The 144,179-nt window shown below is 50.6% G+C and overlaps 1 protein-coding gene across 1 annotated transcript; it reads right to left on the reverse strand.

Annotated features, from left to right (window-relative positions):
• Window positions 1–621: 621 nt before the first annotated feature.
• On the reverse strand, window positions 622–70,445 carry CRACR2A (calcium release activated channel regulator 2A; the record flags this gene model as incomplete). Its single annotated transcript, XM_082666307.1, has 17 exons — window positions 622–706; window positions 2,223–2,299; window positions 4,546–4,647; window positions 13,002–13,116; window positions 13,223–13,304; window positions 18,414–18,546; window positions 21,954–22,272; window positions 25,158–25,264; window positions 27,479–27,524; window positions 30,319–30,390; window positions 35,912–36,099; window positions 37,452–37,547; window positions 41,095–41,185; window positions 55,598–55,744; window positions 59,438–59,621; window positions 60,714–60,825; window positions 70,230–70,445. 17 exons carry the CDS (start codon window positions 70,443–70,445, stop codon window positions 622–624), a joined length of 2,172 nt encoding a protein of 723 aa, XP_082522433.1.
• Window positions 70,446–144,179: the final 73,734 nt, after the last annotated feature.

A 144,179-nucleotide genomic window follows, 5' to 3' on the forward strand; every position in this document is an offset into this window, starting at 1 on the left:
ACCCAGGGGACAAACACTGGAGGCATGGTGGCTGCTGAGAGAGGAGGGGCCCGGGAGCTTGGGAAGGAGCAGGATCAGCGCGGGGAGAGGCTGGGACAGGATGCAGGTGCCCCAGTGCGCTCTTCTCAACACCCGTGGGCATCTCAACGTCCACGAAGCACCTGCCAAGGGTATCCCACTGCCATCCAGAGAACAGGCTCCGAGGCCAGACCAGCTGCCCCAGTGCTGTGGCTTTGGCCTACAGGAAGCAGCAAGTCTGCCTTGCTTAGTTGCCATGGCAACCTCAGTGCCGAGGCTCCTAAGGGCAGGGGGCGAGAAGGGAGGTGGGAAAGGCACGTGGTGGCTTCTCTGGAAAAGCCCATCTGTTGTCTCCCCAGGAAACCAAGCTGGGGGGAGAAACAAGAAAGGAATAGGCAACTGGGTCTAGACAGAGAAGGGGGAGAAAGACCCCAAGAGGCTCCAAGAGCAGCTTTCCTGACGGGATGTGTTTTCCTTCCTTTGGGGTGGGGGACATCGCTGACAAGGATAAAGGTCTGGGTGGGCCCTGGTGAGGGCATCTGTGCAGGAGGCAGGGTAGGCCCTGTGGCCTCAGGCCTGGGTGGGAGTTCTAGGGGACCTGTATCAGCCGCAGCAGGCTTTCTTCTTGGCGGGGCGGTCAATCTGAATGGTGTCCTCCCTCACTGTGTCTTCTTGTTCCTTGAGGATCCTGGGAGAGGGGAAGGTAGAGTGTCAGCAGCAGAGAAGCTGCTAGGCACCTCAGGTTACAGGCCATCTGCGTCATGAGGAGGGACCCACCCTCCCCAGAGCATCAGAGAGTCCTCCAAGTCTCCCCCGGCGAGCACAGGTGCACGACTATAATTTGTAAAGCCAGAGTGTAGTCAATATGCGTCCTTCATAACACCTCCTCCAGGAAGTCTCCCCTGATGCTCTGATAGCATGTGGATCCTTTCTCCATTATAGCCCCATCACTGGGTGTAATGCCCTGCTTCTGTGCTGGCTCCCTCAGCAGAGGGTGAGGCTGATGGCAGAGACTGTATCTTTTGTCTCTGCAGCCTATCACAGTACCCAGCACACAGCAGAGGCTCAGAAATTATATTTATTGGTTATTAACTTTATGGTGGGGCTTCCCGCATGAGCACAGCTACAGATTAACTATAAGAGGTGAAGGATTAAAAATAGCATTAAGTATCTTATCCCTGCTTCATACCTTCCAAGAGCTTTCACCTGAAGCATGTCTTCTGATTTTCACAATCCTTGAGTGGGCAGGGAAAATACGATGGATGTTCCTATGCTGGGGGCAAAGCTCAGAAAGGCAGGGTGACTTGCCCCGGGAATCAGTGGCAGAGAAAACCCTAGAATTTTCCCCATAGCTCCCTACGTCTTCCATAACCCCAGCGCCTCTCCAGTGCATTGAAGAAGTTGTCCTGAGCTCTTAGTTACTCAAATAAAAATATTTTTTAGATGCCCCAAGGTGAAGGCTGAGCGCAAAATGAGCGCTAGTCAGTATTTGCCGGCTGGATGGATGGACAGATGGATGGAGGGAGGGATGGATAGATGGATGGAGGGGTGGATGGAGGGAGGGGTGGACAGATGGATGGGGGGAGGGATGGACAGATGGATGGAGGGGTGGATGGATAGATGGATGGATGGAGGGAGGGGTGGAGGGACAGATGGATGGAGGGGTGGATGGAGGGAGGGATGGATAGATGGAGGGAGGGGTGGATGGATGCCTAGATGGATGAACGAGTGAATTGCCCAAGGATTGAGATGGGGCTTGTGTGGTTCTGTTTCTTTACCCTCAGTGTAGGCAGAGTGGGGCCGATCTTTTGAGTGCTGTCCTCTCGGGTGCCTCTGTGTCCCCCACCGCAGCCCCTCTCCTTGGGTTCCCCTCCCCCTCCCCCAGGAGCCCACGGTATAACCCAGCTGGCTGCCAACTAATCCCTGCTAAAATAGTAGCCAGCATTGAGGGGCCTCTGATCTGACCCTTCCCAGGAGGATTTGCATTTCAATAGAGGATCGCTGGGAAGAAGGCAGGCTTTACGGCTCAGAAGACTGCAGTTGGGGGGCGGGCGGGGTGACAGGCAATGAGGCTTTCTCTTTGTCACTGTGTTTCGGGGGGATGTCCCTCACCCCTGGGGTCCCACACAAAGGCCTAGGCCTCCAGACGCTCTACCCAGATGGCTCAGATGGACAGAGGGACCGGCTGAGTGGTGTCCCTTTACCTGGCCAGATGGAGCACGGACTCTTGGGTGTTGTGACCGGAATAGGCACTGCATTCGTAGAAGATCAGGTTGTGCTCCTGGAATCAGAGAACAGAGGGCATGAAGGAGAATATGGGGGGGGGCTGGAGAGAGCCATGGGGGGCATGGGAGAATGCCCCTCTGCACTTACCACACCCTCACTTCCTTGTGTCGTCCCCTCCCCACTCTGTACCAGGTTGATTTCTGTCCCTCCTGCTCCCTGACTGATGCAGGCTCTGGAACTATCTCTCAGGGGAGCCGTAACAACTATAAAACAATAGGACCTACACTGCTGCCTTCGTGTTTTACACTTTCTGGAATTGCTGTCCGGGATGTACGGGCTCCTTTCTTTTCACACCAGCCTGTGATGCAGGCCGAGACACAGAGGCCAGGGTGGGCAACATCCGTCCCACTTTACAGGCAGGGAAACTGAGGCTCAGGAGGGTACGAATGGCGGGTGGGCCTGTTTGGGTCACAGCGGGGCTCCCAGCAGCCTGCTTTCCCCAGGACACGGGCACAGTTAATTCATACACCAGTTAATTAATACGTCGCTGCCCGCGCCATCCGCACTGGCTCCACAGGACAATTGTCCATCACTTTGCTAGGCAGAAGCTGGACTGTGAGAGTGGAGGTAGGGGTGTCGTGGCCAAGGCCCATCTTATTCCACTTGTCACTCCCATTAATAGGTTTCCTGCTTCCTTAATGACAATGCTAATGGCATCTGGCATGAGCCCTGGAGGCTGACGCCCTGGGGGGACGGGTAGCTGAGTGCAGACACTTCTGTGGTTGCAGATCAGGAGGCCCCGCGAACGCTGGCCCAGCTCCATCCTCTGCCTTCACCTGGTCTGGTCCCTGCACGCCTCGGTTGGGCCCTGACTCCCCTTCCATCTGTGGAAGGTTTAAGGCTCTGTGTGGGTGCGGGCAGCATGCAGGACCTAGAACTGGGAGATGTGATTTGCCTTCCAGCTTCGAGTCCTGGCCCCACCCCTGGGGCCGGGTGAGAATTTGAATAAATCACTTAACTTCTCGGAGCCACAGGGTTTTTTTCCACTAGAAAGGAAGAGAGAAAGACAGAAAGACAGAAAGACAGAAAGACAGAAAAAGAAAGAAAGAAAGAAAAGAAAAGAAAATGGGATGACAAACTAAAAACACAGGTCTGCACTTCCTTAATCAAAAACCTTGGATCCAGATGCATTTTGGAATCCAGAATTTTTGAGTTTTAGAAAGTGAATACTTGTCTATAATACATATTATATAATAGCCTCTGTGGATCTGGGATAGCAGGCTATAATCAAATATATTAATAATTCTTCAGTGAAATATTTGAATATTTATTCAAAGTGAGGTAAACAAAACCCATAAATAGCCTCACATCGGTTCCGGTCAGGATTTTTCTGCCAAACGCAATGCAAAAACCTCTGTGCTCAGAGCTCCTTGGACTGGGAATTGTGGATGCAGCCCATGGACATGCAGCTGTGGGACTCTCTTCTTCCTTTTTCCCTTGAGTTTCACCACCTGTGCCTGCTTTCCTAGCCTCTGAGGTCCTGAGTCCCTGTCTGGAGCAAAGCACACGGAGAATTATGGAATCCTGGGGCTGGGAAGCCCTGTCTCCCCAGACACACAGTTCCCCAAAAACCACTCTGAAGCAGTAGAGGAAGCAAGGAGCGAGCATGGCTTTTGTTGCTGCCTGATTGCCATCACGCCGCGACAGTTCCCTGCTTGGGCAAGAGGGTCGATGCTCATTTTAATGGCTGGCTTTGCAGTGCCCGCCCTGAATTTATCTGGAGTTTGCAGCTTGGACGCTCAGGTTCGGTAGGAAGGATGGATGCTCTAACAGAGCTGCCCAAGGAAGAGCACGCTGCCCGACAGGCAGTGAGTGTTTCATCCCTGAAGGCAACCAAGTAGGGAAACACAGATGATGGGATTCAAGGATCAGCTGGGGGACTGAAATAAGTAACCTCCTACTATCTGAGGATTCATAGTTCTGAGTTCCAAGGAAGAGAATCTGGGAAATTCCCCACACCTGAGTCAAGTTCTCTGCGGAAACTTCCACGTGCGGCAGCTGGACCAGCCCCACGATGCCAGGACACCACCCAGCCCGCCTGCTGACTTCACAGGGGGCTCCCAGAGAAGGTTCTCACTCCGGCTCTGGGGTGCATGCCCGACTCCCCTTGGGGTCCCTCCCTGTCCAGAGAGACGGGGATGCTCGCCCCTCACCTGGGCCAGCTGCTCTCCTCTGGGGTACATGCCCGACTCCCCTCGGGGTCCCTCCCTGTCCAGAGAGACGGGGATGCGCGCCCCTCACCTGGGCCAGCTGCTCTCCCAGGCCCCGCGGCACTTCCCGCTCCTTCTCCTTGTCAACTTTGTTGCCCAGCAGAAGAACGGGAATGCAGTCTCCCACAGCTTCCTGCGGAACAGATAATCCCCCAACTGAGAGAAGCATCCTTAAGGAGAACCGGGAAGGGCAGGTGGAAACACTGGCTGCAAAGACACAAACTAGCTTGCGAACCCACTGCTGCCACGAAGGCTGGTGGTAGCAGAGTCACCCCAAAGCACAGAGGGGACCACCATCTCCCAGAGCCCCAGTTTGCCGGGCTTCTGCAGGTGCTCAAGGCTGCCTCTGGGTGCCTCCCAGCCCTCTCAGTGCAGGGACCCCCCTTTACCCCGCTCCCCGTCACCTGGCACTGGGAGCAGGCTAGGGCACAGCTGGCGCTGGTACAATAGGTGTCCGTACGGAGCCCCCGAGGGCGTCCCCAGGTGATCAGACTTGATCGATGTGACCAGAGTGAACAAGAAGTTGCTCAAGGGGCTTTTGAGGAGGCCCAGGGGCTGCACGGTCAGCAGTGTACCTCTGGCGGCCTTGAACTGGGCACGTAGCTCCCTGAGGGCTGGGTCCACATCCGAGTCACGGTCTTGGGTCCACAGCACGTGATCCGTGACTGTCATGTGCCTCCCTGGAGGTCACCCCATGGGGACCCCTGTCCTGGGTGCCCTGGCTCTGAAGGAGCCCTGATCTGCAAGAACGGGAGCCACAGCAGTCGCACTTCATGGGCCAGAAGGACAGGTTTATTCCAGGGCTCAACCCTACTTACTCCTCCAGGGGCTGTCCTGTGTCATTATCAGCCAGGGGCCTGCACCCCAGGGTGTCTGCACCCAGGGCCCCTGAACCCTAGGGTCTTTGCACTCCAAGGTCCCTGCACCCCAGGGTCCCTGCATCCCAGGGTCCCTACACCCCAGAGTCCCTATATCCCAGGGTCCCTACACACCAGGGTCCCTACATCCCAGGGTCCCTACACACCAGGGTCCCTGCACCCCAGGGTCTCTGCACCCCAAGGGCCCAGGACGCATAGCTACTGAGTCAATATGGTAATGTTCACATTTACGCAGGTTATTTTTGCTTTGTGAGATATTTAATTAGGGGCTTTTAATCGTAATTCGGTAATAAACAGTTATTCACTGCAGCCCTGTTTCACTAAGTAGAGAGGGCCGTGGGACGCCAGAAGCCCGCCGGTGGCTACTTTCGCCAACAGTTCGTCTGCTTTACCCTAGACCCCATCAAATAAATGTCCATGGTCCATCTGACAGGTCACCTGTTTTGGGTTTAAATAGCATCACATTCGAAATGAAGCGTCCGTGGTTCCTCAATCTACACATTCATTTTATTTTATTTTATTTCTTTGCGGTACGCGGGCCTCTCACTGCCGTGGCCTCTCCCGTTGCGGAGCACAGGCTCCGGACACGCAGGCTCAGCGGCCATGGCTCACGGGCCCAGCCGCTCCGCGGCATGTGGGATCCTCCCGGACCGGGGCACGAACCCACGTCCCCTGCATCGGCAGGCGGACTCTCAACCACTGCGCCACCAGGGAAGCCCTACACATTCATTTTTATTGTAGTTCAGTAGTGAAAAGCCTCTCACGTATTAAATGAGAACGTTAAAGCTCAGAGAATCCAGGAGCACCCAGCGAAGTCAGCGCTCTGAGCACCCACCCTTTAGTGCACGGGGCCACCTTTCTCTAATCCTTCGCTCTGAACTACTATTTCCAATGACCTCTCTGCTATTTAGTGTCTCATTAACCAGAACTCTCTAAAGGCAGTGTTTCCACATATTCGTGTTGAGATGGAAATGAACATTCGTGACGATGACTCAGAGGCCCAAGATCTTACAGTGCCCTCAGCAGTAGATTGACTTAGGCACATGGTGGTGGATGTGTTGGGTAGACTTGGCCACATTCCAGGTATCTGCAAGTAAGAAACCCACTGATGGCTACGTGCGTGGACCATAAGGCTCCCTCTTAACCGGACTGCGGGTACTGGGAATACCCTGCTCCCCACCTGTGCTGTGCCGCAGAAACTTGTGTGAAGAGTTTTTCACAGAAAAGGAAGAAAAGGGGAAGAATCAGGAATGTGGGCCAGAAGACTTGCTATTTGCAGCACACGCGCGCGCGAGATATTTGTAGATTGATGTGTGAGGAATGACTAAGGCTGGTGGGATTTCTTGACATGGAAATGCTCTGAAAATAAGAGCATCAGACTTGAAATCCCAGGGTGGGATTCTAGCCTGGAACCTGGTATTACTTGTTACGGGCGATGGCTTGTTCCTCCCTTGTAAAGGGGATGCCAGGTCCTGAACGACCAAATAGGATGAGGTAGGAACAGTCAGCCCAGCATCTGGGCCCCACACCATGAGCAGCCGGGCTGCCTCTTGGAAAAGGAGAGGCAGTCTTCCTTCCTAAAGTGCTTCCTGGCTAAGAAAATAAAAATAAAAGAGCTTAGAAGGAGCAGGAAAAAAAAGCCCTGGCCCCAGCTGGAGCGGTGGTTTTCTGCCCTTTGCAGTGTTCCCCTCTTATACAGACTCTCTGGACCCCTCGTTTCCCCTCCCAGGGCCCTGGTCTGTGCTGATGTAGGAGAATCAGGCCTATCTCCAAAGACGTGGCAAAAATAAGTGAGAACACACATAAGGCCAGGGCGTGTGCTACCCGTTGCAGGCAGCCAGGCACCCTCACCCCGGCCCCAGGTCGCCCTTCGACACAGGAGGCACTGGGGCAGGGCTGGGGGCTTCATGGTCCTCTCTGACTTGAACCTCGAGACGTGAGCTTTTTGCCTACACTTTACATCATTCACCTACTTAACGAGGGTGTTGGCCTGTCCGCTGCTTGGACAAAGGGGCTCATAATTATCCACCAGATGAAGCCACACTTACTTTTAAAAGTCCAAAGGGCACCTCCTTTGGTGACTAAGTCTAAGGCCACCCAATGTCTGTAGACATTTTTTTTTTTGCGGTATGCGGGCCTCTCACTGTTGTGGCCTCTCCCGTTGTGGAGCACAGGCTCCGGACGCGCAGGCTCAGCGGCCATGGCTCACGGGCGCAGCCGCTCCGCGGCATGTGGGATCTTCCCGGACCGGGGCACGAACCCGCGTCCCCTGCATCGGCAGGTGGACTCTCAACCACTGCGCCACCAGGGAAGCCCTGTAGACATTTTTATAGAAGTTGCTGAAGTCCCATGGGCACACCAGGTCAGAGGGACAGGTCTGAGGGCAGCTTCCGGGCTGGGCACAGGCTCTGTGCAGGAGGCCCAGGCTCTGTCTGGCTCTGCCACGTCTCTCCGTGGGACCCACCCGGATCCCTCCTCTCTTCCCTCCCTCTTCCCTGAGCTGTGAGGTGGGCTCCAGAGCTGGTCTGACACACAAGCAAGTCTCTCCACCTTCCACCGCTTCAGTTACCTTTCTCTGAACTTGAACTTCGTGGAAGACAGACTTGCTGAAATGCAAAAGATTCCCCGTCTCTGACTTTCGCTTACAGAAGCTGTCAACTCAGAGCAAGGGCTGGCTTTCAGCTCAGGACGTGCAGCTGTTGCATTTGGTTGGTTGCTGTGTGTGCGTGTGCGCGTGTGCGCGTGTGTGCGTGTGTGCGCGTGTGCCTGTGCACGTGTGCGCGTGCGTGCGTGTGCGTGTGTGTTAATATCTACTTGCTAGGAGGCAAGAAAAAGCACTTAGTGCTGCTATTTCTCCAGAGGCAGAACAAAAAAATTTCTCAGCACATTAAAGCATGCATTTATGCTCAGAAGAAAATGACTGCAAAATTATATATTGGGGGTTTCCATATTTATCCGCCCCCCCGGACGATGAGTCAAAACAAGGTTTATTTGCGTAGTTCGTTCTCAACCGCCAGCACTTTGAGCTCAGCTCGGAACGTGGGGAAAAGGAAAATCCAACCGCTGTTTTTTGCCGTGTGCTGTACGCTGTCACCGGTGGCAAAGATCACAGAGTGAGAGCCAGTCAGCCGTCCAGGAAGGGAGAGGAAAGCTGCAGAGCTATAAAACAAGAGGCTGCGTGAGATCCATCTCCATGGTTTTTTCTGGCTCAGAGGCACTGGTCCTGCTGGTTGATGACTTGGGTCAGATGCCACTTCCTTGATGTACAGGCCTAACAGGACAGTGCTCCTGGGGACGACAGAAAGATCCAGACGAGAAGCCAGGACTGCAGACAGTGCGGACCAAACATCTGGATTCGGGAGGAATACCAGCCCATCGGGCTTGTACCATATCCTATCTTCTCTACCTGACACAGGCCCCAAAGTCTTCAGATGTCCAGGGTGCCTCACGGTCTAAACATGGGGCCCTTAGTTTCTCCTCTAGATTGGACTGGTTAAACCAGCACCACGCAGCCGAGATGTGGTGGTCAGGAGAGTGGGGGATGCTGAGTCGGTAGGAAGGTCTAACTGCTTCGATTCCCTGGACGTGCACAGGAAAGCTAAATGGCGGGAGAATCAGCACAGAGCGTGTGTGGGCCCCGCTTGGGTCTTTCCTGCAGGAGACCTGCGGGCCAGGTAAAGGTGCTGAGGTGGGAGAGGAGGGGCTGTGGGGCAGGACACCTCATAAGGCAGAGCAGTCGCCCCTTCTCTTGTGCCCAAGGCATTCGGTTCCCTCTGGGCTGGCAGGGTTCTCCCATCCACACACACACCTGCTCCATCCCGGCGCCCCAGAGAGTCAGGTGCCAGACCCTATAGAGCGTGGGGGCCAGGAGAAACCTTCCAGACCCTCTGGTCCACCCCTTCGTGGAGTGACTGGCCCACGTTTCACGGCCAGGTGGTGGCTGGGCTGGGACGATGAGAATATCCTTTGCAGGGAACTCCACGCCTCCCCAGCCGCTGTTCCTGCCCGTCGCAATCTGGGAGTCAGTCTTTGCCGTGTATAATCCGTGGCAATGTCAGCCCTTTCCTTGGGTACGGCTTTTCAGGTTGATGGGGGAAGGGGCGCTGGGAACAGCTGGCCACCATTCACTTAATAATAAGGCTTCTGAACCCAAAGCCTGTCATTAAAGCTCCCCCTCCACCCTCCCTTCTCCTGGCAAGGGGCTGGCGAAGCGCTGGGGGTGCTACGGAAATTCAAGGTGCGCCACAAACATCAAGGGCCGATTATTTTCAGTTCCCCTCCGATCCAATTAGGTGTGAAGTTTTAATCTATCACCTGACGTCTCTGATGGCTGGTTGCCAAGGCGGAACGACTCAGCTTTTCAAGAATCTTGAGAACAACTGCATTTATGACGCCACGGGTCCATATCCTCAACACACAACCCCACCTGACACAGCCTCCAGCACCTGCTCGCAGAACCCTGGGGCCGCTGCACCGGTGCATCACACTGAGTCCTCCAGAGCGCGTGGCGCGGGCTGGGCACGTGGGTCGTGCCCCGCAAATTCTTGCTGAAGGAACACAAACATCTTTGAAAAGGATTTAGAATCTTGCTTCTCAAAGTGTGGTCCCTGGACCAGCAGCGCTGGCTTGTTGGAACTTGTTAGAAATGCAGTATCTTGTTAGAAATGCAGCATCTTGTTAGAAATGCAGCATCTCAGGCCCCAGCCCGGGTCTCCAGGAGAGGCTTCATGCATATTAGAGTTTGAGAAGCACTTGTTTAGGCTGGAATCCGTGGTGGCTGAGAAACAAAACCACCTGGGGGACTTTTGCTGTTTTGGGGTTTTTTGTGTTTTGCATTTCCGGGACCTGAATCGTTCTCTTTGGGCCCTGGTGTCTGTTTTGTTCGAAAGCTTCACAAGTGATCCTGATGTCCATCTAAGCTTGGAATCATCATTTAAAATTTACCGCTACCTTCTGCTAAAATTTTAAAGCAGGAAAACGCAAACTACAAAGTGTACAGAGGAGCCCCATCCACATGGGGATGATTCTGAGTTAGCCACAGGTGGATCTGCCATCTCAGCTCAGCTTCCACTGGGGAGTGGCTCTGGCGGGGTGCGTGCCGGAGACGCTTCCCAGCCCTACCCTGGGCAGGAACAGGCCAGCCACGCAGTGCTCGACCCAGCGTTCTGCAGAATGGCCGAGCTCATGCTTCAAGCTGCAACGATGGCCCTCTGACATTTCTTCACCTCCACCACCACCTTCCAATTCAACCAGACGCTCCACTTCCTGGCTAGATCCCGGGCTCTCTGCAAAACAGGGGCCTTAGAAACTACAGCCCCCTACTAATGGCAGAAAGTGTAGTTCTGTAAGTTTCTCTCCATCCATCCCTACTAATCCCAGACTATCTGCATTGCCTCTTCCCAGCTCTAGTATACGGTTGTCCCTCCCTATCTGCAAGGGATTGGTTCCAGGACCCCCGCGGGTAGCAAAATCCACGGACGCTCAAGCCCCTTATGTAAAATGGCGTGGCACCGTCAGCCCCAGCCCGGAACCTGCAGGTCCTGCGTCCTCGGGCTCAGTGCACGTGCATTTACCAAAATTTAGATACGGGGAACGATTAGATGTCTGTGGCTGGGAAAAGAACAGGAGACCTTGACCAGGTCAGGGCCTAAATTTCTTCATCTGGAATGAGATGGCTGTATTATGTCAGTGATTTTCAGAAGGAAACCCTCTTGTCTAACAAAATTGTGGCTGAACTTCCAATAAGCAAAACTGAAAGTCATAGAGGGGTTCTGAGGTGGGGGGAGAAGGCCCAGACCTGTGACCACCACCCTTCCCTGCCTGTCTCTGGCTGTGGGAAAGGTCAGCCTGGTTCCAGGGCTCCAAGGAGGAAAGTTTCAAAACCGCCGGGTTAGGTCATCCCTGAAGTCTCTCCTGGTGCTCAACTTCCGCGAGGAAGAGAAATCTGCTGGTGCTATCAAAACTCATGTCATAGGGCTTCCCTAGTGGCGCAGTGGTTGAGAGTCCGCCTGCCGATGCAGGGGACATGGGTTCGTGCCCCGGTCCGCGGTCCGGGAGGATCCCACATGCCGCGGAACGGCTGGGCCCGTGAGCCATGGCCGCTGAGCCTGCGCGTCCGGAGCCTGTGCTCCGCAACGGGAGAGGCCACAACAGTGAGAGGCCCGCGTACCGCAAAAAAAACAAAAAAATCATGTCATAAATTACAAAGTTTAAAGAGGGTTCACTTCCAGATCACCCCACCATCTGTCTCCACTCTTAGCTCGGTATAGAGCCATTCACTACATTTCAAAACGTCCATTTTCTCTATTGTGTTTTAGACGCAATAATTTTGAAAAATAATTTGTATCGAGCACATTTCTGAGAAACTCCTGCATCTGGCTTCCATTCCTGCTCCTCATTTTTCTTGGTAACGACAAGGATGTAGATTAATAGGAGAGAAAGGAGCGGCCCATCCAATCCAAACTTCAAGAGAAACAGATTTTGGTGCGAGGAAGCATAAATCTTAGGGTTGAAACAAGTGAAATGAACAGCCCCCGTATCCCGCCTGCACGGTGACACGGCATCCACGCACGTGTCCAACACTTGCCCAGCACTGGGGGACCCAAATACCGGTCACGATGACAAAGATGTGCAGCGGGCAGCAGGGGCCTGGGCTGGCAGCTGCGTCCTGGATAGCAGTGTGGCAGCCTGACTGATGAGTAGGTAAGGGGCTGGCCAAGGCCTACGGGCTTGAGCAGAGGGTTGAACATAAGCTCCATGGGGAGAGGAACACTGTCTCTTTTATCTGGTGCTGGAATGCCCAGACCCCAGAACAATGCCTGGCAGTGTTTAGAACAAATAAACGAACAAAGCATGGGTCCTGCTGATGGAAGGAGCTGGGACCATTTGACTGTCTGTGAAAGAATCGGGTGGGAGGGGGCCTGTAAAAATAATAAGTGGCTTGGCACACTGCCCTTGGCCTTGAGACATCTGCATTCAGTGGCAGAGGAGGACGTGCAGGTGGTCGGGAAGTAGAAAGCGCTTACAAAGCAGCATATTGCAGGGATAACAGCGAGAGAGCGGAGTCTTACAGAGAATCCAGAATTCAAGGAAGAGCCCCATGTCTCCAGGGCCCGGCCTGAGGTGACTCTGGGGTGAGCCTGGGTCCCACACATTACAGATCAGCCTCCCCTCCTGCGAAGGGCTGTGACCCAGGCCCCCAAACCGTGAGCACAACCGTCCTGGGCTGGTCACGGCGGGACCCCCTGAAGCTAGAAAAATGCAGGAGAGGCGGTGGTGACTCAGTTTAAATGCCTTGGGAACCCACCCATCCTTGACACTCCGTCCCCTGATCCTACCCCACTTTTCACAACCTTAATGACACCATTATTGGTTTAATTGGTGTTTGTCCTGTGTCCTTCCCCCAGCCCCCTCCCCCCTTGAGGGCAGGGACTGCACCTCTCGTGTTCACCTTTGGGTCCCCAGTAACCAGCCTGGTGCCGGGCACTTGGGTGGACTGACGCATGGACGCCTGAACCGGTTTTTTCCCGGAGAAGGTGGGGTGTGAGTCAGGTGTCCAGAGAGGGCAGCAGGCCCAGGAAGAGGGGCCGCCCGTAGGCCCCCAGCTCACCTCCACACTGCTCAGCCACGGCCGCACGGCCAGGAAGGACTGCCTGGCTGTGAGATCGTACATGACCACGACGCCGTCGGCCTTGCGGAAGAACTGCTGGGTGATGCAGCGATACCTGCGCAAAGGGCCGGGTCAGGTGTGCGACCTCCTCTGCCGCCACAGCCCGCCCCCGCGGGGAGAGGAGAGGTGGGGTTTCCCGGGGTGGGGGTGGGGATCCTCACCTCTCCTGCCCCGCCGTGTCCCACAGCTGCAGGGCCACCCGCGAGTCGTCCACACGCACGGTCTTCATGCGGTAATCGATGCCTGTGGGGCGAGCCCAGCATCACGTACAAGTCCGGAACCCACGCCCCAGCCTGGAATCCCATCAGCCCGAGGGCGCGGCCCTCGCCCTGCAGCTCCTGACAGGTGGTGTGCGCGGGACAGAGCATTGGACCAGGAGGCCTGGGACCTGGCTTCTGGTCCTGTCTCTGCCACTGACCGGCTGTGGGACCTTGACCCAGTCACGGAACCTCTCTGAACCGCAGGCTGCTCCCTGCAGTGTAATCCAGACCCTCTTTAGGGATCGAATGAGATCACATATGGAAAAGCAATCTACCAACGCAAAGAATTATCATTTACTCCCTCCTTGGGAAGATGAAGCGACAGAAAGACTGTCCTCAGATTCATCCCTCACTCCCTCCCTTTTCTTCTTTCTCCCTAAAATGCTTTTCAAAGTTCCCATAGTACAATCCGAGTATCCCTGGGGGATGGATCGCACTTCCAGACTCCCACTGTGGTGATGCAAAGGTAGGTGGGGAACCAGGGGCGGGAGGGGAGGGCTTGGCAGGTGGAGGGAGGGACAGAAGAGAAGGAAAGCGGTGGGGGCGGGAATCAGAGGCAAAGCCCCCTTAGAGATGGAATCAGAGCTCCTAATCCCAGCCATCAAGCCACTTGCAATCCTCCCTCTGAGGCTGTGACCCTACCTGGAGTCATGGGTCCCGGAGAGAGGATGCAGGCAGGCAGGTCCCACAGCAGCCCTCAGACAGAGGACCTAAATGCAGGTGCTTTGATAACAAACATTCCTCCCTCCTACACCCTGTGAGAATGTTCACAGATGCTCAACCAGGTTTAAAACGTTTTTCCCCCTTAAGGCATCAGATCTTGGAACCAGAGGGCATCCCCTCCCAACCTCTAAAAGGCCCAGCCTCTGGGATCCTTACTCTGGAGGGCTCAGGTAGGGACAGCAATAGCAGCCTGGCCAGACAGAGACAGACAGACTGACAGACAGACAACCAAGAGGCAGTTGATGGAAAAGGGCATCCCTGCCACGGTCTCCAGGCAAAGACGAGTGTGTGAGGGGCCGGGCAGGGGAGGAGAGATGGGAGGGTCATCCGCTCCTAGAATGTTAGCAGGACTGCAGAGGCCCTGGGCTCACAGAAGAGAGTCGGAGAGAGGATGCGCGTGTCTGGGTGAGGAAAAGAGGGACGTGTCCCATTGGTAGAATGCTTGGCATCCCCGGTTTCCATGTGCCACCTCTCCCTCTTCACCGCGCTCCCCTGGGACATCCGTGTGCGGGTTGCTAACTGCACACACACGCACGCACACACATACCCATCCTCACACGTGCACACACGTGCACCCCCCTTCTCCTCCTCAACCATAGAAGGATAAAGAAGCAGGAGCCCAGCCTCGCCCAAGCGGGCCAGCAGCCTCAGTGAGCTGCAAACCCAGTTCTGAGGCTCATTCCTCTTTTCATAGCAGTACCCTGGGCACGGGGTCCCTGGCAGCTCCGTTTCACCTAGAAAGTCCAAGGCTAAATGCTCCCGTCAGAACAGATGGAAACCAAACCCAAGGGTGTTTTCTTAGCTAAAGCGGTAGGGCTTCCCCCACCTGTGCTCTGGGAGGCCGGGGGGCTGCCCACAGCCTGATAACAACCCAGGGGAAAGCCAGCCTCAGTCATCACACCTTCGGGGCCTGATCTGAAGCCCCCGAGGATGAGCCCTCTCTCTGATGGAAAGGCAGGTGGTGGAGGGACGGCTGGGTCCCTCGACCTCACTGGTAATCGCTCTGCTGGTGGACGGGGAGCTTGGCGAGTGTCCGCTGGTCCACGAGGTACCCCTCCCTGCAGCCTCAGACCTGCAGGCCAGGAAGTAGACCAACAAGCCCAAGGGATGCGTGGGGTTTGGGAGGACACGGGGAGTCAGCGTCCAGCAGGCTGCACAGAGTGACGAGGGACCAGAGGCATTTCTGAGACCCGCCCCCCCCGCACCCGTTCCAACGGTCCGGGAGCCCAGACCTCATGTTCCTGCCTCAGTCCTGCCTCTGACCAGCTGTATGACCTGGACGACGTGACTGCCCCCCATCTGGGAGGCTTCGCTTTCCCCATCTGTAAACTGAGGTGTGACGCAGGTGCTGGAGGGGAGTCGGGTGTCCATGGTTTTACGTCCAGCTGTAGCGTTTGGCAAACACGTGGAGGTGACCCCCGACTTGCAACCTCAGTGGTTCCTGAATGAGGACTGGACCTCGGGGGCCCCGTCGCCGTGGAGTGTGCTGTGTGTGGGTCAGAGCTGTGGGTGATGGACCCCAGGAAGGGTGTCCTTTCTGGACAGGACCGGTCATTCCAAGCAAGAGGGCTTGGGAGCGGGGAGTGCCAGTGAGCTGTCCCGGAGGGGAAGCTCTCGGGATTTCTCTGCGGAGTCGAGGAGAGGGATGGCAATGGACTGGTGCCCAGGAAAGGGCAGAAGAAACACCTTGGGCCATGGGCCCTGGTTTAAAGCAGGGCCATGAACCAAGGCGGGGCCTCGGGAAGAGCTCTGGACTCAGAGTCCTGGGTCCTAGAGCCTTAGCCTCTAACAGTCAGTCTTCTCATTAACAAAATGAGCTCCAATGTTCTGCAAGAACATTTGACGTCTCCAGGACACCCGCAGGGCCCACCCACCTGCTTTACAAGGGGTCCGCTGGTGCTAAGGTGGGGAAGGCAGGGGCGCCCCAAGACAGACTGCTGCATCATGGAAGCCACTTCACGCACAAGCTGGAGGTCGAGGACGGGTCACGTGCTCCTGAGGGGCCGGGCGATCGCGAAGTCCCTTCGGTGACAGAGGAGAGCGTTAAGGCACCACTGCGCCCCTGTTGGCGCTGTGCTGAGGGTCCAGGGCTGCTGTGCTCGACAGGGGTTGGCCTGCTTGAGCCCCGGGAGCCCAGGACTCGGTGGCTCATCTGTGTCTTTAAAGGGAGCATCTTCCAGGCGGCTGGTGTGACATCAGCGCCCTGACACGTGTGCCGGGGAGGCTAATTCCAGCTGCTACTCTGGCTCGTTTTGCACAGCTCGATGAAGGGCGTCCCAGATTTGGAGACTTTGATATTTTTCCCCTTCTTAAATTGTAGGTGTTTCCATAATTGGCCTCCTGGGGAGTGCGAATTAGTCTGATTTTCTCTTTTTCAGAGCTTTCCATCTCGGGGGCATCAGTTGGAGGTGTAAGCAGACCCCGATTCCCTGATTTTACCAACAGGAGAGGCACCAGGTGCACTGCCAGAGGGCCGCCCCCGGGGGTACAGCATCCCTCCCCTGCCCCCACAGCCTATGCCCGAGCTGTGACCTCAGGTTCTGGGGCCTCCCCATGGAACGCTCCAGGGAGGGCCAGTCCAGCTCTGCAGCCGCTGTTTCCTGTGTCACCACACTCGGCACACGGGGGTCACTCCTAGCCATCCCTTCCAGCCGCACGAGGCCAGGCTCTTCTGAGCCGTCTTCCCATCAGAGTCCCGATTCTTCACCGTGGGATGCACCCAGTCTCTGGGTGGAATGGGGCGCGGGGTGGGGCAGGAGGGGGCTCCGGATTTGGAAACTGCAGTTTGGAAACTTACAGCTCAGCAGTAAGAACAGGGCGCCTACAGTCGTGGGAAGAGACCCATCTGCAGGAAGAAAGTTGGAAGGAACGGCCCGTTCAGGTTATCCTGGAGCAAGAGACCAGACTCTCCCCAGGCAGGCTCTGGGGCAGGAAAGTTTGTCTCGGATTGTCTTGGAGGGCCAGCTTGTGAGACCTCCAGGGGTCAGAGGTGGTCTGGACAGAGCCCTGGGCTTGGAAGCAGTCTTGGCTGGCCCGGTTCAAATCTCTCATTTTTTTCAGGTGAGGAAAGACTGAAGCCGAAAAGGAAACACCTCCTCCCGAGGTCACACAGCTGGCCAGTGGCAGCGCTGAGATGAAGGCCCGGGACCTCCGATGCCCCATGGGACCTTAGCGGCCTCCCCTGCCTGTGCTAGCCTCTGCCCGCCTCCTGTGGCAGAAGCTGGGCTCTGAGCACGCACAGCGCAATATTGTTAGGGAGGCAGTGGGCTGGGACAGCAGAGGTGCACGTGGGGTTGCGGGGGGACCAGTATCAGCACGGCCAGCTGGTGGGAATGAGGACCCGTCTCTGGGCCTCAGCGTCTTGGTCTGTCCATTGGGCTGATAGCAGTGCTTGCCTTTCAGGGTTGTTGGGAAGACAGATGGAAATGATAAATATCAAAACCCACGATAAACATTCAGATCATATCAATGTATTTTTGTTTGGTTTTTTTTTTTTGCGGTACGCGGGCCTCTCACTGTTGTGGCCTCTCCCGTGGCGGAGCACAGGCTCCGGACGCGCAGCCTCAGCGGCCATGGCTCACGGGCCCAGCCGCTCTGCAGCATGTGGGATCTTCCCGGACCGGGGCACGAACCCGTGTCCCCTGCATCGGCAGGCGGACTCTCAGTGTATTTTTAATACAGCTGACTTAGCGTGGTTAAATGGCACATAGGAGGCACCCAAAGGATTCATTTTGTTTTGCTCGAGTGATTCACCTGGGGAGAAACTAAAAGGTCAATGTGCCCTTGCGTCTTCCCACACACTCCAATGCAAGGAGCACCTCTGGGTGAAGCGGCAAAGGCTCCTGTCTAAATACAGAATTACCGAGATAATAATGGAGGCGCATGAAGCCCTGATCAGCTATTAGTAGCTGAGCTTAATGAGCGTCTACAGTGGACTCCAGCTGTTACCCAGCAGGCCCGGGATGCAAGACGAGGAAATTTGATGGGTAAAAGAAGCCCCCAGAGCACTGTCCTCCGTCCTGCCCGTCTATACAAGTGTGCATGCACGCGCGCGCACACACACACACACACACACACACACACACACACACACACACAGAAAGTGGGGAAGGGATGATTGAAGACAGACAGGCTCAGAGAGGGGACAAAGGGCTGGAAGTCCGTCTCTGCCAACTTCAGAGCCCCTCATCTTGGGCATAGGAACCGTTCGTGGTCCCATAGCCGTGGAGCACCAGGCAGAGGGGGGCCTCGCCTACCAGCCCAGCCCTCAGCCCCTCCTACAGGGCTCCAAGTCCCTCCCTGGGCACCCTTCTCACAGCCGCCCCTTCCCAGAGGTGGGCTGGGGTCCAGCCCAGGGCCGAGAACTCACCCATGGTGGCTGCTGAACCCCGGGAGAACTTGCCGTCGCAGAACCGGCTCAGGAAGGACGTCTTCCCCACGGAGGAATTGCCCACAAACACGACCTTGAAGAGCCGGTCTGGGGTGGACACAGAGCCTTCCTCCTGTGGAAGACAGACAGCAGGGTCAAATGCTGGGACGGCCGCCGGCCACCCCTGCCCCTGACCTGTCCCTGCGGTGTCCAGGGAGGGACCCGCACCAGCACCGGGGAGGCTGCTCGGGCCTCGGAGGCAGGAAGCTCTGGGCTCAGCGCACCAAGGCTCCTTCCAGCTTCAGCAGCGGGAGGAGAGACTTTCATTCCACCACCACTGCTGCCCACGTGCTGCGCCGCAGGCCCTGCGCTGGGCCGGGCATGTGGTGCAGGGAAGGCAGCCACGTGTACACATAGTCACGGCACGATGTTCCGAGTGCCCAGAGCACGGACCAGGAATCAAGGGGCTCGGGGTGCGGGGGGGCTCTGGGCTGGGGCTTAAGGAGGAAGCAGAGATTCTCTGCAGGGGCTGGGTGGGGAGGACAAGGTGGAGTGTTTGAAGGGGAAGGGGAGATATAGAAGATACAGAAGGCTTATCTATAACTCGGGGGCAGAGGCATCCCAGGCTGGGGTCGGGCCTCTCGTTTCTGCCCCGTCACTGAAAGCCTGGACTGGATGGAGGACACGCTCGTCTCCCTGCATGCTGCCCTTCTGTCCCAGCTCACCTTCCATCTAGGGTCCCTGTCTGCCCTGGAAATAAGGCAGGACAGTCTCCACTCAGTAGCTTGGGAAATCCCAAGATGCCAGGCTACGGGAAGAACGTTCCAGAACACAGTCATGGTGGTCCTTCTCCACCCGGCAGCGGGACAGACTGGGAACTGGCCTGCCTGTTACTCTGGCGTGTACGGCCCAGCGGGAAGTGGACTTGCTCCAGGATGCTGGGTGAGTGAGAGGCAGAGTGAGGACCGGCACAGGGCCCTTCCTCCGAATGGTCATTAAGTCCAGAGAGCCGCGTGCTCCCCCAGCACTGCCAGGCCAGATGAGGAGGCTTTGTAGAATCTATTTGGAAGTGGATTTGGGGGGAATTAGCTCCTCTCACCGAGCAAATACTATAGCGGAGTAGCAGCAGATATTAGCAGTACTTGAATTTCAGAGAAAAGCCATTAACAGCCTTTTGGGGAGAAATCAATTCCATGCTGTACTTAGGAGGGAATTCAAGGTCAATTACAGAAACTTAAACCCAACTTAAAAAAAAAAAAAAAGAGAGAGAGAGAAACCCACACTCAGAAACGCTGCCCGGCCCCAGTTTCTTTATTCCTGCATGCACAAGCACCACTCTCTGCCAGGGTTGTGCTCCGTTTGTCCTTTGTTTGGGACCAAAGCTCAGTGCAGCCACTGGCCCACCCCAGGCCCGGGGACGGTGGGAGGAGATGGTCTTGGCTGCAGACGCAGTGGCGGACCTTCTCTGTGCTCCCCTCACCCTGGCCCCCGCCTGCGGCAGGACACTTATTCCGCAGACAGGATATGATCAACCCGGTGATGGTTCGGTTTGGGGAAGGACCCACCTCACAGGAGCAGCGAAGCTGTTCCAGTTCTTGCCCTTAACCTGGGGGACAATCCACCTGCCCGCGAACGACAGTGAGACAACAACATTGTGGGGAGGGGCTAGAGAAAGGCTCCCTCCACTGGCAAGTCAGGGGATCTGTTCTCATTCTCCTTCCCACCACTGTTTTTATTTTTTTAAAGCTTTAAAAAATGAAAGTAATACACACTAATTTCTAAAATTAGGAAACTTAGCAGAGAGGAAATGAATGACTATTCATAATTTACCCCCCAACCCTGAAATGGTCACTATTCCTATATGGATACATTTCTTCCAGGTTTTTTTTTATATAGATGAATCAATATATGTTTTTTTGAGAGAAATTTGAGATACTATGTATACTTTATTTATATTATTATATATAATATAAATTTATGTATAATTTTCTATTTGTTCCTATGTTACTGAATTATATATAAATATTTCTGAGTCACTGAAGTTTTCCAAAAATGTGATTTTTAATAGCATTATAACATTCTATTATATTAATATAGTCTAATTTATGTCCCTACTGTTGTTTTTTCAGTTATTTGCTCTTATGCACTTACATTCTTGGATTAAATTTTTGTCTGGTTTTGGTTATTTCCTTAGGAAAGGTTGCTAGAGGTAGGAGGGCTGGTTCAAAGGAGGCGGACTTTTAAAGTTCTTGATTCCTATTATCAAACTACTTTCCCGAAAGCTGGTACCAATCGATGGCTCAGTGGCCTTGCAAGGGGCCCTCTGTGGAGGCTGCTGTGTGACTGGCTTCCAGCAGACACACTTCCTCTCTGCTGCAGTTTCTGTCCCAGCTAAACAGCACCGCATCCCGGTGCAGCCGGTGGGGCTGCAGACCGGTGGGTGCGAAGGCTGGGCTCCCCTCACTGCGGGCTGGGTGGGCCTCCTCGCTCTGGGCTCTACTTCCCCACCCGCCTAAGGGGAGAACAGATCTCTGATGCCCGTCATCCAACAACCGCAAGGATCGGGTGCCACGGCAGACACGGACGCTCAGCCTCTTCCTTCACCCCATCTCCCGTGGCCCTCTTAACACTTCTTTCACATTTGGGGGGCTATCGTGGGGTATTTAAAGCCCCATTTGTGCCCACTGCCAGCAAGTGTAGTCTGTCCACTTTGGGGATGTAGAAGGGGGTGTAGGGGGGCTGCCCCACCCACCAAGGGCCCTTCAGAGGAGTGGTTTGTAGGCATGAATCTTAATCCAGGCCCAAGAATGATAACCGAGGCCAAGAAGTCCCCGTGCAGGGGCTGGAGACGGCTCACTGGCACGCACGCCAACGCCTCACTCGGACCGCTCAGCTCTGAAGGCCACCACAGGGTGAGGGAACTGTTCTACAGGGTCCGGCGGCGGGCAGGGGGAGGGCTGAGGGGCCAGTTCCAAGGCCTGGGTCACAAACAAGGTAAGGAGTATCACCTGTGATCCAGAGGAGGACGGTCCGCGCGGCCCCCTTCTCCCGGGGAACACAGCGGGGAGAGCTGGTGGGGGGCGCGGGGATGGAGGGTGGGAGTGCAGCGTCACACTGCCGGGAGGGCCGAGCTGATTAGGAACCGAGAGAAAAGCGATGGTGCGCAGACTTCCCCCGCAGGGACTGGCCTGCATGGGGCGGTTACAGAACGGACCGGAAGAGGTACCAGTTTTAAGGCGTGTGACAGCTGACGCTAATTGCCCAGCAGAGGCTCGGTCCGACTCTATAAATGCAGAATCTGAATCAGAAAAGAACACATAGGGGCCAACAGCAGAAGTTGTTAGGAGAGTGTCCCCAGACGCCCGAGTCTCCACCATGACACTCGGCAGAGCAGAGAAGGGCGGTACCCGAGGGACACAAACTTGCCGCGTCACCAGGCCTGCTGAGTCTGGCTTCCTGAGCGGCCTTGGGGCTCTTGGGCTCACACTCGAGGGACAAGGCACAGGGTGACCTGCAAGCCAGTGAGGGATGCACCCTTACCTCAGACGGGGTCTCTTTTCCGACGGGCTGCCCTCGGGGAGACGCAGGCATGAGTTCCAGAGGTTGGGACGGCCCGATTTGTCCCTCCGCCCCCTGGTCGGAGGCCTCCTTTTCTTCCGGGCATTGGCCCAGTGGCTGCTCAGAGCCGCCCCCCAGCAGCTGGGGCAGCGGGTCCTCTTCAATGGAGATGATTCTGCGGAGCGGCCGGGAGAGCAGACCCCCGGTCCCCGGCCCCTCTTCTGTAAGGGGGTGCCCACTCAGGCCCAGGGAGCTTCTCCTCCGCAGGATGCCAAACACATCTTCCTCCTCCTCTGACTGGCTGTTTTGGAGAAGAATGAAGAGTGGGGAGAATATTGTAAAATGTATCAGAATGGAAGCTGGGGGTCTGTGACAGAGAGCTGAGGAGCACACTTTTGGGGGCAGAGAGGAACCAAGAAAGGGAAAACCAGACCCAGCATTGTTCAGCTCATTCATTCAATGTCCTTATGATGAGGGTGAGATGAAGGCGAAGGTGATGATGAAGGTGAAGGTGATGAAGGTGATGATGAAGGTGAAGGTGATGCCGGCTCCCAGGTATTAAGCTAACGACAGTCAGCAACAGGTGCACCAGCCCCGTCCTCGTGGAGCGCTTGGCTAAGCAGGGCCAGAGCAGTCATGACACACTCACTGTGCTGTTCCAGACTGTGGGAGGCCACAAAGGAGAAGCAAAGGGTGAAGAAAGAAGCACAACAGATGTGGAAACAAAGCCTCCTGGGTTAAAGGGCGGTGGCCTCTGCCCTGGTCCCATGCCAGCCCTTACCAGCTGTGTGTCCCCAGGTAAGACACCAACTCTCCAGGCCTGTTTCCTCACTCTTCCGCCCTGCCCACCTCCCCAGTAAGCCAGTGCATAAGCCAGACCTGTTAGGGAAGCAGCCCTCGGGGATGCAGGCGAGGGGGACCACTGCTCTGGGAGGGACCCCGGCACGGCAAGCGTCCACCACCAGCTCAGGGTGGGAAGGAAGCCCCCCACCCACTTCTCCTTCCTTTCTCCTTAGGATCAGGAGTGAGTGGCCTCAGAGGCCTGCGTGCACGTTTGCTTCCAGAAACACCTGAGCAACAGAACAAGGAGAAGCAGCGGGGGGGTGTGCAGCACTCGGGCACCAGACGTGGGTCCAGGGCACGGGCTGCGTCCCCAAGGTTTGTGAGCAGAGGCCCCACGGGCCCTCCTGGTGCAGCCCCCTCTCAGGCCTTAATGAACAAGTCAAGCTGAGGACTGTTTTATGGGGAGGAACTTGAGTCCAGAATCGAAACACACACACACACACACACACACACACACACACACACACACACACTCGAGAACTAGAAAATCGAGCAGGATGCGGTGGTGAGGCGGAAGTGGGCGACGGACACAGAACATGCAGCACAGGGAAAGCCCCTTCACTTTGCCCCAACTCCCGCCCCACCCCGCTCCTAGCATTTCTGGCCCCTAAGGACCAAACACAGAAAAAAAGAGAAAAACATGTGTGTATCACTGTTCTGAACTCCGGACACTTCTAAGATAAGTTAAGGTATAGCGCTTGCTCACAGAAGTGCTGACTTAGCTCGGATCCCCTGATATAAAATAAAGGGTCTGCAGCAATTCAAGGACTCTTACACTTATGTATAACATCAGCTTTTTACGGAAACTGACTGCCATCCTTCTAACAAATTTCTTCTATATTCTGACGAGCCTACTAAGTGCCTAGCCACGTCGGCACACAATTGGTGCTCCCATCTGCTTTCACTCTGCTCACACACACGAGTGCACATGTGTGAACACGTGTTGTGAGCGCGTATGCACGTGCACAGATGCAGAGCATGGCTTCTCAAAGGCCTTGCAACTAGAAAAGACATGGACACTGAAATGACCCTAAATGAAGCGTTTCTTGGCAAAAGCTTCTTACTTGGGAAATTCTCAAGCACTATTACATTCCAGAATACCTTCAGCTTAGCATGACTAAGCTCCTTTTTGGTTTTGCCACCAAATGCTATGCACCAGCGGCAGACAGCAGTCACCTCTGACAAAGTCTGCATGGGAATTCGGGGTTTGCAATTTATCGATTACTCATCAATTATTGTCTGTGTCCTCCACTCAATTATAAGCTCCATGAAAGCAGAGACGGGGTCTATTTTGTTCACTCCGTATCCCCAGCACACGGCACTGAGTCTTGCACAGGGCAGGCACTCAGTAATGGATATTAAGGGCAGGCCTCGTGTCTAATCAATCTTTGGAGACTTCCCAGAACTCAGAGAATGTCAGTTACAGAGTAGGCAATCAGTCTCTGCTTGTTGGAAGCACATATGCCGTTCCGAGGAACCAACAGGTGAACTGTTGATGCAGGAATCTGGCTCCCATGTTGTGTCTCCTGGTTCAGCGATTTAGAAGAGGAGTTCACGATGGTCAGGTTCAAGGTCTTGAGCCGTCAGCGGATTGACATCCCCAGGGCACCTCCGCTTGGCATGTCTATTTCATGCTTGCTGTCCCCAGGGTCTCCCGGATGAGCAGCTTTACACACTTTGCCCCGGGTTTGATACGTGGGGATCTGGCAGTCTCCACCTCTCTGTGGCCACATCCATGGGAAGAAGCACGTGCCCCAGAGAAGACAGGGCAGGGGTAGGGGAGGGAGGCTGGCGTGCCTCCTTCGGGGAGCAACAGGCCACCCCTCTGGGGACTTAAATGCAATCGTGTGCTGTCCAACAACAACCAAGCATGTTATCCCTGAGTTAATTAAATATGAATTATTGAAAGGAGTCTCGTCAAGTACAGGCCCCATTCTCATCTGTAAAGGACTTCAACGATTGGAGATTCCATACTACACTCTAATTACCCTTCAGACTCACGCAGTCCTGTCCCTGGAAAACCAAGAGCATCCGTTCTGCTCAACAGACAGCAGAGCCCGCCCAGCACCCACTCCCTCCCTCTCTCTGACCCCTCTGTCCCTCCCCTGATCTGCAGCCCCTCTTCAGCGCCCCCTGGCAGGAACGGCCTGTCCTAAGTGCTTGCCCTGCACCTGGATGTCAGAACAGGAAGGCACGCGTCCTCCAAGACTCAAGGGGAGCGATAGTGGCTGACCCCAGGCTTCCCGCCAGGGCCAATCTGCACTCAGCTTGGGCTCAGAGCCTGCTCGCAACCTGGCAAGACCAAGGAACAGGTGATGAATGAGCACAGCAGGGACGCCTTACCTTCTGAGCACCCCTCCGCCATCCACGTATTTGCCGATCACAGAGCCAGATCGCTGCTTCTGGCTTGCCTTGGAAGCAGCTGTGTTTGCCTTGGCTGCCTTGTCTTTCTGTAGAAACACAAAATGCCCTCAGATCCACGCCTACTGATTTGTCCCAACGTTGGAGCAGAAAAGGGCTCAATTCCCCCACCTCATAGTACAGGCTTCAAATAAAACTCTAAAGGAAGCAAGCGATGGCCTGGGCTCCCTGCGAGCTAGCCTTCACCCACTCTTCCCTTCTGCTGTCATCTCTCACCATAATTCCTCCATCTCCCATCTAATAAGCTAATCAAAGTTCCGAGCCTGGGGTCTGCCAGGTTACCCCTCCCAGGAGTAGTGCTAATTTGCAAGAGGACAAGCTAAAGGTGGGATGCACTGGAAAAACATGTATGGGCAGAAAAAACGCTGTGCATCTTTAAATCACACACCTTCTGCAGTGGGGTTTCAATCCCTCTTTATTTCCAAACCCCCAGATAGGAGGATCAATGAACCCAGAGCCTTGTCCACAGCTACGAAGCCAAGACAGGGTACTTCAGATCTTTTGTGGAAGTAGGCTGGCTGTAGGTAAATTGCTCACGTATCTGCAATGGAGAGACTGGGTGGAGTGGGGGGCTTACACCTGCCTCGCCAGGGCTCCCCTGACAGATGTCTTCCAGATAAGGGGGGGTTAGATCACAGGAAGAATCTCTCATTAACCAGCCAGCCCCGTGGTTCCCAGGGATTCTTCCTGAAAGAAGGAGGGGCTGCAGTGCCCCAGGGCCCCCGCAGGTATGGCTGTGATCCCAGATTAATCTTTAATTGTGATTCGGCATGAACATGATTTTATCCCTCTTTCTTCCATTCCCCACAAGGGTTCTTACTCCCTTAATTCCATTCCCTTCTCAAAGCAGAATGAGTTTGGCAGGTGAAGGGAAGCCAGGTCAAGGGATTAAGGTGACATTTGTTAGGAAGTTTTAAAATAAATTTGGTGTTACTTCTTAAACAATTATAACCATTACCACCATCAAACAAACATGTGTAGGCTTAAGCCTTGCTCTGATAGTACACATAGGTGGGCGGCAGAGACATGTTGCTGACAGCCAGTGGTAGAAAAGACATTGTGATGTACAAGGTCCCTAAAGGATCTGCACTTCTAAACTAGGTTGCACCGAATCCGGGGCAAGCTAGCTGCCGTGTACTGACCACATTTAGGGCACTGAACAGCTGAGAGTCCAGCGCAAGACCTTCCTTTCCAAGAGTTTTTCACATGCACAAAAATCCCTACAGTATGGAAAAAAGGATAGAGAATCTCCTTCCTCATGTGATAATGGGGGTCATGGCCCAAGGAGGCTAACGATTTGCCCGAGGACACATGTGAAATTCACCGTGCGATAATCCTGAAAATCAGAATGTCACATCAATCCATCCTGCCCGCCTTTTTCTTCCCTTCACGGCTTCCACAGCTACGGTCTAAAGGGGAGGATGTTAGGGGAATGAGAAATCCTAGATTCTGTTTAACGCAGCCGGAAGTGAGATTCTTTAAATAAATACAGGATTTTCGTGCTATTTGGGAAAGTATGCAACTGTGGCACTCAGGGTCAGAGAAGCATCGGTCCCCACAGGGTAAAAAAATTGTACATAAAATCAACTATGTAAAAGGTGAAATATACTTTTTTTTTTTGTGGTACGCGGGCCTCTCACTGTTGTGGCCTCTCCCGTTGCGGAGCACAGGCTCCGGACGCGCAGGCTCAGCGGCCATGGCTCGTGGGCCCAGCCGCCCCGCGGCATGTGGGATCTTCCCGGACCGGGGCACGAACCCGGGTCCCCTGCATCGGCAGGTGGACTCTCAACCACTGCGCCACCAGGGAAGCCCGAAATATACATTTTTAATTCTTTCTACGACAGTGTGTAAAAATGAAAAATTTTCATCAAGCGATCAACATGTTAATGAAGAAAAAAACTGAGCATTTTGGTTTAAAAGTCATGGTGCCATTTCAACTGCACCGTCTCATGGATGGTACGATCATTTCTACATCCAAGAAATGTGGGACCCTCCCAAGTATCCTGGTCTCGTGATGCCAAGAGGAAAGTGTGTCACTTCACGGGGAATTAACACACTATGACCCTATAGGTCAACCTGAATTTTTACTATTTTCAAAAAATCTTATGCCACCGTCCTGCCCACACAAGGAGTGACCAGATTCCAAGCCTCAGGATCTTCTTGGGCCAGTCCCAGCGCAGGTCTGGCTGCCACTGGACCCCAGTCTTCGTCTTCCCCCAGGGGAGGGGGCACTGGCCAATTACCTGAAAACATATGTCCCGTTCATCCCGAAGATGCTTGTTCCTTTCCCTGTGGATGGAAAAGGGGAATCTATTCAAACATGGGGCTTGCAGTCAACAGATCCAATAGCATTGGTTTGACGGTCAGATGGGTACAGAGGAAGGCCGGGCATGGAAGGCCCGGGGAGGGCGCGGAACCGCTTTCCTTAGTGATTGTGGCTAAGGGTAATTGTGTATAAGTCAGGTCAGAGGCAAGGGGATACACAGAATGGCCTTGTGACACCCAGGGCCCTTCAGGATCCTGCATTGGTCCATCTGATCACTAAGGGAGCTTTCCACAGAGCTGACCAGGTGTTCCAGCTCCGCCTTGAACTTGCTGTGCCCCCCGCCAAACCTTTCATTCATGAGTGCATGTGTGGCTGCATGCCACACGTGTCTCCCTGAGCCCACACTGTGTGCCGGGCACTGCTCCAGCTGTCAGGGCTACACCAAGGAATGGAAGAAAAAGTTCCTGCCCCCAGGGCATTTGTATTTCATTGCTATTGAGAAAAATAAAGTGGGGGAGAAGTGGCATAAAGAGGGCCAGAGATGGAGGGTGGTCAGGGAAGGCCTCACTGAGGAGGTGGCATCTGAGCAGAGGCTTAAAGGGTGCGGAGGAGAGAGCCCAGCAGGGATGGGGGAGAGCGTCACAGGCAGAGGGAACGGCAAGGGCAGGGACTGGGGTTGGGAGACACGTGGTGTGCGTCCAGCGGAACGGAAACGAGGGAGCGGATGCTCAGAGTGAGGTCAGAGGAAAGATGGGGGAGGTGGGGACCTGCCATCCCCTGCCTGTGGGCCACTGTCAGAACTCTGAATTTATCCCAATGGGATATGAAGCCATGGAGGGGGGCGGGCTTTGGCCGAGGAGTGTCCTGACCTGACTCAAGTTTTAAAAGGAACCCTAGAAACGCTGGGCTAAGAGTGATGTGCTGGGGACAGGATGGGGCCCTGAGAACTGGCCCATATTTTAAGCAACGTGGAGGTCATTGGTTCCACGTTCGGTGGAATAGGGGGAGAAAAAGCCTGGTGGAGGGTTGAGAATGCGAGGCTGGGAAAGGGAGGCGGCCGAGTGTAAATGGAAACGACTCTTTGGGAAGTTGGGGAGCCGCGCCTTCGTCTCTTGTCTCCTGGAGCATCTCCATGCAGAGGCTCCGATAGGCAAGGGAATGTTCTGCTCTGCACATGTGTCCTCTGTCCTTCGTGGCACGGCTCTGTAGCGACGGCCGCGCACCAGTCACCCAATTCTCCCAGGAAGCCTGCGACACAGGCATGTCCAGGTTGTTGACAAACTGCTCAAGGTTGCACAGGTGCTGAGGGGCTGGGCTGAGTCTGGAACCAGATCCAGCTCCAAAGTGCACGTTCCTACCAAGCGCCCTGAAACTGCTTCCATGTGCCCCCATTTCCCTTAGGACGGCAGCCCCTCGCCGCTGGGTCACACCCCGGCCATGGTCCCGATCCCCCCCACCAACAATTCCCGCTGTCCTCCCACCCCACCTGCTCCCAGCTCTCTCTGTCTCTCCCTGATGCCCATTTCCCCCGGCTCTCTGTCTCTACCCGGAGATCTCACTGTGGAGGAAGAGTCTGCCGTGGGCTCTCCCGCCACATCCGGGCTCTCCCCGGCTGGCTCGGGGACCAGGCAACAGCACAGCAAGGTTCAGGCTGGGATTCTGCACAGACGCTGGTCTCCATGAAAAAGACCCCCAAGTGCTGGCAGAGTGCTGCCTCGTCACCCTCCCCTGTGCCTTCACACTGAATCTGCCTCTGTATTTTTTTCTAAGTACAATAGAAAAAAGGGAAAAAACCCAACCAAACTCGTTCTTGTACATCTTATTCTCTGCCTTCACTAAAGCCTTCCTGAGAATCCACACCTTCTCTCACAGGGATTAAAACTTGGCCCCTAAGAACCACTTCCATCTCCCTGGCCTTTGGAATCACATCTTGAGGGAAACAAATCTGAAATGCATTCAGTTTGAAGAACTTTTCTATTTGGTGGCATCAAAGATGCCAGATGCAGTGATCTTACCTTGCTTTCAAATTAAAAAAAAAAAACAACCTAAAAACCTTCAAAAGGTACCCAATTCAAACCCACCTGCACTTTAAAAATCAGGACCCAAATTTCATCACTATTCCCCAAGAGGCGTTTGACAGGCAGCAAGTATAGTAACTTAGAAAGCTCAGAGGCAAAACTGAACATTCCATTTTCCCCACACCCGTTTGCGTTTGGTTGTTTTGGGGGGGGGGGGATAATCCAAACCAAACCGGTGAGCTTTGAATCTACAGGTAGTGTAACAGGCTGAGGACTCTCCGAACGCCATTCTTGCTGCTCTGTTTGTGACTCACTTACTCATTCAACAAACACGAACAGAACACGGCAGAGTAAAGAGCGCCAGCCAGCTGGGGACTCAGTTCCGGCTCTGGCCGCGAGCGTCCGGGTCACTCCGGTAAATTACTCCATCGCTCTGATATCTGCTTCCTTGATGGCTAACCCCTGTATTAACAGCTGCCCTACTTCCCAGGTTTTGTTGAAGATGAAGGAGATACTACCTCTGGCATGGACTAGACGCTCCATAAATTCAGTTCTCCTCCTACCTGAGCAAGTACCGTGCCAGGTACCAAGCAAGCAGGAGGAGGCAGCGCCTGCCTGCAGAGGTACAAACTGGAGAGGGGGCTGGGCACCTGTGTAAATGGACCAAACATAATGGAGAGGTGGTGCTCAGTTGTCCAACAGTATGTTGGGGACCAGGGAAATGTGGGTGCTCCCTCAGCAGGCAGGGGAGACTCTGGGGGTGCCCCTTCCCACCCAAGGCTCTGGGATGCGGACGCACCTTAGGAAATCCAGCTGTTTCAGGAGCCCTGACTTCTCCCGCTGCAGACTCTCCGTGACGCGGTACACTTCCCTGCGGGGGATGCAAGATGGCAGTGATGAGTGACATGTGGGAGGAGGGGGTGCTACCAGGGCACGAGGCAGTGATGAAGTTGGACCCGGAAGGTGGTGCCCGGGCTGGCCTTCCTCTGGAGAGCACGGCCTCGTGCAGGCCTTATAGCCAGGTCTCACCAAGTCGTCTCAGACACCCTATTTGGAAGGTGAAATGATCCCTGTTTTTTGGTGTTTTTTTTTTGCGGTACGTGGGCCTCTCACTGTCGCGGCCTCTCCCGTTGCGGAGCACAGGCTCCGGACGCGCAGGCTCAGCGGCCATGGCTCACGGGCCCAGCCACTCCGCGGCATGTGGGATCTTCCCGGACCGGGGCACGAACCCGTGTCCCCTGCATCGGTAGGCGGACTCTCAACCACTGCGCCACCAGGGAAGCCCGATCCCTGTTTTATAGACACAGATAGTCAAGTAGGTTTGATAACTCTCCCTGGCAACCCAGGACTGAGCCAGGGTCCTAATCTAGACCCCCGACTCCCTGTCCCAAGGATACAGTTTGATGATGACTGCACTGTTTTCTCAGGCTCCCGGTGGTCCTGCCCCGCCCCCACCAGAGGTCAGGGAATCAGAATCAATACTCTTCTCCAGCCCAGCCTCGGAGGGTAAGAGCAGAGCTGGTGTTTCTCCCTTCCCCCGTCCTCCCCCCATGCTGGTTTAGTTTGTATGCAGGAGCTATTGAAGACCTATCTTTCCTTCCCCACTTTCCCCCAACAGTCTCCAATCTGTTCCCGGAGATCTGGAATTTCCACTGTTGCACATTCATTTCTTTGACTAAAATTTCTTATCTCTAGCTACAAAGCAGAGATTTAATGTATCAATCATAATCCGTCATTTACATCACAGTGTGAGCGTGTCAATCACAGGACTTTTGAGGAAGGGGAGAGAGAAGCTGAGACATACACAGGGCGGCTGGAGGGCAACGCAGGCTGCGAGGCAGGGGCTGTGTGTGCCTTGTTTACATCTGTACCCTCGACACAGTGGCTGGCTTGGAGGTGCAGTCAACAAACAGCAGTGAGAAGAGAAAAAAGAGAGAGGGTTAAAGGAGGGGCGGGGAGGGCAGATGGCAGGGATGGAGGGAGGAAGAGAGCTGGAGGGGGAGGGGGCGTTTAGGAGGAAGCACCACTCAGAGAAGAAAGGAAAAAAATAAAGCAGGGCTTCCCTGGTGGCGCAGTGGTTGAGAGTCCGCCTGCCGATGCAGGGGACACGGGTTCGTACCCCGGTCCGGGAAGATCCCACGTGCCGCGGAGCGGCTGGGCCCGTGAGCCATGGCCGCTGAGCCTGCGCGTCCGGAGCCTGTGCCCCGCAACGGGAGAGGCCACAGCGGTGAGAGGCCCGCGTACCGGAAAAAAAAAAAAAAAAAAGCAGAATGGGGTGATGTTGGAAAATAAACCTTGCTTAACTGCACAGTTCTGCTTCCATCCTTCCCTCTGTGCTCTGCACCACAGTTCAGGGATTTTAAATCTCCCCCAAACTTACTGCAAAGGGTCCCGTATTTCCAAGCCACAGCCTAGTAAATGCGTCACTGCCACGGGCCGTCAGGGCTGCCTTGACTGTGCGCAGGCTGAGCTGCGTAAGGACGGTCCCCTGGCAAAGCCCATCCGCGTCACCACGAGCTTGCTGGGGCCACAGGGCTCGCAATCGCCTTATTCCTTGAGCGGTATCTGTGGGGTTTCCCCCTTTATAGCAGAATTATAAAGTCACTTTGCGACAGTAACAGACTGTCTCAAATACCAAGTTCACCTCAGACAATGCTTATTCAGTAACAGAACTTCTCTGGCTCCTGCAGAGCTGCAAACCCCAACATTTTATTACCAATTATATTTAATGTCAACTGGAGGGAAAACAATGTCTTCCCTATTATCCAACCTGGGTCCCTAAACGCCGTCTGGGACTCTGCTCCGAAGGGCACCAGGTGAGCACAGCTGTCTGGTCGCAGCCTGGCGCCCTGGGAGCTCAGGTTACCTGCGTCGGGCTTTGGGGCTCCGCCACCCCCAACCCGGGTCCTGCTTCTTCCTGGGGCAGCCGAAAGCAGAGGGCCTTCCCCGCTGAGGACAGACACTCACACCGGAGACCTAACCTAATGGGTCCTCACAGTGTCTGACCGAGTGGCCAGCTCCTCTACAACCAAGAGGACCTCAGTCCAAGCCTCCTCTGGCCCTGCTTACGAGGCACCAGGGACCTTGGCAGCGTGCCCACACACACAACTGCACACACATACGTGGTATGCATCGGTGCAAACCTACGTCTGTTTGTCTAGTAGACACACATCTGTCTAAGCATGCACACATATGTATATTCAGATAGATTTTTTGTGTTAACAAATAGAAAAGCATTTCTGCAAAAAAAAAGACACTTGGATATTTGACTAAAATGACCTTGAAAGTCCTTCTAACCTAGATGTTCTACAAGTTTATGTCTGGCTAACAGGTGAAGCGAAAGGCACAGAACTTGCCATTTTGCGGTGGTAACTGGTGAGAGGTTTCTGGCTGCTGGAGGGAAGGGCTGTTGGCTGTGTTTTTATGAGAAAGAAAGAAATATGGAGCGTTCTCCAAAGGATCCGTCAGTGGAAAATGCAGGCAAATGTAGAACTGTGTGTGCTGTCGCTTTGTAAAGAGTGTGTGTGTGTGTGTGAGTGTGTGTCTGTGTGTGTCTCTGTGTGTCTGTGCCTGTGTGTGCATGTGTGTGTCTCTGTGTGTCTCTGTGTGTGTGCATGTGTGTCTGAGTGTGTGTTTCTGTGTGAGTGTGTCTGTGTGAGTGTGTGTGTCTGTGTGTGTGTCTCTGTGTGTGTGAGTGTGTCTGTGTGTGGGGGGGGTCTGTGTGTGCGCGCGTGTGTGTGTGTGTGCACGCGCACATGTACAGAACACTCTGGAAGGAGCCAGAACTGGTGTCCTCTGGGTGACGGGATGCTGGGAGTCAGGGGTGGGGGGCAAACCTCTTTCTGCCACATTTCGTGCCTTTTCATAAACCACCTCTCCCCCAGATACGAGTTAATAACAAAATAGAGGTGCTGCCTTCCAGCCGGCCTTCATCTTGTCATATTGTCTCCCCTGCTCGACTGCTCCTTCTTTATCTGATTTTAAAATCTAGTTCTCCTTCCTTGGGCATCTTCAGAGAACAGGAAAATTCATTTTGTCCATTCAGAACTCCAGCTGATACATGACGGGGTCTGTTGATCTAGAGGCCCACTCTCCCCCCTCCCAGCAGCATCCAGCAGCTGGACATCATGGGGGAAGCACAGGGTATCAGGAGGACGAGGCTCTGACCTTGTTTTCTGACACTAACTAGCTGGGTGGCTGCGGGTTGCTCACTACCCCTCTCTGAGCTTGTTTTCCATTTGTGAAATGAAGAGGTGGCTTCCAGCACAAAGGTCCTGTCGGCTCTGCTGGTCTGGGATCCTGCTCTATGGAGGACAAGCTAAGCCTCCCCCTGCCCTTCTCTCCGGGCCGCTCTGGACGAGACACGCTCTCCCGGGCTCCAGCAGGTTCCCCAGCTGCACAGCTGCTGCAAGCTTCTTATTGAAACAAAGTCGCGAAGGTTCTGGACTCATTTATCTCTCCCTCCTAACCCTCCTTCCCTCTTTTTCAATTCCCAGCCTCCAGAGATTGTGTGTCTGGCTTGCTTAATTAAGATAAGACTTCAGAAAGATTTTAATCCTCACGCTGTGATTCGTTGCGCCGGCTCCGGTGCTCATTTCCATTTGCGGTTCTCATGCCTGTGCCTTTCAGATGTTTGTCGCCTTCAGGACTTGATTGAATTTTAAGAGCCTGACTCCTTAATTCTGTATATAAAGTTAAGCACTGGTTGACCTGATCTCAACGGGGAGGGACCGATTTTGCTTGTTTACAATGAAATATACTGTCCTTCCGCCGGGCATCCAAGCCTTGAATGGAGGGGTTGATTTCAGTCAGCTGCTTGGGAAGACATATCTTTTGCAACTGGAGATGTCTTCCTAGGGTAAAACTCCAAATCCAAACACATCCCCTCCCTCTCACTCTAGATCATTCCCAAACAGTACAGGACATCATACGTGAGGCAGACAGCAGAACAATTTTTTTTTTTTTTTTTTTGCGGTACGCGGGCCCCTCACTGTTGTGGCCCCTCCCGTTGCGGAGCACAGGCTCCGGACGCGCAGGCTCAGCGGCCATGGCTCACGGGCCCTGCCGCTCCGCGGCACGTGGGATCTTCCCGGACCGGGGCACGAACCCGCGTCCCCTGCATCGGCAGGCGGACTCCCAACCACTGCGCCACCAGGGCAGCCCCAGCAGAACAATTTGATTTAGGTTGAGGCACCGACGATTGGCCAGCCGTCAGACAGTCAGGGCTTTTGAACAAAGAGAGTCAACACAGGTAAAACGTCAAGCATTGGTAAGACTGCCCTGTTTTTGAAATCAGACTTTATACCTTACCTCACCCAGGACCAGGCACCCAGGTTCTGCAGAATGACTACATGAGTCCTCGAACAAACGAGTGAGTGAAGGGTGGCCAGTCCTAGTCCTGGGCACAGTTTCCCGGCTGACTCATTTGTCACTGTGGGGAGTCAGCAGCGTGTGTCCAGCACTTAGCGTCTCAGGACAGGTACTTAACACCTCTGAACCTCAGTTTCCTCATGCATAAATTAGAGTTGATAACAATGGTACCTGGCACATCAGGGTGCTGAGAAGGTCAAATGAGATAATGTCAGATTTTCGACGTAAGTGAGGTACGCTGAGTGCCCAAGACAGTGTTGAAAGCACTGAGTAGCTTTCAACAAATGTTGCTGATGTGAACCCGGCAGTGAATGCACTGGTACGTGGGTGAACAGATAAGCAAGTGAGATTCCGGGGCCTCAGAGAGCCCTTGTTCTCAAAGCCTAACACTCCTGAGACCGATTCCTCACTGACTTCTCTGGGTCAGGTGCAGACCCAGCCTGGGACTGTTCCCAGGGGCACCTCCATCCAGCAAGCTGAACCCAATGGCTGGACACCTAGTTTATCAGCAAACCAGTCCCCAGAGATGTGGGGCTGCCCACACAGGGCCCACACAGAGGAAGGCTGAAAAAGGAAGGAAAAGGAGGAAGGAAAAAAATGGGCAGAGCTGGGGTGAAGCGTCCAGGGCACTGTCACACGCCCTGTCGAACTACATGCTGACCTCGGAAGTCTTCCTGGCCCACCCTGTTCTCCCAGGTCTCCGAACCATGACAGTCACTGTCTGGTCGTTCCACTCCCTCAGGATTTTCCCCCAGACTGCCCCCTATTTGTTGGCTGGATAACGTCTTTCTAATCACATAATACATTGTCTGAGAATGAGGCTGTACGTTTCTCATCAATCCTAGGGAGTGCTCGGCACAGAACTGGTCTGCTTCACAGTCTCAGAATCCTAGAAGGTTAGAAGAGGTCCCAGGGACCAAGGAGCCCCATCCCCATGTTATGAGCAAGGAGAAGGGTCTGGGGGGCGGGCTAACACGCTCACAGCGGGGGACGGATCTGGAGGGCACAAGGGTGACACTCACATCTCCTTCTCCTGGTGGAGTTTTCGGGCCTCTTGCTGGAGGCTTTCCAGCTGCTGCTGGGCATCCTGCAGCTCCCAGGATGTCCGCTCCAACTCCCCGGCCAGCTCCTGGTTGGTGAGTTTCAGCTTGGTGTTCTCAGCCTTGGTTTCGTGCTTGTCGTTGTGCAGGGCGGTGCACTGGCCTTCCAGCTGGAAAGGAACGGGGGCGTTGTGCAGAGGGGAGCGATGAGCGAGCTCCGCCCCCCCATCAGGCTGGCCTTTCCCAGCCGCGTCTTGCTTCCTCCACCTGGTGAGTGGGAACCCATGCTACTGCCCCTCACTGCCCTCAAGCCTCAGTCAGCTTTGTCCTGCCCCTTAATGCACACGCACACACTTCTGGAGGCAGGAAGGATAAGTTCAGTTTAATGAATGTGGCCAGTAAGCAAAGAAGGAAGCAACAACAAGGAATTGTGTGTGACTCTCAAGAGGCCCCTGAGTAATCAGGCAAGCATGCAGTAATTAAGTCGAGTGGCAATCATTCATTGGAGGGATAAATCTAATTGGTAAGAACTTAATGCATAATAGTGAAGAGGAAAGAGAGGAGGAGAAGCCAGGTACACTGTGCAGGGCGGGGGTGGGGGTGGGGGAGGGGGAGGCAGCTGGCAGTGAGAGCGTCTTGCTGCAGGAGAGAAACCGAAATCTACAGGTTGGGTACTCAGAGGACTGGAACCGTCTCCAGCCTTAGCATGGGGGTGTCTTCAAGTGTATTTTAATGTGCTGCTAAAAATATCCCTTTCTATTCAAATGGAACCAATGTCTCTGCGTCTGTCCAGGGCTGGATGCCTTCCAGCACCAGACAAAACAAAACAGGAGGCCAAGCGGCATCCGGGCCTCTCTCTCCTACGAGCCCCTTGCTTTGGAGACGAGGCTGCGGGCGCGAGGTTTGCCTAGGTAATCCATCTCCCTGGGGTCCTGAGCCATGCACTCCCAGCCACAGTGGGTGGACCCTGGGACACCACCCAGCCTGTCTCTGGGGACTCAGGTGCACCAGGGGCGCATCTGGTGTCTGCATCCACCCTGCGGGGTGACGGGAACTGTCCCAAAGGAGGCTGACGCACCTTGTACAGGCACACAGGAACACAGCTGGAGGCATCCCTGGCCCTCCTGGCAGGAAGACATCACAGTCTGCAGCCTCCCCCCAGATATCAGTGTCTGTGACCCCTGTACCGCAGCATCCCCCTTATCTCTCATACAGGATGCAGGAAACCAAGTAACGATTTGGCATTCTGGCGGCTCCTGGGCATAATTATACCACAACGCCTGCGGAGGGTACTTGGGAGAATTCTTGGCATTTTTTCCAAGTTAAACACCAGGCATTGGAGAGTAAAGGCTTTATCTTGGGATCACCTGTGATTTCAGATGCTCTCTTTTGTACAACTAAATGGTTCTTCTCAGATTTAAGAAAAAAAAGTCCTTAAGTGAACGGCAGGGAAAGCGGGCAAGCGCCAGAGGAGGGGATGGAGTGCAGAACAGGTGCTCTGAGGACATGGACACGAACATACCCGCTTCTGCTTCTGGATGAGCCGCTCCAGTTCCTGCTCCTTGGAGAACAGCTTCTGTTCCAGCTCCTGACTGCACGCCTGGAACCTCTCCGTGTCCTGCCAAGCCAGGAAGAAGGACACGTGAGGCCCAGATGCACCGGGAGGGAGACTTTTTTCCCCCCACCTTGAACCTGCTCAACAGCAGGGAGGGGTCCGCCCATCCTTTGGGGTCTTCCCACAACATCCCAGGGCTTTGGTCACCCGCCTGCCCTGGCGGATGGAGAGTGTGCACGACGCCAGCTCCCACCACGTATGACATGTCGGATGACCGCCTCTCACGAGAGAGGCAGCGTCGGTTAGTGGGCGGGTACCGAACGGGGAACAGAACAGGGGCTGAGCTGGAATCTCAGGCCTCAGGCTCCTGTCTGTCCACTGGAAGATGGAATGTCCTTCCGGCTGGGATATTCTGTCCATGTTGGGCGCAGTCATTCAATCCTTTAAACTGCCCTCCCTCTGAAAACACAGGGGCCCCACTTCTTCCTCCTTCAGGTGGGTCTACGCCCTCGCTGTGTCCCCGCTGGGACGGAGGGCTCCCAAGTCCCGGGGAGGGTCTCTCCCGTGAGCTCCACAGCCCCTCCCTCCTGCCCTAGAACCGGCCTTCCCCACTCAGGGATGCGGAGACCCCAGTGATGCAAGCGGGAAGGGGCCTGGTCGTGGGACAAAGAGGAAAGTGTGTAGCTGGCAGGATGCCTGACACTCACCAGAGCCTGATCTGGTGTAAGGGCCCTGAGTGGGCAGCGGGAGACTCGGGGTCCAGCCCTTGCCTTGCCCAGCCTCCCTGCTTTTTCCTTCCATGTCGCTGTTTCTTGGGAAACATGCTCTCTGCTTGTCCGAGGCATGGCCGCGGCGCAGGCCAGGTAGGAAGAGGAGAAAGCGTCACAGCCTCCATGTAACTCACCACAGGAGCCCCGCGGGCCTTCCGTGCCGCGGAACGACACCTCCCCAAGGAGGACAGTGGTGAGATGCAGCCCTGGGGGCAGCCCTGTCTGGAAGCAGGAAGGTGAGGGGACAGCAGCCCCCGTCAAAGCCCAGGGCTCTTCCTCAGCCCCTCATCTGGGGACGCCACCTCGTTCCTCAGCCTACTTTTTTTTTTTTTTTTTGCGGTACGCGGGCCTCTCACTGCTGTGGCCTCTCCCGTTGCGGAGCACAGGCTCCGGACGCGCAGGCTCAGCGGCCATGGCTCACGGGCCCAGCCGCTCCGCGGCACGTCCGGGGCACGAACCCGCGTCCCCTGCATCGGCAGGCGGACTCTCAACCACTGCGCCACCAGGGAAGCCCTCTCTGCCCATTTTGGACAGGTCAGCGGGGCTCGGGGGGAGCCCGTGACCGTCCTCGTGTCGGCCACACCTGACGGTGGAGGCAGGGTATGACCAGGCAGCCTCTGCTCCCAACGTTTGCTGCAGGGAATCTTGTCCACCCCACTGGCTGGGGGTGGGGCGAGCAGCTCCAGGACCCCCAGCTGATGCCGGCAGCCCCACAAAGACCAGACGGAGTGTCTTAGCGGCCCTGCCGGGCACAGAGTGCTGAGGGGGTCACGGCCAGTGGGATGCCGAGCGCCAAGCCCTGGCCAGAGGGTGCAGCCTCTCACGCTGTCATGAACTGCGGACCACCAGCCTCACACGGTGGCCAGGCCACGCCTGCGTGCCCCAAGGCTTCACAGCACGGCCGAACACGTGTTCACGGCTCCCACGCGTACGCAAACAGCATACATCGCAGAGCTGAGCCTAAAAGGCGTTTGGGGCTCAGAGGCCTTGAGAAGGGAGAAGCCGGGCTGGGGGGTGGGGTGCGGCAGCGGGGTCAGACCCCCCAACTGGGGCAGATTTGCCCTGGAATTTCCACCCCCGCCCCGACCTCTTTCCGTTCCAGTCCCCAGGCGTTGACCCACCTATTGCTTCTGGAAGCAGCATCTTTCCTTAGCTATGACCTTTGACTTGTAGTCATGGTGGGGGGGAGGGGGCCGAATGCCGCCCCCCCGCCAGAACTCGGCCCCTCTGTGCACAAAGCCACTGGGGTAAAGGGAGCGGGTCTACTATTGCAGGGGATGCGGGGGGGGGGGGTGTGGGCGTAAGGCTGAGGCTCCCGGAAGCCCCCCCACCCCCGTAGGGTCTGCTCGGTGAGGAGATGCGTGTTCTCTCTGCCTGTTCTGTTCGCCTTCACTAAGGCTGGAAGTCGGGGGAGGGCGGGGTCAGCCAGGATGCATTAGCGCTCTAAAAATGAAGGCGAGAGGGAGGTCTGGAAATACTGCCCAGCCTCCAGAGGGCTCTGGGTGGAGAACACAACCGGCTTTTTCTGGAAAGCATTCTGACGCCCTCTCAGCTGGAAGGGCATCTCTGATAAGAAACGGGGCCCTGGTGTGGATAATGGGCAGCATGAAGTGAAACGCTGGTTTGGACCCACCTGCCTTAAGGAGCAGGGAAGTGATGTGACAGCGGCTCCGCAAGCCGGTGATGGGGTCTCTGTTCAAAATTCATACGTTGAAACTTAACCCCAAGGAGGTGGGCTCTTTGGGAGGTGATTAGGTCACGAGGGCAGAGCCCACCAGAGTGGGATTAGTGCCCTTGTCCGATACCCCAGAGAGCCAGCTTGCCCACGTGAGGACACAGAGAAGTTGGCAGCCTGCAACCCGGGACAGGGCTGTTACCTGAACCCGACCACGCTGGCACCCTGATCTTGGACTTCCGGCCTCCAAAGCCGTGAGAGATGAATGAATGTTGCTTATAAGCCACCCAGGTTATGATATTTTTGTAATGGCCCGAACTAAGACAGGAGGCCACCTTTCAAATCCAAGACTTTTCCGCTGAGAACCCAACAAGTGGATAATCCGAAAATGGATGAGAGGGAGTTTCCTGTAGCTCCGTCTGACGAATATGTTCCCCGAAAGGATCCTGCTTAGCCTGGAACAGGAAGGGATTTCACCAGTTCTGAGCTCCCAAGACAAACGGCGGGGCTTGGTGGAAGGCTGAGTGCCTGACTGAGAGCAGGAATGTGAGTTTTACATTTTCCCCCGTGGAATTCGAGAAGAGTGGCACTTGAGTTGTCTTGGGAATTAAAATTTCTAGGCTTCCAAGGGGAAAGGATGGGAAGCATCGGCTCTAACAAGGGTCCCCTTAGGGGAGCTGCTGGGCGTGGAGTGGCACGGGCTGCCGCGTTCATGCAGGCTTGCCGTGGAGGTCTCGGGGGCAGCCAGCGTCGAGCCAGGCTTCAGGCTGCTTCAGCTGGTAAAGCCCCTGCATCCTTCTCTGCATTGATTCCTTGTTCATTCATTCACTGATTCAACAACTCCTTGTTGAACGCCTGCCTGCTGTGCTCCAAGCACGGTGGAAGTGCTGAGGGTACATTAGCACGTAAAGGTAAAGATCCCTGCTCTTTGGGGCTTACATCTTAGTAGGACGAGACAGACCACAATCAATAAAAATAACCCGGGAAATTATATGCCATATTTGAAGGTGACAACGGCCTTGAAAAAAATAAAGCAGGGAAACAGGAAATCAACAGTGCCATGGGGCACTGCAATCTGAGATCCGGGGCTGGGGAGAGGGCATGCTCAGAGCAGGTGGTATTGCAGCCCGGCCCGCAGAGCCAAGCCCCGGGAACGGACTCTTGCCTTCAGGAGAAACTGCTCTTCCTCGCTTTTGATTTGCCGTTCCATCTCCTCGTAGAGGTGCTGGATCTCTTCATCATAGGCAGCACTTTTCCTGCACAGGTGACAAAAAGAGAGCGTGATAAGATGCCTTTATCCCCCAGTGGAGCTCTGGGTGGCGTGGGCGACCATGGCGGCCGGGTCAGCCAAGGCTGCAGGGTCAGCTCCCCAGGATCAGCTGACCACTGGGGCCCAGCAGGACCCTCTCATCCTCCTGTCTCCCAGCTGTGCCTCCCAGGCATCCCCGGCTCCACCTTCCTGTCCTCTGCTTTATCTCAGCACCCATCCACGCAGCCTCTGTGACACTCACCGTCCTATTGCCCACTGACCCCTATACGCTTGTTGACAGCATAAAGGTGTGCGGTGTGGGCTTCTTTTCTGCTTGGTTTCTTGGTGTATCTGTTTCCCACTTTGGGCACTTTCTCTCTACCTGGTTCCATCAGTACCACCTGAACTGTACTCTCCTGGAAACGATGTGCTGAACTTTGCGTGACCCCCATTTCTCATAGGATCTCAAAAGGTTCCATGGTGGCGACCACCACCACCATCACGACACCCCTAAAAGGAAGGGGGCCACACCTGTCCAAGGGCTCACCCATCTCGGCACAGGGCCATGGGAAGGGTGAGGCTGGGTAAATGCTGATGGCAATAGTGACACGCTGGGTTCTCAGCGTCCCCTCCTACTCCGACGAACCCCGCAGCATAGGAAGTACGTAGCTGGCCTCTTTGCTCCTACATGGAGATGAGGACAGATGCGGCTCTGGGGACAAGGTTTGTGGGTCACCCCGGGACGGCTCCTCTTTCTCTCCCAGTGATAGATCCTCCTTCAAGTACTCCCCCAAGTTCAAACGGGAAGGACCAGGTATTAGCATTCGAACCAAGACTGGAGACGATCACATGTGACATTCCCAGGGGGTTGCACCTCTACACCTCTTCTCTGACCGGGCATGGAAGGCCCTCTCTGCCCCTCGCTCCCTGCCCTCTGTCCTGTTAAGGAAACTCTAGGCTCCAGCCAGCAGGCTTACGTCATAGCTCTCCAGGGCTGGTTTGAACCTGCAATATACACACCTACTGCCAATTCTGGCACCTGGCATTCTAAACTCAAATGCTGGCGCGCCCTTGTTCTTTATTCAACAAAGGAGGCTTTTAAAATTGAACAAACAGCCCTGGTTCTCGGTTCTGAGAGGTACCAGAGAGATTTCGGAAGAAAACATCAAGGATAGGAAAGCATTCATTCCCCTGAGCCTTCCGTCATTCAAAGTCCCACCTCCCTGTAAGCCCAAGTCCCCCGGGACTCCAGTCCAGCGCCAGGCCTCCCCCCCCCGCCCGAGGCTGCACCACAGCCCATAGGCTGCCCCTCCCTCACTCGCTACCTGTGCACCACATGCACAGGCCGCCATTTTGACTGGCATCCTTCCAGTTCCACAGAAACCACACAACTGACCCAGACGAGGGAACCGGTATGGATCTGCACGGTCAAGGTCACTCACCTGTCTGAGTGACCTTTCTTTGTTGTATCCCCAAGACCACAAACCCCACTCTGAGTGAGTATGGCACTGGCCCAGGGTGTGCTCCGCAAGAGGACACAGCTCTCCAAGACTCCTCCAAGCCAAGGCTCTGTGTTCACCACTGGGCTTCCCATCCCAGGAGTAACAAACGCCTTTCTGGTGAAGAGTGAGAACTCTCTTCTTGGTAAATGACAAATGTTTGGATTGTTACTTTGGTTCTTAGCTACCCCATGACAATTACAAGAAAACCTTGGCAGGAAATAAGGAGTCGAGGCTCCTGCTGTTGCATAGGGACACCTCAGGGACAGAAATGATACAGTGGAAAGGAAATTTCAGAAACAGAGATGGTCTTCCCCTGGTGCCTGGAGTGATCTTCCTGTGCTGGAAGAAATTCCAATGCTACGTGGTAAACGGTATCCAGGAAAACTTTAGAGACAGTGATTCCAGCTATATGAGCACCAGGGAACTAATAAAGTGATATGAGAAAAACTTAAAAATGGATTTGACGCTGCTAAAGCAATACTAGTTACAGTCAGGCACATAAGCTGTGTCCCGTTTAGGTCTAATAACCATGCAGAGCATTAATTCCACACTATCATTAAATGTGTTATATTAACTTGAAGTTTTATTGGATTAAATTAAGAAACTCTATGCTTCTCGTGCTCACATGTCAGTCTGTTAGTCGTGAAGTAATTCTGCAAATTGCTACAAACAAACAAATGGGAGGAAGAGAGATGTAGCCTCTGAATGGCATCTGCTCCCAGCCCTCAGCACGAAGGATGCGCCCACCACAGAGAAGTCCTGGGATGCAGGCGGGCATCCGCGATCCTGGGCCCACACTGGATCAGACATGGAGCTCCTTCTTTGCAGACGCTCTTGAACAAAACCGGCCAGCATCCCGGGAGGCTGCCGAGGCCTGAATGTCTTCAGAGGATGAGCCCTGACCCAGGGCCGGACACCCGAGCCCCGGCGATGAGATCATTAAGGTGTGCACACCACTCCCATCACCAAACCAGCTCAGAGGGCAGAAGACCTCCTCCGATCCCAAAGTAGCACCTGTACCCCCGGTTCCTCCCAGCATCATCTCGATGACCAAACGAGAGAGCAGGTGTGCAAGGTATTTGAACTGCAAAGTCCTAAATGGAGGTAAGGGATTATTTATTATCGTAATTATTATCATGGGCTGCGGGGGGCAAGGGCTAACACTCCCCAAGGGGAGGAGGGCCTTTGTTTCAAGAATAAAAGGGTTGCTAGGATTGGAAAGGGTCAGAAGCAATCAGCAAGATGAAGAACAGGAAGCTTAGTCAACCAAACCTCCTGTCGGAGCGAGATCCATTCAAGATGCTGGCTGTGTGTGAGCAGGAGCTGCAGAGAAATTATTTTTCTGGAGAAACAATGGCTAGAGACACTCTCAAAACACCTGGGCAGGGCTTCCCTGGTGGCGCAGTGGTTGAGAGTCCGCCTGCCGATGCAGGGGACGCGGGTTCGTGCCCCGATCCGGGAAGGTCCCACGTGCCGCGGAGCGGCTGGGCCTGTGAGCCATGGCCGCTGAGCCTGCGCGTCCGGAGCCTGTGCTCCGCAACGGGAGAGGCCATAACAGTGAGAGGCCCGCGTACCGCAAAAAAAAAAAAAAAAAAATATCTGGGCGTATGGCTTACGGTGCTCCAGCTGGGCTCACCACGTTCTGCCATCAGAGGAAAGAGGCAACGGATTATGTTTGCTTATTATACACCCCTTTGTTGCCACTATTTCTAAAACCACTCAGATTGCCTGACGCACACAAACACAGACTTTGAAGTCTTCTCCATGAGTCCGTTCCAACGCACTGACACCCTTCTCTGACCTCGGAGGACACCGTATGTCTTTATTTGAACATTTCAAAGTCCTGAACTACTCTTTCTTTTCGGTTTATGCTGTCTTCACTAGGTTACGAACACTCAGACATTGATGTCACCCACAGGGCCTGTGCTCAAAATGTTAATGCTGAAAATCTGCAAGAAATAAATTTAAGACTTTGGATACCAGACTCAGAAGTCCATGGGTGGACCACATGGCAGGAAATACCAGATTCCAGGGGAACTGAAGAATTTCGGGGTTGGAAGGCTTGTCTAATCCAACCATCTATTTTTCCAGTGTTAAAATCCTCGCCACAATATCTCCAGCAAGTATTTACCCAGCCTGGGTTAGAACACCTCCAGGGAGAGGGAATGCTGGATCTCTAAGCAGCTCTTTCATCTATGGACTATTCTGGCTCATAGACATGTGTCTTTCTATGACCTTATCCTGCCTCTGTGTAATAACCCTTCATATATTTTAAAACAGCATTAAGACGTCAAGGAGTAGCCTTGGGTTGCGGTCATGCCTCTCCACTTCCTCCAGCCATGCCTCACATGGAAGTTTTCTTTTGGAAGTCCCTTCACCATCCCCTTTACTCTTCTCTGAACGGGCTCTAACTGAGCTTTCTCAAGCCATCGAGTCGCAAGCTGAACGCCCAGTGTATGAGGGCTGGTCGGTGCAGATTAGATCTCTCTCGCTCTAGCTGCTGCCTACCTATTCATGCAGCCTAAGAGCACATTCACTTTTCTGGGCAGTCACATCACATAGCTGATGAACGCTGAACCCATTTGTCGACTAAAACCTCAAAACTTGATGGCAGAGTGATGGTTTTTGTTTTAAAGATGGTGCGACTGAGGGACTTCCCTGGTGGCACAGCGGTTAAGAATCCGCCTGCTAATGCAGAGGACGTGGGTTCAAGCCCTGGCCCCGGAAGATCCCACATGCCACGGAGCAACCAAGCCCACGAGCCACAACTACTGAGCCCGTGTGCCACAACTACTGAAGCCCATGCACCTAGAGCTTGTGCTCCACAGCAAAGACAAGCCACCACAACGAGAAGCCCACTTGTTACAACTAGAGAAAGCCCACGCACAGCAATGAAGACCCAAAGCAGCCCAAAATAAATTAATTAATTAATTTAAAAAACAAAGAAAAAGATGGTGTGACTGAATCATATCTCTCCCACCTTGTGCTTTGGCCATTGGTGTTTTGGATTTGGGCAAGATCTCAAATGTAATTCTGTTAGATTTTATGCCTGTTAGATTCAGTCCATCTTTCTCAACTGTCACTATCTTAATGGATCCCAACTGGTGGCCCAGTGTATTCAATGACCTTCCAAATTCTGTTGATACTTAAAGTTTTCAATCATAATGTAATCTAAATAACCTATAATGTTGGTTTTGATTAGTTAATTTATCTGAGATTTACTTAGAAGAGCATTTTAGGGACTACTCTGGTGGTCCAGTGGTTAAGACTCCGAGCTCCCAGTGCAGGGGGCCTGGGTTTGATCCCTTGTCAGGGAACTAGATCCCGCATGCTGCAACTAAGGAGTCCACATGCCACAACTAAAGCTCCCGTGTGCCATGACGAAGATCCTGTGAAGCCAAATAAATAAAATAAATATATTTTTAAAAAGAAAAAAAGGAAGAGCATTTTAAAAAATATATAAACTGTTGGTTTCTAGTTTTATTGTATTATAGTAAGAAACTTTATTGGTAAGGGATTACTTTTTGGAATCTATTAGCCTTTCCTTTGTATCCCCATATTGTCAATTCTTACATAAGTTCTATAACAAGAATGTGTATTCTACTGCAAGGCACACAACTCCCCATTCATCTCTTAAATCAAGCTTGCTGGTTGATGGTTTCAAACACTTTGTATATTTGATGTGCTTTTTTTCTTTGTTTGTTTGTTTGTTTTGCGGTACACAGGCCTCTCACCGCTGTGGCCTCTCCCGTTGCGGAGCACAGGCTCCGGATGCGCAGGCTCAGCGGCCATGGCTCACGGGCCCAGCCGCTCCGCGGCACGTGGGATCCTCCCGGTCTGGGGCACGGACCCGTGTCCCCTGCATCGGCAGGCGGACTCTCAACCACTGCGCCACCAGGGAAGCTCTGATGTGCTTTTTGCTTGACTGATATGTCAAATTTGAGATAAGTTTGTTGATGTCTTTTAAACTTTTAAAACACTTTTAAAGTCTTGTTTTTATCAAATTTTCTTTGTTTTTCTAAGTTTCTGCTTTTCGTGTTTTGCTATGTTGTTTGGCACATACAGGTTTATATTTGTTTTATCTTCTCTATGGATGGACCATTTTTTTTTATTACTACAAAATATTCTTCCATATCTCCCTTAATTCATGCCATTGGTAAACATGTTGAACACAAGAAGAACAGTGTGTAATAGAGCTCTCTGAGCTATCAATTAATTACATGTGAGCATAACATGTAACACCTGTCTTCTATTAACCACTCTGAAAACACTCCCTTCCCCCAGGGCAGTGTCTAATGATTTCATTCTATGATATCTATGCCTAGTTATTTTGAACAACACAGGGAGGAGGAGACAGAGAAGAGATAGATACGAGAAGGGAGGGAGAGAGATGAGAGTTCTCAGGGGGGCGGGTGACATATGTGTGAAGGAGCCAGGGAGAGTGAGTAAGAGTCACGAGCACTAATTATTTATCCTCTCCCTTCTGTCTCACTATGACAGCTGCGGAGCCTCTCTTGTGTAGTCCAGGGTCGTGTAGGTCTTAACCCCCTGCTGACACCTACAGTGGGCTCAGAGTTCATTAGGGCCAGAGTGAGAAGTTCTCGGTTCAAATCCTGCTTTTGACGTTTATAAGCTTTCTGGCCTTGGACGAGTCACATTACCTCAATGAGCAACCAGATGGTAATACCTGTATTAGAAAGAAGTCATGTGTAAAAAATGGGTACCCATGAACTTATCTACAAAACAGAAACAGAGTTACAGATGGAGACAACAAACTTATGGTTACCAGGGGCTAAGGGGGGGAGGGATAAATTGGGAGATTGGGATTGACATATACACACCACATATATAAAATAGGTGACTAATAAGGACCTACTGCATAGCACAGGGAGCTCTACTCAATACTCTGTAATGGCCTATATGGGGAAAGAATCTAAGAAAAGAGTGGATCTATGTATGTGTATAACTGATTCGCTTTGCTGTACACCTGAAACTAACACAACATTGTAAATCAACTAGACTCCAATAAAAATATTTTGAAAAGAAAGAAATCATGTGGACTTAGTAAGATCATGCATGTGGAAGTGTCTAGCAGGCCCATGACGTCACCACCAGCATTAACAAGTACTGATTGACTACTTCATAAAACAACATTCTGGGCAACATAATTTAGACTTACCGAATGGTCTCTGCCCACCAGGAATTCAGCATTTATGAACTCCAAGTCTGTGCGTAAGTGGCGTGGAGGAAAGGAACAGGCAGAAGAGGCCACACACTGCCCCACGGTGCCAACCCCACCCCATGGTGCCTTCCTGAGCTCCAGCCGACACAATTCTGTGACCACACAGCCTTGGTGAGTTAAGTGGAGGAAGCTACCTGCTCCGGCAGTGGGGCAGGTGTAGAGCTATCAGGGGAAAAGTTAAGAAAGGCTGAGTCCAGAAAAGGGAGATTTTCAACAGTGGGGGGAAGGAGAACAATTATATACTGAGGATGCTGCAAGGGTAGTGATGGATTTGAAAAGGATGGAACCTACTGGAAGCCAGGGTGAGAGGCCCAGGTCTGACCTCGAGGATGCAATGCCACCCAGGACGTCTGACTGTGGTGGATGACCCTTCTCAGAAGGATGACTGTGGGGGGGGTTGTGTAGTGTGCACGTGCATGGTATCAGGGGTACTGGAGATCTAAGGATGGGACACGTGGGAAGCAAAATGGGCTGGGAATAGTGACGCTCATGTCAGTACAAGGCTTAGGTTCAAAGAGGCCTTCAGAGAGAATTTGCAGCGAGCAAGAACTTTCCCTGCCAGCCTCCCACAGGTACTGTGGAAATTAATTAAGCTTCACAAAGTGCACTGCACACAGAGAGTCAAGGTACTAGGCTAGAACAGAGCATTAATACTCAGTTCCACCGGGGTTCCAGCTAATGGCACACAGGCCGAGCCTTTCTGCTACAGAATATTACTTGGTCAACATATTTTTTTGCTGTTCCCTCTCTCCTTTGCCTTCACTTAGGAACAAAAGGGTCTCAGAAAGTCATCTGGTCCCGCCTCTAGGCTCTAGGCAGGGTATGTTGAAATCATTCAAGGAAGAAAAGTAGCATCTCCCTTCCCTAAATGAAAGGCCAGTCTTAACCTTGAACAGAACAAATGGCATTATTCTACAGTTCAGAGAAATTTCAGAAGCTTGAACTCAAAGCAGAGCTCCAGAAATGGCCACTGGCCTTGGAGAGCAGTCGCTCCGATCTCACGTGGTTCCGTGTGGACCGACAGTGGTCTGATCCACGGGACTCTGGTTTGCAAAGCCTGGGGAAAGGCAGATGCCGAGAGAGGAAGAGTTCCCCTCCCATCACAGACAAGTGTCCTGTATCCCATGTGAAGGAAGTGAGGATCGGGGCAGTGCAAGCGGCCTGTGTGTGGTCACCTGGTTCCCTGGGCCAGAGTGGGGGAAGGATCCAGGCCTCGACTCCCACCCCATGTGCATCTACAGCACCGCACTGCCTTCCCACCATCCTCAGTTTTAAGACAAATATCATACGATATTATTTGTGGAATCTAAAAAAAAAAAAGATACAAAAGAACTTATTTACGAAACAGAAATAGAGTCACAGATGTAGAAAACATCTGGTTTCCAGGGGAGAAAGGGGTGGGGGATAAATTGGGAGATTGGGATTGACATATACCCACTACGATCTATAAAATGGATAACGAATAAGGACCTACTGGATAGCACAGGGAGCTCTACTCAGTACTGTGTAATGACCTATATGGGAAAAGGATCTAAAAAAGAGGGGATCTATGTCTATGTACAACTGATTCACTTTGCTGTACACCTGAAACTAACACAACATTGTAAATCAGCTATACTCCAATAAAAATTTTAAAAAAAGAAAAAGAAGGAAAGACGAGAAAAGAAAAAAAAAACCCTGACAACTCCAAACCTCTGCATAGGATTGTCAGCGTCTAAATTCCATCTGGGGTCTGTCAATTGTGGAGTGAGCACGCCCTGGGGTGAGGAATGGGGCCGAATGTCTGGAGGTTGCTCCCTTTGCCGGGTCCCCCGCCCCCCCGCCCCCGCCCCTCACGTTCTGATCACGGAGTGAAGACCCTGGGCCAGAAACATCTCAGCGAGTCTGCTATTTGCCGGAGAAGAAAATGGAAGCAAGTTCAGCCTCCGCCAGCTTTGCCGTGGGGATGAGAACAGTCGTGAGGGCCTCAGACTCACCACTGCCCCCTGCCGCCTTCCCCACGCAACTGCGGTCTCCGGCTGCAAAGGGAGGCTCTTACTAGAAAAACCCAGTTAGGGTTCCCTTGTTCCCCTGAAATGAGTCTCTCTCAGTGAAATCAGTCTCTCTCAGTCTCTCTAATGCCTCTCTGTCTCTGTCTCTGTCTGTCCCTCTCTGTCTCACATGCACACTGCCCCACACGATTAGGGTAGGGGTGAATGAAAGGCAAACATAAGAGTTTGTAGAAAATTCTGCAAAGGCTGTAAAATCGCCAATTGGATGTTCAAGATGGATGGTTTCTCCCTAATTAGATTCTGCTGCCTTGTATAAACCAGCTTTGCAGCTCTAGTCCATCCGATAAAGCAAACCATTTCTCATCAGTCAGGTTTACAGATCACGCCCGCGGCGCACACAGCGCACGAATCGACCTCCCCTTTCCATCCGCTCTCGGGGCCAAGTTAACAATGTGCTTCTGCCTCCGATAATAATACACCAATAAAAGGACACGTGCGTGACTAAGCTGTGGCCTTATGGCCTGGAGCCCTCCCCGAGAACGTCCCTCCACGCTGAGAACAGGAGTGGAATTATAGACTGGAAGGGCTCCTGGACGCGCCTTTTGCAGGCTGGTACCTTCTGGAGAAACAGGCCAGAGCAGCATTTCTCAGCGGGGTCTGGGGTCTGCCTGCATCAGAACCCCAGGGGAATGTGTGCTAAGATGCACATTGCTGGGTCCCCTGCCCCCAAAACACACTGATTTAGACCCCCTGGAGGAGGGACCTGGGAATTTACTCTCTAATCAAGAGTCCCTGGTCATTCTGAAACAAGCTAACATTCAAGAACCACACAGCTAAGGCTCGCAAGTGGTACATAAGGGCCACCTGCCATGTGTACGATGCTTTAATTGCTGCCCTACCTGGAAGCAAGGCCAAGGAAATGATGACCTCCCCGCCCGCACACACACACATCACAGAACACCAGTTCCCAGGCTGTGTCAGGTGCCGGGATCACGGCTGGGCTGCCTGTCAGGTTGTGAGACACATTCCCTCCTGGTCTGGACACCCTTGCAGAGCCGAGGAAAATTGGTCTAGACAGAAAGCAGCAGGATAGTGGCCGGGTGGGAGCTGCAGGCGAAGCCCTCCCAGAGCCCCACCCCCCATGCTCCCGAGAAACTGCCCGAGGTCTGAATCATTTGGACGAGGACAGACTGTGCAGAGGAGGGACTGATGCCCGTGAGGGTGTGGGGAGCTTCGCAAAACTTGTCAAGGCCAAGGGGTGTCCACCGAGGATGCAGAACAGGCTACTGAGCTGCAGAAGACTGAGAGACGGCTGCCTTTAATCTCGAAAGCACTTTTCTTCAAAGAGCTCAAAGCACTCCCCAGACACAGCCTAATCCATTCTTACCCCCATCCTCCACGTTAGATCTTGGTAAGGAACTCAACCAGGGCAACTCCTCTGGCAGATTCCAACTCGGGTCCAAAGTCAGAATCCCCCAGGATATTTTATACGCGCAGACTCGGAGCCCTCACCCCAGACCAAGGCAACGAGGCCCTCCTGGAGCAGGGCCCCAGCATCCCCTACTGGCGAAAGGTCTGAAGTTCCTGCTGCCTCCAGGCAGCATCGTTCTACTTCTGGAGAGCTCAAGGTTTTTTTTCCAGATCAACATAATTGGGCAGGGTGCTTTCAGTGGCAAAGGAATTCGTAGCTCTGACGGCCAGAAGTTCCTCCTCACGTCAAACCACGTCTCCCACGGTAAAATGTAAGGTTCGCCAAGCCTCCGCGTGGTGCACACAGAGAAAAGCGGCTCGGCTGCAATCTGACCCTCTCCTCCTCCGAGGGAAGTGGAGGGAATGCAGTCACTCTGGAGGTGCCGCAGACGAGCTGGGCACCAGCCCAGGGCCCTGCGTTCCACCTGGCCCCCACCTCACCCCGCCGGGCCGTGGCTGCTTCTCGGTGGACACGCGCCAGTGTCAAACACGGAACCCAGAGTCTAACTCAGATCTGAGGTTTTCTCAACTTCTGTCCCAAAGGCAAGAGGGTGGGAGGTTGAAGGCCCCCAGGCTTGCCTCTTTCCTCTGCTCCCGACATGCAGGGTCAGAAAATAAAATACACGGCCGGGAGGAAAGGCCGGGAGTTGCTTCTGACACTGCCCTAGAGCCTGCGCCTCTGGACATCAGCTTCAAGATGTCAAGCCCAAGCACTGCCCCCGCTGCATCCTCCCTCCTAGAGGCTGGAGGTGACCCTGGAGGATGCCGCAGGGGGGCCTTTCTCACTCACTGCAGTGAAACTGTAACCCTGAGGGACACGGCTAGGCTGGGGACCTGGGACCAGGACTCCCCCCCAGGTCGGTCGCAAGTCTCTGGGCCCCGTGAGACAGAGAAACGAGGTGTGTGGTTAGGAAAAGGGGGAGGCAGCTGAGGCCACTGCTGCCAATGGCCACGCTGTCAGGTGTTTCAACAGCACGGGGATTTCCTGGTCGGCTGTGCGGCAGCATTTTTACGGCTCTGCCTCACTGGTGTGATCGTAAACTCCTCAAAGACGGGGACTCTGTGCTCCGTTGGCTCAGCTCAGCCTGGCACAGAGTAAGTGCCCGTTACATGGCAGCTACTAGTCACACGCGACGGTAGCCCGGTGCCCAGCCCTCGGCTGTGCACAGCAGTCAAGTCTCGTCGCCCTCTCTGGGATGAGCGCTCATTTCCCAGATGGAGTGACATGTTAGCCCCTGGACTGAACAGCCGGCTTATGGCGGAGCCCGGGAGATGCGTTGACAGTCAGGGCTCCCCAGACTGCTGCCCGAGTCAAACGATGCCCCAGACCTTCCCTTCTCTCCCTTCACCAGCCAGAGTGGGCCCCTCCTGCAAACAAGCCCAAACCCCCAAACTCGCCTCCTAGATGTCCCAGAATCACTCAGCCTCGTGCTGAGCCATTTGTAAACCTCCCATCTAACTATTCTGCATCCCATTGGGGTTTCAGTTTTTTCTTTGACTTCTACACTGCAAGGACCTTCAGGGATCCCCTGGTCCAGGAGGAACCTGGAAACAAGATGTGAACAACCTTTTTCTTTCTTTAACAGAAGAGAAGAGAACACAAGAGACTCTGAGAGAAAACCTCAGAGCCCATCACATGTCACGAGGGTGAACACGTTTCATGAAACTTTTGTCTCAGTTATTCACACACACAAATGTGTGGGAGCTGCAAAGTCAAGCACGTGTCTTCTGGCCAGTCACAATCAGAAAGTTTGAACACCACCAATCCCGTTCTTGAATGTTGCCGGTAAGGAAACAGATGCACAGAGAGGTAAAGCACATTGCCTGAGGTCACACAGCTGGTCAGTGGCGGTGCCTGGGCAGGACCTCAGGTTGCTCCTGTCTCCTGTTGCAGTGCTCTGCTCGCTACAGGTCTCTGGGAAAAGGACTGCCAGAGAGCTCAGTGAGCCCCGAGCCCACACGAGTCCCCCGGTCAGAGTGGACTCCATCAGCTGACCTGGGGCAGGGGTAGCTGGCAGGCATATGAACGGAGGATGGGCACAGAAGACTGGAAATCCTGGCTGAGCTAGTTTCAACCATGCAGCTGAGAGTGACCTTGACTTTCAGCTCAAGAACTTTTTAACTATCATTGAATTGGAACCAAAACACGAATGCAGGCCACTTAGAGATGGATGTATGGCCCAAGAGGCTCTGCAGTAAGTCTCTCCCTGCGGAGGTGCAGGCCAGCAGAGGGGCCCCCTGCAGGTAAGATTCTGGGCCCCGAGCTGGGTCACTGCAGCCATTCCGGCCCTTGTCTCCTTCGGAAACAAGGGAGCCGTCCCCTCTGGGGGTGCCCCTGACTTTCACTGTGGCTCCTTGGGGTGAGCAGTGCTGGACTCAGAGAGAAGGGTGGTGAGGGGCAGAAAATAAGCCTCATTTTACACGTGAGGAAATCGAGGCTCAGAGAGGCTAAGAGACCAGAGCAAGGTCACAGAGCTAGCTGGTTGGAGAGCACACACGACTCTGACCCAGAGCTCCTGATTCCCTGGGCCTGCTTCTCACATCCACGCAAGAGGCACCTGGACATCTTGTTAAAACGCAGAGTCGGTAGGCCTGGGGCGAGGCCTGAGGCTCTGCATTCCCGAGAAGCTTCCAGGTGATTCCATAGACTAGACTTCGACAGCAAAGCTCTACACTGTGTTGTCTGGAAGGATAAAGGGATCCTTATACTTCACCTCCAGCTCTCCACTTCAGCCAGGCAAATCCTCCAAGACTCACAGACATACTTATTTAAAATAGTAATAAATGTTATTATTTTAACGTTCATCGAATACTTACTAAGTGCCCACACTGTTCTAAATACTGACATGTAATCCTCACAGGTCTATGACACGGGTATTACCGTCCCTATCTTACACATAAGGAAGCTGCAACTCAGAGAGGTTAAGTAACTTGGCCTAAGTCACACAGCTAGTAGGCAGCAGAACCAAGATTCGGACTCAGCTCTGACTCACAGCTTATTCAGCTAAAGGCTCTATAGCGTATACCCTCAACCCCTCTCTCTCCCAGCCCTGGGAGCCTCACCCCAGAATGCTCTGAACACTCCTCTAGCCCGACCGTGTTCCCTCCAGCACCACATGGCCACGATTGCTCATAATTGAGGGTCCGAAAGGTCCTCTTCCAGACCTGTGTAGAGCCAGTGGGCCTCAGCAAGTTACTTTAGAGTTGATGGGGGGAGGCATGAGATGAAAGGGAGCTCAGGGCGGTGCCCGGACAGCGGTCCGCACGCGTGGTGATCTCTCTCTAAATTAGGGGCTTGTGTGCTTTCTTGTGGTCTCTGTTGGAATCGCTGAGGATTCCTATGGAACACGAGCAAATCTCCGGGTGGGACAAGGGGCCCTGGGAGGATCTCCCCAGGGTGCTTCCCAGCTCGCCCCCCACCCAGCCCGCGTTCTGGCTGAGGCTTCAGGACGGTAAGCTGTCCTGAGTTACGCCGTGGGTCACAACATCGAGCTCCTCGCGGTAACGATCGTTGATGAGTATGGACAAGCACAGTGCCCTGCTGGCACACTCGTCCCCGCAGGCCAAGGGACACCCACCTGGCGAGCCCGCCCCTGCGGCGCCCGGGGCCTGGCCAACTCAGGCTCGGCTCCCAAGCAGCTTCTTCAGGCCCCAAGCACGTTGCCTGGGGCGGCGTCCTCCAGTACAGGAGGAGTTCTAGAAAGCACTAAATATCTGGAGAGAGCCCGGGGCCAGGAGGGCAGCAGGAGAAACTTAACACCGTGACGGGAGTGAGACGGCAGGAGGGCCGGGGGCTGGTCCAGAGATGGGGTAGGTGCCGTAGGCCAGGGCCTTACCGCCCCAAGGCAGACACAGTGGTTTCTAATGGGTCTCGGACACCAGACCATCTTGCTCTGAGTCCTGGCTCTGCCACTTCCACACTGTGTGTTCTGGGGGCGTGTTCCTTACCCTTTCAGTGCCTCGACTTCCCCATTGGTAAATTGTGGATAATGATAAATATCCCAATGGGCTGTGTAGGAATTTAGGATCGCGCCTAGCACGTGGTGAGGGCCTAATACCTGTGAGCGAGGGCTTAGAAATAGATACCCGGGGACAGCCACAGGCCCCCCCCGCTCTGGAGGGTGGTCATAAGGCGGCGTCACCGAACATAAGACAGAAGAGGTGTGTCTGGTTTGCACGCGTCTGTACAGAGGGCGGCTGAGACCGGTACCCACCTTTTCAGGGCGCACTCCAGCTCATGCTTCTCCTCGTGGGCTTCTAGGAGCTGCGAGAAGATTCTGGTCAGGAAATCCTCAAAGTTGGACAGTAAGTGAGGCTCGTCCTTCTTCAGCTGCAGCCAGAGTTGCTTGACGTCATTTTCACTGTGAGAGAAAAAGGAGCGTTAGGGTGGGAGCGTGGACATGAGGCTTCGTGGGACACACGGAGGCCCCAGGTGTGACACCGATGGCTAGAGCATCATTATCACCGTCAGTACAGTGACAGCAGGGGCTGACATTTATTGAGCGCTTGCCGCATGCTGGCTGCCTTATGCACGTCTGCTCATTTGACCTTCCAGTGAGGCAGGCGCTGCTAACACCCCCGTTTACGGGGGAGGGGACGGATGAAGAGGGGTGAGGCGAGCGGTCTCAGATCACTCCGCTGGGAAGTGATGAAGCCAGGAGCCATGCCGGCCTCCTAATGACCACACTCAACAGCTCTGCTTTCTGTCTCCCGCGATGAGCTGGTGCTGCTGAGCACACGGAGCCGCGGGCCAGGAGCATCTGCAAACGCCAGGAGGCAGCGGGAGGACGGGAGCTCCGCGCGTGTGAGGACAGGCGCCGTGGAGCTGGAGCAGCGAGCCTGTCGCCCCAGGAGGGATGGGCCTCACAGCTGAGAGCGAAGGACGTGGCATCTGACGGATGGCAGGAAGCGGTTGTCACCGCAGGGAGTGGAAGGGAAGATGCAGCAGCCCACTGGGGCCCGGAGGCAGCGGGCGTGACAGGAGAAAGCAAGGGAAGGAGCAAGCCTGAGAGATGTGTGTGCACACACGGAGAGACGGGTGGGGAGTCGGGAGGACGGAGCCTGGCAGAGAGGCACAGACACAGAGTGGCGTGCCTAGAACCGCTCCCTCCCCAACAGGCACGCTGGCGCTCAGCAGAGGAGACACACGGGCCACGGTCACGGTGATGGGGGTGGGGGCGGGAGGCAGCACACCCATGGACCTGCTCTGCCTCTGGAGAAACTCAACAGTCTACAGCCAGTGATCAGACAGACAGCCAGAGGGGCATCTGATCTCACTCATTAAATTCTAAAACCACTGTGATCTGAAGGCAGCTACAACTAGGGACCCTCAGGATAAAGAATAAAATCCCTTGTGCTGTGTAACAAGCACTATATCTGAGAAATTTTACTCAAAAGTGATACTTGATAGTGCCATGTTAGTAATGTGCCTGGGGTGTAAGTGTTACTCTCTGCGCCCAGCAGAGAAGAGGCCCACCGAGAAATGAACCTGCTTCTGGTCAGTTACCTGATCATCTATCCAATCATCCCTCCTTCCCTCTTTCCTTCCCTTGCTCCATTCCACCCAAACATCCACCAACTCATCTAGACCATCCATCCATCCATCCATCCATCCATCCATCCATCCATCCATCAATCTATCCTCCCACCCATCCATCCACCCACCCACCCACCCATCCATCCACCCACCCACCCATCCATCCACCCACCCATCCATCCATCCATCCACCCACCCACCCACCCACCCATCCACCCTCCCATCCATCCATCCATCCACCCTCCCATCCATCCAACCAACCATCCATCCCTCCATCCACCCTCCATCCATCCTCCCATCCATCCACCCAACAAGTATTTATTATTTGTTGAAAACCTAGCACTGATCTGGATGACATGAGAGATCTAGAAAACGAGAGAAGGGGAGGTAAGGAGCCTCCTGTTTCCCAGAATAATTTCCATTTTCCCCCATACAGAACACGCTGTGGCTGTCGCTCTACTGGGCTGTAGATACAATGGGGATTGCACAAAGGGTTCCGAGATAAAGGGTCTCTGGGAGATACCATGATGACTTCCCATCACTGTGGCAGGTTGCCCCTCACAAGGTAAATGCATTATGAAATCAAGATGCACCTTGCTGGCCGAGGTCTGTCTGCTCCCATCCCCTGGGTTCCTGCTGCAGCCTGGCAGAGAACCATTAGGGTGAGGGCCTCCAGTGAGATTTGCAGACCTACCTGACGCTCTTCCAAAGCTACCTGGACCTCCTGGTCGTGGCCACATCACCTCCCGCCAGATTTCTGGAGAAGGGATAAGCCTCTCAACGCTGGATGAAAATTAGGCCAAGGCCGATGAGCTGTCTAATCACTCAGCCAGTCGGAGCACCGAGAAGAGCCGGGAGCCCAGGCGCTCTGTCCACCACTTTTGGACAAAGCCAAGGCCACTCTCTTGGAAGGATACAGGGGTGCAGGGTGAGAGAGGGTTCCGGGTGGTCAGTCCATCCATCTCCCTGCTTCCAGAACAGTACGCAAACCATCGTGGTCGCTGAGATCTTTAAAGACCTCTGAAGTTTTCCAGCCTCCTCTGTTTCCTCATCTGGGGTCCTACAGTCTGGACCGTTTTCCCTCACGCTGCAGCAAAAGCCCACTTCCTTCTTGTTTAACTTCAAGGAGGATGACAGTGGCCGGGCACCATCTCCTGTTTGTGGGTTTTTATCGACCACTCTTGGAACCTTCCCCAGAGCCTTCTCTTCTCCAGGAGCTCTCGTGTTGGCTCGGCCCTGCGCGGGCCTTTGTCTGACGTCCTCAGAGAAACCTCTGGTGAACTCTGATTTGAGAGCCCTGCAGGAGGGTGGCGGTCCAGAAGTGATGGGTGGGCAGAGAGATGCCTGTCTTTCATGACAGTCCCTTGGCTCGCCCACACTGCCCTCTCCTGCCCCCTCCTCCAGGACGAGCCTTCACGGGGTCTGGGCATGGTCACTGGGCTCTGGTCTCTCGTCCTTGGAGCGGTGGAGCTAGTGTCCCCTCTGGCTTGCCCAGGCTTCTGCCAGCCTGTCTCAACTCTGCCACAACCTAAAAGACGCCAGGAGCTATACATGCCTTCTTGGCCTGCATGCTGTGTGAAGGCCCCTCTCTCTCGCTTCCCCTTTATCATTCTCCTCCACAGTCTTCTTCTTCCCAAGCTCCAGACACACCAGCTCCAACCATCAGGCCATTCCCCCCTCACTCATGAAACACACACCCAACCCAAGACCTGGAGACCCCAACACAAAAAGGCAAGGGGCGGAAGTTACTCCATGTTTTTCGGGCGACTCTCTGGTTTCCACTAGCTACAACATCACTTGACTTCATTTCAATTAATGGCAAAGGTCTGGGTTTACATCTATGCGTCTCTTTCTTACAAAACACTTTTTGCAAAAAAGAAAAAAAAAATGGGGGTATGACGTTTGGTTTGAAGCGGCAGCCACCTAAAATTTTCGCTGAGTTACTGACCACCCAAGTGATCAGCTGGTAGAAACAGGTTCACCTCCCACCTCGGCTCCCAGAACAGGGCTGGTTCGCCGCAGGGATCTGACACGCAGACGCTTCCGTGTAAGGTGGCTTTGGCGGGAGCACAGCACGTGGGACGCACTGCGGCCCCAGAGACCCAGCGGAGGTGGAGATGCTGGTGAGCTGATGGTGACAGGAAGCCTTAGGCGGGACGCACCGAAACCCTCAAGGGTTTCAACCCTTGCACAGCCCTCTGATGGGCGGGCAGCCCTCAGGGAGCAAGGCCAAGCCAAAGACTGTACTGACTGTGGACGGCAGGGGCTGAGGAAGGCGTGTGGGAGATCAGGGGATAGGAGCGTTTCCCTGAAAATAATGCAAAAAGCAGAGGCAGAGCCCTAGACCCTGACGCAGACAGGTCATGGCCAAGGGCAGGCTGCACGGGGCCGGTGGCCCAGCTGGAAGCAGGGACCCAGGGCTTGGCTGAGGGCTTAGCAGGCGTTAAGGTTGGACAGAACAGATGGGGAGGCTGCCCCTAGGCTGGGCTCCATCCCCCAGACCACAGTCGCCACTTACTCTTGCCAAACCTTTTGGGCTCCAAGCCTGTCCATCAGCAGCTGGAACTGGCCTTCCTCATCTCCGTCCATGTCACCCAGATCCTCACACCCTCTGGTCTGATACACCTTCTCTTCCTGGAGCTGGGCCAGGTGCTCAGCTCCATCTTCCTCACTCGGCTTCTTCTGGCTGAAGAAGAAGTGACCTGGGGGACGCACGGGCACAAGATCTGGATTAGGCAACACTCGCCCGGGAAGACCTGTGTTTCCTCAGCTGCCAGGAATCGACTGAGGTTCAGCTGAGAGGAGAAAAGGGGAGGCCAGACTCCCTGTAGCCAAGCTCCTTGGAGGCCGTGCTCCGCATCTCATGTCTCTGCTACCTGGATGAGATTCTGCCAGAGATGCTAGAATCTGGGAAGGGCAGAGCGCATGGCGGGTACTACGGCACCTTTGTGGATCTTAACCTTTGAAAGGCCGGCTTAGAATCGTCTCTTCATTGATTTCTTCCCTAAACAAGACCTTCCCCCGTCGCACTGAGCAGCCCGCCTGCCTGTGCTCTGTGTTGTCGCCTAGCCATCCTGGCCGCCAGCATCACTGTGCTTCACACTCACACGAATGTAAGTGAATTCGACGGTACGAATCCAATGATAAATTCCTGCGGGTCAGGACAGGCCTCAGATACTTCCAGGCAAATGCCTGGCACCTTGAAGGAGGCACACGTGTGGGGACTTGTCTGACCCATGCTTGTTGTAATCAATATCTGATCAGTATTGGATCTGATGGTGTATCTGGTTTTCTTTTTTTTTCATCTTGTTCACGCCTCTCAGTTGTTTTTCCTCCTGGTCACCTTGAGAACGACTGGTCTATTCCAACCCTTTACAAATTCCTCTGAAAGCTATTGCCCCTCAACCTGGAGGACTCAGCCACACTCAGGTTGAAACGAGCCGCACAAGCCTCCCACTCTTGTCCACTGCTTTCTCGGCAGAAACGGACAGGTTGGAAATCCCGTCTCAGCCCCCTCTTAAGCTGACCTTCCCGCAAGAGCTTCTCCGCTCATTCCTCGCCACTTTCCAGTAGGAGAGGACCTGGCAGTGACAGCGCGGTGGGCACCGAGGGGGCAGTGGTGTGAGCAGCGGAGGTGGACCATGAAAAGAGAGCAAGTGACCCGCAGCCTGGAACCTTCAGGAGGCAGGAAAGCCTGTGCTTCATGGACCCTCGGAGCGGGTGGGGCAGGGATGCCCCTTATATGGCTTTAGGCCAACCCATACCCTGGGGCCCCAGCGTCCACCAGAACTTACTAAATCCAGTGGTGAACTCCGCTGGGGTCAGAAAGCCATTGCCGTCAGCATCCAGGGCATCAAACACATCCTCCAGGTCCTCCAGGCTGAGGGGCAGCTCCTCATGCAGCCTCTGAAAATGATCCAGACCGGGCTGGTTAACACCGCTCATCACGGACGGCTGCCGAGGGGGGCAGCGCCTTCCGCCCCGCTGACAAAAGCCAGAAGCCAGACTCTGAAACCTCACCACCCTTCTCCTCCTCTGAATATCAGGACATCCACCATCTCTTGGTTGCCTACTCACGTGGTAGGCAACTTGCGGGATGATTGATAAGTAAATATGTGTACATTTATTACTATATTTATATATAATTTATTACATATATGTTTGCATTTAATTCTCACGACAATTCTTTGAAGTGGGCATTACTATCCCCCTTTTACAGATGAAGCATGATGTTAAATGACCTGTCCATGCCATTAAGTGACACGGCCGGGATCAAATCCAGGTCTGATTTCAAAACTGGCACTGCTCACAGCCGTAAAGGACCAGAACTGCATGGGACTGAATCCCGTTTAGGATAACACCTGCATGACACGGTGCGGTCCAGTGGGATGATGGGATAATGAATGTAAAGAATATTGCACAGTACCCGGCACAGGGAAGGCATTCAGTAAAACGTATGAGGGAGGTAGAGAAAGAAAGGGGGGAGCAGAAGGTCCCCACCAAGGCCGCTGACCCACCAAGGTCACTCAGTGAGTGAACGGCACAGCCAGGTTTCACTCTGGTTTCACCTGCTCTGCCCAAGCCCCTCCCTCTGTCCCCCTGTTGCCATGCAGGTGTGGGTCACACTCTCAGAAGCCTTCCCTGATGGAGGCCACTCATGTCCCAGGGCTGCAGTTTCTGTGGACACACACTATGGTCCTTTAGCTCTGAAGAGGAGCTGGACAAGGCCACTGGGTGACACGCACCCATCATAGCAGCCTGCCCCCCACTCCTACTCCCTGCTGGCTCTCAACTACTTCCTGAAAAGACATGAACTGCCACTGCCTTAAGGTATGGATGACAGTATTTGTGTGGGACTTCCCGGGCGGTTCCGTGGTTAAGACTTCGCCTTCCAATGCAGGGGGTGTGGGTTCAATCCCTGGTTGGGGAGCTAAGATCCCACATGCCTCGCGGCCAAAAAAGACCAAAACGTAAAAGAGAAGCAATATTGTAACAAATTCAATAAAGACTTTAAAAAAGGTCCACATCAAAAAAAAAAAAAAAAAAACTTGAAAAAAAAAGAGTATTTGTGTTGTAAAAGGGAGCTGACCAAGATGGGGTGTGAGGTCACTGGACCTGAGTGCTGGGCTGCCCCAGACCACGCAGGGAGAGAAGGGCAGACACTGATGGCTGAGGAGCAAAGTGGCTGAGCTGTGGCTGCTTCCCTCTGGCCTCTGCCTGATGCACCGGCGGCCCCAGGCCAACGTTAATCTGCATCGTTGAAGCAAGTACCCTCTTCTACCCTAATAATCAAATCCTCCCAATGAAGACTCCCCAGGGGAGTTCATTACAGCCCAGCTGACCCTCCCCCATCCTCCCAGCTCCCCGAGGGACGACTGCACAAAATTGCCACTGTGGAAGTGACTGACAGCTGAAGACAAGGACCACGGGGCCACAGGAAGGAAGGTACACGCCCATCTGAACAGTCAAAAAGAGCTGGCAGGTGTGAAAGCCCATAACGTAACTTGCGAGACACTCGGTTTGACCCTCAGCCACCCTTCTAGCTGAGAAGCCATAACGATTAATTTGGCAGGTACTTGCATTAAGAGAGACGATGATGCATTACAACGTGGGGAGACAGGATGATGTGGGAGCCCTTTAGAGTCACTGAATTACATAGGAATGAGGTTTTTAAAAAGGAAGGTAAGTGAGAGTGTGTGCAAGGATTCCAGAAGTGCGTCTGCTGAGCGAACAGCAGAATCTCTGTCTTGTCAACAATCCATAAACCAGCTGTGTCAAAGCCAAAGGCAGAGAATGCAGGGCGAGGATGGAGTCAAGTTCACAAGCAGGAAGTTCATTAGCTCCATCTGACGCTAAAGGCATCACATTGGAGGCAGGGTGAAAACCCAAGATTCCAGTCCTTTCCTTGGGATAATCCTGCCCCCCTCCCTACCCTCTGCCTGAATGTGATCTCTAAAATGTGGTCTCTCACTCTGTGCTGGACCCAGAAGGGGGCTGAAAGGAACTGCAGAGTCAATGGGACCCTCAACTTGCTTCTTGCCCAAAATACCCACACGTGGGCACCCGTACTCTTGTTAGCATCACCCAGGAAAAGCTAGGTCACACCCCGCCTCAGGCGCCATCCCTGAACCCAACAACACTTCTGACCCCAAGTCCTTCCCATGCTCTAATCCCATTCCTTGTCTCTGTCTCAAACCAGCTTCCTCCTCTTGCTGTCACTGAAGCTGGGGAGGGCAGTATGACATTCTCCAAGTCATCCTCCCTCTTCACGTCCTGCCAAAGTAGTACCGAGGGCTTCTCCAGCCTTCTCTGCAAACTGCACATGCCTGATGCCTCAACCTCTCTTTACTGGCCCTACCCGAAAAATCCTTTAGTCTTCATAACCATAATTACCCCTTATTTATCTTTCTTCTGGGCCTGCAGAGCCCTGTAAAACCAACTTATTCTGCTCTTGTCCCCTGGGTACCTAGCGCTGTCTACATTTTTAACTAAAGGAGCCAAGCCAGGTGGAGAGGGACGCGACGATTCATTCCATGGTGCTGATGACCCATGAAGCTCTGAGATTTCCCTAAAGTCACAGTGGAGGCCAGGCTGGGATAAAGAAGCAGTTTCCCCTTCGGGGCTTCCGCTGTCAGCTAAGGGCTCTCCGTGCGTCCATGCATCCTTAATTCCTTTCTCTCATTGCTATCCCACCCCTGCCACCAAAAGTCAGCCCGGCCAGCACCACCCGTGCCAGCCTTCCAGAATCCTGCTTCACGGGTGGATCCTGTCTCCCACTCCCGCCTGGAAGAGCAGGTGGGGGGGAGGGAGTCGGGGAGAAGGCAGGCTCGCCCTCCTCACTCTGTCCACGGCCCAACCAGTGGCTCTTCACGATTCCACGCTCCCTCCAACCGTGGCCTCCCTCCACCGCCTTCCTGTTCACTCTAAATTCCTGCTTCCTCTGAACTCTGAATTCCTGCATCACTTCCTCAGGAAGGCTCTGCAGCCCCCGGCTTGGACCAGCGATCCAGACGCGCCCCCAAACACATTTCTTTCGTTCGTAAGTCTCACCTCACTTTGTACTTTACATACTGATGGATGCGATTAGTGAATGAATGTCTGCTCCTTCAGTGGCCTGGAAGCTCTGGGAAGAGGGACCCCGTTCACTTTTGCTCACTGTCATGGCCCCAGGATCTAGCCCAACGCTGACAACCAGGTGGTATTTAGATACTTGTTGAACAAGTGCATCAATAAACGAGTGACTACGAGTGATAGCAGGCGGTCCTGAGCTCCTGTCCACGGAGCACTGGTCTAGACCCCATCCACTAGATCCTGACCAGCCCCCATCCCCCACCCAGGGATGCTCGGCGAGGTCTTAGAAACTGGGGCGTGGAACAGGAAACAATCCTGCAGGAGCCATGCTGAGGGCGCAGGCTCCCAGAGCCGGGGAAAACGCTGTCTCCCGCTACAGCCCAGCTGGACCCTCTACCTTCCTGGTCACCAGCCCGCAACATGCCTCGTGCAGCTGAAAGCCAAGGGTTGCACAGCTGCAAATGCATCTAAGGGAAATGCTCATTAAAGAGAAAACCAGGAGATCCACCTTTACAGCCAGATTAATCTCTCCCTCTTTCCAGGCTCCCAAAGCCTCCTGTTCAGACCCTTCTCCCAGCACCAACCACTCTCTTCCCTGCGGTAGAGCCCAGAAGCACCAGACATCTTCAGGATGGGACTGTGAGGTCCAGAGGCGGGATCTCCCTTGATTCTGCCTGGTGCCTTGATGTGCTTGGTTCAGGCTGACGGCTGGGTGCAGACGGGAGTCTCAACCTCCGTGCTATTGACATCTCGGGATGAATTCTTTGCTGGAGAGGGAGGTGGGGGAGGAGCTGTCCCGTGCTTTACGGGACATTTAGCAGCATCTCCGGACATCACTTAGTAGACGCCCGTAGCATCTCCCTCTCCAGTCATTCCAACCAAGAATGTCCCTAGACATGGCCAAATGTCCTCTAAGAAGCCAAACTGGCCTCGCTCATGTAGACTGGACACAAACAAGAGCAGCACCAACTAGAGACGAACAGAAGGGACCCTCTCCAGCAGAAATGCCCCTTCTTGATCTCTGAGGCAGACAGATGACTTGCACTTGACCTCCCAGTACAACAGTGCAGCCGCTGCGGAAACAGTGTGGGATCCCTCAAAATATTAAAAATAGAATTGCCATATGACCCAGCAACCCCACCCAAGGGTGTGAACCAACCCAAGTGCCCATCGACGGCCAAATGGATAAACAAAATGTGGTAAATAGATAAAACGGAATCTTATCCAGCCCTAAAAAGAGAGGAAATTCTGACATGTGCCACCATGTGGAATCTTGAAGACATTTTGCTAAGTGAAATAAGGCAGTCACCAAAGGACGGATACTGTATGATTCTACTTAGACGGGGTCCCCAGAGGAGCTATATCCATAGAGACAGAAAGTAGGAGGTGGTCCTGGGGGATGGTCAGTGTTTAATGGGGACAGAGCTTCTATTGTGCAAAATAAGGAGAGTTCTGTTGAGGGTTACACAACAATGTGAATGTATTGAAAGGCACTGAAATAGTCACTTAAAAATGCTTCAGATGGGGAATTCTGTGACGTGTATTTTACCACAATTTGGAAACATCACAGAGTGGAGGACACTAGGAATTGTGTTAAGACTCGGGGTATAAGTCCCCCCACCCCAATGGCACACACACACACACACACACACACACACACACACACACACACACACAGTGAGCGCTTACGGAGAGATTTCCAGGTCCCAGCTCGGGGCTAAGTGCTCTGCGGGTACACACGCGCCTGAGTCTCTTCTAACGCTGGGAGTTAGTTATAAATAATTCACAGATGAGGGGCTACAGCTTAGAGGGCTTAAGAGACTTACACAAATGCTCACTGCTAGTAAGTGGCAGATTCAGGATTAAAACTCAGGGCAATGCACCACAGAATTTCTTAAGCGTCTCTTTGTTCGCCTAAATCAGGCGTCAACTAGCAGCCCCTGTAAAGGCCAGGCCGTGCATATTTGAGGCTTTGCAGCCCTTTGTCACAGCTTCCCAAGTCCGTGCTGCAACTTGGAATCCGCCGTGGATGGCATGAGAAGGAAAGAGCCCGGCTGCGTTCCAATTACACGGCACTTACAGAAGCAGCGAGCGAGCCAGGTTTGGCTGGCTGGCCAACTCCTAGATGGTTCTTCACAGTTTGGCTAATCCAGGAATTCCAGGCAGTGTTGCAGGGTGGGTACTTGGCGTTGGTAATAACCATTACACTCCTCTAAGAAATCAGAGGAACAGGGTTTAGGAGGCTGCTGGTGTCTTCAGAGATCTCCTGCCCGACCTGTCCCCATCTCCCTCTCCCAACTGGAGGGGTCCCTTCATGCCCTCTCCAGCCTGGTCCTCCCGTGTCCCTCTGCCTCTCACTAGGGACCCTCCGGCTCACGACTGTGTTCTCTAGGGGACCCCTCCCTGCAAAGCAATCTTCACCCCAGTTCTGCCTGGAATGATCTCCATGGGACACACAGAGGGGTTTATTGTGGAGGAGGGAGTGAGGTCTGGGGGGCCATGGGTGGAGCTGAAGACCCTCCAACTCCTGCCTAAACTCTGCGCTCACAGGTCAGTATCATCCATCCAACGTCCCGTAGCAGGACCTGCTCTTGCGCAACCCGAGCTCCGGGCGGCTTGCATCCTGGCCTCGGCCGGGGGACCTGCTCCTTTCCGTCTGTGGTCCTGCTCTGTCAGGGTGTCTATTTGCTCACGGCTGCTGCTCTCCGATCACCTCTCAGATGCCTGGGTTTCCCCACCTCTCGGATGGCTGGGAGCCTGTCTCACCCCCTGCAGGTGGAGTTCTTCCGTTACTCAGGAGAAAGAAGAATGGGGGCATGAGGGGAGCAGCCTTGCCCCTCCCCCTCCCTCAAAGGATGGCAACTGTGTGCAGTTTTGTGCCAGCTCCCCTCGCCCGCCGGCCCCTCCTGCCCAGGCTCCCCACCCTGACCCAGCCACTCTCCGCCTTAACAGGCCTTTCCCGGCATCTGGATCTGGGTGTGCGTGCGTGCTGTGAGCTCTTCTCCAGGTCCCGAGAGGCTGTGCTGGGAGCCAAGGGTGAAAAAGGAGATGGTGACCAGGACCCAGGGGCCAGCCACCGGCTGCCGTGGTACGTGCAGGGGTGACAGCAGTAGGCAGATGTCCTCAGTCCTGCCAGGAGAACCAAGGGCGCATGGACCTCACGGGGAACCCAGGGTGGACAACAAGAGGGTGACTTTCTTCCCAAATCTCCTTCCAGCCCATCCTCCTCCAGACGTGACCGTGAAAGCGGCAGAGAGGCGGCCCTTCGATGACGAGTTTTGTTCTCTCGTGATATCATTCTCTCAGCTAGAAGAGCTGAACTTTTCAAATGCTTCGCCGTCCACAGGCACGCAGAAAGTTCAGGAAACCGCAGCCGGCAGAGCTGAATGCCACGGACCCAGCAGACTGGCTGGTGGGAGGCCCCGCCCTCCTCCTGCTGTCTGGACCAGGGGTGAGGCCGGAGGGAGCAAGGCTGCTGTGGCGTGTCTGGGATCTGGTGCTTCTGACTTCATGCCGGGCCCAACGCAAATGATTTCTTCAACAATTGACACTTTACGGTTTATCCCGGCCTTCATTAAAGAGAGGGCTTTGGCGCAGGTTAATGGGGGTATATTCAGTGAGAGTGCTGAGTTGCACTGTGCATGTGACCCACGGTTGACCCTCAATAAAAGAGAATTCCCTTTTCTTTCTTTCTAGAAGGAGAAGCACAAATGAAACATGCCATTAAAACCACTCCTACAAGCACCATGGCCACAGGCCTGTGAAGGACAACTATGAATTCCCAGGCTGGGGTTGTCAAGGTTTTCTCAAAACACACCTAGGCTGGACTTCTAGGTGGGGTGAGGCTTTGGGGATGAGTATCAGTGGCAGAAATTTACCAGGTGTCAATTGCTGAAAACCAGAGAGGCCCAGGCTCTCTTGTGGGCTAAGGTACCACTGTTCCCAGGTCTTTCCCCTCAAATCCTGAAGCACCTACTGGACGGGGGAGAGTCTGGGAGAAGCCAGAATATTCCACCCCGTGGGCTGGTGGGAGAAAGGCCTGCGGTGCTCCATCCAGGTCACAGGCCTCCGGGCCACGAGGCTCACACAGCGAGTGGAGGCGGGACGGATACGAACGAGGGTCTGCATTTCATGGCCCAACTTCAGCGTACTCTGAAAAACCAGCCTTAAGGAAACCTGGGCTTCCCTGGTGGCGCAGTGGTTGAGAGTCCGCCTGCCGATGCAGGGGATGCGGTTTCGTGCCCCGGTCCGGGAAGATCCCACATGCCGCGGAGCGGCTGGGCCCGTGAGCCATGGCCGCTGAGCCTGCGCGTCCGGAGCCTGTGCTCCGCAACGGGAGAGGCCACAACAGTGAGAGGCCCGCGTACCGCAAAAAAAAAAAAAAGAAAAGAAAACCTGCCCATCGCGAGTCTTCCCCCGCTTTGTGCAGCTATGTGTCCCTCCCCAAAATGCCCCTGACGTACGAGTGATGGGAGGGCGGTGTGGAGAGAGGCTGTCAGAGCTCCAGTGCAGCCCGCGCTTCCTTTATTCTCGGGGTGAAATCATGACTGCAGCATGAGAGACTTAAGGAAGACACTGGGAAGGCACCAGACCAGGGGTGGGCAAACCACACCCCGCCCTGTAAATGGGACCCAGTGCCTGTTTTTGCACAGCCAGAGAGCTAAGAATCGCTTTTCCATTTTTAAATGGTTGAAAACAGTATCAAAAGGAGAATAATGTTTGGTGACACATGAAAATGACATACAATGTACACTTCAGTGTAGGTAAGTAAAGCTGTTTGGGAACAGGTCACGCTCTGCTGTTTCCACACTGCCTGTGGCTGCTAGCGCTGCTGTAACCAAGCAGGACCTTACGGGGCCTTCGCGGGACAGACGCTTCCCCATACCCTCTGCTTTAGCTCCTCTCTGGAGGGCCTGGATAATAGTATCTGATGTACATTTCCTGAGTTGTTTTCCAGATGCTAAAACCACCACCAAACGGAAGACATTAGCTACTTGATGACCACGAGCACATAGCCCCCAGGCCTCCTGGAGCCTAAGGATTGATCGTGTGAACCCCTGTGACACCGCCCTGGGACCACCACCAACCAGAGAACTGTGCACGAGCTGATCACATACCCTGGGACTCCCCTCTCTCACCTGGCCTTTAAAAATGATTTGCTGAAAACCATTGAGGAGTTCAGGTGTTTTTTTTTTACTGTGGACCAGTTTTGAAGTCTTTATTGAATTTGTCACAATGTTGCTTCTGCCTTATGTTTTGGTTTCTTGGCCCTGAGGCATGTGGGACCTTAGCTCCCTGACCAGGGATCAAACCTGCACCCCCTGCATTGGAAGGTGAAGTCTTAACCACTGAACCGCCAGGGAAGTCTGAAGGAGTTTGGGTGTTTTGAGCACTAGCTGCCCCAGACTCCTTGTTTGGCACCTGCAGTAAACACTGTCCTTTCTTTCACCGCAATCTGGGGTCAGTAGGTGGGCTTGACTGTGCATGGGCGAACAGATCCAAGTTTGGTTCGGTGACACCGTGACAGAGCTGACCGAGAGTCACGGCACCTCGTGGGAGTGGCTTGGGCAGAGCTCAGAGCTGTGTTGTAAAGTAACAAGCCAGTGCCTTTCCACCTTTGTTCCAGAAGGTTCTTCTCCGTGTCTCACTTAAGTTTCTTATATTGCTGCCACCAGTTTCCACAATTCTGGGGAGTTACTGACTCAGAGAAAATAGCTCCCGAGCCTGACACCAAGTGAAGGCCAGAAAAAGAAAGAACCCAGGAGATCTAGCTCCCAGGAGAGTTTAGGCCGATGCCTCCTTCCAGGACAGAGTTGACGGCACCTTTTCTGTTAAAGACGTCACCTCAGGGCTTCCTGGGTGGCGCAGTGGTTGAGAATCTGTCTGCCAGTGCAGGGGACACGGGTTCGAGCCCTGGTCTGGGAAGATCCCACATGCCGCGGAGCAACTAAGCCCGTGAGCCACAACTACTGAGCCCGTGTGTCTGGAGCCTGTGCTCCGCAACGGAAGAGGCTGTGACAGTGAGAGGCCCACGCACCGCGATGAAGAGTGGCCCCTGCTCTCCGCAACTGGAGAAAGCCCTCACACAGAAACGAATTCCCAACACAGCCAAAAATAAATAAATTTATAAAAAAATAAAGACGTCACCTCCCGTGGGACAGGCCCCAGCCCAAGAAAGGGAGACCCATGCATTCCAGGTGGCATTCCAGGTGGGCAGGTGCAACCCGGGACCCTCTTACCTGCATATCCCTCCTGGTGATGAAGCCCTTGCCCTCGGCATCACAGGTCTGGAAGAACTCCTGTGCCTTCCTCAGCATGGTCAGCTGTGCCGGTGCCAGCTCCTGGGTCCCCTCACGCGGCAGGTCGTCCAGGGAGCCCAGGCAGGCCCCGCTCCCCTGGTGCCCCCAGCCAGGTCCCCGGGGTCTGGAGACCACTCTCCTGTCGGGCGTGGCCATCCAGATCTGTCAATTTCTTCGAGTCGTTTCAGAACCTGAAGGTGGAAGATGAGAGAGAGGAGTGGGCATGGTAGGGATGGAGGAAGGCTGGAAAAGGATGAGAGGGGATGGGAGGGAAGCAGAGGACCGCTCACCAGTGCCTGTTTCTCTCTTCATCAGCACAAGCTCGGAACAAGGGGAAATGTGCCCTGATCATTAACAGATCAGCCAGCCCATCAAAGAGAGCAGAGAAGAAGGGGGAAAGGAAAACAGACATTTCCAGCTTGAAAGGCGGTGGCCAGAGAATTTCTCCCGATCTAAATCAACGGCAAGAACACAGACGCTGATAGATCAGCTTCCATTTCTGGAGTGTTTACTTGGAGGCAGACACCACACCGTGGCCTCTATATACATTTTCCCATTTCCTCGCCCTCTAATGGTGGATTTCAGTCATGGTGACCGGCAGTGGAGGAAGGTCTTTGGGGTTGGGTTCCTCCTCTATAGCCCTCAAAATAGAGTGCATGGCAATCCACTACTACTGACCAGCCGTGTGAGCTTAAGCGAGCCCCAAAGCCATTCTGGGCTTGGGAGTTAGTAAACCTGATCTCTCCGTTCTAGGTCTGACTTTCTCTGGCTCCCAGCTTCCCTGGCCCATGTCACAGGCGATGCATGGCATGAAAGAGGCAATCTCACAGTTATAAAGAGGTCGGCTATGAGCACTAGGAGAGAGGCACCTCCTCTTATTTGATTTTAACCCCAGGTATCAGCCCAAAGGTGGTGTAAAGTCAGTGCTCATTGATTCCCTGTTGAATGAAGGAAGACAGCTCTTTCGTAGATTCTTTGCAGGGATGCCTGAAACCATTGGTATTTCAGTCAGGAAGCTCTTTGTATGGGATTTTCATCTCATAAAGAGTAAGTCCAGACTTCTGTTTCCAGAAAAGATGGAAGAACAGGGACTGGATTTATCCTCCCAGTTGAAATAACCCAAAATCCAGATTATATATATATATATATATTTATTTATTTATTTATTATTATTATTATTTTAATGGTTTTCCAGACGCTGGATATCAGGCAATGAAGGATAGTGACCAGCAGGGCTGGGACTAGGGTGAGTGGAGGGAGGTCCCTAAAGTATCAGATTAAGAGGCGTTGAGTCTCAGGTCCTGACCCTGTACTCCCACTCTTGAGAACGTCTTCTTAAGGTTCAAGTAGAGGATTCCACTCTCGAAGCTGTGTATCTGAGAGTGACTAGCTTTTTAAATTTTGCTCCCAAAGGGCCCACACTTGCCTCCCTCTAGTCTAAGCCTTGTTCCTGAGAGATGGGAAACAAATGAAATATGCCCCATTATTGCCTAAAGAGTTTTCAGTTCATGGCACAGGAAGGGGAAACCCAGGTGGAGCCTGGCAGACACCCTAAACTGAGGCAACCCAACTATATGCTGCCTAAAAGAAATGTACTTTAGCATAAAGACCAAATAGGGGACTTCCCTGATGGCGCAGTGGTTAGGAATCCGCTTGCCTATGCAGGCGACACGGGTTCCAGCCCTGGTCCAAGAAGATCCCACATGCTGAGGAGCAACTAAGCCCGTGCACCACACTATTGAGCCTGCACTCTAGAGCTCGCGAGCCACAACTACTGAAGCCCGCGCACCTAGAGCCCGTGCTCTACAACAAGAGAAGCCACTGCAATGAGAAGCCCGTGAACCACAACAAAGAGCAGCCCCCACTCGCTGCAACTAGAGAAAGCCTGTGCGCAGCAACGAAGACCCAACGCAGCCAAAAGTAAATAAATAAATAAATAAATTTATATTAAAAAAAAGACACAAATAGGTTAAAAGTAAAAGACTGAAAAAATATATAGCATGTTAACACTAGTCAAGGGAAAGCTGCATATTAATATCAGGCAAAGTAGATTCTATAGAACAAAGAATATTAATGGAGATAAAGTCATTTCATAATGATAAAGAGGGCGATTCGTCAATAGGATAAAACAATCTAAACACATATGCACCTAACAACAGGTGCAAAAAGCAAATGCATGAAACAGAAACTGATAGAACTTCAAGGAGAACTAGACAAATCCACAATCACATTCAGATTTCATTATCCCTCTATCAATAATTAATAAAACAAGAAGACAGAAATCAGTAAGGATACAGAAGACTTGAACAAAACTGTCAACTATTTTGACCTACTTGACATTTATAGAACAATCCACCCAAAAAATCCTGAACACACTTTCAAGTGCACATGGAACATTTACCAAGACAGTCCATATTCTGGTCCACAAAACAAGTTCCAATAAATTTAAAAGGATTTAGTCATACATACATTGTGGTACTCTGACCACAATGGAATTATGTTAGAACCAATAACAGAAAGACCTCTGGAAAATCTCCAAATGTGGAAACTATGTAACATACTTCTAGAAACCCACGGCTCAAAGGAGAAATGAAAATGGAATTTAAGAATAATTTGAACTAAATGAAAATAGAAGTACAATATTTCAAAGTTTGTAGGATATTGCTAAAGCAGTGCTCAGGAAAAAATTTATAGCCCTAAACAAATATATTAGAAAGGAAGAAAGGTCTCAGGCCAATGGCCTCATCTTCTACCTCTAGAAACTAGAAAAAGAAGAGTAAATTAAACCCAAAGTAAGGAGAAAAAATAATAACAATCAGAACAGAAATCAATGAAATATAAAACCATAGAGAAAAACAGTGGAGAAAATCAACAAAACTAAAAGCTAGGCCTTTAAGAAGATCAATAAAGAGAGAAGATACATATTATAGTATAAGGAATTTAAGATGACATCATTACAAATTCTACAGACATTTAAAAGGATAATAAGGGAATATTATGAACTACTTTATGCCAATAAATTTGACAATTTAGATGAGATGGACAAATTCCTTGAAATATCACACTAAATATCAAAGCTCACTCAAGAAGAAATAGATAGCCCGAACAACACTGTATCTATGTTAAAAATTTTAAAAGAAAATCAACAACTCAGTTGTTTTTAAATGGACAAACATTTGAACAGGCGCTTCACCAAATAAGACATGTGGATATCAAATAACCACATGAAAATGTTCATCATTATTAGTCATCAGGGAAATGAAATTTAAAACCAAAATGAAATGCCACTACACACTTGTTAGAATGTCTGAAATGAAAAAGATTGACCAAGTCTTGGCAAGGATGTGGGGTGACAGGATGGAACACTCACATGTCGCTGGTGGGAATGTACACAAACGTACAATCCCTTCGGAAAACACTTTGTGGTCTCCTAGAAAAGTCACACAAACTTCTACCATCTGATACAGCCATGACACTCCTCAATATTACTTGAAAAGTCAGACAAACTTCTACCATCTGATACAGCCATGACACTCCTCAATATTACTTACCTAAGAGAATTAAAGCATACGTCCATACAAAGACTTGTCCATAAAGGTTCACAGAAGCTTTATTTGTAGTAGCCAAAACCAGCCCAAATATTCATCAGCAGGTGAACTGGTAAGATTGTGGTATAAACACACAAAGGGATGCTATTCAGCTTTGAAAGGAAGGGACTGTTGATCCAAGCAACAAACCGTATGAATCTGAAAATAATCCTGTGAGTGAAAGAAGCTGGACTAAAAGAGTGCATCCTATTTGATTCTACTTATATAAAACTATAAACAATGAAGACTCACCTATAGTGACAGCAAAGAGATAAGGGAGGGTGGGGAAGGGTGAAGAGGAGAGATGACAAATGGGCAAGAGCAAACTTTTGGGGGTGTGGATATGTTCGAAATCTTAATTGTGGTGATGGTTTCATGGAGATATACATATACATACAGACAGACACACATACTCAAACGTACATACATGTAGATACAAATATATATCAAAACATCAAATTATACGTTTTAAATATGTGTAGTTTGTTGTATGTCAATAGTTGACTAGATTTATTTTTTTTTAAAAAAGAATAGGTCAGCCAGACCCTTCTCATATTCCCCGGGACTTGCAAATCTAGGCCTGCCTACTGTGTTTATTCCCAGGATCCTGTTTCTTCCTCTTACCGTCAACTCTGGCAAGCCAGAAATGGCTGAAAATTAAGTAATTTCCCTGTGAAAATGCTCAGTCCCTTAGTGTAGGGAGCTAAATGAACTTGGAAAGTAAGGGAGCAGGGCAGAGTCCCTCCTGCAGACAATTTCCCTTTATGAGTTCGCCTCCTTTCTCCCCTGGCTTTGACCTGCAATCTTCCCACAGCATCTGTGGGGTTTCCAAGTAGAAGGGAAGACAAAACAACAGAAGTGCTTCTACTTTCATTTCAAAATAAAGTGGAAGCCCTGTGATGGGCTTGGCTGCCTCACACTTGGATGAAGCCCTGTGATGTCCTGGGCCCCGGCTGGACACAGCTTTCTGTCTCCAAGATTTTTTGGCCACCAGACAGTACACCCATAAAAGGGAAAAGGGTGTGATGCGTTCCAGAGGCAAAGGGCAAAGGCCATCACGATCACAAAGGGAAAAAAGAGCCCACTTTTATCTGCCCGTCTCTATCAGAGCCGGGAAACTGCCACTCTCCCTCCAGAATGGTTCCATGAAAGTCTTTATTCACAGATGGAAATTATCCAGCCCTCAGATATTTCCAGGAACACTTCCCAGACCTCCAAAGTAATTCACAGCTTAGTAACTGCTGTAATCAGAACATTCACGGACCAAGCCCATATCCCTTCTGAAGGCCCTAAGCTCCCTTCCCCGTCACTCTGGGCTCCACGGAGCTGGAGAATGGCTGATACCTTGCGGCACACCACACCCGAGACTGACTTGAAAGTGACCCTGATCTCCCTTGAATCTCTCCTGCAGCAGACAGTTAGGAAGTCAAGAGCCCCAAAGCATCTTCAGGATTCATTCAAATCCCATGAATTACCCAGGCTCCAATGGAGGAATATTCTCTACGTGGCAGCGCCACACATGTCCACCACTAACTCCGCGTTGGCTGTGTCAAAGAGAGGTGGACAGGCCAGTTGTGTTGAGCTGTGAAGACACAGGAGGGTTGCTGAGCAAAGGATCTGAAAGGGAGCTGCACCAGCAAAGGACGTGAGATGCTCACAGGTCTTACCGGACCCCTGGGAGGGAACAAGTTAAGGAAGAATCAAGGCCTCAGACAGGAGGTGTGTTAGTCTCCTAGGGCCGCTGCAACAGAGGACCAAACGCTGGGTGGCTTAAACAACAGAAACTTAGTCTCTCTCACTTCTGGGGCTAGAAGTCCAAAATCCAGATGTCTCAGAGCAGGCTGTGCTCCCTGAGACTCCAGGGAGGATCCTGACTGCCTCTTCCCAGCGTCTGGAGGTGGCGGCCACCCTGGAGTCCTCGGCTTTCGGCTGCATCTCTCCTGTGAGCTCTGCCTCCTTCATCACGTGGCCTCTCCCCTCCCGTGTCTGCCCCCATCCTCCTCCTGTCTTATCACCAGTCGTATGGATTAAGGGCCCATTCGATGACCTCATCTCAACTTGACTAATTACATTCATAATCACCCTACTTCCAAATCTGGTCACATTCCGAGGTCCTGGGGCTTAAGGCTTCAACATACCTTTCAGGGACACAATTCAGCTTCTAATCGGTGGTGTCTTAGAAGACACTGAGACAGGGATTTGGGTGAAAGTGGCTTGTTTGGAAGGGACGCGGGAAACACTGTCCAGGGAGTGGGAAGGGAAGCAGCCTGTGAGAGGCACCTTCTCCAGCCAACAACGGGCAAGCAGCTGCTGGGGCTTGGGGCCTCCCAGGAACTCGAGGGTAGATCACAGGTCTCAGGGATCCAACCCCAGGGGAAAGGGTCAGGCTACTTGTATGTCAACCCCTCAGTCATGGGGAGGCTGCCCCTGAGGGTGTTAACCCCCAGCGCTCCAGTGGGCCACGGTGATGGCTTTGGAGAAAGCCCCCAGGCAAAGGGACAGAGGCCAGCAGCTGGATGTGGCCACAGGACAAGGAAATGGTCAGTCCTCCCACCGTGATGAGGGCAGGCCACCAAAGCATCTGGTACATAGGACGTGGGGGAAGGAGAGGCTCTGGGCCACCCACATGCCATCCACACAGGCCCTAACCCTCAATCGCCCCATCTGTAAAAAAGCAGGTGACAGTACCTACGTCCTGTGAGGACCGGGCAACGTATAAACAGGTAAAACACTTGGAAACGATGCCTGGCACACAGAAAGCGGTTGGTAAGTGTGAGCTCTTACAATAATCTCTAGGGCATTTCCAGTATTATTCTTTTTAGTTCGAAATTCTGATAGTGAGATGACTCCTTGGGAGGTGATAAAATAATGAAAGACATATAAACTCATAATGATGCTAATTATATTTCACAGTTGAAAAAGAACTTTCACTTGTATCATCCCATTTCCATAGTGATCCTGTGAAGCTGTCAGGACTGGCTGTCTTTTCCCTCTTTTAGTAATGAACATCTCAGTCTCCGAGAGGTTACGTGACCTGTCCAGGGTTATCAAGAAGAGCTGGGACTCGAACTTACCACCCCTGAGAGTACGTGAGAAGACCAGAGGCATACTGGGGCTGCGTTTGTTTTCTAGGACTCAATGAAGGGCAGTTTTCAGTTCATCCTCCCTCCCTGTAAGAACACTCCACAGTCTGCGCCAACTCTCAGCCTTGTATGTGCCTTCAGGGCCCAGCTCTGAGTCCGCCTCCTCCAAGAAGTCTTCCCTGACTCCCTGGTCTGGACTGCTTTGGCCTCTGTCCCTCTGAGTACTTACTCTTTCATGCTTTATGCATTAGAACACCCGGCTTGATCCAGTTGGCTAGATTTTCAAGTGCACATGATATGTCTCATTTCTTCTGCAAAAGCAGAAGTCCTATCAGTAAATCTCAGTAAGTGTGAAATTGATATTTGATCATTTAAACGAACAAATTCCCAGCCTGGTACTTTGCATAGAGCAGGTGCTCAGTAAGTGTGTGCTGGCTTCCTAACTGGCCACTGAGAGTGAGGGCTGAGAAGGAAACATATTGGTGGTACAAGGAAAAATATCTATCTGGTCTTTGTTCCTGGTGCAGAGCTCCTAAAACCCTCAGAATTTCCTGAATGAAAGAAGGGCCTTTTGTCATTTACAATGAGCCCTTTTTCAACTACACCTGAGTTCATGCTAAGGAGTGACTCTGGGTGGGTTTCAGGAATGGGGGCTGGTGGCCAGAGGAACCAACCGTGTGATTAGAAGTGGCGACTGAAAAAAATGCACGGCCTAAAAGTTCACAATTATGTTTTGTTTGAGGACACTGTTGAGGACCCTACACGGGAAGGCAGCCTCTCAGATCGCCCTGTTCCAAAGAGGAAAGGAAGGAGCCAGGACACATAGGAGTTTTTGCTGAAAAATAAAACTTGTAGTCGAAGATCAAAAGATTACTGCTAATCACAAACAACAGACATCTCAAGTTAATGATTTTAGGACTTTTCTATGTTTGGGAAGATGCAAGAGTCTGGGCTCATTGAAATTATTCCTTTCATATGCATCGTAAATATCTAGGGCCAGTATCTTGTTTTTCACCATCCTGCATCACCTCAGGGTGCACGGCTGGGGGTGGCTGCAGTGGCCGATAGCTTGATGGTCTCAACATTGTTGATTACTGAAATGGTGACATTTTTTTCCACAGTAGGTTGGAACTTTCAGCCCCACCGCCAACCTCCAGGAAGGAGAGAGAGGCCGGAGCTTGAGTTAATCACCCATGGCCAATGATTTAATCGATTCTGCCTACATAAGAAGCCCCAAAGGATGGGGCTTGGGGAGCTTCCGGGTTGGTGACCCCGTGGAAGATCTAGGGGTTGCCACACCCATGCCATACCCTATCTTCCCTTGCCTTGGGCATTTCTTCCTTCTGGCTGGTCCCCAGTTGTATCCTTTATAACAAATGGTAATAATAAGTAAGGCACCTTCCTGAGTTCCGTGCGCTAGAGAGCTTTTGAACCTGAGGAGGGGTGGTGGGAAACTCAGAATTTACAGCTAGTCGGTCAGACTTATGGGGGTGTATGATGAGGCCCCCCAAGGTGGCTGCTCTCTTGCTCTCTGTACATCCCCTGCTCGACCAGTCCCTGCTGCACCCACACCTACTCACATGACTGACCGTCCCTCTTAATCATACAGCCTAATCAATAAATGCCTAGTACTTGCCCCTAGCCCCAGCTAGTGACTGTTCTCATCTTTAGATCAGAACGTCTCCACTATGATAGTTGATCAAAGGGGTGGTGAGGGGTGTGTCCCTCTGCTTGTTTTCCTGGTAACCAACTGATGGGCCAACCTATGGCAATCCCCTCTATAACTGGTAACCTTCCTCTTGCCCTGGGAGTCAACACCGCTGCCAGGTCCTGCCTGCTGTCTGCCGTGCACGGCGGGGTGTCACTCCAGGACCCTTTTGCTTCCGACATGTAAAATCCGCTATTCAATAAACCACTGATGTCTCTGTTGCTGTCTCCAGGCTCTTTTTTCGGTTTTGAGGCTGGGCGAGCACAGGGCTTGCAGGTCTGCAGGGTGGAGCACAACAGGGTAACAACTTGGGACGTGCAGCTGGCATCTGAATGGGGACAGTCTTGTGGGACTGAGCCTTTACCCTGTGGGGTCGTGTTAGTGTTAGAATTGAATTGTATCCTAGGACACACATGTGGCCCCACCAGCCCATTTAAAGGGGCAGCTGTACAGAAGCACCTTTGAGAGGGCAGCTCACCACTCTGCCTGCTGTGGCTCACGCAACCACTATGTTCTGCCTCCTTTTTCCTCGAATGAGGTCCAATTTCCTTGTCTGGCCTCAAGGGAGACAGGGAACAGCTGTCTCTACCGCTATAAAATAACTCTTCCACTAATATGCAGTGGCACCATTCACACTTCTCTTGCTATATTATAAGATACGTTAAAGGCCTTGATAATGGTTTGGAGGTCTCCATGACACGGTTGCTGTTCACACAAATTCGTCTCTTAATTAGTGGTTGTAAACCACTTTGAAGATAAAAGGCGTTTTATAAGCGCTAAGTCCTATCATGATTAGCTTTCCAATATGTCCTTGCGGATGCGTACATCAAAGCCAAACACAGGCTCAGCGTGAGATCTGGTGGTTAATCAGATGTATTTCAAGGCGGCTGGTATATATTAAAGACACTGCTGCAAAATTTATCAACATTAAAAAAGTGCCTCCTTTCTTCCCAACAGAACAAGCTCTTTCCCAAGACTGTCAGTGCTGATGTCTGACAGACGAGCGAAGACCAAGAGCTAATATATCCTCTGGGCCTGGAAGAGAATGATTCCATAATGGCACCTGGCTTTGTAAAATGTCTTGATTGTTGTCAGCATGGTTCTGGGCCCCCTGTTCTCATTTTATTTTGTTTTCACAATCATTCTATGATATGGGCAAGTAAAATTAACACGATCCCTGTTTGACAGATGAGGAAGCTGCAAAGTGGTACAGCTGGACACAGTGACGGATGCAGTTACCAAGGCGACACTATGGATGCCCCACCCACATCCCCTCCAATATTTGTGCACTACCCACCCCCTCCACCGTCCCCGCCTTTGTTCTAGCTCCCTGCGCCTGTGACTCTTAGAAGGCACATCCTTGGGCTTCTGGAGTTGCTTTGTCTCATGGACAGAGCCGGAAGTGTCTGAAGTTTTCCAGTCACCCCTAAACAGCCCTTGGCCAATACCTGCCTGGTGCAGAAGCAGGGAAGCCCATTCTTCCCTGCTTCAGTGGGGAAGACTCTGAGCTGGGATTTACACTTTTGTCAGGCCAGGCTGAAGCTGGAACTCTGCCCCACATCACACTCTGGCTTCCTCCCCTCTCCTGTCCTGTGTTCCACTCCTTTACTAGGTCTTCCTGGAGCACCTCCTTAATAAACCACTTGCCTGGTCAGCCCTCTCTTGGGGTCTGCTTCCAGGGAACCCAGCCTAAGTCAGCTCTCTCGACTCAGCATGAATGATAATGTTTTGCGTGTTTTCTATTAAATACGTGCTCCCAGTTCCCCTTAGTTCCAATCCTCCCCTGCCAAGTCTCCAAAGCAGATGGAACGTCATGATCGAAGGGAAAACAGGGGCTTTGAGAGTAAAGGGCTAAGAGCTAGGGGCATTAGGGTGGACACAGAACTGTTTCCCACCTGTCCCATGGGACAAGGGTCAGATGGAACACTGAGTATGAAAGTGAAAAGTGATATTGTACACAAACGCAGACGCATCCTCACCATTGCTATGGGGAAGGGCGGAGAGCAGAGGAAGAAGGGCAGAGAGACGGGCATGCTCCACGGGGAATCGACTCCTACGAGAAGCGAGTGCCTGGCACCAGATCCTTGTGGAGAGGGGCCAGCAAAGGCTCCAGGCTCTTCTGCCCACATGTAACTGAAGGGCAAAAAGATCTAGGAAAAGTGACAAGCTTCCTCTTCCAGAGGCCTCCTTTAAACAAACTTAAGTGATATCCACTTGTTTCACCAACTTCCCCAATGGGCAAGGACAGACCTCTGTCATCTAATACTTAAGCAACTGTGCCATCATATCCCTGATGAACACAGATGCAAAAATTCTCAACAAAATACTAGCAAACTAAATTCAACAGCACCATTGAATGGATCGTGCACCATGATCAAGTGGGGATTCACGCCTGGGTTATAAAGACGGTTCAACATATACAAATCAATCAGTGTGATACACCACCTTAAGAGAACGAAAGATAAAAATCGTACAATCGACTCAAGAGATGCCAAAAAAGCACTTGACAAAATTCAACATCCATTCATGACAAAAACTCTCAACAAACTGGGTATGGAAGGAACATACCTCAGCATAAGGAAAGCCATATGTGACAAGCCCACAGTTAACATCATACTCAATGGTCAAAGGTTGAAAGAATTTCCTCTAAGATCGGGAACAAGACAAGGGTGCCCACTCTCACCACTCTTACTCAACATAGTACTAGAAGTCCTAGCCAGAGCAATCATGCAAGAAAAAGAAATAGAAGTCAGGCAAATAAGAAAGGAAGACATAAAATTGTCTATGTGCTGATGGCATAAATTTATATATAGAAAATCCTAAAGATTTCACCAAAAACCTGTTAGATCTAATCAATAAATTCAGCAAAGTTGTAGGATTCAAAATCAACATACAAAACTCAGCGGCGTTTCAATATACTAACAGTGAATTATCTGAAAAAGAAATAAACAATCTCAATTACAATAGCATTAAAAACAATAAACTAAGGAATAAATTCAACCAAGGAGGTGAAATATCTGTACACTGAAAACTATAAGACACTGATGAAAGATACTAAGAAGATACAAATAAATGGAAAGATAGCTCATGTTCATGGATCAGAAGAATTAGTATTGTTAAAACGTCCATGCTACCCAAAGCCATCTGCAGATTTAATGCAATCTGTATCAAGGTTCCAATGACATTTACTTGCAGAAATTAAAAAAAAAAAATCCTAAAATTTGTTTGGAACCACAAAGACCCCTCATAGCCAAAGCGATCCTGAGGAATAAGAACAAAGCTGGAAGCATTAAACTTCCTGATTTCAAACTATATTATAAAGTTATAGTAATCAAACAAGTATGGTACCAGCATAAAAAACAGACATATAGACCAATGGAACAGAATTGAAGGTCAGAAATAAATCCACACATATATAGTCAACAAGGGAGCCAAGAATATTCAATGGAGAAAAGACAGTCTTTTAAATAAATGGTGCTGGGAAATTAGATAGTCACATATTATTCAGCCATAAAACAGAAGGAATTCTTGCCATTTGTGACAACATAAACCTTGAGGGCATTGTGCTTAGTGAAATAAGTCAGACAGAGAAAGAAATACTGTATGATCTCACTTATATGTAGAATCTAAAAAAAAATTAACTCGTGGATATAGAGAACAGATTGGTGGTTGCCAACAGTAGGAGGTGGGGAGATGGGTGCAGGGGGTCAAATGGTACAGACTTCCCCTTATAAGATAAATAAGTCCTGAGGATGTAATGTACAGCAGCGTGACTAGTTAATCACACTCTATTGCATATTTAAAAGTTGCTAAGAGAACAGATCTTAAAAGTTCTCATCACAAGAAAAAATTATAACTACGTGAGGTGATGGATGTTAACTTAAGTAAGTGTGGGATTCATTTCACATATATTCACAAACATACACCAAACCATTATGTTGTACGCCCTAAACTTCTATAATGTTATATATGTCAATTACACCTTAACAAATCTGGGGGAATAAAGAGCGAAAGAAGCTGTGCTCAAGAAAGCTTGGAAGAAATGGCTACTCTGATGAACTTGGTTTCTCCAGTCTAAGCGTCCACAGACGATCCTCATGAATATTAAACACAGCATCAGAGGCACCAGCACAGGGCCTGGTGTTGAGGGCTGTGGGATGTGGATGAAGGTCCTGGCTCTTCAGAGGATGGGTAAACCCTCACATCTGGGGGACAATTTTGCTACCGGTGACTCAAATCCCACCTAGGAAACACACAGAGATGAGAACGCCTTACTTTCCACTGGGGCCGCAATTTTACGACGATTTAGAGAAAACTGGCAGAAAAAGCCCCTCCTGATAGGGCTGCAATGTCTCAGAAGAAAACGGACTCAGCCTTATCCTCTTCCAGGTTTGGGGGACGAGGAGGTGAGGACGAGGGTAGCAGTGGGCTGTCTGCTTAGCCACGGGAGTCTGGAGACTGTCCCCAGGCCAGTGAGGGCAGACCCTTGTGCGTGAGAAGGGGGTGGCCTCAGGGCAAACTAGACATCCCCTGCAGAAGCCCCAGCTCTCAGCTGTGAAGCTCTGTGCATGCAACCCACAAATGTCGTCTGCATCACTGAAGCTCAGCCTTGAAGACTGAGATGCAGACTTGTGGCATCCCTACCTAAGTGAGACGTGCAGAGTGTTTGTCAGAGGAGCACAATGGCCCCAGGAGGAGAGCCAGCTGAGGATGCTGGGGGAGGACCAGGCTTTGGGACAGGGAGAGGATGGGGCTCCTGGCCTGGGGCAGCTTGGGGATGCTAAGACCGTGAACCTGGAGAGGGACTTGGCAGAATGCCTTGGCCACGTGCTAAGTCACAGGGTCTGTGGCATGCTTGGAATGACTGACTTTACAATTTTTATTGGAGGATGGCTGCTTACAGTGTTAGGCAGTGGTGATGGCCAAGGGGGCGAGGGTGATCTGCCACACCCGGCCGAAGCTCCAGCCACAGCCGCAACTGCAGACCAGATGGGTGTCCCCAGTGACTGTGGCCTCTGCTCAGCTCAAAATATGCACAATTCATCCGAAGCAAATCCTTCTTATTCTGTACAGCATGTGGGTGCTCACTCATTCATTCATTCAATGAATATTTACTCTGGGCAGGCACTGTTTTAGGTGCCAAAGAGGCAGCAACAGGCAAACCCAGCAAGCTCTGGACCTCGTGGAGCTTATATTCCCGTGGAGAGAGGCAAACAGTAAATCTCTAAACCCAGTCAGCATTTTCAGATGATAGAAAGTGCTGGAGGAAGATAAGCCTATCCCTAGAGCACCCCTCTACAACCCTCACTGGCACTGCTGCCAGCTCTGCCCCCCGGGATGCTGGAAGAAAGCAGACTGGGGAGGCTCCTCCTTCTAGTGGTTTCCCAGGCAGAGCCGTCAGCAAAGTCAGGGCACTGGGAGGACACAGGAGTGTCGCCGTGTCTGCTCCCAGCTGCTGACACCTGGCAAACTTCGGTCACATGTATTCCAAAAAAAACTCATTGAGGCTGTATATAAGATGTTAATAGTGTTAGATCTAGATGATAACCTTAAGAGATGTTTGATTTTCTTCTGAATTTTCTTTTTTTTTAACTGAAGTGTAGTTGACTTACAATGTTGTATTAGTTTCAGGTGTATAGCAAAGTGATTCCATTATATACACACACACACACACACACACACACACACACACACACACAGACACACACATTCTTTTTCATATTCTTTTCCATTATGGTTTAGCACAGGATACTGAATATAGTTTCCTGTGCTGTACAGTAAGACCTTGTTGATTACCTATTTTATTTTGTTTTTAACATTTTTATTGGAGTATGGTTGCTTTACAGTGTTAGTTTCTGCTGTACAGTAAAGTGAATCAGCTATGTACATATACATATATTCCCTCTTTTTTGGATTTCCTTCCCATTTAGGTCACCACAGAGCACTGAGTTGAGTTCCCTGTGCTATACAGTAGGTTCTCATTAGTTATCTATTTTGTTCATAGTAGCGTATACTTGTCAATCCCAATCTCCCAATTAATCCCACCCTCCGTTCCCCCCTTGGTAGCCATAAGTTTGTTCTCTACATCTGTGTCTCTATTTCTGCTTTGCAAATAAGTTCATCTGTACCATTTTTCTAGATTCCACATATAAGTGATATTATACGATATTTGTTTTTCTCTTTCTGACTTACTTCACTGTATGACAGTTTCTAGGTTATATATAGTAGTTTGTATCTGCTAATCCCAAACTCCTAATTTATCCCTTCCCCTTCCCTTTCCCCTTCGGTAATCGTAAGTTTGTTTTCTATGCCTGTGAGTCTGTTTCTGTTTGTAAGTAGGTTCATTTGTGTCATATGTTAGATTCCACATATAAGTGATATATGGTATTTGTCTTTCTCTGTCTGACTTACTTCACTTAGTATGATAATCTCTAGGTCCATCCATATTGCTGCAAATGGCATTCTTTTTTATGGCTGAGTAGTATTCCACTGTATATATATATATATATATATATATATACCACATCTTCTTTATCCATTCATCTGTTGATGGACATTTAGGTTGCTTCCATGTCTTGGCTATTGTGAATAGTGCTGCTATGAACATTTGGGTGCATGTATCTTTTCGAATTATAGTTTTCTCCAGATATATGCCCAGGAGTGGGATTGCTGGGTCATATGGTAATTCTATTTTTAGTTTTTTAAGGAACCTCCGTACTGTTTTCCATAGTTGCTCCACCAATTTACATTCCCACCAACAGTGTAGGAGGGTTCCCTTTTTTCCACACCCTCTCCAGCATTTGTTATTTGTAGATTTTTTAATGACGGCCATTCTGACCGGTGTGAGGTGGTACCTCACTGAATTTTCTAATATTTTTGTAATTTCAATGTGTTATTTTTGCAATAAAGGAAAAAACATATATTTTTTTTAAATGAGAGGATTATTCTAGCTAAAGCAAATGAATAAGAACTATGTTTGGACAGGTAGGCACGGACCAGATCTTAGGGTGATGAGTAATATTCTTCCAGGCCAGTTTACAAAGCAATTTCACAATAAATACCTCGTTCGACCCTCACAAGACTTTCTCAAGGTTACATAGAAAATAAACTTCAGTACAGGAAAATGCCTGACCCTCAGGGCCCTGACTTCAAGGCCAATGTGTTTTCTGTTATTCCACCTGTCCTTCTGTAACTGACCTCACTTCTCTTTACAGCTGAAGCCCTCCAAAAGCCGCTGAGCACCCCAGCTCCGGCTCCTCTCCCCACCACCGCCTTTGCCTCTCCTGCAGTGACCAAGCTGATTGACTCATCCACGCATTATTAAACTATAGTCTTCCCCAAGCTCCTGCCAGGTTCTAGGGGTATTGAACTGGGTCTTGGGATACAGTGCAGAGCCGAAAAGGTGTCCAGTGCAGGAGAGAGGTTTTACCAAATTAGTGAATATATACCACAGATCATGGTCATTGCAGTGAAATAAAAGTAAAGGGTATTACGCAAATGATCAGCATCAGAGGAAGCTGTTTGGATCGGGGCACTCGCCCTTCCTCCATATGGAGCAATACATTGTCACTGAGCCTAGGCCAGGCAGACATCCTAATTGGAGGCCAAGACCACAAGAGCACAGCTCTCAAAGGATGTGTATTCTGGATGGAGAGGCAGCGCACAAAGCCGGATGAAAACTTAATGACGGGCAGCATGGGGAAACCTCCCTGGCGGTCCAGTGGTTGAGACTTCGCGCTTTCACTGCAGGTGGAGTGGGTTCGGTCCCTGGTCAGGGAGCTAAAATCCCGTATGCTGTGTGGCACGGCCGAAAAGTAAAAAAAAAAAAGGGGGGGGGGTCAGCACGGGCACTCACAGCGATGGAACAGGCCCTGGAACCCTCTCTGGAGCAAAGCAGAATTTACCAACCAGATCACCAGGGATGTCACAAGTCAATTCGTGATCGTCACTAGGAGAAGCCACAGAAAGAAGGGGCACGGCCATACAGAAAACGTGTAGCTAACAATGCAAGATCTAAGTGAGGGTCCAGGCCTTCAGCACTACAGGACACTAGAGATGGGACAGGATGGGAGGGGCTGAACAAGGAAGAAAGTCTTCAGGGTGGGAGGGGACATTTAAAGTGGGCCTCAGAGAGTGGATGGGATCTGGATGTTCCTCAAGGTCATCCCATTCAGCAAGACCACGAGGATGCCCGGAAAACCCCCAGCACAGCCTGTGGGCCCTTCCTCCTCCAGACGTTGGTGGCTGGCTTCCCGGCCGCTCCAGCACGTCAGAGGGTTTTTAAGTGTCTCTCCCGCTCTGCTCTGAAGAGCCAGACATGCTGCTAGCCACCCCAGGCTGAACGTAAAGAAGATTTCAGCACAGGGCGAGCTGGCAAATGCTGGGAACACCTGGCTAACTAGGTCACCTGCACAGCGGATTCTACTGCGATACACGCATGAGCGAACTACCAGACCGCCAGGTGCTGGGACCCACCGGAGCAGACAACTCAAGGCGTGTTGGTTGCCATTTGACATTACAGGCACTGCTGCGGTGATCGGGGCTACGGTGAGTGAGCCAGCCACACAGACTCACCCCTAACAACGGTGATAACCACACAACAACGACAGCAAGCTGCGTACGGCGCTTCAGAGTCAACAAAGATGTCCGTCATCTAAGCCTAACAGCTAACGTCGTATTTGTAACACAGACATGACTGTATAGCACCCGAAGCTCGTGCTGTCTTAGTTGTCATAAGAACATGCCAGCGGTTACGGCTTCTGGACAACAGCTGGTGGAGGGCCAGGCCCAGGGTGCTGGACGTCTCCCGTCTACCTCTCCTTGGGACACTGAGTCACCCGTGGGGAAACCTTCATCTCCAAGGCCTGCGAGCAGAGGAAGAGAGCCTTCAGCAGAGGCCGGAGAAGCTGGGTTCATCCGGGATCTCATTCTGCGCTCTCTCTGTGTTAAGAGCATCAGGCTTTGGCTTTAGGAAGCCCTGGGTTCAAGCCCCGGGTCTGTTACTTGCAACATGTGTGACCCTCAGCAAGCTCCTAACTTCTCTGAGCCACTTTCCTCTGTTAAACACGGATAATAGGGCTTCCCTGGTGGCGCAGCGGTTGGGAGTCCGCCTGCCGATGCAGGGGACACAGGTTCGTGCCCCGGTCCGGGAGGATCCCACATGCCGCGGAGTGGCTGGGCCCGTGAGCCATGGCCGCTGAGCCTGCGCGTCCGGAGCCTGTGCTCCGCAACGAGAGAGGCCACAGCAGTGAGAGGCCCGCGTACCGCAAAAAAAAAAAAAAAAAAAAAAAAGATACAGTGCTTAGCCCAGGGCCTGGCCTATGCTTAGTACTCATTAAGTACTAGTTATATTATTACTATTATTATTATTACAGAGAGGAGAGCTCAGTGTCATTCCCTCACCTGAACCCACAGACTAGGGCAGCACCCTGGGGCATGGCATCTTCCTCTCTCTGGATGAAATCAGCAGCTGGGGGAAGGGGCAGGGCACCCAGGGAAGGGGTCCCCTTTCCCGGCTGGCAGCGTCCTCCTGCGAGCAGCGGGGCCTGCAGTGAAACGCTTCCCTCTGTTTCCATGGCTGGTGGGGATGGCGGACTGTCACCCCTGAGCCCCAGAGCCACACTGCTCGGCACAGTCACCACGAGGCACACCAGGCTGTCCAGCACTGGAAATATGGCCGGTCCAAAACGAGATGCGCTGTAAGAATAACCTAGTTCCCAAAAGGAATGTGCGATGTCTAATTAATAAAGTATTAGGTTGACTACATGCTGAAATGATAACCTTGGAGTATATTAGGTTAAAGAAAATGTTAATGCAGTTAATTTCGCCTGCTTCCTTTCCTTCTTCGTCAGTGGCAACTAGAATATTAGAAAGTTCGTGTGCTCACATATACTTCGGCTGCACGGTCCTGAGCTGGAACACGAGCTCCATGAAGCCGAGGCTCTGTCGCTCTGGTCCACTGCTGCGTCCCCAGCCCCCCGGGACAGGCCCTGAATGCATGAGCACAGGGAGGTGTGAGGCCTGGAGGAGAGCTTTCAGAGCTGGAGGTCAGCTGGAGGAGGCGGGGGCAGTTTGGGAGTCATACACAGGAGTACGCTGAGTCTGAGGAAAATATTAAGAACGTATCCGTATCCCCAAACGGCAAAATCCAGTGCATCCCAAACCTACGTTCTTCCTACTAAATCCCTTTACCACCCACAGCAATGCAGAGTAGAGAAAGAAAACTAGATTTTGGACTTCCTCACAAAGCACGTTCCCTTCCAGCACCACCAGTGTCCTGGCTTTGGGCCTCGGGCTCCTGAGCGCCCCTTTTGCAGCCACCAGGGCCCCTCAATTTCACGTCTCATCCTGGCGTTTAGCCTGAGCCCTAAATATTTCCATGCTCTCCTCTCCACGCTTTGGCTCCCAAAGAGCCTCTCTGGCTGAGATGCCTTCACATCACCCATATCCGTAATGTGTTAGCTTAAGGTTCCCTTTCATTTCACTTGGGTTTCAATACTTTTCATCAGAAGCCAAAACCTTGTAGACATTTTCCTCGTTCTTGGCATGAAATTCCCTCAGAGGTATTTGATTCTAGAAACAGCCTCTGCTCTGCCACATCTCCTTGAGAGAAAAAGGACGTCTAAATAACAAGCATCCTGCCGTATTCACATACAAGTCTCAGAAGGCAAGTGGGTCTGTCGCCCTTATATCTGTTCTTCCTGTTCGGTTGCCCTTTTTACCGATGAAGGGCCTACATTTTATTCCCCAGAAGGAAGGTAGTCAATACGCCTCCAGCCGCCCATGGTCTCCACGTACGCCTTGAAGGGGTCCTGATGTTCTGTGAACATTTTCTGCTGCCTCTGTCCCCGTGAAACCCTCCGGCGTGCTCTGCTCTGCTCCACTTTCCCCTCTGGTCTCCTCTGACTTGACGCCACCCACCTCCCTCAAAACCGAGCTTCTCGGAAGCATCTGTCATTTCCACTTCCAGTCCCAGGTCAAGAGTCTCTTGAGTTTTATCTGAGCAAAGGTATTCTAGAGCCAAAACTGATATCTCAGAGAAGAAAAATCTCACTCCCACCTTCCCGGGTGACGCACCGACACTATTTTTGATCAGAAAGAATAAAGGATTGGCCAGAATCAACTGTGTCCTTCTAACGCAAGCAAAGGACCTCCATCAAATAGCAGGGGCAGAGCTGCTCTCAGCTCAACCCGATGTGCGACGCAGACCGCACTTAATCACCCACCTGTGCTGCGGCCGCTGAATCGTTACGGATCTCATCCCCTTTCCCGGCCACCCAGCAGAGCGCCTGACGGGCCAGCAGTGGCCGGTGCTTGAGGAACGCACGTGAGTGTTAACCAACCAGCAGAGCCCAGGACAGCACATCTGCCTCCTCAGGATAATCACGTGCTGCATCCCAAGGCCAAATGAATTCACCCGGCAGTTCTCGTGGGCTAACATTTACAGAGGCCCCTAGTGCAAGATGCTGGGTTAGGGGACAGGGATAAAAAGTGAGTGACACGTCAGCTGGGCCCGCAGAAAGCTCACCGTCAAACGCAGACAGATGCATGTGACAACCTAAAACATGAGGTAGAACGGGGCAAGGTAATGTGTGTGCGTGTGTGTGTGTGAGTGTGTACTGAAAAAAGAAAGATGGGAAGGAAATATACCCCAATGTTACTAGTGATTATCTCTGTTTATTGGGTTTACGGGTGATTTTTTTCTCTTCTTTACTGGTTGCTACATTCTCAGATCTTTCTTCTTAGGATAAACATATGTGTGATCTGGTGAGAAGTGAAGACTTTGCAGAGGATGGGGTACCTACATAGGCCCTACAGGATAGGGAGAATTGGGCAGGGAGGAAACGAGGGGAGGAGATTCCAGGCAAAGGGGCCAGCATGAAATGGCCCACCAGGCTGCAGCAGAGGGAGGCCGATTTGGGGTAATGAGCACGAGGAGACTATGCCTGGGCATTCACGTCGAGGACTGGGGGCCTGGGAGCCTGGGAGGCCAGGCCAAACGGACTCAGTTGCTTATTCTGTGCTCCTATCGCCCTTGGTGTTTGCTGTTAGTACATCACTCATCACACTGCGTTACGCTGGGTTCTATTCAAATCTATCCCCCCACTAAATTTTTAGCTCCTGGAGGTCAGGGATCCCGGCTCACTCATTCTGTAGCCATAGCACTAGCACAACTACTAGCACAGAACAGGAGTCCACAGAAGCTTCTTGGATGAGTTGAATGCTAAGGGGGTCATTCTTTATTTCGTCGGTGATAAGGACTTATCATGGGTTGCAGAAACTTACGCACATGCCAGGCTCTGTGCTGGGTGCAAGGACATTGTCCTAACTGATCCCACTTACAACCGTGTGTGATGTCGACCGCCCTCGTTTACACACGAGGCTCAGAAAGGTCAAGTCACCTGCCTGAGGTCATACAGCCAAGGGTAAGAGAACCAGGACAGTTTGAAGACAGTGTGGAGGACGGAGTCAGACAGAAACCTCGTAGAAACAAGGAGACTAGAGCAGCGAGGGGCTGTGGTGACCTGGGCTGGCCCAGTGGCTCAGCATGGGGAGGAGAGGGGTGGGGAGGGGAAGGGAGGGGAGGGAGAGGCTGGAGGGAGCCTGGAGGCAGTGCTGACACCTGAGCACAGATACTGTCTCGGCTGCCTCCCAAGCATGCTGTTATTTCTGATGTCAACTCAGGGACAAACAGCTCCACAGGGACTCACCCATCCCTTGGAAGAGCTCCCGCCTCTCAGAAATAGGGCCTGTGGAAAGAGCCCCAGGCCAGCCCGGGCTGCAGGCACCCCTGCCACTCCCCCATCCACCGCTGGGCTTTACGACTTCCTGGACCTCGACACTGTCCCGACAATGTCCGTCAAACTGGCCCCGACCACAGCAGACATGAACTCCCCCGGCCGAGGTGGACACAGAATTGGGAGCCAGTTTCCTCATCTGTAATGGGGAGGGTCCATCTGTAAACAGGGCAGATCTTAAAGGGGCAGATGCCCCTTAAGACCCTCAGGCTAGGTTTACTGTTGCAGGTTCTCAGGGACCTCGACCCCTCTCTAGCGTGTATGCCCATCGTAACAATGTGTAACGTCAGTTAACCTCTCTCTCTCCTGCGGGACCTAAGCTCCCCGCAGGCGGCGTGGCCTGTTCCCAGCAGCACCCTCGCCTGTCCTGAGTGCTGAGCACGAGGCCGCACCCCGTGTCTGTCCACTGAACGGACCTGTGGCTGGTCTTGGGGCCGCCCTTCTCCGGGTTGTCCCCACCTGTGGGAAGGCAGCCAGGCCTAGACATCCCATCACAGCAGGGATTCTCCGGGAGGCATGACTCCCTGGGGTCCAGTTTCTCCCCACAGCTCAGGGGGCCAGTTAGTGTCAGATCGGTGGGTGATCTCCACCCACCCCGGGAAAATCCCTCCAGTTTTCTTGCCAATAGGACGACATCGGAGGTGGAGGTTTTGAAGCAATCTGTGTGTCTGCGTTCAGAATACTCTGCTGCTTGACTGAAAACATCTCCACTGGTGCCCTCTCTCAGGATCAGAGTGAGAGGAAGGCTCGAGAGGGGGCAGCTCAGCGCCCGGGAGGCTTAGCGGCAGCAGTGGTCCTCCGTCCCCGGCTTCAGCATCACGCTCACTTGAAGATGCCCTTCTTTTTCACAATCCATAATGGGCAGGGGGTCCTGGAAGCGGGAGGATGCCCAGAATGACCTCTACCAGAGCATCCTATCCAGGGGACCCCAACATTGCACCTCGGGTCAGCAGCTGCCTTCCGACCTGCACCCAGCATTCTGCAGCCTTGCCCTTGGCATTAAAACAGAAGCCACTGACCTCACAGTGTCAAAGGGGGTGTCCATGGAGGAAGTGACCTGCTTTCTTTTTTTTTTTTTTTTTTGCGGTACGCGGGCCTCTCACTGTTGTGGCCTCTCCCGTTGCGGAGCACAGGCTCCAGACGCGCAGGTTCAGCGGCCATAGCTCACGGGCGCAGCCGCTCCGCGGCATGTGGGATCTTCCCAGACCGGGGCACGAACACCGTGTCCTCTGCATCGGCAGGCAGACTCCCAACCACTGCGTCACCAGGGAAGCCCGACCTGCTTTCTTTAAAGACATTCATCCCCACAAAATCAAATGAAGGTGTTCCTGTGTCCTTCCTTCATATCTGGGACACCAGGTGACATTAAATCCCCAGCACGGCTGATGGGTTGCTGCTCCCTTGTTTCTGCTTCTCTCTGCATCCCATCCAGGCCCCCTTGCCCACCCCCAGTTCAGGGCACTGTAGTCCCTAGATAGCTCCTGCCAGGCAGCATTTAATCGCTTCTCCACCCCTAAGGCAATCACTCTTAGGGTGACCTCTCTGCTCCCGTGCCACTGGTCCTTTCTGAGTCTGCTATTCAAAACGATGCCTGGGAAATGCACACCCGCGACCCAGTCACGTGATTAGTGAGCTCCAGTACAAACACTCTCACCCGTCAGCTCCCGCCGGGCTGGCCAGAGAGTCAGGGAGGACTCTGGTTTCCCAGGCTCCATAAAGAACGCTTCCCTTGCTTGTGTTGGCAGAAAGTAGGGTTTGGGTCTGGGTTTCAACGCAGTGCCCACGAGATGCCTCCAAAAGATAACTGGCTGGTTATTAACAAAGTACAGTTGGCATTGTGCGTGCTTGGAAGCCGGCTGCTCTCATTCCAATGCGGTGGGCTGAGGACGGTCCCTCTGGGGTTCATCAGAAGGGACGGAGCTTTATCTAGGGGCCTGCAGAAGGGATCAACTTCTAAGACGTCGGCAGATCCACCCGCTGATGTTGGTGAAGTCACCCAGACCTCCCGGGCTAGGAAACAAATGCTTCACTCAAACTCACGAAGCCGCCATGGAAAGAGGTTCCCCCCCCACCCACCCCCAATGCAAGGAGGGGCGGAGAGCAGAAGGGACCCAGTGTTGAGACGTGCAACCCCAGGCCAGGCAGGCAGGCCTCCAAACATCGCCACATTGCTCCCTCCTCAGCATCCCTCGGTAGCCCCCATGCTTGTGGAAGGAAGTTCAAACTCACTTCCCAGGTTCCTGGGCCTTTTGTGCTCCAAGGAGGTGTGGCAAAGCCAATTCCCTGAAATATGCCAGGAGAGGTGGAGAGGAAAGGCATCGTCAACTTCTGGGGTGCTCTGGGGGGGCTCTGTACAGAGGAGTGCCCACTCGTCTTGGGAACAGCCCTCTGTGGTAGCCACTCTGCCTCTATTCTACCTCTGGCCGTGCCTTCTCAATTTCATTCATTTTGCTTCCATTTCTGAAAAACTCCTTTACTCCCTCCATCTCACCAAAATTTTTTTAAATGGTTCTTTTTTTAAAAAAATTATTTATTTAATTTACTTTAATTTTGGCTGCGTTGGGTCTTTGTTGCAACGCGTGGGCTTCTCATTGCGGTGGCTTCTCTTGTTGTGGAGCACGGGCTCTAGGCATATGCGGGCTTCAGCAGTTGTAGCGTGCGGGCTGAGTAGTTGTGGCTCGCAGGCTCTAGAGCACAGGCTCAGTAGTTGTGGCGCATAGGCTTAGTTGCTCCTCAGCATATGGGATCTTCCCGGACCAGGGATTGAACCCATGTCCCCTGCATTGACAGGAGGATTCTTAACCACTGTGCCACCAGGGAAGTCCCCATCTCGCCAAATTTTATCCACCCTATAGGCAGAGCATTCGTTTGCTGGGGCTGCCGAAACAAATGATCAAAAACTCAGTATCGGGCTTCCCTGGTGGCACAGTGGTTGAGAGTCCGCCTGCCAATGCAGGGGATGCGGGTTCGTGCCCCAGTTTGGGAAGATCCCACATGCCGCAGAGCGGCTGGGCCCGTGAGCCATGGCCGCTGAGCCTGCGCGTCCGGAGCCTGTGCTCCGCGGCGGGAGAGGCCACAACAGTGAGAGGCCCGCATACCGCAAAAAAAAACAAAAAAAAAAAAAACAAAAAAACTCAGTATCATATATACGCTACCAAATGTAAAATAGATAGCTAGTGGGAAGCAGCCGCATGGCACAGGGAGATCAGCTCGGTGCTTTGTGACCACCTAGAGGGGTGGGATAGGGAGGGTGGGAGGGAGATGCAAGAGGGAAGAGATATAGGGATATATGTATATGTATAACTGATTCACTTTGTTATAAAGCAGAAACCAACAATTGTAAAGCAATTGTACTCCAATAAAGATGTTAAAAAAGAAACAACTAGGTATCTTAAAACAACAGAAATGTATTCTCTCATAGTTCTAGAAGCCGGAAGTCCTAAATCAAGGTGTCCACAGGGCCATGCTCCCTCCGAAGGCTCTAGGGAGAGTCCTTTCCTTACTTCTTCTGGCTCCTGGCGCCTCCCGGTGTCCCTTGGCTTGTGGTTCCATCACGAGAGGCTCTGCCTCTGTCTTCACACGGCCTTGTCCTCTCTGGGTCTCTCCGTGTGCCTCTTATAAGGACACCTGCCATTGAATTTAGGGCCCATCTGGATCATCGGGATGGTCTCACCCGGAGATCTGTAGCTGAATGACATCTGCAAAAACCTTTTGCTGATAGGCTCACATTCATAGGTTCTGGTAGTTGGGACAGCCAGAACCTCTCAGTACATTAGAATCATCTGGGGACAGTTTCACATGGTCCCGAGTGGGGTCAAAGTGTGATGAGCGGGGTCGGGGAGGGGAACAAGGCCTTAGAGTTTCCCAGGCTCGAGGACTCACAGCCTCCCATCCAAGCAGACATCATGGGTGACACCAGCTTTCACTGAGAGGATGGTTTTCAGTTTACTCACAAATCACACTGCCTGTCATCTATTGTTTATTCAATGTTGCACAAAGAAGGTCAGAGACCTCTGAGATCATTTCGTCCATGGTGCCCCGACCCCTCCAATCTACACCCCATTTTTATAACAAATATTTGGAAACGCCCCCTTCGCCACCGGAAATGAAACTCCTAGATAAATCAGTTGAGCCATATGCATCATTGAGCTCTAATTGTAATCTGAAGGAGAAGAGGGAATGCCATTTACAACAAAATGATAACTTTTCCAGTAAGGAAGTACTCATGCCCTGGAACCCAGAATGAGGCAGACAAGGCTTATACCTACTCGTGACGGGTGAGGTTAGGCTGAACCATCCATATAAGGACCACAAGGAAATAAAAGAGCAGAGGACGACAGAATAAGACATGTCAGGATGAGAAGTAACAAACCCGTTTACCTGTCTGCATCTGATAACAGGAAGGAAATCACCTCACTGTGAAATTAAATTACAAGTGTGGAAATAGAGAAAACAAAGAAGTAAATTATTCTTGTGACTGAGCTAAGCCTTATATACAAGTATGATGTAATATACTTTAGCGTGCTGAGACATGGAACGAAGTATCATGGAGAGCAAGTCTCTAACCTGGAAACTCCACCCATGGAGGGGGGTAGGCACACATATTCAGTCTTTTTTTTATTATTATTATTTTTTATTTTTTTATACAGCAGGTTCTTATTAGTTATCCATCTTATACATATTAGTGTATATATGTCAATCCCATTGTTCAGTCTTTAGCATTAAAAAAGCCTTGGAAACATTATCCTTTTCCTTTAGGGAGAGGGGAGAGGAAGATGGATTGGAAAAAGTTGTTTGGTAGATCTCTAGTGAGAACATCAGAGTCAGAGTGAAACACACAGGCAACCCCAAAGAGAATCACTGTAATGTATAAATTTTGCAAGAGGTTTCTTATCATTGAACTCCCTATATATATGTATACAGATAGATTAGATTATACATATACATACAGTAGACTATAAACTATTTCAAAAACAGCTTCTATAAAGAAGTTCACTGAGATGGTGGCATCTCAGGTGCCTGCTAATTTAATAATGTGCTGCCCTATGTCTGTGTCTGTAAGACGGAGTCTCGGATCTCCTGTTACAAAGGCTTCCTTGCCTTTGCAGTGACCCCACATTGCACTGAAACCCTTTTTAGTTACATGTATGTTTGGAAATGCTCTAAACTAGACAGAGCGCGTGGAGTGGGGCAATTATACAAGAGCCTCAGGGCTCTGCCGTTATTCCATTTAGGCTTCTCGTCCCAAAACAACCAGCTCCTAAATCACTGGGCTTTGCGCATAACTTCTCTGAAAATGTTTCACAGTACTATGTCAAAGGTACTAACTGATTTCTCTTTGTGTTGGATTGAGTTTGGCAGGGCAGGTAACAATTCTTCACTGATGGGGTCGATTTGCACGTGGAACCACAAGGAGTATCCCTAACCCTAACCCTAACCCTAACCCATACCCTAACCCGTACCCTAACCCTAACCTGTACCCTAAACCGTACCCTAACCCTAACTCGTACCCTAACGCGTACCCTAACGCTAAATCTAACCCTAACCCTAATCCTAACCTGTACCCTAACCCTAACCTGCACCCTAACCCGTACCCTAACCCTAACTCATACCCGTACCCTAACCCAAACCCTAACCTGTACCCTAACCCTAACCTGTACCCTAACCCTAACCCATACCCGTACCCTAACCCTAACCCGTACCCTAACCCTAACCTGTACCCTAAACCATACCCTAACCCTAACTCGTACCCTAACCCGTACCCTAACCCTAACCCTAAATCTAACCCTAACCCGTACCCTAACCCTAACCTGCACCCTAACCCGTACCCGTACCCTAACCCGTACCTGTACACTAACCCAAACCCTAACCTGTACCCTAACCCTAAACCCTAACCTGTACCCCAACCCTAACCCTAACCCTAACCTTAACCCGCACCCAGTCAATGCCAAGGGCATCTCTTAGTCTCATGGCAGTTCAAAGCCACCCCACAGACTTCCAGAATGCCCTGCGGGGCTTCAACACTCAAAGCACTGTGGTCCTGGGACAAGCAGTAGCACCTGGGAGTCTGTTGGCCATGCAGGATCTTCAGCCTTGGACTAGACCTACCGCATCAGAATGTTCCTTTTATAAGGAGACCCCCAGGTGATTCATCCACTCACGGAACCCAGCAAGGCACTACTCCACCGACCCCATTAGGGATCCTCACCAACGTCAACCTCATTCATTTCTCCAATGAGAAAACGGGCCCAAGAGCACACGTCAGCTGTACATCCTGCTCCTCTTTTTGTTTTTTTCCAATTGAAGTATTACTTGATTTACAGTATTGTGTTAGTTTCAGGTGTATAGCAAAGGGATTCAGTTATACATATACACGTATATATGTATATATCTATGTTCTTTTTTCTTCGATTCTTTTCCATTACAAGATATTGAATATAGTTCCCTGGGCTCTACGGTAAATCCTTGTTATTTATCTCCTCTCCTTGTCACTAAGTTCCTTGAGGACAAGAAGGACACAAGGCTCTTCTCTTGAATGTCCACCCGACTGCCAGCACGGAGAAGCCCACACAACTGTGGCCCTAGAAATGCCTGCTGTCTGTATTCCCTCTGGACTCCAAATTCTCCTTTGTACCCAGAAAGCAACTTGCTCCCTTTGCTCGTCCACAGAAGCACAGGCCACATCCCCCCCGCCCTCACGGTCACTGGGGCACATCTACCAGCTCGGTCTTGTCAGTTTCACCACCAGCCCCAGCTGCACGGAGGACCACAGGGTTTGAAGAGGCACTGGATCCCTCCCCCTCCCCCTGCCTGTAGGCCCTTGTGGTTAGCGTCACACTCGAGAAAGAATAAATAGAAAGCAACCCCCAGCCCGCTGTTCTAAGATAACCACAGAGATGACAGATGCTGCAAACCTGCAGGAGATGAAAGACAGACAGTGACAATAAAAAACCAAGGAAGGCGCGTCCCAGCGACAAGAAGCCCCGGCCTGCAGATCCTTCTGCTGGGGTGTGATTTCACAAGTCCCAGATGGCGGCCTGCGAACTGTGCCCTCCCGGCCCCATCCCCGCCCCCAGGCTGGCCGAGCCGGTCCTTCACTGGGGAAGAGAGTCAGTGCCTCACAGGGAGGTAAGCCCAGCTCAGCTGCTCAACAGATGACCAGGAAGGAGAAAAGCTGAGCTGCGGGACAGCGAGGGGAAAGGAGGCTTCCTTCCGGCCGCCTCTCAACCCCGGCCGAGGCCATCTCAAGGAGCCCACGGCCTCCGGAGAGGAGGACCGACAGCCTCCCCGAAGGCTGCGGGCAGAAGGGTGGCTCAACACCTGAACTCACAGCCTCCACTTCCGGGCCCTGCTTCCTTCCTTCATCAGGCAACGGCGGACCCAAGACAGGAAACCACCCACCTCGTTGCTCCACACTGAATTTGTTTCTTTTGTCAAGAAATTCAGGACCCAGCCTGACACGTCCGTGTACCAGGTGGCACTGCAGCTTTCGGTCCACATGTCCTCACTCGGCCCCTCCGACCAGGACGTGGCTCTTTCGTCTCGTCTCTCACGCCAGGCACAGGGCCTGCGCACAAGGCGCTCCTTGTGGAGCGTATAAAAGGTATAAAAGACCCTCGGGGGCAACGAAGCCAATTCCTCTCTACACAATGTGACAGACCACAAAGGATGAGCCACCGCCTTTGTCAGGAGAACGAAATGGTGTCCTCCTTATGTGCCTTCTTTGGGGCACGTCGCCATCTCACCCATTTTCAGAGATGTTCTCTTTGTCATGACCGTCCTCACCATGCCGCCACCGACAACAGTCACAGAGGTGAGAGGTGTAACCGTGAACCACACCTCTTTTTTAAGACTTTGGAGGCAGCATAATATATCGGCTAAAACAACAGGTTCTAGAGCCTGAAATTCTTGGGTCAGGTCCTAGGTCTGCCGTGTACAAGTTATGAACCTTGGCTGAGTGACTTCACTCCGTTACTGTTTTCTTGTCTATAAAACAGGAGTAGGAATACCGTGTCCTCGTGGGGTTCTGGTGAGATGATATATGTCATCGAACAGTACTCTTGACTGTCGTGTTCGTTTTTACTGCTGGTCTCTGAGCAGCTAAAGTTCTCCAAGCAGAGCAAAAGCAACCAGTGAGCAGAGCTCCTTCCCTCCTACTCTGAGATGAGAAGAAGGCCGGGGCCTGGCAAGGCAGGGGTGCGCTCAAGCGCTCAGACGATAACACACAGGGGCCGACCCATCAGGTGCAAATGAAGCAGAATCACATCCACGCAGACGTCTGCCCTTCCCTTTCTTCTGGAAAAAGACAGCCTCCCTGGCTTTCATTTTCTATTTTGAAGAGACATTAGGACGAGAGCAATTTCCCTTCCTTCTTAATCTACTATGAGAAAAGCAGCACCCTCATGTGCTCCGTGAAAGTCAACACTTAGCCTTAGTGGAAGAGACAGAGAGGGGGTGGAGAAAACGTTGGATGTGGGCAGGCTGGTCCCCAGTTAGGGACCCTTAGAGACAGCTGCCACTCGCTCCAACCAGCTGTCAACATACAGTCATTAGAACCCAGTGTTTCCAGCCCTTTGGATCATTCAAAGATATTTCCGAATTTTAAAATGTTGTACATGTGCAGGTACAGGACGAAATACAGTTTTATTCACTGCAACGCTACTTGTAATAAACACCAGACAGCTATAAACAGCTTGTGTCCATCAGCAAGGATTGGTTGAATCAATGACGGTGCATCCCTACAACAGAACACTCACAACCATACAAAAAACTGCTGCATCTATGGGATGCAGCAGCTCTTGGAGGGAAGTTCATAGCGATACATATAACGGAATACTACACCCCTGTGAAGAAGAAGGAGAAAGCTCTTGGTTCACTGATAGGGAAAGATCGCCAAGATCAGTAAAGCGAAAAACGAGAGGTGAAACAGCGAGTAGAGTGTGTATGCTATAATTATGTACGAAAGAATGGGATGGAGGGAGAATGTATGTTTGTACTGCTTCTTCTTTGCAATAAGAAAGTCTAGAAGGGTGAATAAGAAACAAATAAAAATGGTTACTGGGGAGGGGGCAGGATGGGCATATGGAGGCTGGTATAAGAGGTCACTAGATATCTTTCTATAATGATTTGATTTTTGAGCTATGTGAATATAGCACTCACTCCAAAAATAATATAAAAACAATGTGAACACCAGCCACTGTGAACACCACACATCTACAGGCTACACATGGCCTGTTGGCCTCAGCTTTACAACCTCTGCACTAAGGGGTCCCGACCGGGAGGCAGAAAGTTGGCAGCAAGGGGTCCAAGTTGTGTTGGGTTTGAAGACCAGCAGGTTGTTCAAATCTGGCATCTGGAACACCCTCTGGGTTGCCTGGCAATGAGCTGGTTGGGCCCAGGAGCTCCTGTTCTCCCAGGAGAAGGGTATGCCGCTCTCCACCTCCTTCTGAGCTTGGGTTTCTCCACCTTCCTCCAAAGTTAAGGCTGACCGGAACCCAGACGGTCTGTTTGCTCCCTTCTGTTGAGGCCTCTCCCTGACTTGTCCTATAAAAAAGGTGCAGCGATAGGAGCGTGGTGTCCCTCCACTGGCCAGAGCGTCATGTGTGCTCCACTGGGCCCAGTCACGTTCCCTGAAGGACGCCGAGAGAACAGAGGACACGGCCCACTGATTCATCTCCCTGTTCCTTCCACCTGCACGAAGGGACACAGTAACTATTCACCCCGGCCCCGGGTACGTCCTAGTCTTGTCACTGAAAATCGCTCGCTTAGTGTCCCAGGTTGAATTACGATCCAAGAAAAGGCACAGTGAAGTCCTAAATCCCAGGACCTCAGAAGGTAGCCCGATATGACCGGGGTCCTCAGAAGAAGACAGTCACGTGAAGACAGAGACACACGGGGATGACCCGTTTGACAACGCTGGCACGGCGTGGATTACGCGGCTACAAGCCTCGCGAGAAACGCTCAAGATTGCCGACCGACTGCCAGAACAAGGAGGAAGCCAGGAAGGACTTCCCCTGCAGGTCGGAGAGGGAGCAGGGCCCTGCCGACACCTTGGCTTTGGACTTCCATCCTCCAGAACCGTGAGACGACACATTTCTGCTGTTTTAAATCACCCGGTGTGCGGCACTCATTAGGGCAGCCCTAAGGGATGAATACACTCAGGCCAGCGCTAGTGGCCAAGGCATCTGATGTTCTCCCACCTCAGGAGGTGCTCAGGAGATGCTGATGGCGACTCTGCCCAATGAATGAAAATTCTACGCCCTGACCGACCACGTTTTATCGCATAGGTATACGGCGAACAATCAAACAGTACGCAATTACTGAGTGCCGACCCCGTGAAGAATATGAGAAGCAGAGTATTCTGTGACTGCCCTCAAGGAGTCGACAATCTGAAGATTTGAGACAGACACGTAGAACGTCACAACACACATCACAGGGGCCAAACAAGCACGACTTCAGCCCCCAGCGGACGCTACGTAGGTCCCCGTAACTCAACCCCACTGTGCTGCCATCCGGACTCCACGTTCTACTGTATTTCCTTTTGGCCGAAGAACTGGGGAAACTAGAATGTCAGGCTAGCAGACAACGTCTAGAAGCTGTCACCCCTGCTCCTGGCCTGGAACTCAAACTTCTAGCCCACCGCGGAGGCCCACTGTTGTCTGTGACATTCATCTGCCACCCTTGAGCGAAGGCTCTCACGTTGGTTGCTCACACACTTCCTTTTTCTGTTCAGAGAGGCAGGCCCTGGAGGGACAGTGAGCCTTTTCTGCAGCCCTCCACAAACCCGGCACGCAGCAAACACAAGGGCCACATGGTCTGGGAGTCCACTTTGGTAAGCTGACCAACAGTTTTGAAGAGGGGCTACAGAAGACGAGAGATACTGTTTCCTGTGGCATCATTCAGAACCTCTGCTCGTTCGGCCCAGCCTCCCTGCAGGTGGCTGCTCGCACCATACCTGCCTCTAGGAACCTCTGATTCTCACCATAAGAAGCCTCGTGTCCAGCTACACGCCCGGGGTGGGCAGGGGTGGGGACAGCTCACCTTGACTGGTCTCTCCTGCGGTTCCTTCTGGATCCCGGTCTCCGGGGTCCTGCTGCGCCGGGGCTCCTCCTGGAGCTCTCTCCGTGGCCGCACCGAGTGCCAGGTGGAGCCCCAGGCCGGGCTGACGAGGCAAGGCGGCAAGTCGCCACTGCCCCACCCTTGACAAGCAGCCCAGTGGCCCGACCGTGGCTCCAGGCCAGTCTCCTGAAGGGCAGCTGTGGTCAGGGCGGGACCTGCCAGCAGAACACACAGAGGGAAGGTGTCCTCAGTTTGGCTTCAAGTAACTCATTATAGATCTCAGGACAGAGGACGCCCTGGAAGCCTCTTAACTTTCCTCCTGGCACTTCTGAAATCAGCTACCAGCTGCGGTCTGGTCAGGTTTTGTAGCAGACCCCCGTTGCCTGCCTAATATCACTCATTTTTCCCTTCCTCCTTTCCAAAAAGATTCCAATTTTGGTCATCACTCAGGGTAATAAGCGACCTGCTCAGCTCAGGGCCCCATCCAGTCAAAGCAAGTGCGGGCCCTTGCCAGAGGGTGGTGGGGGTGGGTTTCTGATCCCCCGCTGGCCACTGAGACAGGAGACGGGCTTCGTGGGAGGGACCCTGGAAATGTTTTCCTGGCCCCTAAGGGAGATGCAGGCCCACCTTCCTCTGGTATCAGGGAAGTGGCAGGATTAAGCTTTGTTCTCTGGGATGAGATCTCTGACTTTAATGCTGACCTGGGACTCCACCCACACAGCCGTGAGAAATCACTGAAGCTACACCCAAAGGCTGCAAGAGACAGGATCTGACGTGCATTTTTAAAAGGCGACTTGGGCTCCTTGTGGGAATGAATTTAGGAGGGAGAGGAGGAGGTGTGGATACACTGAGACCCGTTAGGGGAATATCACAGTCCAGACGAACGCTGGTGTGTCCTGGCCAGGGCGGAGCAGGTGAGTAGGGACAGGTGAGTGGATGCTAAGTCATTCAGAAGTGGGATCAAGAGGATGGAGGGGTTCGATGCGGCAAAGGCGGAGGAGAGGTGGAGGCTGCCTTGGACTCAGTGGTCCTCTCTACATCCGGCCTGGAAACTCTCAGAGATAAAATGACTCCTGAAAATCTCCTCCTCTTGTTTGGTCAATGCTCCTTCTGGCATCACGTCCTCGGTGGGTGGGTACTGGACAGAACAAGTCTCCGCTGGGTGAGCCACGCCATGACTGCTCCTCAATGAGGTATCTCACGAGCTGTTCGGGGCACTCCCAGAAGCCTCTAGGTACAGCGTGGGCTTCTAGGTCCAGAGGGCTGACCTCCATTGGATTGCTTTTTCCTCTCCTAATTTTGTCAGTTTAGAAGGTGTGAAATAAATGTTCATTTCTTATCTTTTCAAAAATTAATAAACAAGCAAGTAAATAAGATGTTGTTGGCAAGAAGGAATCCCTCCCTCTGCTTCAAGTGTGAGGTAGAACTCTAGCAGTTTTCCACGTCGTAAAAGGCTGCACTGGAGAGCTGATGCTTCAGAAGTTTTCTTTTCATCTTTTCAGTAGCAAGCCTAAGATCTTTCAGACAAAATATTTATGATTTCTTTATTTTATAAATACTGCATGTGAACACACAAGCCCCAGGGATAGACCCTGGATTCCAGCTTAACTCACAATTTTAAAATAAATTTGTGTTCACAGTTTGATGAGATCATAAAATACGTGCTGGCCCATCCACGGGGGCAAAATGGCCTGTCCTGCCCACCCCTTCCCAGGGCTCTTCCGCCAACTAGGAGGTAGCAGCACACAGAGGATCCCTCTGTGCAGCTCCTGCATCCCGCCCCCCGCCCCCCTGCTGACAGATACCCTCCCCAGCTCCACCCCTAACTTCACTCTCCTTTTCACTTAGGACAAGGAAGCCAGCTAAGGAAAGCGAGCTTAGTCTCCTTTAGATTCTCTGCCTAATTTTCATATGGTGCCAATTTGGTGGTGGCGGGCAGGAAGGAGAGACGGGGACGGAGAAGGGACAGATAAACTCAGAACCAGTCTCCCTGATGATGTCAAGGAAACAAATAGCACCAGTTAGGAGGTCCTAGGACCCGCGCTGGCATCCCTACTCTGCCCTTTGTCACCTATGTGTCCCCAGGCAAGCCAGTGAACCTCTCTGACTTTATTTTCCTCACCTGTAAATTGGAGTCAACAATTATTCCATATTTGTAGAGCATTGTACAATTTCCCAACTGTCTCCTCAGTCGTAATTTCATTTACTATGCACCGTCAGGTATATAGTCCCCAGCATAATGCTCACTCACTGCCGTAAAGATTGCAAAGCAGAGCGCGGACGGCTGTGTACACGGCAAAGAGCTCCATCCGCATGAAGGAGCATCACCAGTGCTGCATGGCTGACCCTCTTAAGAGCGGGGGCTCTGCTGTCCCAGCGCCCGTGCTTGGATTGATTCTACGCTGACCGGCTGTGTGACCTTGAGCGAGTTGCTTAGCTTCTCAGTTCCTCACTTCTAAGTGAAGGATGGTAACATTGGCCCCATCTCGCAGCTCAGGGCTCCGTACATGGGAGGCTCTCTGGGAATGAGAACTGACTGTATCGACACCAACTGAAGCCCACGGGTGTCTGACCACACACATCCGCGCTCCCTGACTCCCAGCATCCTCCATCCTTTCCTATCCGTGGTTACATCCACTCTCCCCACGCCTGGGCAAATATTTGCAAAGGGAGGGCAGAAGCTCTGAACAACAGGACCCACTGTGGACGGCTTCCTGAAGACGACCAGCCTTCAGATTCTCACTAGATTTGTGGGTGTCTCCAGGCTGCTCTGGATGGAAGCAGAGTCCAGGCTCCCTAAGGTCCCAGGCAGCCCGACTCTTCCCACTGCCAGCTGAGGGTCTTGCTTCGGCGGGCCAGAGAGTTCCGGAATATAGGTCGCCAGCTAAGCCTCAGGCCCCTAACTGGGCCGTGCGGCCACCCTGTTAAAAGGCACCCAGGCCTGAGCACACACCATGTGGACCTGTTAGATGACCTACGAAGCAAACGGTTAATTAAGCCCAACTTGATGAATGGATGGAAACCACTGGGCTGCAAAAAACATAAGCAGCCCCACTTCAAAGCACTTTCACCTCGTCACTGCTTCATCCCACTGTCGTGACCGGCCTACGAGATGGGAAGGACAGCTAGTTCATCAGCGAGGCAGCCGGGGCCCACAAGCGGCACGCGGAAAAGCTCCTCCCGACACGAACCTGCCACCAAGCACAGCTGCTCACACATCTGCCGGCTCTGGACCCCGGCACCGAGTTCTAGAACTGCATCCTAGGAGGGCCGCATCAGGACCCCAGCAGATGGGGCAGGGCCAGAGGACGGGAGCTGGGCACTCAGCTTGTGTCTTAGTCCCAGGAGAGAAAACACACGCTCGGTTGGCCTGGAGGTCAAGCTAAGTGCCGTTGGCAGTGGGGTGGGCACACGTGTCCCCTGGATGACAGCGGGATGGCCAGCCAGGACCACCACTGTGCTAGTTAGCATCTCTTTCTAAAGTGACTCTGGACAGCCCAGCCCAGAGACTCCGCCGGCCGCAGACGGAGCGTGGCACCCCTGCCCGGTGAGAGGCACACCACAGCCCCGGGCAGGCAGGGGCATAGAGGTCTCCACCAACCATTGTGACCAGACCTCGGACGGGGCCAACTGTGAAAAGCTGCCTTTGGCCCTATAACCAACCAGGGCTGACAAGGCAGCAGACAGGAAAGAAATCAACAGTGGCCTATTGTTAGAAGGGTATCACCTGGCTTTTCCTTGCCGTCCGTTTTGTTTGGCTTTCCTGGTGGATAAGTGTGTACAAAGGGAGTCAGTCTCTGAGGGTGGGCCTACCTGCTTCGCCCTCAGCCCCACAGCACCTTCCGTGGGGTTCCGATCACCATCTCCTTCCTAACGGAGCGTGGTCCATGTAACACACACCCACACCCATGCAGGTTCTAGAGATTCCCCCCTCCGGAGCAGACACTCGTGTACCAGGCAGGGCCAGCTGTGCTTGATTCTATACGACAACCTCTATCCACAGGAAACAGGAAGGTTCGGAGGGTCCAGGGCGCATCCTGGGTCCTCACAGCTTTTAGATGGTAAACTGAGTCAGTGGAGGCCAGCCAGAGGAGAGGTGACCCTTAGAAATACGGGGAGGGTCAAGGCACATCTTACGGCCTGGGCAGAACTTCATCGGTCTAATTTCCATGCAGACTGGTCCTCAGACGCTGTCTACTAAGATGGACTGAAGAGCCCCCATGGAACATTCTTCCAGGACCCCACCACTCCCATTTGCTGAATTCCACCATCCTGGCAGGCCCTGCTCTGTTCTCGTCTAACTAGTTAAGCCTCTCCAAAGCCCGTGTCCTTCTAGAGAACATACAGTCTGTCCTGCTCCCTTGGCAGGGGTCTCCTATGCTGTCAGAAGAAGTACTGCGGCCTTTGTTCTTTCTCCCAGTACAATGCACTGCACACAGTAGGTGCTCAACCATTTTGCTTTTGTTCTGGAGGGTTTTTTTGGGGGGCGGATGCATTAACATTCAATAAAACCGCATTGATCTAGTCCCTCCAGTGTCAGGAGATTCAGATGTGGTGCGGAGTAACACGATCACTATTCAGTACAAATTAGAGCTTTTGATTCTATTTCTAATTCCAGTAAATAGGGCTTGTGCGTTTAAAAAAATATTTTTAGTTTGCAATGTGTGATTACATAATGGAGGCCTAGTCTTTTTTTTTTTTTCATTAACATTCATTTCCCTTAGCAGTTCCTTTCTGTGTCTTTGTTTCTGATTTGAGCTGTGGTTCAATGTATTAAAATTGCATTCCTTAAAAAGAAGTTCCAGAGCAGACTTTTTAACTGGCCCTCCCCACCCCTGTATTTCTGACTGGCCTGTGCCTGGGGCAGCTCAGCTGGTGTGGAGTCAGGGGATCTTACAGGTGTGTTAACAGAGCTCTGGTATCAAGCAGAGCCCTCCACTCACCAGGGCAGCTCTCTGCAGGCAGCCAGCGGTGGGGTGTCCCCGAGGGAGGTGTCTATACCAGAGCTAAGTGTGTGAACTCAGACGACCTATTTACCTCTCTGAGCCTCGGTTTTCTCATCTGTAAAATGGGGATGCTAAGTCCTAGATGAGAAAAAGTGCCTGGCACATGGCAGGCACTCAATATGTTCTCTTATTTGCAGGGGTCCCTGTGGGAGTCTGTTGGGGGCCTTGCTGCTTCTCCAGCTGCCTTCACCCCCAGAATTACACCACATCAACTGAAGCCAGAAGCCCGAGCCCCGAGCAAAGATGAACCCCCAAAATCTGAGTACAGGGCAACACAGCAGGGGCTAGTATAGTTCACGGAGATGGTAATGACAAGCAACAAGAAACGTGCCAGACAGCTGGGCGTATATCTGGCGAAAACCATAATCTGAAAAGATACGTGCACCCTAATATTCATAGCAGCACTATTCACAATAGGCAAGATATAGAAGCAACCTAAATGTCCACTGACAGATGAACGGATAAAGAAGATGTGGTGCATATATACAGTGGAATGCTACTCAGCCATAGAAAAGGATGAAATAATGCCATTTGCAGCAACATGGATGGACCTAGAGATCATCACACGACGTGAAGTAAGTCAGACAGAGACAGATATCATATGATATCACTCATATGTGGAATCTAATTAAAAAATAGAGATAGAAATGAACTGATTTACAAAACAGAAACAGAATTACAGATATCGAAAACAAACTTATGGTTACCAAAGGGGAAACATGGTGGGATGGATGAATCAGGAGCTTGGGATAAACATATACACACTACTATATATAAGAGCCTAGTGCATAGCACAGGGAACTCTACTCAATATTCTGTGATAACCTATATGAGAAAAGAATCTAAAAAAGAATGAATATACATATATAAATATATATATATGTATAACTGAATCACTTTGCTGTACACCTGAAACTAACACAACATTGTAAATCAACTTACTCCAATAAAATTAAAATATTAAAAGTTCATTAATTAATTAATTAAATGCCTTGCTGAAACCCTCCCCCCAACAAAAAAAGAAATGTGCCAGAGAGACACAGCGCAGAAGATGAAAATGCTAAAAGAATGCCTGCTGGAGAGCTAGGAAACACACTTAGCCACGCTTGTAGCAGGACAACCACACCCCAGAAATAAAGTACCTTGCCCTGGGCAGACGCAGGATCAGGCGACAGCAAGACACAAAGAGGGGACAGAAAAGCACAACTGATCACAATCAAGAACAAGAGCTGGTGTGGTGACCCAGCCCCTGCCGGCCAGAAAAGTGAATCCCGAGGACGCATGGCTGGTTCGAGTCAGAACTGTTCCCGGCGCTCAGCATCCCGAGGGGCAGGCTGGGTTGAGCCCATGACCCTGGGGCCAGGTTGTCTGGGTTCAAATCCCAGCTCAGCCTCTTAGGAGCCGTATGACCTCAAGCAAGTTACTCCAGCTCTCACAGCCTTGGTTTTCTCATCCATAACATGGGGAGAATACTACTAACAGTCACTTATCTTGCAAGGCTGTAGTAAGGACCAGTGAGTCCACTGGAGCCAAGCTCTTAGCCATGCCTGGTGCATTTCTGTGCATCCAGCCTCAAGGCACAGGTGGGAAGGGGGTTCCTGACATTCTGTGTTGGATCAGGGTAGCGCTGCGGGAAGCTGGTCTCATTCCCCCACCTCGGCACCAATGTAACCTTCCAAACCAGCGGGCAAGGGTTTGTGTTTACCCAGCCTCAACGTGGCAAAGCTCCACCCATTCACCAAATCCCAGAGCTCAACACAGAGTGACGTCGAAAGTACATAAAGTGAGAATAAGCCAATCGCCCGTAGTAAGAGACTTTCCTCTTGTCTGCCCTGGTAATTCAGCCATTGGAGCCAGCCTCCTATTCCCCTGAGTTAAAAAGGGAGTTCAGGAAGCTGCCTGGCCAGAGATGCAAATGCAGGTCTGGGAGGCGGGCGTCCACACCGCTGGATCCTGGATGCAGCAGGTATCGGCACACCCACAGCGTGTGCACTATGTCTTGCCCTTCTCACCTTTCCTCTCAGCCCAGCAGGACAGGGAGCTGCACAGACCCAGGGGTCCCGGGAGCAGAGGGCCGGGCCAAGGCAGCCAGCCACAGGGCTGCTCTACTATGCAGATAAGGGGCCTTCAGCACAGGCTCAGTGGGTTCGGAGGCCCTTGGAATCTGAGCCTCCTGGGACACCTGTCTGCTCCCTCCTCCCTGCATCTTCCAGAACTGCTGGAGTGTCACCAGAGTCAGGCTCTGCTGCCCGACCAGGATGTGTCAACAAACGGGCAGGGGAGAAAGTACCGCTGACCCGCTGACGTTCTGAGAAACCAGGGCTGGGAGCCAAAACAAACTGGCAAAGGGAAGAATCTGTCGCAAAAGAAAAGCTCATATTCCTCAAGCTGGGAGAGGCCCCTGAATGTCACTCAGTCCCCCAGACGGTGGCCCCTGAGAGTCCCCTCAGGCAGACAACCCACTCCCCACACTGGCCTTCAAGAGGGTCTTCCCAGATATGGGAACATGTGTATATGCATGGCTGATTCGCTTTGCTATGGAGCAGAAACTAACACACCATCACAAAGCAGTTATACTCCAATAAAGATGTAAAAAAAAAAAAAAAAAAGAGGGTCTTCCCGTGTCTGACCCAGTCCATCCGTCCCCGTGACCTTGTCTGAACGGGCAGAGCGGTTCCAAGGCAAGAAAGAAGGGAGAGACCAGCCTGAAGCAGGTGCAGAGGCCATAGAGGACAGAACCAGCAGGGCACTTCCTCCCCATCACCTCGGGCTCAACCACAGATGAAGTCAGGCTAAATCGGCCTTTGAGAACAGCGGGGAAGGGATGACAAGAACCAAAAGGTCACGAGCTGAGTCGTGGAAAGGGACAGGGAGTCTTGTCTGTGCCGAAGCTGTTGGTGCGTCCGAGCCTCCAGGGCCAGTGAGGTGCGGGCCCCGGCTCGGGGGCAGCCTGCTGCAAATCCTGCCTCTGCCGGTTACTGGCTGTGTGACCCTGGGCACGGTGCTCTGCCTCTCTGTTCCGCATGTACTCTTCCTATAAAGCGGGAATGATAGCAGCGCCTACGCCACTGGGTTCTCGTGAGGCTTTAACAAGCAGATCCGCGTCTGGCGCTCGATGTGTGCTGGCTGCCATCGGGATGACAATTCGTCCAGGACAGCCTAGCTTCTGCCCGTTGTCCCAGCATCATTGCCAACACTCTGCCTTTCACTCTCAAACGTGAACGTGAACGGGTTGCAGGATGGATGGTCAGGCTGAGTAGCTCTTGTCTTTTTTTAGGTCCCCCTGGTTACCTCCCTGCTCCACACTGTCTGAGCATCGGACAACCAGGTCCCCAGAGGGTGTGTCCCCAAAGGTAGCTCTGCCCTGTGCCGGAAACTTGCTCAGTTTTCCTTTCCTCCTTTTCTCTTCCCTTTGTCTCCCGGTCTCCCGCCTGTTCTCTCCGCTGCTTCCCTATGGGTGCCACCTTATTTACAGGCTGACTTTAGTGGGGACTCCCCTGGCTCTGCACACGGGGATGGGATGCTTTCTGGCTCACTGACTAGACTAGGTAGGTCTCACCACATTTCCCTTAGAGAAATGGAAACCCTCTGAGACGTCAAACATGACTTGACCACCAGACGGGTGAATGGAAATCATTTTCCATTTTGTGTATGGGTGTGAGTGTGTATTGTTTAACGGGGAAAAAGAGAATAACAGTTGGAAAGGGTCCATCCGATGCGGGGGTCTGTCTGTGAAAACAACCCCCTGGGGAGATTTTATAAAGGGAGAGGCTGGAGGCTGCCCCCCGCACGGCAGTGGAGAGGGCCAGGAGCTCAGGGGTCGGCACCCTCTCTGCCACTCACTCACCACTGGTGAAGGACCGTGATTTCTGAAGCCTCAGTTTCCCCATCTGTAAAACTGAGCACACTTGGCCCTAGGTCACCCAGATGCTCTGACACTGTAAGAGGCCTGGCCCTGTTCTTAGGATCCTGAAAAGGCACTTGTGGAATTCCACAATATTCTGCAAACACATCTTCAGGGTCTGTCCAGCCCTTTTCATGGGTGAAACACAGGAAGGAACCAAGGCCTGGGACAGTGTGACAACCTGAACGAATTCTCGCCCAAGGAGTAATGGCAAATGCCTGAGGGCCCTGAGCACGGGCACAGCACGCACGCATGTTCTGTGTGGGCGTGAACTCAGCGACTGACTTACCAGATCCCTGGGGGATCCCTCACCAGACTCCCTCAGCCCGGCCACCCCCCAGCTGCCTGTGGGCTCAGCAAACCCATGACGGGAGCCTCAAGGCAGGGGCGCAGAGCCATAGCTACTGCAGCCCCGATCCCGGTGCTTGGGACCATCACAGGCTCACACATCTCCAATCACCACCGAACCCGACCCTGCTCCAAACCCGGGCTCCCCTGTGCAGCACTGGAACCCCAGTCTCCATCACCATGGTCTCTTCCTCTGCTCAGGCCTCTAACCTTTATTTAGCTGCCAGATTGGATCTATTCCAGCTTTCTCTGGTTCAGTCCCTGCCCCACCACTCACGTGCTGTGTGACCTTGGACAAGCTGTTGACCTCTCTGAGTCTCAGTTTCCTCCTTTACAGAGTGGAGACAGTAGTAACAATCTCTTCGTAAGGATGTTGGGAGGACTAAAGGGGATCCTGGGTAGAAATGCCCTACCACGGGTGCTGGCCTATAACAGACGGTTTCTCCTCCTACCCTGGCCCCTTTTAGCAGCAGCCCTTCTCTGCACGCCCTGCAGCCCTGCTCACCGCCTCTCCTTCCCGGGTTCTCCTCCCACAGCATCCTTTGCTTCCCAAATATCACTGCCAAATGATAAGTTCTTCTGAACCCCAGTGACCTCACTGCCCTTCTCAGAACCCATCCAAAAATGCCCAGGCCGAATAAGAAGTGCAAGTTTCCTGGCCTGACACACCAGGCCTTCCCCGACCTTGTCCCAACCAACGTTCTGCACCACACTGTCCACTGCGTTTTCCCTGGTCCCCAGACACCGCCACCTCCCCGCCTCTGCTGAGACGTCCCTGCCCCCCAATGCCCTGACCCAACCTTCTCCTCAAGGCCCAGCCGAAGCGCCACCTCCAGAGGGCCACTGACCCATTCCTTGCAGAGGTGACCACCCCCTCCTGCAAACTCACCCTAGACTCACGATGTTCATCACCCTTTCCAGTCAGTACTGAGAGGCGAGGGGACCTCAGAGGGCAGACACCAGCCTCTCACCTATCCCCCAAAACTGTGCACAGAGCAGCTCTGATGGGCAAACACTACCCAACATGCCCGTGCATGGTAATGTCACCCAAAAAAGGACACGAACCCTGGACCCTCAAGTTAAATAATTCCAATTCTATACGGAGTACGCTGCCCTAGCAAGTGTCATGTTCCTAGGCCCACGGCCTTGATAAAAGGATTCTTTGGTACATGCTGGTTTCTTCCAGAGACACAGGGAACTCACCGCCTCAGGAGTCAGGCTCTTCTCCTGGACTGTGATCGGCTCCCCGTTCCGGGGACCCCCGCCCTCCAGGCCTTGCCTGCTGTCTGCAGCCACTCAGAACTAAGTCATCTGGGGTCCTTGGTATCCTCTCCAGATACCAAACCCAGGGCAGACTCCCAGCAAGGTCACTGTGTGTATGTGGACAGACGTATGTAGTCAGAGGGCTTTCCCGTGCACGTACACACACATGCACACACACACCTAGGCCAGAGTCAGCAAGGCTGGCTGAGTCACGCAGCCAGACCACAGCTCAAGCGGGGCCAGGGAGGAAGTGCCGCCCCATTTCCTGACCCTCCTTTGCTCTGGGAGGTTCTCTTTCTGTCTCTTTGTCTTTCTGACTCCGTCTCTCCCAGCGCTTTGTTTCTACTCAGGGCCACAGCCTGCTGTCCTGGCCCCGTCACAAGGGCTCCCAGCAGCGCTGACCTCCAGGTGAGGACTTCTGGCTTCCAGACCTGCCATCCTGGACAAGTCACTTCACCACTCTGAACCTCGGTTTCTTCTTCTGTGAAATGAAGAGGCTGGGTGTGGCGACAGGGTCCCTGAGGTCCCTTCCGATCTCAGACCGGGGGCTTCTGGCCCTCCTCTAGTCTGCACAGGGTTCAGAGCGTCATGGGGGGCCAGGGCCAGGCGGGGCCTGGGGACAGGGGTGGGGAGTCCAGCTGCTCCCTGGGGCGCACACCTCGGAACTCCATGTGCTGCACACACTCGCTGGCCCCCGCGGCGGGCCAGAGAGCAGGAAGCGCCACCCAGGCCGGCTGCCCGGCAGGGAAGCGGGGGCGCCCACCCGCACCTCCCACTCCCTCCCTCCCACTCCCTCCCTCCTCCGGACCCACCTTGCACCAGCCGCCTCGACTCCGCAGCCACCGCAGCCACCGTGCGCCGCCGGCCCACAGCTGTCAGGCACCGCCCGCCCTCCCGCCGCTCCGCGAGACCCCGCGCCGATGAACCGGCCCCCAGCGGAAGCGGCCCCGGGAGCCGCCGCCTCCTGGGCGCCCTCCGGGATCTGCGCGCGCCCGCCGCGTGGGGACCGGGCCGGCGGCGACCTCTGACTGCCCTGCGGGGGAGCCTGGGTGTCGAGGGCGGGGCTGCTGGTGACAGCCTGCCTGACTGGTCGGGCTTCCTGGGCCCCTCTGTTCCGGAGTCCCTGAGGCCTCTTGCCCCCATTCCAGGATGTTTCCAGGCATTTCTCTAAAGGTGGACATCAGTCCCCGGCCTTAGCCGCTAGGAAAAGTTACAGACTAGGTGAGTCGCCCTGAACACCTGCAACACCCAGGCCCCCTCCAGCTGCTATCTCTGGGGTTTTGTCCCTTGTACGTTTCTGCCTCTTCTGTACATTCTACCGCGGCCATGAGGGCTTGTGTGATAAAAAGCATCCAATTAATAAAGCATTAAATAAATCTTCAAAGGCCTCCCGAGGCAGTCAGGCTGAAGGATGACCCTGAGCCTGGCACACAGGGCCCTCCACGCACACTCTCTGGACACGAGCTAACTTTCCAGACTCACAGCTTCTCCCCCAAACACACACATGCAGCCACGCTCTGGCGGCCACACACCAGCTGCCGGGGGCTCTTGCTTTGCCTGGAATGCGCTTTCCCATTCTTCTCTGCCTGCGCACGAAATCCTACTCATCCATCCAGGCCCCACTGAAATGCCCGCTCCTCAGGGAATCCTTCCCCAGACGCCAGCTCCAAAAGAACTCTCAGCCCCTTTTTGGTGAACCCACGGTTCCCTTGCTGGTTTATAGACTAGCATCTCCTTTCTCTCCCCGGTTCTGCTCCCCTCCCCTCCACACCAAACCCCATTCCAGGAGGGATGGAAACACGCAATAAACACTTATCGAGATGCTGTTATAAATTGCTATGTGCTGTGGACGTGCCTCTCCATGAAGCCCAGGTACCACAGGCTCACAGCCTCCCCTCGCCCCGCCCCGCCCCATACCCCAGCGGCAGGGATGCACCAGAGCCGTCCCCACCAGAGGTTCAGAAGGCTGTCAGGCCTCGCTCGCCCTCCTTCTCGCACCCCTGCGCCACGCACTAGGTTTCTCTGTCCCTGCTCTGGGGTATGCCTGCTTGCGTCAGCCCCAAGGTCAAAGACGACTGTGTCCATCTCTGAGTCTTGTGCTGTCCCGTCATACACATGTGAGGGCTGGGCTTCCAGGTAGCAGAGCCAGCTGCACAGATGGCCTGCCCTTCCCCCCGCCCCTTGAGGGGAAAGGAGGACCTTTACTATGAGCATCCGAGGATTGCAAGGGCTCGTTAGCTCATCTGATGTGAAGCCTACCCATCCCCGAGGGCAGAGAGATCAGGGGCATCAGAGGTACCTACCACTGCTGTCGTTGTTGTTAAAAGGTAGTATTAATACTGTTATGTTGCGGGTTGAGATTGCCTTTCGAGTCCTAAAGCCATTCCACGTACTGATGCTTGTTTGCCCCTCTGGGTCCCACGAGGTCTTAAGATATTAGCGGTGAAGTACACGTCTAGAGCCAGAGACCTGGGTTTGGACCTCGGTGCTCCAACTTGTCTGCTGTGACCTTGACGAGTTCCTGAACTTTCCTCCATTGCTAGCATGTAGGCAGTGACAGTTCCTGGATCACAGGGTTGCTCTAAGGATCTAAATAAGAGTGTGTCTTTAAAGGGTTTAGAATAGTAGCTGGTACATAAAAAATGCCAAGTGCGTTGGCTCTTACTGACTCTTTGCTACTGTTCATTGTATTATTTTACAGGTGGAGTAACTGAGGGTTGGAAAGGCTGAGACTCATCTAAGGAATCGCTGCTTCCAAGGGGCTGTTTTTCTCACCAAACTCCACTTATTCTTTGTGAGGGAGCTGCTGCCCACCCGCCCCGGCGGGGGGCGCACGTAGAGCAGTCCGTGGGCTTGCAGGGCACGATGCGCTCTCCTCTTCACCCCCGCCCTCCCCCACCCCCGCGTCTCTGTGTTTTCTTGCTAATGTGCTGCTCTCAACTATAATGGGAGGCCAGTTGCTCGTGTGTGGTCCCCCAGGGGAACCGTGGAAACATTCCCTGTCCCAGTGCAGGAATTTCCTGTTGGCCCTTCTTCCTTATTATGAGCGGCTACGATGACAGAATTTCCAACAGGTGGAAGCCAAAAAAACAAACAGACCTTTCAATGTTGACTCTCCCGGGCACCGTGCAGAAGGACCGCATCTGTCTTGCCTCCCAGAGAAAATGTAAATGACCTATTTTTTTAAAGCTACAGTTGTCTCTTGACCCATTGGGAAAGAAAAAAGAATCAAGACTACAACTGCTTAACGTTATTTCAGGAAAAACAATACAGAGGGTATAAAACAGCTCACTAGACGGCAGTAAAAGATGAGATTTGTAGTAGGATTTTGCTACCGATTCAAGAGGTTGTAAGTCCTCCTAAGTCCCATGGAATCTCCTTGGTGACGCCTTTGGCCTGCCCCTGTCTCCTTTCGCAGTTCGTCACCTGGGCTCAGGTTTCCTCGCCTCTTTCTGCACAATGACCTGGACTGTATACTTTTTTTTTTTTTTTTTTTTTTTTGCAGCAAGCGGGCCTCTCACTGCTGTGGGCTCTCCCGTTGCGGAGCACAGGCTTCGGACGCGCAGGCTCAGCGGCCACGGCTCACGGGCCCAGCCGCTCCGCGGCATGTGGGATCCTCCCGGACCGGGGCACGAACCCGTGTCCCCTGCATTGGCAGGCGTACTCTCAACCACTGCGCCATCAGGGAAGCCCTTGACTGTATACTTTTATTCTCTCCTGCACCCAATGCTCCCTACACAGGACGGCCAGATGATGACAAATGCAAAGCATGGTCTAGACCTGTCCCCTCTCTGCACAAAAAAATCTTCCATGAACACCCTTTCTGTGTTTTCTGAATGAAATCCAAAATCTTTAGGCTGGCCTCAAGCCCTCGGCACCTGTGAGTTTGCTCCTTCTGACTCACTGACGACAGGCCTTTAAGAGCCCCTCGTTTGCACTCCAGCATCAGTGTTGTGCTAACTTTGTTCTCCTGCCCAAAGGGCCCTTCCTGGCTGTCTCCATCCAAAGTCCAGGGCCAGATCCAGCTCCCACGCTGCCCCTGCGCAGGAAGCCTCGCCCTCAGCGGGAGGAGCAGCCTACACCCCACCCCCGACTCCCAACCATGTCTCCCAGAGACACCGTCGCACGGCCGCCTTGCACCCAGTTTACTTCTGGAGTTGGCGTCCCAGAGGGGAAGGGGATAGAGTGGGAGACACAAACTAGCTCTTTGGCTTTGAGCAAACCGGGAAGCTTCTCCCATCTTCAGTTTCCTCATGTATCATATGTTGTTGACGCAGGACCGACCTGATGAGGGTGTCGTGGGGAGCAGAGGGGATAACTCACGTAGGCAGCACTTAGCCCAGAGCGTGGGACTATGTCAGGGCTCACAGTGATAGAATGGAAGAAATGAGGAGAGAGACAGGGTGGGGGGAAGGCAGGGCGGGGGGACAGAAGAGAGGAGGGAATGGAAGGAAAGAGAAGGGAGAAAAAGAAACCAATTACCTCCTTTTTCTACCGGAGTCAAAGGACTTGCCTCTTCTTAGATGAAACACACACACATAACCTTCCTTGGAGACAAAGTCTGACATAAAAATGACATCAGGATCAGGGAAAGGGTGAAATCAAGTAATATTTTTAGGTCCACTGTGCACATTTATGAGCTGAATTCTATTAGAGACTTAACATTTTTAAAATGGGAAAAATGGTGGCAATCACCCATCCACCCCCATGCTTTCCTGCTAAGGAAATGGCAAAGGGCAAGAGCTGGTTAAGAGGCAGAGTTCAGACTGAAAAGCTTTCAGCCCAGAGCTCTTACCTTCCTTGTACATCACTTCTCCAGGCTTGGGAAAGACACAGTAAAAATCTCCTGCTCAGAGGGTAACTTCCAGCATGAGTACGTAAAGAGTTGGATAAACCAGTTCTCCAAAAAGCAACTACAAAGCTCGGTCAAAACTGTCACAAACAACCATTTCAGCCCTCCAGAAATTGACCGAAAACATGCTACAAACTGAGAAATGTTTGTCCACGAAAACGACTGAAGCTGCTCGCATCCCCAGAAGCTCTGTTGTTTGATGGTTCAACCAGGGCAGACTGGAAAAATGAGCAGCATTTTCTCATTGCCAGAGTGGCCTCTTTGTATTTGGAGAGGTGTCAGTTTAAACAGTGACCTCAGAAGCAAGCGGACAGGGAGGGCCAGCAGCTCTGCTAGCTTGAAACTGGTGAGCAATGGACTGGTGATTACCTGGAAATTTAACAGGAAATTGAGGGAGGTGAAGCAGCCATGGGGAGATGGATAAACTCTCCACGTATCACGGGTTGACCCAGGTTGCAAACACTGCACAGACAGGAACAGCCCACGTCACCCACGCGATGCTGGCCAGTGGAACCTGCCCACATGTACGGTGGCGATGCAAGGGCTTGATGGAAAACAGAAGCCTGCGCAGACTTGAAAAAAAAAAAAAAACCTGTACATTGGAGTGTGCTGCCCAGCTCACTCACAGATTTATCAGCAGAGAGTGGAAGTCTTACTGGCTCGCGGTACTTGAGCTCAACCTGTGACCAATCTTTGGTTGAACACTGATCTAAGAAGACAAAGGATGACTACAGAAAGCTAGGCTCAAGAATAAAACACAAGAAAAACAAAACAGCAGAGGCCTTCATGGATGTACCCTGCAGAGGTGGTAAACTTAGCAGATTTAGTGAGGGCAAGTTATTAAACAAACACACACATACCAAAAACCAACACCATTAGCGGAAAATTAGAAGACATCGTCGCTAAATATACTATGTAAAATACCCAGTTTTCACCAAAGAAATTACAAGACAGGCAAAGTAACAGGAAAGTGTGACCATATTCAGAAAAAAAATTGCAGTCAAGAGAAACTGTCTCTGCGTGTCCCTAAGATGTTGGGTTTATCAGACAAAATCTTTACAGCAGCATTTATAAATACGTTTAAGTAAGTAAAAGAAACTATGCTTAACAATTTAAGGAAAGTACGACAACAATGATTCAATGAATTTTAAAAGCCTCAATAAAAAGGTAGAAATTATACAAATGAATCCATTCTGAAACAATGGAGGCCACAGAGGAATGGACTGGCATATTTACAGTGCTGAAAAATATCTGTCCACCGAGAATTCTATATCCAGCAAAACCATCCTTCACAAATGAGAGCAAAATAGAGATATTCCCAGATAACCAAAGACCAGTATAATGTTTTACTAGCAGACACACCTTACAAGAAATACTAAAGGAAGTCCTTTAGGCTGAAAGAAAGTAACACCAGATAATACTCAAAACTACAATAAGAAATGAAGAGTTCCAGAAATGATAAAGATGTGCGTAAATATAAAAGACTCTATAAATATATTTTCTCATTTCTTCTCCTAACTTCTTTAAAAGAAGTTGTATAAAGCAAACATTATAACACTGTATTATTGGGTAGAAACAGCTATGTAGAAATAGATATGATAATAATGGAACAAAGGAGGGAGAGGAGAGGAAAATATATCGAAACAAAGTTTCTAGAATTAATTTAGTGTTATTCTCAATTAGATTGTAGCAAGTTGAGATGCATATTATAATACTTAGAGCAACCATCAAGAAAGTACTAAAAATATAGCAAAAAAATCAATGGAGGAATTAAAATGATACACTAAAAATAGTTATTTAACACAAAAGAAGGAAGGAAGGGAGGAGGAGAGGAATTAAAAAAGACATGAGAAAAGTAGAAAACAAATACCAAAATAGCAGACCATATACCAACCATATCAGTAATTACACTAAATGTAAATGGGCTACTGCGATATTGTGACTTATGATAAGAAATATATATTTGGTCTTTGCCCATGGTTTCTGACTCACAGCTCCCAAAACCCTTGGGACTTCCTAAGTGATTAGAGCCATAGGGGCATCTTTTGTTATAATATTTGGTCTCCTGTCCTCAGTTCCCCAAATAGCTTCAGAGTCAATAAAGGTAAAAAGGGTGTCGTGTTATTTATAACAAGCCCCTTTCCACCACAACTGAGTTTATATTAATGAGATGACTTTTGGAAATCCCCTAAAGATGGGGGAGCTAGCTGGCAGGGGAACCAACCATGCACTGAGAGTTGGAACTTTCAGTCCCACCCCCTGATTTCTGGGCAAGGGAGAGGGGCTGAAGGTTGCGGCAATTACAATAGCCCACGATTTAAACAATCATGCCTGTGTAATGGGGTCTCCATAAAACCTCCAAAGAATGGGGTTTGGAGACCTTCCAGGTTGGTGAACCAGAACACTTCCATGTGCCACCATGCTGGGCGCCAAACCCCACCGGGACAGAAGTGCTTTTGTTTGGGACCTTGTGCTGTGTATCTCTTGATCTGGCTGTTGATTTGTATCTCTTGATATCCTTTGTTTCCTGAGTTCTGTGAGCAACTCTAGCAAAGTAATCAAACCAGAGGAGGGGGTCGTGGGAGCCTCCAGTTTATAGTTGGTTGGTCAGAAGCACAGGTAACAACCTGGACTTGCAATTGGCATCTGAAGTGGGGAACAGGCTTGTGCGACTGAACCCTCAACCTGTGGAATCAGATGCTATTTCCAGGTAGTGTCAAAATTGAATTGAAAACCCGGATGATGTCGGAGAATTGCTTGGTGGTGTGGGAAAAAAGACCCATGCGTGGAACTGGGTACAGAATTGCCACTAAACACTCCACTTAAAAAGCACAGATTATCAGACTGAATAAAAAAGAGCAAGACCCAACTATATCCTGTCTACAAGAGAAGTGGCCTGGAGTCAAAGAAACAATGAGATTAAAAGTAAAAGAATGGAGGAATTCCAGTTCCAGCTGTAACAGTAAAGAGCTTGGAACTCATCACTTCTATACTTGTGATGAGATAAAAGCTGAACCAACTGAAAATAAATGAATATCTTAGAAAATGAATATCAGAAAATGGACGTCACAGGCAAGGCACCATCCTGGGGGAACAGGTGAATATGGAGAACCTCAGCCTTGATCAGCTCATCTGGGGAAGAAGTCGCTGTGGCCATAAAAGGGTAGGAACACTTAAATGATAATTTTGATGAACTGCTGGAGGCTGAGTGTGGATTTGCTAGGAGTGAGAATCTCCTGGAGGTGCAGTTTTAGGGAGCCCCCCCCCATTTTTACTAGTGCTACTTTCAGGAACCCACTGGATTCTTAAGGTCAGGACCCGACACAAATTCCTTCATGTTTCAGGCAGAGGTTGGGGGAAGTGACCATTTTTATATATGCCCAGAACATTCTCCATAACGAAGTTCTGCTCTCCAAGGGACCAACTTTACCAGAGCCTTATCCACTGGGCGGTGGCGGGGGGGGGGGGGGGGGGCAATTAACCAGCTCCAGTTCCCTAGAGCCTTCCTGTCTCACCTGAAGGTATTACACTCTATTATATATAAAATAGATAACCAACAAAAAAAATAGATAACCAACTACTGTATACTACAGGGAACTCTACTCAATATCTTGTAATAAGCTATAATGGAAAAGACTCTGAAAAAGAATATAAATGTATATATATAATGTGTGTATGTATAACTGAATCACTTTGCTATACACCCGAAACTAAAACAACATTGTAAATCACGTATACTTCAATTAAAAAATAAACGGAAACAAAGACAAAGAAAAAGACAGGAGGAAAATGACATAGGTCAGAAACTTGGATCTGTATGATCAAAGGGAGAACATCAGGAAAGGAATAAGTGAAGTAAAATAAAATTTTTTACTTATCTTATTCTTAATTGATCTAATTGATAAATATTTGTTTAGAGTAATAGTAATAACAATATTTGGGGTGATTATACCATATAGATAAATGAGTGACAGCAATATTATAAGGGACAGGAGGAAGAAATTGAGAAGGAAAAGAAAGAGGGGAAAATAAAAAAAGAAACAAAGGACAAGTGTAACAAATATAAGATGGTTATAAATGCAGTAGATATTAATCCAATGTTATAAAATATCACTTAAAATATGAATGTCAAATACAGAAATCAAAAGACCGAGATTGTCACAATGAGTAAAAACACAAGACCCAACTATATGTTGTCTATAAGAAACCTAATTTAAATATAAAGACACAGATAGATTAAATGAAAGGGGTGCACCACGCTACACTAATCAAAGGAAAGCTGCAGGAGCTACGTTAATTTGGCACATCAGACTGCAGAACAAGGTAGGTTATCACGGATAAAGAAGGACATTACCTAGTGATGCAGGAGTCAATTCCCCAGGAAGACGCAATCCTTAACATGCATGCACCTGACAGCAGAGTGGCAAAACAGAAAGCGTGGAGAAAGAGACAAATCCACTATTATAGTTGGAGACTTCAGACCCCTCTTTCAGTAACTGATGGATTCAGTAGGCAGAAAATCAGTAAGGATATAGTTGAACTGAATAGCACAATTAATCAACTGGATCTAATCAACACTTCAACAAAAGTAGAATACACAGTCTTCTCAAACTCACATGGAATATTCAGCAAGATAGACACATTCTGGACCACTAAACAACATTTATACACAATTTAAAAGAATAAAAATAATACAAAGTGTGTTCTCACCACAACAAAATTAAAGTAGAAATCAATAACAGAAAGATAGATGGGAAATCCCAAAATATTTGGAGATTGAATCACACGTTTCTAAATAACTCATGGTGAAAGAAGTCTCAAGTCAGTCTACCTGCCTCTCCAACCATTACCTACTTTCCTGTCTCAAGAGAAATTTTAAAATATTTTGAACTAAATGAAAATGAATACAACTTATCAAAATTTGTCGGATTCAGTGAAAGCAGTGCTTCAAGGGAAATTATAGGATTGAATGCATATATTAGAAAAGAAGAAAATCTAAAATCAATAACCTAAGTTTCCATCTTAGGAAACTAGAAAAAGAAGAACAAATTAAATCTAAAGTAAGATCTTAATAAACAAAGGTGAAATGGTCATGGATGGGAAGACTCAATGTTGTTAAGATGTCATTTCTCCCTAATTAGATTTTTGGTAGAAATGACAAGTTGATCCTAAAATTTTATATGGAAAATGGAAAGACCTAGGGTAGCCAAGACAATTTTGTAAAAGAAAAAAAAAGTTGGAGGATTTACAACACGTGATTACAAAACTTATTAAAAACCTTCAGTGATCAAGGCAATGTGGTATTGGCATCAAGATGGGCATATAGATTATTGGAACAGAATTGAAAGTCTAGAAATAAAACTTTACATTTATGGTCATTTGATTTTCAACTAAAGTAACAAGACAATTCAATGGAGATATGATAATCTTTGCAGCAAGACGGACTGGGATGGGGGATATCCATAATCTAGATCCTTCTCTCACATCACACATAAAAATTAACTCAAAATGGAACATAGTCTTATGTGTAAGAGCTAAAACTATAAAACTTTTAGAAGAAAACATAGGAGAAAAATCTTTGCGAAACCTTGTGAAAATCTTTATGGCTCCAACTACAAGAGCCATAAAAAATGGATAAATTGCACTTTATTAAAACTAAAAAACCTTTATGCTTCAAGAAACAACCTTAACAAATGGAAAAATCCAGCCACAGACTGGGATAAAATATTTGCAAAACATGTATTTGATAAATGACTTGTATCCAGAATATGAAAAGAACTTTTACAACCCAATAAGAAGACAAACAACCCCACTGAAGAATGGATAAAAGACTTGAATAAACATTTCACCAAGAAAGACATATGAACAGCTAATAAGCACATGGAAAGGGGCTCAAGGTCATTAGTCATTACAAAATGCGGATGAAAATCACAGTGGGATACCACCACACACTCACTAGTGTGCTCTATTTAGAAGGACGGTATTGACGGCGATCTGGAGAAATGGGCACACTTACACCTTCCTGGCAGGAATGAAAATGGTACATCTACTTTGGATATAAACCTACCCCAAACCCAGCAAATTCACTCTAAGGAATCTATCCAAGAGAAATGAAGATGTGTTCACACAAAGACTTGTAAGTGAATGTTCACGGCAGCATTATTCATAATAGCTCTAAGTTGGAAATAACCCAAACGTCTCCCAGCTGCTGAATGGAAAAACCCAATGTGGTGTATGCACTCAACGGAATGCTGTTCGGTGCTAGAAAGGAGTGAAATACCTGTGCATGGATGAACCTAAACAAATCACGCTTCAAGACGCTGGTTGCAAAGCCTAGACATATTATATGATTCATGTATATGAAATGCCCAGAAAAGGCAAATTACAGAGACAGAAAGCAGATCTGTGACTACCTGGGTCGGGAGGTGGGAGTCAGTGTTGACTGCAAATGAACTTAATGACATGTTTAGGATGATAGCAATGTCCTCAAACTGGCTTGTAGTGATGGTTGCACAACTCTATACATTTCTTAAAAATAATTAAATCATATACCTGCAAGGGGTGAATTTTAAGGTATGTCAATTATACCTCAATAAATCTGTAAAAACAAAGTCTGATGCCCAGGACTGATTCAGCAAGGGAGACGTGCCCTCTGGAAGACGTAAGCCCAGAGAGACAAGTACAGACAAGGACATCCTGCTGTGACATAAATTCCCTCTCCCTCCCCATGACCCACCGGGCTGACTGAACGGTAGCCCCAGCCAGAGCCAGACCTGGTCAGGTCACACCTTTCCCGTGGTCCACTGCCCCTGGGGGCCCTTGGATTTCACTGTCACGAGCTCTGGGACATGGTGTCAGGTTTCAGCCGCCTGCTCAATACTTTTTAGCATCACGATATAGAGATAATTCTGATACCTGTGATACTCCATGTGGATTTATTATAAATCTAACAAAACTAGATTCTCACCTACAATCTTGGCTTTCACACACAAAAAGAACTAAATGTACTTTAATGCTTTGTACTTGCACAACCTGGGTGACACTTTCTGCCCCAACAAGAATACTTATCAAGCATCTAAAACATACTTGTTGTTTGTCCCCCAGGAATGAGTGTATGCGTGTGTGTGTGTGTGTGTGTGTGTGTGCGCACGCACGCACGCTCCAGGAGACCTACGTGGTAGATGAGGCCTGGAGATGTCATTTGGTGTCTTGAGTGTTCTTTGAGGGACACATCTGGGAAGGAATGAAAGGCTGACGTCATCACTTCCTCTGCCAACTTTGCTGCTTTGGGACTTTTTTTTTTAAGGAAAGAATTTTGTTAGGGCTGCAGCTGGCTTCCTCCAAAGAGGGATCAAACCAGCACATTTCCTGCTCTTGACTTTCTCTTTTACTCTGGACTCCGTCGCCAGCTGAGTTTTCCAAAATTCCTTAACTACTCATTTCTTGATTCTCATTCATTTCACAACAGATGTTTATGGAGCTCCTAGTTCGTGCAAAAGGCTATCTTAGATGCTGTGGGGCATACAGAGATGGCAGAGAATGGCCCGTCTTCGGAGAGTTTACAATCCAGTCCCAGCAGGAGGTAGACAAGGTGCACACAAATACCTAAACTGGTAGCTAACATGGTAACACTGATACAAACTGAGCCGTCAGAGTTTTGAGGAGGCGAGAAGCCTTTGAGGGGAAGAGTCAGGAAAGTCTTTATGGAGAAAGTATTGCTGAAATCAGACCTTCAGGGTGGATGTAACTGTGAGTGACAGAAGCAAAGATACGTACGTGGAAGTAGAGGCTTTTAGAAATGGGAAAGCACATGATGTATTTGGGAGAAAAACCATATCGTTTTGCTAAAATACAGAATTGTGCCAGGGAGCAGTAGCACGAGTCTGTAAAGATAAGTTGAAGTCCAATCACGTGGGACATTGACTCCCAGGCCAGATTTTGATTCACTTCTGGGCAGGCAACGCGAACCTTCTCTGACTCAAAAGGCACGTAAACGATGGAGATGCAGACTCGGGCTCCATCCTGACCAGCTCCGTAAGTCACACCTGGAGAAGGTCCCCATATGGTCACAAAGCATGGATGGTTCTCCTGGGTGACCTTTAATTCCCATCCAGCCTGAGGCTGAAGCTCGGGGGGCCCTGGGAGGCCATGAATGGAAAATGAACTCTCATCTTCTGAGGCCCTGTGTGGCCACGGCCAAGTGTGGATCTTGGGGATTAGAGCTTGGCCACTGGGGGATGTGCCCTGGGCGCGGTCTGCTCACAAGTCAGTCTCTTCTGAAGCTTAGAAAGCGAGGATGGCCTTCCTGCATGCATGGTCTCTCGTGTTTCAGGGACCAGGTGGGCTGGTCCCTACCGCTAGCACGATGGTCAGCCAATACGGCGCGTGCGCCCATGCTGTTTCAGGATCTGTCCAATAAATTGGTATTCATTCCACTGTGCAGACAAAGGTTCTTAAGTGGAAGAACCAGGCAGGCTCAGGTAGGCTGTCGGAAGAGTTTAGAAGGTGACAAGTATGCAGAATCTCTCCCAGCTCTCCTCCGGGGATCATTCCCTAGACGACTTGGCTGCTGGTTCCAGGAATACAAAACACCTGCTGGGGCCCGAAGCCCTGCAATGGAAGCAGAAGGGGAGGGCGCAAGCGAGGGTTCCTACCTCAGAGAGAGGGATGGAGGGGTCAGGGATGCACTAAGCCAGACGACTGACTTTAAAAAAACATTTTATTGGAGTATAGCTGATTTACAATGTTGTGTTACTTTCAGGTGTACAGCAAACTGAATGAGTTATACATATACATATATCCACTCTTTTTTAGATTCTTTTCCCATATAGGTCATTACAGAGTATTGAGCAGAGTTCCCTGTGCTACACAGTAGATCCTTATTAGTTATCTATTTTATATATAGCAGTGTGTATATGTCAATCCCACTCTCCCAATTTATACCCCCCCCACCCCGCTTTCCTTCCTGGTAACCATAAGTTTGTTTTTTTCATCTGTGACTCTATTTCTGTTTTGTAAGTAAGTTCATTTACAAGACAGTAGCTTCTGCTTAAATACCGTGGATCGGCCCTGAAATGGAAAAGGATGAGGGTGGGCGCTGGCTGTGACAGCTGGAAAATTAAACTGAGTTAATACAGAGACCGTGACAAGCCAGCAAAACACAGGCCGCCAGCATTCCAGAGAAGCTGCCGTCAGAAGCCAGGTCGAGATTCGGGCTGCTCAGTGGATTGAGTTAGCTGGACCTCCCTGGGCTCTCTTCCCACTTCAGCCATTGGCAAGCTCTGTTGAACGTGGGCATTTTTTCCTCTGCTGAACTGATGACCTCCGACGTGCCACCCACCCCTGAAACTCTCCACTCCTTTACCTCAGTAAATTTCACTACCTGGGCTCAAAGGATACGAAGGATCTGAAAAAGTCACGTGGTTCTGGAGATTTTAAATGTTTTGAAGCCAAAAAACTTTATATTTAAAAAAAAAATAGCAGAGTCCTGATCGGACAGTTAAATCGGGCTACTCACTTTCTGGCATTTTCTTTGAGTGTATCACACACACACACAAAACACCATTTCTAAAGGCAGAAGAGAAGACAAAGAATTAGAAGTAGACTCAGATACGATATTTTAGGACATGCCTAACCTGCAAAAACCTGGATTTTAATTGAAAATATCTTCAAGTCTAATTAAACTTGTAAAATTTTTCTAGAACGGAAGCCAATTCTACAAATCAGGCCGTCAGTTCTCCTCATTCCTCTCCAGCCGCGAGCTTCCACGCGTCTCCATTCTCATTCCTACCCCTTGCTCTGGACTGTGCATCAGAAATCGATGGCATCACATCCACCCGGACGAGAAAAGTCTTTCACTCCTTTTCCTCACCCTGACACCCTCAGTCAGCAAGTCCTGCAGATTCAATCTTCTGCATGTATGCTGACTGACAGCTCCCCTGCTTCCCATCCTGACACTGACTGGCAAGGTCAAGGCCTCATCATCGCTCACCTGAACTATTGCCATGGCCCTAGAAACGAGCCATGTCTCCTTATTCAGGGTGTGCACCCTGCATCAGGCTCTCTTAGGCCCGGGACACCGTGATGAGTAAGAGAGCCTCACTCACACGCTTCTGGACAATACAACCTCTAAGTTTTATTAAGTAATGAAACCTCTAAGAGCCGGACAATAAAACCTCTAAGTAAGATCACTGGAGATTAGGGTAAGCTCTAGGAAGAAAGCAGAGGGAGAGGTAGCCGAGGGCCGAGGGGCTACACAGACAGTGCAGCTCTAGGAGGACATGGGGAGCTGAGGCCTGGAGGAGGAGAGGCCGGCCTCACCCAGAGCTTCCCAGCAGGAGGAGGTGTAGAGCGTTCTGGGGACCCAAAGACAGGAGGCTGGAGGCAGCAAGCAGGAGAGGCTAGTGCAGGGCGAGGCTCGGAGACCGAAGGATAGAAAGCCTTGCGGTCCTCAGGTTGGAGCTGGGATATTTTTCTAAGTGCAGTGGATACTAATGATAGGTTTTAATCAGGGGTTGGGGGGTGTAATGTAATCTGACTTATGTTTTTTGGAAATCACTCGATTAGCATTTGGCCAGTGGACTGGAGGGGGTGAAATGACTGAAGAGAGGGCAGTTAGGAAACTACTGAGAGGTCACTGTGGCTTCGCTGAGCCGGATAGTAGAGAAAGTGGGGAGAAGGGGATGGATCCACTATGTGTTCTGGGGAAGGACCAGTCTTGATGTGTTGGTGTGGGGTCATGAAAGAGGAAGAGCATGTCTGATGGGAACTCACTGGTGGATGGTGGTGGTATTTATTATGCTGGGGAAAATGAGGGGGAAAGCAGGTTTTAGACAGTCAAGTGGAGGCCAAGAAGGCTTTTAGATACAGGATGCTGTGGGTCAGGAGAGAGGCTGGAGATATAAAACTGGGAGTCATCACTCAATAGATCCTATTTAAATCAGGGACGAGGTGAGATCACCTGGCAGCAGTGGAGGGGGTGCAGCTAGAGAAGACAAGACGTGAGAAAGGGAGGTATGAGAATGCCCAGGATGGAGCCTTGAGACCCTCCAGTATCTGGAGGTCAGGAAAAGGAGGGACAGCCAGCAAAGGAGGCTCTGATCTTCTCAGAGCTTAATCCACCCTTCATGCTGAGGCCAGGGTGACCTCTCCAAACTCAGATGTGGTCCTGACTCCTGCCTGCTAAGGCTCTCCCCGGTTCTCTGATGTCCCCCCTCCCCCGAGTAAATCTAGCCCCTTAGATGGTACACAAGTCCCTTCACAATCTAGACCTAACCTTCCCTTCCGGGGTCCTCTTCCTCCCTGCTTTTATCACACACTTTAAAATCATGTTGATTATCTGGGCACACATCTGTCTCTGTTACTAGATGTAATTTAAGGAAAAGGATTGTGTCATTTGCATTTTCAATGCCTGGCATATAGTAGGTGCTCAATGACATTTGCTGAACAAGGGGAAAGAAGGAAGGAAGGAAGGAAGGGAAGGAGGGAGGGAGGGAGGGAGATTCTTTGTGTGAGAACCAAAGAAGAATACATGGCAACGTCTGTGCCATCTTCTTCCCTGGCATTTTTGGAAACCTTGAAATCTGGGTTGGGATGAGAAGACTGCCATCCAGAGGTAGAGAGATGCAGGAATGGACCCTTTCTGAAGTTTTCCCAGAAATGTAAACCACTGAGCAGGCAAAGCTGGAACTTACACCAAAGTAACCTTTGTAAGAAGCCAATTAATAATAGCAATGTTTGCAGTGACATGGTACTATATATAGAAAATCCTCGAGACACTACCCCAAAACTGTTAGAACTAGTAAATGAATTCAGTAGAGTTGCAGCATACAAAATTAATATACAGAAATATGTGGCATGTCTATATGCTAATAACAAACTATCAGAAAGAGAAATTAAGAAAACAATCCCATTTATAATCACATCGACGAAAATAAAATACCTAGGAATAAATCTAACTAAGGAGGTAAAAGACCTGTACTTGGAAAGCTATTAAGACACTGATGAAAGAAATTGAAGACAACACAAACAGACGGAAAGATGTGCTGTGTTCTTGGATTGGACAAATTAATATTGTTAAGTGACCACACTACCAAGGCAATCTACATATTCAGTGCAATTCCTATTAAAATACCAATGGCATTTTTCACAGAACTAGAACAAATAATTCTAAAATTTTTATGGAAACACAAAAGACCCCCAATAGCCAAAACAATCTTGAGCTGGAGGAATCAGGAGCCCAGACTTCAGACTATACTACAAAGCTATAGTAATCAAAACAGCATGGTACTGGCACAAAAACGTATAGATCAGTGGAACAGGATAGACAGCCCAGAAAAAAACCCCACACACTTATGGTCAATTAATCTAAGACAAAGAAGGGAAGAATACACAGTGGGGAAAAGACAGCCTCTTCAATAAATGGTGCTGGGAAAACTGGACAGCTACATGCAAAAGAATAAAACTGGACTACTTTCTCACACTATATACAAAAATAAGCTCAAATGTATTAAAGATTTAAATGTAAGAACTGAAACCATAAAACTTCCAGAAAAAAACATAGGCAGTACATCCTTGGACATTGGTCTTGGCAATATTTTTTGGATATGTCTCCTCAGGCAAGGAAAACAAAAGCAAAAATAAATAGGACTATGTCAAACTAAAAGGCTTTTGCACAGTGAAGGAAACTATCAACAAAACATAAGGCAGCCTACTGAATGGGCAAGGATATTTGCAAATAATATACCTGATAAGGGACTAATATCCAAAATTTACAGAGAACTCACGCAACTCAACATCAAAAAGACAAACAACTCGATTAAAAAGTGGGCAGAGGACCTGAATAGACATTTTTCCAAAGAAGATATACAGATGGCCAACAGGCACATGAAAAGATGTTCAACAACACTAATCATCAGGGAAATTAAAACCACAATGCGGCATCATCTCACACCTGTCAGAACAGCTACTATCAAAAAAGACAACACACATACACACACATATATATATATACATACATACACATACATATTCACATATATATACATGCAATGTATATTACTGATGAAATATTACTCAGCCATTAAAAAATGAGATCTTGTTATTTGTGACAACATGGATGGATCTAGAGGGTATTATGCTAAGTGAAATAAGTCAGATAGAGAAAGACAAATACCGTATGATCTCACTTTGTGTGGATTTTAAAAACAAAACAAACAAAGAAAACAAAATGGAAACAGACTCATAGATAACAGAGAACAAATGAGTGGCTGCCAGAGAGGAGGGAGGTGGGGGGACAGGTGAATAAGGTGAAGGGAATTAAGCGGTACAAACTTCCAGTTATAAAATAAATAAGCCACAGGGGTGTAATATATAGCATAAGGAATATAAATAAAATATTGTAATAATTTTGTATGGGGACGGATGGTTACTAGGTTTATCATGGTGATCATTTCACAATGTATGCAAATATTAAATCACTACCTAGTACGCCTGAAAATAACATAATATTATACATCAACTATATTTCAATTTTTAAATTTTTAAAATTAACCTTGTGCATGCCTATGTGAAATATCACTGTAGAGAATATTTTTATGTTCTAGTTTTTATCTGAGTCAATTGTTTCAGGAAATACGCAGGGCTGGTTTGGCTCTGGAACACTATACCCCATTCACGTATTTATAAAAGACCCAACTTACACCCTGTTTCATGGTTCGGCTAAAACCACTAAATACCACAAGTAATAGAAAGAAGAATGGAATAGGAGTAAAGGACTGAATCTTATCGCAGTTATGTGATCTCAGGAAACTCATAGAATTTTTTATCTGAACATTGGATTTCTGAAATGTGAAATGGGAGAATTTTCGCGGCATTCCTCTGTCAATCTGTTGTGGAGAACAAACAAAATAATGTGTATGAAAACATTTTTTAAGTGTTAAGAAAATTTTATTGAGGAATAATTTGTACGCAATGAAGTTCATAGAGCTTAAGTATACAGTTCAATGAGTTTTTTTCAACACATGTACACACCTGTGTAACCTACACTTCAATCAAAATGCAGACATCACTACCACCCCAAAAAGTTTCCTCTTCCCAGTCAATATTCCTGGGCCCTGCTTCAGATCCAAACACATCTCTCTTTTTCTTCACTGTAGATAATATATATATATATTTTTAATTTTAATTTTTATTTTTTTGTCTATTCTGGAACTTCAGATTAACAGAATAATACAATATGTATTCCTGTGTGTCTGGCGTTTTTCCCCAGTATAATGTCTGTGAGATTTATCCACATTGTTATACATCAGTAGCTTATAACTATTTATTATTGAATAATATGCCATTATTTATCCATTCTCCATTTTGAGTGCAATTGGATGCGCTTTGGCAAATATATATACCCTGTAACCATCACAACAAGACAGAACACTTCCATTACCTCCAAAAGCTCCCTTGTGCCCCTTTTACCACCAAACCTTTCTCACACCATGACCCCAGGCACTACTGTTCTGCTTTTTATCACTATAATTGTGCCCTTTCTAGAACGTCATATAAATGCACTTACACACTGTGTAGACTTGAGTGTCTGCTTTTACTTACCATGCTGTTTCTGAATTTATCCACATTGTTGCATGTGATCAGTAGTCTTCTAATGAATGAATGTATCACAATTTGTTTATCCCTTAACTAACTGATGGACACTTTGGATGTATCTAGTTTGGGGCTATTATTAATAAAGCTGCTGAGAAAATCCGTGTACCAGTAAGTCTTTGTACAGATGTATGTTCTCGTTTCTGTTGGATAATTACGTAAAAGTGGGATTGCCGAGGCGTTTAGTAACTTTATAAGAAGCCACCAAACTGTTTTTCCGAAGTGGCTGGATCAGTTGTGCCTTCCCATCAGCAATGTATGAAAGGCCCCATAGCCTCAATAGTGTTGAGCATCTATTCATGAGCTTATTTGCCAATCATATATTTTCTCTGGTGAAGTGTCTGTTTAAATCTTTTACACTTAAAAAATAATGAATCATTTTTCTTCTTACAACTTAATTGTAAGGGTTCTTGTTTTGGATAAAAGTCCTTTATCAGATACATGTTTTGCAAATATTTTTACCTAGTCTGTGACTTGCCTTTTTATTTTCTTGAAATTGTCTTTCAAGAGCAAACTTTTCAATTTTGATGAAGTTTAATTCATCAGTACTTTTGGTTTGTTACTTTTTGTGTCCTACCTATGCTACCCAATGTAACAAAATTTTTCTCCTATAGTTTCTTCTAAAGTTTAAAAAATGTTAGCTCTATGTTTAGATTTAGAATATTGTGAATTATTTTTTAATGTATGGTGGAACATGAGTCAATGTGTATTTTTTCCCACATAGCTATCTAATTGTTCCACTGCTATTTGTTAAAAAGTTTACCTTTTCTCCCATAGAATTGGTGGCTTTAACAAAAATCAATCGATTATATATGTGTGGGTCTATTTCTGGACTTTCTTGTCTGTCTTTATTCCAATATGATACTGTCTTGATTACTGTAGCTTCTAATATATCTGGAAATTGGGTAATGCAAGCTGGTGCAAATCTTCTCCTTTTTCAAAATTGTCTTGACTACTCTAAGGTCTTTGAGTTTCCATATAAATTTAAGAATCAGCTCGATAATGTGTCTAATTTATAGAATAACTTGAGGACAACTGACATCTTAACAATATTCAGTCTTTTCATTCATAAGCATATAGTTTTGTTTTGTTTTGTTTTGTTTTTTTGCGGTACGCGGGCCTCTCGCTGCTGTGGCCTCTCCCGCCGCGGAGCACAGGCTCCAGACGCGCAGACCCAGCGGCCACGGCTCATGGGCCCAGCCACTCCGTGGCATGCGGGATATCCCCGGACCGGGCCACGAACCCGTGTCCCCTGCATCGGCAGGCGGACTCAACCACTGGGCCACCAGGGAAGCCCCAAAGCATATAGTTTTTAGTGTAAAGCTCTTGCATACATCTTGGTAAACTTTAAGTATTTCATGTTTTTTGACACTATTGTCAACAGTATTATCTTTATCCCAATTTCCAATTATTAGTTGCTAGTATATAGAAACACAATTGATATGTTGTGTATTGTCCTTGTATGTGCAATCTTGCTAAACTCTAGTTAGCTCTATTCACTTTTTTGTAGGTTCATTTTTGTAGTTCTGTTCACTTTTCGTAGATTTACTTTTTTGTACATATTAAGAGTATGTCAACTGTAAATATTGTTTTATCTCTTCCTTTCCAATTCACTTCCTCCTTTCCCTTCCTTTTATTCTTTTTCTACTTGACTTCATTTCCAAAGAGCTTTGGTATAACGTTGAGTAGAAGTGAGGAAAGCAAACATCCTTGTCTTCTTTCTAATTTTAGGGAGGGAGCCTATAATTGTTCACTGATAAATATGATGTTAGCTGTTGGCTTCTCCTAGATTCCATTCATTAGTCTATTTCCAGTTTGCTGTGTGTTTTTTATCATGAATGAGTTTTGAATGTTCTCAAATCCTTTTCCTGCATCTATTGAGTCGATCATGTGGTTTTTCTTTTTGTCTACTGATGTGATGAATTATTGATACATTGCTTGATTTTTAAAGATTAAATGAATATTTCATTCCTGGGACAAACTCCACTTTGCCAGGATGTTTATTCTCTCTATATGTTGCTGGATTTAATTTGCTAATATTTTGTTAAGGGTTTTTTGCATTTACGTTCTTGAGGAGTACTGGTCTGTAGCTTTCTAGTACCGGTTTTCTCCACTCTCCGAAAGTAGAGCATTCTACGAAACCTTCTGTAAGCCGAAATGGCATAAAGCAAAGAAGCAATGACCTTAGGATACATCTTGCTAATGGATGCACAAAATAAATCGAGATAAAGCACGGATGCTCACAGACACAGTTCAAAGCGGTGGAGGCTTGAGGCTGAGATGCGGAGATGCTGAGTGTTGCTCCTGGGGAAGGAGCTTGGCCGGGCCACTCTTGCTGCTGCTCTGGGGTGCACACTGCCTCTCTAATGGCTCACTACAAAACAAGTGTTGAAAGCTGTTTGCCTTTTTCCATAACAGCAAAAATCCTCTTCGGATTTCTTTCCGTTAGCAGAAACAGGTACTAATATAGGTCTCTCATAAAAGTCAAGTGGCACAAAGCGAACTTTCAAAAAACAGAGGACACCTGTAGTAACTTTGTCTGGTTTGGGTATGAGAATGATGCTGAACTCATAAAACGAGTTAGGGAACACCTTTTCTCTTTTGCTTTATAATAGCATTTTTGTAGGATTGGTATTATTTCTTCCTTAAATATTTGATAGAATTCACCAGGGAAACCATTTGGGTCTGGAGTTTCTGGACAAGTTTTAAGTTACAGATTTAAAATATTAAATAGATATGTGAATTTCCAGTCCATCGCTTTCTTCTTGAATGGGCTTTGTTAGTTTGAGTTTTTCAAGGAATTTTTCATTTCATTGAAGTTGTTGAGTATATTGGCATAAAGATGTTCATAATATTCCCTGGTTATTCTTTTAGCGTCTGTAGAATCTGTAGTGACATCCTTTTCTCATTGCTGATACTGGTAATTGGTGTGTTCTCTCCTTTTACTGACCAGGTTGGCTAGAGGTTTATCAGTTTTATTGATTTCTTCAAATGAACCTGGTCTTGGTTTCATTGATTTTCTCTAATTCTTTTTTGTATCATTAGTTTATCCTTTTATTTTTATTATTTCCTTCCTTCTGCTTACTTCAGGCTTAACTTGCTCTTCTTTTTGTAGTTTTGAAGATAGAAGATACGATTATTAATATAAGACCTTTTAAATTCTCGAATGTGATCATTCAACGTGATAAATCTTTCCCTAAGCACTGTTTTAGCTGCATCTCACAAATTTTAGCATGTGTGTTTTCATTTTCATTCAGTTCAAAGTATTTTCTAATTTTCTTTTTAATTTCTTTTTTGACCATGTGTTATTTAGAAGAGTGTTAATTTGCAACTATATGGGGATTTTCCTGATATATTTATGTTATTATTTTTGTTGTGGCCAAAGAACATAATTTCAAATACTTTAAATTTATTGAGACTAATTTTATGGACCAGTATATGGTCTATTTTGGTGAAAGTTTCATGTGGACTTCAAGAAAATGTGTATTGTGCTTTTGCTGGGTGGAATGTTCTATCAATATCAATTAGTTCATACTGCTTGATAGTATACTTTTCATTTCAGACATTATATTTTGCACCTCTAGAAGTTCTATTTGGATTTTTTTTACATATTCCATTTTCTTCTTCAATATGTTAACGTTTCTCTTTACATCTTTTAGCATATATATAATTGTTCAAGGTCCTTATCTGCTAATTCCATCATCGCTCTCCTTTTTTGATCTATTTCTATCAACTTATTTTTTCTCCTGGCTGTGGGTTATATTTTCCTGCCTCTTTGGATCCCTGGTAATTTCTTATTGTATGACAAACATTGTGAATTTTATGATGTTGAGTGCTGGATTTTGTTGTACTCCTTTAAAGAATGTTGGGTTTTGTCCTGGAATATGATTAAGTTTATATGCAGGTATGTTTATTCTTTTAGAGGCTTGCTTTTAAGCTTGCTAAAGTGGGTCCAGAGCAAAGCTCTACTATGAAGGATGACCCTTCTAAGAACTCTGCCCGATGTCCTGCGTATTGTAATTTTTCTCCATTCAGGTCAGTGGAATGGGAATTATCCTCAGCCTTGTACGAGCTCTGGTAATTGCTCAACCTACTTCTTCCTGATGATTATTTCTTCAGGCTTGTGGAGTTTTGCTGCACACAAAGGCAGACCATCAGCCATAGACTGGAGGGGACCCCTCTGCAGCTGTCTGGGGCTTCTCTGCACCACGAATTCTAGCTGCCTCGGCCTCCCCAACCTCTGAGCTCTGATCCATTTAATGAGACTGCAGGACTTCCTTTGTATCCCCTTGCCCTGCATTGCAGCCTGTAAACTGCCTCCAGACAGTCAGCTGGGGCACCACAGGGCTCCCCTAATTTGTTTCTCTTCTTTCAGAGATCCTAGTCCTACACTCCCTGTTGTTCAATGTCTTCTAATTCTTTTTTTTTTTTAATAAATTTATTTATTTATTTATTTTTGGCTGCATTGGGTCTTTGTTGCTGCGCGCGAGCTCTCTCTAGTTGGCGGCGAGTGGGGGCCACTCTTCTGTTGCGGTGCGCGGGCTTCTCATTGCGGTGGCTTCTCCTGTTGCCACGGAGAAGTCATGCGGGCTTCAGTAACTGTGGCACAGGGGCTCAGTAGTTGTGGCGCACAGGCTCCGTAGTTGTGGCTCACGGGCTTTAGAGCGCAGGCTCAGTAGTTGTGACGCATGGGCTTAGTTGCTCCGCGGCATGTGGGATCCTCCCGGACCAGGGCTTGAACCCGTGTCCTCTGCATTGGCAGACGGATTCTCAGCCACTGTGCCACCAGGGAAGCCCCTGTCTTCTAATTCTTTAGGGCAGGAGGGAAGTTCCCAAAGCAGTGGCTTCTAGTCTAAGTCCCGTTTATGTACATTAATTCTCATTATAGCCCTCTGAAATAGACACTATTATTGTTATGCTCATCTTATAGATGTGGAAACTAGACACAGAGGAATGAAAGATCTCTCCCCAATTCATGAATCTGGTTAACGTTAGAGGTGAGATTTGAACCCAGGAAGTCTAGCTCATGGTTTTAAGCGCTGTGCTATATTGCTTCTCAAGTAAGTATCAGAAGTATAAAATCCCTAAAACACACTTAGATATTTGAAGAAAGAGTAGGATGTCACCCTGGTCTCAAGTTTAAAGAGGGTGCATTTAAAGCATGGGCTTTAGGTAGGCCGCATTTCCATGCCTACAGGATGGCCTGGGGCTTGACTCCATTCATGCGGACCTGGTACAGCTGGGGGCAGACGTCCCATAAATACTAAGAGACGCCAGTGCTGGGGTGGGCAGGAGAAGGAAGCATGCTTCAATACAGAAGAGGGCGCCTTGGGCTGACCCTGGCACCGCCGGCATTTCAAAGAGTGATGTGTTCAATTTGCCCAGCAAGGCTGAGAGTCAGCACTTCGCGGCACGGACATGATGGTCTGGAGAGCAAATCAAGGAGGACACTTTGCAATTAGAGAAGCTGCTATGGAGGCAGGAAAGTCGGGGCTGTGCAGAGAGCAGTAACTGCTGACTGCACAAATAGGCCACCATCGCAAGCAGGGGCAGCAGACCGGACGGATGCCTGACTTCCCCTCCTTCACGTGCAAAGAGCTGTCTTCATTCATCATCCTCAGACTCACACCCTCAGGCAGTGAGTGGGGTCTTTGCAGCTCACCAAGTCTGTGCCCCAGACCCTACAAACGTCAGTCTTACACTCTCCAGAAATGTCAAGATTTCAGGGGGTAAATGCTATTTTGCACAGTACAAGCTTATCACCATTTTTTTTTTTAACATCTTTATTGGGGTATAATTGCTTTACAGTGGTGTGTTAGTTTCTGCTTTATAACAAAGTGAATCAGTTATACATATACATATGTTCCCATATCTCTTCCCGCTTGCGTCTCCCTCCCTCCCACCCTCCCCATCCCACCCCTCCAGGCTGTCACAAAGCACCGAGCCAATATCCCTGTGCCATGCGGCTGCTTCCCACTAGCTATCTACCTTACTACATTTGTTAGTGTGTATATGTCCATGACTCTCTCTCGCCCTGTCACAGCTCACCCTTCCCCATCCCCATAACCTCAAGTCCGTTCTCTAGGAGGTCTGCGTCTTTATTCCTGCCTTACCCCTAGGTTCTTCATGACAGTTTTTTTTTCTTAAATTCCATATATATGTGTTAGCATACGGTATTTGTCTTTCTCTGACTTACTTCACTCTGTATGACAGACTCTAGGTCTATCCACCTCATTACAAATAGCTCAATTTCGTTTCTTTTTATGGCTGAGTAATATTCCATTGTATATATGTGCCACATCTTCTTTATCCATTCATCCGATGATGGGCACTTAGGTTGTTTCCATCTCCGGGCTATTGTAAATAGAGCTGCAATGAACATTTTGGTACATGACTCTTTTTGAATTTCGGTTTTCTCAGGGTATATGCCCAGTAGTGGGATTGCTGGGTCATATGGTAGTTCTATTTGTAGCTTTTTAAGGACCCTCCATACTGTTCTCCATAGTGGCTGAACCAATTCACATTCCCGCTTATCACCATTTTTGAAAGTAATAACTAAAGAGGCTCTCAAAAGAGTGATCTGTCTTTTAATCACTGACGTTTTTACTCAATCATTGAAAGAAAGCTATCGTAACGCGGCATTGGGCATTTGCTCAGTTGAAAAGCCCTCAGCATTCTGCATATTTTTCCACAGCAGCCTTTATAACACCCTGTCTTGCTTACCCAATACCTTGGCAGCCAGCAGACTGCATTTTATAGCTCTACTAAAAGAGATGTCTTCATGCAAACCTTCGGTTTTTTGGGTGCAAATGCCTCTCTGAGTCAATCTATCTCCCTTTTGCATGACGATGTTTTGGGCTTCTTTCCATCCTCGGGATGAAAAATCTACCTTCCATCTGTGCCAGTTATTAATTTAATGTCTTTCAGCTCCAAACCCCCCATCTTTCTTCTGCTTTGTAACACTGGAGCTGAACCCTACAGGCTAGGTTTCTTGTTGCCAGCTGGCTGGACGTGAGGTTTGGACAATAGGAGTGTGGGTGGGACAATGCAGGGCTGGGAAAGAAGGGCCTTTTTCTTCCCCTTCCCATTGTCTGTTTCTCAGAGCAGCTGCAAGCGAGCGGGCATCCCAGTGGCTACTCACAGGGGCGACAGGCTGCCCTTGGCGGTGAGCAGTGGGCGTCTCCATCCTGGTCACCATCACCCATCACCATGCTGCAAGCGGCGTGTTCCCATGACACAGGTAACTCTCCTCTGGGGTCTGAGGCCAGCGTGCATGTGGGCCCTTTACTCTGAGTTTCTAAGCTTCTTCCCTGTTCACTTTCCCCTCAGTCTCCAGCCAAGTGGCTGCTTCCTGCAGTTACTGGCTCTCTACCCCTTAGGGTTCTCTTGGACCCCTTTTCACAGTTGCCAACCCCTCCTACAGTCAAAAGTCTCTTTATTAAATTTCCCTGTTCAAACTTCCGCTGTGATTTCTGTCTCTTGCCTGGACTCTGAGTACACTAAGTACACTGCGGTGTTTGGTTTTTATTTTTGAAGAAAGGACTCTTTTTTATTTTGCACAAAAGACTCTTTTATTAGAAAGTGTGTGTGTGTGTTTGCATGTCTTTGCCATTAACACAGGTTTAAAGTGGCAACTTAGCACCGTGGCTAAGAGCACAGGAAATGAAGCCAAACTGGCTTTGCCACCTCCTAGCTGTGTATCTTTGGGCAAATAGTCTCCTTGTGCCTCAGTGTCCTCATCTGTAAAATGGGGATAAATAGGCTTTTACCATATAAAGTACAAATGTGCCCAGTTAAATAGGAATTTCAGATAAACAACAAATAATTCCTTAGTATAAGTGTTAGGGGAACCATGACTAAAACCCCCTGCCCTGGCCAGGTTTGCATGAGTTATCTTACGACAGGAGGTCCTGGTAAGGAACACAGAACTAACAAGCTACCACCAACCAGAAGAATTCAGGAAAGGTCAAAAGGAGAGAGGAGCCTCCAGTCCATATGTCCTACCAACCTCCCAGAATCCTTCTCGCTGGAATCCACCTGGCTGAGCGATGTGTGGGCCACCAGGAAGGACCCTGAGTCAGAATGATTGGCCAGAGACAACCTGGAAACTCACCCCATCACCGTAAAACCCGAGACTGCAAACCACGTGGCAGAGCAGTTCTCCCGGGTTCCCCTACCCTCCTGCTCTCCGCCCAGGGGGCGGGGGGTCCTTCCCAATAAAGTCTCTTGCTTTGTCAGCACGTGTGTCTCCTCAGACAACTTATCTCTGAGTGTTAGACAAGAGCCCACTCTCGGGCCCTGGAAACGGTCCCCCTTCTTGCAACGTAAGTATGTTCCAAATATTGCAGGGGTGTCCATCCTGTCTTTGTACTTGCTAAATCTGGCAACCCTAACACTACGTCATAAATGGTCAGATGAGTGACTATGTGTGAAGGGCTTGAAATAAACTTGGCCCAAAAGATCACAGGAGTTGTCACTCTTTTGCTTGTTTGTTACAGGGTAGCAGTGCCCTTTTCCAGGGATGCTCTGCTGTGAGTTGCAATGTTCCTGCTGTGTTCATTGTTCCGTTTAGCTGCACTGCCCTTGCAGCCTTCAAAGCTGCGCAGCCAGGCAGTCTTTTTGGCGGGAGTGGCCACTGATGAGATGATTATGCATCGGACCCCGGGAAGCTCAATCGTAGTCTGGGCCCTGATCCATGAGGCAGTCTGCAAGAAGCGTGCTGTCCACTAAAGCAGTAGGAGCAGGTTAAGCCCATCAGGATTGAGGCTGGAGAGGATGGAGGAGATGGACCGGCAAGGACAAAAGGGAAGAAGAGCAGATACACAGAGATGAGAAAATGTGTCATGAGAGAGACACTGAGGCAGAGAGAAGGAGGACAGGTGTCTTAAAACTGCTGGAATCCTGGTACTGTTTCCAGTTCCAGCTCTCACGTCATCCTGCAATGAACCCCCTTTATCCTCTTGAGCCGGCAGAAACGTCTGCTCCTTGCAAACAACATGCACAGTCCCCCCACCCGCCAACCCTCACAGACAACCAATCAAGGAAATGACTACCCTAACCTCATGTAACTAATGCCTGTCTTTCAGGCTCTGGTAGGGAGGCTGGGGAGAAAAGCTGAAAAGTGCCATCTCTTTCCCTGAGGACCCTGGCATCTGGAGGATGGAGAATTCGGGGAGAACACATGTGGAGACAGTATACTACCCAGTAGATGCGGTGTGTGTGAGGTATGGTCTGTGTACCTGCGGTGTGTGTGAGGTATGGTCTGTGTACCTGTGGTGTGTGTAAGGTATGGTCAACTAGCTCACTTGGTAGGAATTACAAGTTCATCTCCTGGTAAAGTTAATGTTTCCTGAAAAATATAAAGCATTCTCACGCTAGCAGAATATGAGATGGGACAATTTTTTCCTTTTCTTTCCTTTCGCTTCCAGGCACTGAACTACACCTCACGTTTGGTGCAAGGTTGTAACCGAGCAGGAACCTATGGGGCCTTCGGGGTCAGACCCCTCCCTGTATCCTCTGCTGTAGCTCCTCTCTGAAGGACCCAGATAATAGTATCTGATGCACATTTCCTGAGTTGTTTTACAGATGTGAAACCCCCCACCACATGGGAGAAGTTAACTACTTGATGACCGTGAGCACATAGACCCCAGGACTCCCGGAGGCTGAGGACTGATCATGGGAACCCCTGGGACACTGCCCTGGCACCTCACCAGCAGCCAGTTGGAGAACTGTGCACAAGTTGATCACATACTCTGGGACTCCTCTCCCTCACCTGGCCTTTAAAAATCCTTTCGTGAAACCCACGGGGGAGTTCGGGTGTTTGGAGTACTAGGTGTCCTGGACTCCTTGCTTGGCACCTGCAATAAACCCTGCCCTTTCCTTCCCTACAACCCAGGGTCAGTAGAACGGCTTTACTGCCCGTGAGCAAGGGGACCCAAGTTTGGTCCGGTAGCAAGGTAAGTGTTCTGGAGATTGCAATCTTGGGAAGGTAGAAGGAACACAGAAAGCCAGAAGCCTCAAGCAGTAGGAGAAGCAAGGCATCTTAAGGGAACAGGAGTACAAACACGGTATTTTTCAAGTGCATGTACGTATACTCACTTGTAAATTACATACAAGTGGGTATATGTGCACATGCGCACGTGCATGCAAACACACATGTTAAAGACAGGCTGACAGTGAGACGATCTGCCACAGCGATGATGCTTAGAAGAGCACCAGGCAATCTACTCCGAGGGATCACAGAATCGCGTTCGCCGTGATCTCTAAATACTGTGACGCGCAGAAGGGCATAGTCCTTAGCCAGAGGCTCGGGGTCACAGGAAAGAGGATGAAGAAGCGGGGAGGGGAGCTGATAGTGTCAAGGCTCCAGCGGTAAAAATTCAAGAGAGACCAAGGACAGTCCTTGAGAAACTCAGCTGAGGCCCTCTGGAGGGGTAGGCGCGGTTACTGTCTATGGGACGTCAACCCCAGGGCGCCCTCTGGCGGACGGCGGCGGCTGTAGCCAGCGTGGACCCGCGCACGTTCAGAGCAGAGGATCGTCCTTTCTCTGGTTTGAAGAACTCACGAGCCCCTTCCCTCCCCCACCTCCAGCTCCTGGTAAATACGCAGGACTACACCCCGGACTCCCAGACCCAGGAGAGTCAGGATTGGTACGAGAACCACAAAGAGATTTCACTCTCCTCCCGGTCAGTCATTCCCACTAGTCAGTTTTTTCTTTCTAGAGATGTGTCCCTACCTTTCTGATCCAGGGGTAAGGATACCCCTTATCCTTGGGAATTAGGACAGGTGAGCCATGGAAGGCTGCTCTATTCATTCACAGACATGTGTGAGCCCAGGAGGCACTGGGCACCGTGTTAGATGTAAAGTACTTGCTACAGTCCAGGCTGTGCTCTAACACTGAGGGGTACTGACCCATCGAGCTGTCACAGCAGCCCCGGGAGACAGGTGATGCTTTACTGGCAGGGCAGCTGAAGCACAGAGGGGCCACACAGCCTGCGAGTGCTCCTAGCAGGACTTGAACCCAGGGTGCCTGGCTTCAGAGTCCACACTGCTAATCACGGCACTGCGCTGCCCTGGATACGAGTGTATGGCAACAGGCCTCACCCACGGAGAATTACACAGTCTGGTGGGTGTACTCCCAGAGCTCATCACCCTTTCAAAGTAGGGGCCCCAAGTCCCAGCTCCCCCTGCCCTGTCTTCGCTTCAGCACAGAGGATGAAAGTTTTTGGAAACCAAGGCCAGTGCCACTGAAAATAAACCCGTGTTTCCCCTTCAGCCCTCACCTTAGAACGGGCCGGTCCCTGCCCTAAAATGCTAATTAGACCGTCTTCTCCAGTGATGGGCTAACAAACCTTCAAGAGACAATTGCTTCAGGCTGATTCATTCAATCCAAGAAAATTGTGTGCAAATTAAATCATACTTTCCTGGTGAATTACACCATAATGACAAGGAGGGAATTTATAACTTTCTTAAAAAGGAGTCTCAGAAGACCAACATATTTGGTCAAAAAGTAAGAAATTCGCCAGGAGAACTCAATGCACAAGGCCCGCAGGTAACATGCACTGGATTTCAGCATTAGCTATTTCTGATGTAGCAGTTAAATCCATAACAGCCTTGGTCCTCTGTGACCTGA

The sequence above is a fragment of the Grampus griseus genome, assembly GCF_964374135.1.
Source record: "Grampus griseus genome assembly, chromosome: 11".
Classification (NCBI taxonomy): Eukaryota; Metazoa; Chordata; class Mammalia; order Artiodactyla; family Delphinidae; genus Grampus; species Grampus griseus.